Raw genomic sequence first — 142,728 nt, 5'->3', positions numbered from 1 at the left:
GCTTCAACACAGCCCTTGCCCCTCCCCCCAGGTCTCTTTCAGTCTCCCTAGTTCTAGTCTTGCTTCCTGACATTTACCCTTCATCCCATAGATGACAGGTGTCAGATGCTAAAGTTTGTCATGGTTCCCTAAATTCCAAGTTCAAGGCCTTTCCTTCTGTGGCCCCTTGGACATCTCTACTCCCCACCCCTGGGCTTCACCTTCCTACATACCCCCCACCTGGCACTTAACTGGGACAGCCTCTGGTCTACAGCCCCCCTCCCCTCTCTCTTCTCTCTCCTTTTCTGTTTGTACTTCCAATTCAGGAAGCCTCCCAAATACCATTCCCTCTGAGATTCCCAGCCCAGGCTGTCTGTGCCCACCCAACTCCCTCATGTATAAGGTCCCACCCCCACCTCCCAAGTGCACCCCAGCTCGACTCATCCTGCTCTGGGCCAGAGCCTGAGCTTCCTGAGAACCCTCTGGTTCCTTCCTCTCCATCTGTTCCTGGCAGGGGACCCAGAGCAGAGAGGCAGGCAGGGGCTGCTGGGGCAAGGGAGGCAGGGTGGAGCCCCCCACCCCTGCAAGCCCCATGGGAGCTCCACAGGTGGTGAGCAGCTTTGAGTAAGCTAAAGAAGTTGAGAAGGCAGGTGGGGAGCCTTGCTGGCAGCCCACGATGGGTTCCTAGACTGCCATCCCTCCTTCCCCTCCACACTTCCTCTTCCAACACCCAAGCAGGGTGGAGGAAGAGAGATTTCCAGAGCATGGAATATGGCTGAAGGGAGCCCTGGTGACTGGCACAGGGGACACAGATTATGGAGGTGGTAAGAATGAATCTAGAGAGCGGAAGTGTAGACAGGAAAGGGAGGGAGAGGAGGGAGTGGTCCCAACTCTGCCACCTTCTGCTTGGTGACTTTGGGCAAGCCCCTCACCCCTTCCGGATCCTGGCTCATCTGTAAGGGGGAGACTGCATCCCACGGTGGTGAGGATCCCATGTAAAGCAAAAAGCGTCCATCAGTCCATTCATTTCAGCTGCATACCTTCCCTGGCAGATGTCATGCTGGGCTCCTTTATTCCAGATGTAAGGGCACCTCAAACCCCACCCAGAAAGATGGAGCTGGGAGGCTGAAGCTAGTTCCACAAATCCTTAGCCTGAAGCTCCATGTGTGGAAGCTCCATGGAGAAGGATCTAAGGTCCCCTTCCTAACACTGTACACCTGGACTGTGCTATCTATGGGACAGTTTTCTCCAGGAAGGGGACAATAAGCATGGAAAGTGATGGGACAGAGACAGAAAAGTTCCGCCCTTTGCACCTTCCCTAGAAGTCTTCCTTGGGAAAATGACTCCCAGAGCTGGCTGCCTGGCCCGAAGGATGGGCTTACACGGAGGTCACAGACTGTGTTGGTAGCGACTGGTGTGTCCTGGCCATGGGAGGACATGCTAGCAAAGACAGGCTGGGGAAGGTCACAGCTGGTCCCTTCTCCCTCCCTGCCAGGTGCACTGTGGCCAGCTGAGTGACAGTGAGGAGTGGAGCCTTCAGGCCGTGGAGAAGCATGTGAGTGGGGTAGGACCACGGTAACACAGGGCCTGGGGAAGGCCTTTAGTAGAGCTGGTGGGAAGAGGACCTGGCCAGAGAGCTGGGCAGACCTGGCTTCTGGTTCCAGCGCTACCACCTTGAAGCTTTGGGACCTCGAGCAAGCCATGCAGCCTCTGTGAGCCTCAGTTTCACAGCTGAAGATGGGGATAATGATAGCATTGACTTAACCTAGCGACGAGTCCAGTACCTTGTGCATAACTCAGGCTCTTTTCTGCCTAAGATTTCGGGCATCTGTGGTCTTAATCAGGATGGCGTTAGACAGAAAAATCTGACCCTTTTGGAAGCCTCTGTGAGCAAGGGGTGGAGACAACTATACTTGGCCATGGATGGAAGGAGGCTCTAAGGGCAGTGGGAACTCTCAGGAGGGGGAGGGGCCAACGGCTTGAACTGTTTGGGACCAGAACAGCAGTGGACAATGGGCACTGTGGGGCCCACAGGAGGAGCTGCTTGAGCAAAGGGGAGAAGTCGGGTAGTGGCACCAGCAGCAAGGTGGGGTAAGGGTGTGCTTACTGCTCTGCCTGTCCCAGACTCTGGTGGCCCTGCGGAGGGTGCAGGCTCTGCAGCAGTGCAGGCCTGAAGCTGTCCACAACACCTCAGTGGATGTCTCTGAAGATCAAAAGGATGAGAAGGGGTACACCGACCATGACCGAAAGATCCTGCAACTGTGTGGTGAGGACCAAACTTGGACAGGTCTATAGGACCAACAGGGTTGATCCTAGAGGGGCCAGGGCCGGGGCTAGATCTGTGGAGAAGGAAGGGCCTGAGAGGTGTGTGTAGCAGAAGGCAGAACCCAGATAGCATTGGAAAGAATGTGGGTCTTCTGGGTGGTCAGGTGGGGCCTGAGGAGAGGCAGGGGTGGAGCATGGAAGCAGTGCCCAGGCAAGGCAGAGCCCTCTCTGATTTGAGCCCTGTCCTTGCAGGGGAACTCTATGACCTGGATGCCACTTCCCTGCAGCTCAAAGTCCTTCAATATGTGAGTCCCTGAGCATCTTCTCCTCCACCCCATCTCTCTCCAAAGACCAGCAGACCCTTGGGCCTCTCATCTCAATTCCCATGGGGACATCCCATCCTCTCTACTCTCCCCAAAGCCTGACCCCCCCTCCCAGGCTAGAGGGTGACCCAGCCCCACACTCAGCCCAGCTCTCTCTGCCCCCTTGCAGCTGCAGCAGGAGACACAGGCATCTCACTGCTGCCTCCTGCTTGTGTCAGAGGACAATCTGCAGCTTTCCTGCAAGGTGAGGGCCCAGGTCCACTGTGATGGGGCAGGGTGACCCGTGTCTGGCTTTCCTTCCATTAATCTGTCTCCATTACTGGGTTCCACAGGTCATTGGAGATAAAGTGCTGGGAGAAGAGATCAGCTTTCCTGTGAGTTCCACCTCTGTCCTCTGCACTGGAGTCCCAGCAGGACTGGGGCCCGCTAGAATCTCTTGGCGGGACTAGTCCAGATCTTGAGGTCTATTTAGAAGTATTACAAAGGAGCATTGTATCTCATGCTCAGGCTCCAGTAGGAGCAATCTCTTAAAGACTAGAGGAAGCCTTATGTGGGATCAGCTCCCTCCTGATGGAGTATTTCTAGACATGAGTCTATTAGAATCTCTTGAGATCAGTGAGATTCTTTGGAGTCTGCTTATCACTCCCTAGTTAGGGAGAACCATCAAGTCCACTATTGGCTACCCCAGTCCTCCCTACACCCCCATCTTCTGCTCCTCAGCATCAGCTCCATCCATTCTTTGAACTGCTCAAAGAGTGTGTGGGAACTTCCAGACTTGGAAGAGAAAGATGAGTTGAGATCTCTGACACAGGGACATCTGGGTCAACTGGGTCTCTCTTCACTCTCTAGCTGACCATGGGACGCCTGGGCCAGGTGGTAGAAGACAAGAAGTGTATCCAGTTGAAGGACCTGACCTCTGTAAGCCATGGCCATGCTGAGCCAGGGGAGAGGGAGGGGGAGACCCCTTGCTCAGGCCCCAGGGTCTTGGGAATGGGATAGCCTAGGAATGGGAGGACAAGACCAAGAGACTTTGTGGCATCCCATCCTCATGCCATAGCAGGTTGCAGAGTGTGGTGGAGAGTGGGGAGAGGAGGCCCACTGCCCCTCCTCCCCTGCCCTGGCTCACTACCCCTTGAATCTCTGCAGGATGATGTGCAGCAGCTACAAAACATGTTGGGCTGTGAGCTGCAGGCTATGCTATGTGTCCCTGTCATCAGCCGGGCCACTGACCAGGTGGTGGCTCTGGCTTGCGCCTTCAACAAGCTTGGAGGACACTTGTGAGTTTGGGGTTGGGAGGTGTCCATAAGGAGTTGGAGCTGAGAGGCAGGGCAGGGTAACAATGTGAGAAGGGACTAGGCAGGGGTGCTACCCCAGCAGTGATGGGCCTCAGTTTGCTAATGCAAGATTGCTGACTCTCCATCATCTGTTTGTTTTTGTTTGTGGTTTTTTTTTTTTTGTTTTTTTTGTTTTTTGTTTTTGTTTTTTTGCCATTGCCTCTCTGTGAGACCGCAGGGGTGGGTGGGGGCATCCTAGAAGAGCAGGAGGGCAGCCGGCTCTGGTCTTGGCAAGTCTCTAGTCTGAGGGAGGAGACTAGCCCTGGTCTGAGTGACTCCAATCAGAGAAGGGAGATTTGGCTTTGGTTTCGAGAGGCAATAGCTCTCCTGGTGTGGTGGCATAGCAGTAGCCCCAGCTTCTAGGGAGTCTGAAGTGGAGGGGGGGGTCACTTGAGCCTAGCAGTTCCAGGACAGCCTGGGCAACATGTTTATAATCCTGCCTCAAACAAACAAAAAGAAAGCAGCAATCTAAGGAGGAACCCACATTTTGGACTGAGGACAAGTAGACATTACCCTTGAGAGAGCATTCAGCCTGAAGGGGGAGGCAGGGAGTGTGGGTGTCCTCAGCCTGAAAAAGAGTTCCCTGAGCTGGTAGATATGGGCTTCCAGGCAGCACGGAGGGAAGGAGAAAAGGGCTGAGAAGCCTGTCTTCCTCCCCTCTCGGGCGAACCACCCCTCCCTCCAGGTTCACGGACCAGGATGAACATGTGATCCAACACTGCTTCCACTACACAGGCACGGTGCTCACCAGCACCTTGGCCTTCCAGAAGGAGCAGAAGCTCAGGTGTGAGTGTCAGGTGAGTGCCTGCCTGCCTGAAGGCTGTCCTGCCTGCCTGGGGTTTTTCCTGGGGACCAGCTCCAGCCCCAGAAGGCTGTCCACTAGGGCGTTGCATGTCTGTGTTATCTGGGCTAATGGCAGCATTGCCCTGGTGCATCTAGGTAACCTAGTGACCTGGAAGTCTGTTCAAGAGGAGGGCAGGAGTTCCCTAGGCTCTAGGCATTGTCTGGGATTGCCCTCTAGTGTCTAGCATTGGCACTACCGCCACATCTGGGCAGCAAGAGGCAAAGGTGGTGAGGCCCGGGAGCTTCCAGCTCATCTTCTCTGGGCTATCCCTCTATTCCTTCATTTAGTACCCAAAGGTTTTCATTAGACATGTCAGTTTCCAGTCTATTCCGGGAGCCCTGGGGAAGGAATGAGAACATCCCCGGGGCCATTGGCAGCAGGGGGTTGGTTAGGGTGAGCTCTGACCCAACACTTTATGATCTTCTCTTCCTCCTTCCCAGGCTCTTCTCCAAGTGGCAAAAAACCTTTTCACTCACCTGGGTGAGTGACTGTCTTCCACACAGGCTGTTTGGGGAGGGGACATGGAGGGCTTGCCTGGCACTTCTCAGGTCTCATGGAACTTCTTACCCCTCCTCTAGATGACGTCTCTGTTCTGCTACAGGAGATCATCACCGAGGCCAGAAACCTCAGCAATGCAGAGATGTGAGCAGACGTGGGATGGGGGAGGGAGACTGAGGCCTCATTCCTCACCATCTCTGCCCCCTCCCTTTCTTCTTGTCCGGCATTTCCTTCTGACTGGGTCCTTATTTCAGCCGGGATAGCGCTAGCTTAGCATGCCATAGGTTTCAGTGTCACATAGTAGGAACTAAAAACAATACAATACAAAACAAATAAAAAACAAATGGAATGCTTGGAAATGGCCAGCTCTGAGGAGAGTATCTCAGGTCAGGACACTCCTCCAGGGCCTCAGAAATCGCTACCCTAGTCATGCATGGTTGGAGGGGCATCAGGACCCGACGGACCAACCACTTTCTCTCCACAGCTGCTCGGTGTTCCTGCTGGATCAGAACGAGCTGGTGGCCAAGGTGTTCGATGGCGGTGTGGTGGACGATGAGGTGAGGAAGTCTGGAAGGTGTCCAGGAGTACGCAAGGGCCCTGGGGAACAAGCCACATATGAAGGTTGTCTTCTGCTTTCTACTCTATCCCTGTCTGGGCAGAGCTATGAGATCCGCATCCCGGCGGACCAGGGCATCGCGGGCCACGTGGCGACCACGGGCCAGATCCTGAACATCCCAGACGCATACGCCCATCCGCTTTTCTATCGCGGCGTAGACGACAGCACTGGCTTCCGCACGCGCAACATCCTCTGCTTCCCTATCAAAAACGAGAACCAGGGTGAGAACTCCGGGCTGCCAGGGGTGGGGCCTGGAGGGGCTGGGCGGGGCCGGGGCGGGGCGTAGTGGAACCCGGCTTAGTTTCTTCTGCTCGGCTAGGGTCCGGGAGTTGAGGCGATTGGGATTGCCTGGGCTTGAACCACTACTTTCAGAAGAGTTAGGGAAAGGCAGGTCTCACTGGACCCCTTCACCAGCTATTCCTATCTTTCCTCTCTTCCCAGAGGTCATCGGTGTGGCTGAACTAGTGAACAAGATCAATGGGCCATGGTTCAGCAAGTTCGATGAGGACCTGGCCACAGCCTTCTCCATCTACTGCGGCATCAGCATCGCCCACGTAAGGGAGCGCGACCGGGGCGGGGAGAGTGCTTTTCTACTCCCCACGTCGGTTCTCTTTGCTCTGGTCTGTCCATCCATGCGTAGGGCTCAGGTCCCAGTGAGTGGGGTGATGTACAGACTGCAGTACATGCTGGCTGCCTCTGCTGGTTCAGCATGAAAGCTGGGGATACTATTTCCGGTCTACTCTGCTTCTGAGGATCATGAAAAAGAAAAACATGAGACAAATAAACAGACAAAAACCCCCTAGTTCTACTAGGCTGGTGGTGGTATGGGCCTGTAATCTCAGAACTTGAGGGAGTGGCAGGAGGATCAGGAGTTCAAAATCTTGGCTACACAGCAAGTTGGAGGCTAGCCTGAGCTACATGAGACACTGTCTCAACAAACAAAAAACCCCAATACACACATACAAAACCTTATTGCTAAGATGCCACCCCTCCTCCGGCAACTCCAACCCAGTCTACTAATCAGTGTCTTTTTGGCAAATGTTGGGCCTTTCTATCCAGGCTCTTAGCAGCTCTAGCCTGAAAATCCAGCCCAGGTTCCCAAGTCAGTTCCCCCTTCCGATCTCCTCCATGGGCTCCATGGCTCCATCACTGAAGTCTGGGTCAGTCTTCATGCACTGCAGACACATGCATGAAGTGCCTCAGATGTTAAGAAAATGGAGAAGGCCAGTGAGAGAACTGAGTGGGGGTAGAACCTGAAGACTGGGCTGTTGCTAATGGTTTACGCCGGGCCTCCAATGGGACAGGAAGGAGAACTTCGGCACTCGGACCCCTTCGTGCCGGTTCTGGGCATTCGGAGGGTGTCGCAGCCTCCAACTCCAGCCCCATCTTTCTCACTTTCTCCCCTCAGTCTCTCCTGTACAAGAAGGTGAACGAGGCTCAGTACCGCAGCCACCTGGCCAATGAGATGATGATGTACCATATGAAGGTGAGGCTTGCTCGGAACTCCTGTACTTCTTAGGGTCTTGGGGACACCTGCTCCACACTTCTTCCCTGACTCCCAGAATCCTCTGCAGCCCAGGTCCAGGCTGAGCTTTCCTATTGCTGGCTCTTGGGAATGTGACAATAGACCCCCATCAGTACCCGGCCTCCTGCTCTGCCTAGGGACCATCTCCCCCTTCTCACACCCCTCTCTCCCGAGCCTTTTTCTCAGTCCAGCCCCAGTCTGGAAGCAACCAGCAGGCTTTCGCCCAGGGGATAATTTGGTTCAGACAGCTACCCTCATCCCATGTCCAGAGACTATGCCTCATTTGGGGAAGCCCCGAAGGCTGAAACCTTGTTTGGGGTCTTTCTCCTACCACTCTCTGGCTGCCATGGTCATGCATCCCTGTGTGATCCTAATTGCTGATACTGCAATCCCATTCCCAGGCCCTGCTTCAAAAGAGCTTCCTCAAGCCTTAGCTTAGAGTATATGACAATTACTGTTCGTTGGGACATTTCCTCTCACCTGTCCCAGTACCTTGGGAATAGATACAGGAGGGATAGAAATTACACATTTGAAAGCTTTCCCCAAGAGACAAACTACTGGACTTAGTGGCTGTGAAAGCACAGGTTGGGGTATCACAAACGGGGGCACCTGCTGTCTTTGCCTTTGGCTGTCATGGATGTGGTCATCTGTGCATAGGCAGGGGACACAGGCATGTGGGCTGCAGTGCTGTGGCGATCTGTCCAGTGACAATATGAAGAGTTGGGATCCAAGTTGATGAATGCTGGACAACGGATCCCCCATCTGCATGGGAATCTGATGGGAAGGACACTGGAGAGGGAAGAGGCCGTCTGCTAACGCCTGGCTTGTCCGCTCTAGGTCTCTGATGATGAGTACACTAAGCTTCTCCATGATGGGATCCAACCTGTGGCTGCCATCGACTCCAACTTTGCCAACTTCACCTACACTCCTCGCTCTCTGCCTGAGGACGACACTTCTATGGTGAGCAGGCCCTTCTCAGGGTGAGAAGGGTGGAGTGTGGGAAGTGTAGATGTCAGCTAGATGTGTGTAAGAACTTCCGGGTGAGGCAGAAGCACCAAGGAGGGCTATGGAGGCTCCTTTAGAGACAGGCTGGGCATGCCGCTTGCCGTCATGGGCCATGGGCTACTTAGGGAACAGCAGTGGGCTGGATGGTGGTTCAAAGCTACCCTAAGTGTGTGGCCGTGAGGCTTGAAATCCTGTCTCTGTTCTTCTAAGACTGCATGTGGGCTTGTTTCCAAAAAGTCTTAGCTCTCAAAACCCTCAAATTTCGGATAATTCACAGCTTGACGCATGCCTGTTCATCTGTTTAATTGTCCTTTAGTTTAGGTTCAGAGTTTTTTGTTTGTTTGTTTGTTTTGAGACAGGGTTTCTCTGTGTAGATTTGGTGTCTGTCCTAGATCTTGCTCTGTAGACCAGGCTGGCCTCGAACTCACAGAGATCCGCCTGGCTCTGCCTCCTGAGTGCTGGGATTAAAAGCATACACCACCACCGCCCAGCGAGTTTCAAGACTAATTTTTTTAGTGTGAGGATTCAAGAGAGGTAGAGACAGAAGCCACATCTTGATAGTGACTGTCCCTCTGACACCCCCTCTCGTTGCTTTACAGGCCATCCTGAGCATGCTGCAAGACATGAACTTCATCAATAACTACAAAATTGACTGCCCAACTCTGGCCCGGTGTGTGCCCCAGCACTGCCCTTGCAGCAGAGCCTCAGTTTCCATCTCCAGTTGTTCCCATCTCATGTCCATTGCCCCCAGCATTCTTGGGAGGGGTCTTTCTAAAGATGCCTGGGGGAGGACTGGATTTGTGGGAGCAGGGAGGGATCTGTGAAGGAGGAGCCATTCTCAGACACCGGGTCATGAATAAAGAAAGACAAGAAAATGTAACGGGCAGAGTCTGGAGGGCTTCCCGGAGGAGGCGAGGCTGAGGGCCCTCTGCTGTCTCGGCTCCCCTAGGTTCTGCTTGATGGTGAAGAAAGGCTACCGGGATCCACCCTACCACAACTGGATGCACGCCTTTTCTGTCTCTCACTTTTGCTATCTGCTCTATAAGAACCTGGAGCTTTCCAGCTACCTCGAGTAAGTGGCTGTCCTTTCCACAGGCCCCAGGTGTGTGCCAGGTCCTTTCTGGCCACTCGTTCTGTCTTCTCTGCTCAGGGGGGAATGCCAGACAGCCCCCACCTTCCACAAGGGGGCTGCTCAGTCACAGAGAATGATGGGCCTGATTCCCCCAAGGCTGCCGCACTCCCGAAGGAGAGCTGCTTTCCAGAACCTCCTGACCGCTGGGTGGTCCCTGGGCATCTCATCCAGCTGTCTCTTCTCTGAGGCACCCAGGGAGGAAGCTCTGGGTGACATTTCTCTTTACTACCTCCCACCTAGGGACATCGAGATCTTTGCCTTGTTTATTTCCTGCATGTGTCACGACCTGGACCACAGAGGCACAAACAACTCCTTCCAGGTGGCTTCGGTGAGAACCTGCTCTCCTCACAATGGGGGCCCTCTGCCTTGCCCTTCTCAGCCGGAGGAGCGGAGGAGCGATGGCCCGCAGCTGGGATGGAGGCGGGAGCAATAACCCCAGTGGGGGAGGTGCCCACTCTGACCCAGATGGGAGGGATAACCAGAGCTTTTCTGGACTTTTCCAGAAATCTGTGCTGGCTGCGCTCTACAGCTCGGAGGGCTCTGTCATGGAGGTAAATTGCCATCCTGCCCAGCCCCTGTCCTGAACCCCCAAAGGCCAGCGGCTTTCAAGTTAGACAGTTCTCAAGCCATGCTCTCCAGCTAGGCTGCAGGAGTTGTGCCTCATGGACCTCATTTTCCTGAAACGAGCACAGGTGGGGGTGTGACTCGGGCCACTGTGTCAGCCTGAGCCAGGCTTGGGAAACCAGCGGGAACAGAGCAACCCCGCCCCTCAAACCTGCCCGTCCCTTCAGGCCTGGGTCAGCTCTAATCCCTCAGTTTAGAGTCCCCAGGGCTGGTCTGCTCTCCAGTGGCCTCTTGGGTCAGGAACAGGATCCCAGACATCTGAACTGCCCTTGTGCAGGTCTTGATTCAGGGTGGGAACCACATTTCCAAGGTCACCTTGCCCCAGGCTGTTTCCTGTTGCATCCCCTCCAGAGGCTGCCCCTATTTGCACCCATAGAGATCTACGGCCTGCTCACTGTCTCCCAGGAGGCCCTGCGGCAACCCTGGTTCTGCCCTCTGTCCCCTGGGATGAGCCTGCTCCTCCTCCGAATGACAGCCCTTCACTATCAGGAGACGGGGCCTTGCCCTCTCTCCCTCACTGCCTTCCCTTGTCGGCAAACAAATATTTTCTGCATGAATTAGTGTCCAGGACATCAGGGGATCATTTCAGAATTTTCTTCCAGCCTTTGAGGCCCCCTGAGCATACCTTATCAGGCCCCTTCATGTGACAGCTGAGGACTCTGCCTCAGGAAGCTGGCCAGGGACTTGCCTGGGGCCACAGAGGGTTCTAATAGAGTACTCACAAAGGGAATGTGGATCCTAACTCTCCTTTCTGCCTGCTCTGCTGAGCTTGGGGTCCTGTCCCTGCTGGGCTTTCCTGCCTCTCTGGGAGCCTCTGGTCATGGGGACACTTTGATCCAGTGGGATCCGTCTCTCCTCTCCCCACAGAGGCATCATTTTGCTCAGGCCATTGCCATCCTCAACACCCACGGCTGCAACATCTTTGACCACTTCTCCCGGAAGGTGATGGGGCTGTGTGGGGGTCTGTGTGGTGGGAGCTGGGGACTGGCTAGACAAAGGAGCAGATCTGCCTTGGAGTGGAAGGGATGTGTGCAGCAGGGACCATGATGCCCTTCCCTGACCCTCTCCAGGACTATCAGCGCATGCTGGACCTGATGAGGGACATCATCTTGGCCACAGACCTGGCACACCACCTCCGCATCTTCAAGGACCTGCAGAAGATGGCTGAAGGTGCCACACCTCGCTGTTGGGGAGGGATGGGTGGTTTAGCATGGAGATCTGCTCACCTGAACATCTGCCGTGGTTCCGTCCTGCCCTTAGCCCATTCCTGGTTATGGTGTCCCTCCAGGCAGACCCAATGCTGGCCTCCCAGCTTCCATTAGGTGTACTTTGCTCCCCGTGGGACACTCCAGATCCACTTCGGGACAGGCTGTGGGGCCCTTGTTCTCGGAAGGGACAGGAGCGTGGACCCTTTGCCCTGACTCCATTGTCCCTCAACAGTGGGTTATGACCGAACCAACAAACAGCACCACAGGCTTCTTCTCTGCCTCCTCATGACTTCCTGTGACCTCTCTGACCAGACAAAGGGCTGGAAGACCACTAGAAAGATTGCGGTAAGAATGGGCCCTCCCACCTGAGGAAACACAAGCTATGTCCTCTGCCCAGCCCCGTGTCCCCCTACAGCATCCTGAACACCTTTCTGTGCTGAATTCTGCCTGGTTGTATTTTGGGGATTCATAAATCCAGACCACCTCAGGACCACAGATGAAGTGACTCCGAGATGGGCTCTGGCTTACCCATGGTCACACAATAAATTAGTGGCCAGTGTGAAGTGGGCAGAATCCAGGCTCTGTAGTGTACCATCTACTGTGAAGCTAGTGAGGGTAGGCCCTGGGTGGGACTGAGACACTAGGCCTCAGTTTGCCACCCTGGGAATGGGCTTAGGTGGACAGATCCCCCTTGCAGGAGATGATAAGAGTATTGCCTTCCAGGAGCTGATCTACAAAGAGTTCTTCTCCCAGGGAGACTTGGTATGTGTCAGGTGACCTCAGGATGCCCATGGTGGTGGTGTGCGGGGTGGGTGAGGTGTTCCTGGCACGAGGCTGGGAGGGTTTGGGTTAGCTGGCCCCACCTGGTACCTGATGGAGGAGCAGGAGGGCCAGACCTGATGATCTGGTACCTGCAGGAGAAGGCCATGGGCAACAGACCGATGGAAATGATGGACCGGGAGAAGGCCTACATCCCTGAGCTGCAGATCAGCTTCATGGAGCACATCGCCATGCCCATCTACAAGTGAGCTTGCGGGCACAGCTGGGACAGGTGTAGAGAGGGCAGGGCAGTGTATCCACCTCAGTGCTAGCAAGAGACCCTGCCACTTCCCCCTCAGACCCCATGGTCTTCATGCCGTCCCAATCCCCAGGCTTCACAGCCTTAATGGAAATGCTCTCTGTGGTGTGGTCCTCAACTTTCTTGCTGTCTGCTCTGTTTTCTGACCTCTAACCCCACCCCCTGCACCCCCAGGCTGTTACAAGACCTGTTCCCCAAGGCAGCAGAGCTGTACGAACGTGTGGCCTCCAACCGTGAGCACTGGACCAAGGTGTCCCACAAGTTCACCATCCGAGGCCTCCCGAGTAACAACTCGCTGGATTTCCTGGACGAGGAATATGAGGTGCCCGATTTGGATGGCCCTCGGGCTCCTGTCAACGGCTGCTGCAGCCTTGAGGCTGAGTGATCCCCTCTGGGGACCCTCCCTGCCCAGCCCTCTTTCCACAGCTCTCTGTCAGTCTGTCTGATGCATTGGGAACCAGAGCCATGGGTCCTGGGTTCTAGGCCAGGATGTCCCCTGTGACCCGGCACATACTACCCTTCCTGGGCCGGGCCTCAGCTTTCTCATCTGTAGAAGGGAAGCAAGATCCCTAGTCTCACACAGACTTGGCCATTTGTTCTTCAAGAGCTCAGTGGTGACCAGTGGCAGGGGGTTCCATTCTGCACCTCTGACCATACCGTGCCCAGTCCTGCCCAAGCTGCTCCATCCCTGAGCACTGCCACGGTCTCTTCTGTTACCCTGTTATAGCGCTACTAGGTCAATAGCCTTGTTTTCCTGGAGGAATCCCCGTTCCCTGGGCACTCCAAGATCCTCACGGAAGAGACTGCTGAGTGAGCAGAGGGTATACAACAGTCACCAGCTAGAAATAGCCATAGGATGAGGTGTCCTGAGGACACTCCTGTGCTTCTGGTAGGATTGGGACCCTTGGAGGAAGCTGACAGCCGGGTAATCGGGAAGAAAGTGCTCCGGCAGAAAGGACAGAAATGATGGACAGGGAGGATCCTCAAGCTGGGAGACAGCCCCTTATGCGCCCTTCAGGTGGTGTGGCCCCAAGCAAGTTCCTTTCCCTAGCTGGGCAAGACAGGATCCTTAGACAGCCTAGTCTCTGTTTAGATCAAAGTCCCCACAGTTCTGTGGAGTCCGCGAGCGGCTGTGGCATGCTCTGCCACCCCAAGGCACAGAGAGCCTCACCTTTCTTTTCCTCTGAGTGTATCTCCTTGGCCTGAGCCCCTCTCATTCCTGCCGTGAGGGAGGGGCCTGGCCTCACCCCGCAGGGCTTCTCTCCTCTTTAAGGCCATATCCACATGTGCCCCAGGGGCTCAGGAGACTCCCCCTCGGGCTGGGCCTCTTGGGTGAGTGGCCACTGGCTTCTCTTGTGTTTTGTTCCGTGTGTACTGTGGGTGGGGGAGGGGCCACCTGCCTTACCTACTCTGAGTTGCCTTTAGAGAGATGCGTTTTTCTAGGACTCTGTGCACCTGTTGTATGTGGTCCCGTGGGCTGAGTGCTTTGTACACGAGAATAAATCTATTTCTTTCTACCAACCCTCCCGCAGGAGGCTGTCTGTGGACTCTGTCTGTCCAGCAGGTGGAGGAGGAAGAGCTGGCAGAGGCCAGCACCCTAGAAACTCTGGCTACTGAAACCTCTACCCCTCGTTCCTAATTGTTCTTCTGGGGCACAACTGTTCTGGGGCCAGGATGTGTCATAGACCCGTTGAGATAATTCCTGGGCCAGATATGAGGGCTAGGGGTGGTTGGCACACCGGGGGCTCAGCTATGAAACGGCGAGGGAGTGCATCAGTCGGTAGATTGTGGACTGGAGAGGAAGACCTCAGAGTCAGAGGCAACCAGGGAAGCTACTTGGAGGAGGTGACCTGTGGCTCCTTCTACACCTCTGCGTGCTGGCCTGCCCTGGTCATAAGGCCCAAATAGCCAGTGCCCGGACCTCAGAGCCTCTCTCTACCTGCAGGATTGTCCGGGGAACCATCAGCCCCACATCCCAGTTTCTCCTAGTTTTGTGGAGGGGTCTCTCTGAGTGTGAGTCTCCATGCGGGATTTGACCCTGGTTTGTGCACGTGGCATTTGTCCCTGCTCGTGCAGCTGTACTGGCATTTGCTGCTGCACAAACAGCGGTGAACTCTGTGCTGGGAACTGTGAGGTGGCTCCTCTCCTCAATTTGCCTACTCCCTCCCATTCACCTCTCTGCTCACCACATCCTGACCAATCAACGATGATCTGTGAGGAGTCTGGACATTATTCTCCTTTCGTAAGGGTGGATGGGCCTGGAGGAGACCCATAGGGCATCCTGTGACCACAGCGATGTCCTGGGATGCCAGCCTCACCTTTGGGAACACAGAACCCATCTGCTGCCTCTGCTCACAGCCTGCGGGTTTGGAATTAGCTGTCTAGACTGAGTGGTCTCAGGATGTCCAAGTGCCTGGCCTCCAGATGTAGATTTCTTGCGACCTCTGCCCAGTCCTGTTTTGAGCTCCCCTAGGCTCTCTCTTCTCAGAGCCATGGGCTTCTAGGCTAGGCTGGAGGTCAGTGCCTGGCCCAAGATTGGAAGGAGATGGCTGGCTTATGGTGCCGGGCTGACACTAAGGTTGGTGCAGGTACATGCAACTGTTCTGCACACGACCCTAGGTGCTGAACACGCACCAGCACCCCTCCGTAAGCCTTTGGACAAAGGGGAAAAAAACCTGAGTGCAAACCCAAGGGGCTTTGCTGCTCCCCTCCACCTGCATCTGGTGTCCGTTCCCAGCCTCTGCCTCCCTGCAGGCCCAGGCTATGATAGCCTTCCTCACCATCAGATTAGGTGACTAACATGCAAATCATTTTCTGTGCATGCAGAACTCTGTGCTGGGGGCCATGCTAGCCTGCTCTTTGTTTATGGCCCCAAGGGTCTCACATTTAGGTGAAGGAGACCAATCCATCTCAGTCCCAAGTGCCTGGGTACTAGGCCCTGGTGTGCCAGCTGGGAGCCCAAGCTTGAGAACCACAGCTAAGCTGAAGGATGAATAGGTGCTGTTTTCCTGCAGGTAGAAGGGGAAAGCCCTGTGGTTGAAGAAACTGTCCCTGTGAAGGCACAGATGAAGGGCAGGTGACTTGTGGAGGAGTACAGAGACAAGAGGGATAAGGCTAACCCAGGAAGGGCCCAGATGCCAAGCGGTGGTGCTTGCCTCTCTGGGTGAAGCATGGCCCTTGCTGAATGAGGAGTGGATCTGAGAGATGCTGATGTCGCAGGACTTGGTGAACAGGGGACTGTGGTTGCAGAGAGAGGAAAGTGTACTGGGAGCCGGGGTCCCTGTGTCCCACGATAGTGTAGACGTCTGCTCATCCCCACCGTACCCCTAGTGTGACAGGAGGAGCTCAGGCATGACTGAACTTTCTGGCAGGGTGGTCAGGGCAGCTCCCTGGGGATGTCAGGGATGAAGACCAGGGTCAGGGACAAGGTTGGGTGGGGTAAGGGCCATCTGCATAGAGCCTGCAGACAGCCCTCATAAAGCCACAGGACACACAGCCAGCCCCGTCGGGCGCGTGTAACGATCCTGCCCTCAATGGTCCCAGTTGGCATTTTATTTGAACATCACAAGTTTCTGGGGCATGGGTGCCACTGCCCATTATGTAGCTGAGCGGTCCGAGGTCTGGAGAGATACTTTGCCAAGGCTAGGCTGTGAGGCAGCCCAGCATGTCTGGCTCCTCCTCTCCAAGGCCTCTTCTATAGGAGAGAAGGCTATCCTGGAGGACAGGAGCTCCACCTGCAGTCCAGGCAGTCTGGGCAGTACTGCCATGGGGCATATGGGTGACCAGCAAGTGGGCTGGGCCCCAAAGAAGGAGCTGGGATAGGAGGAGTGTGTGCACATGCATCCTGTGTTTACAACAGTGGTTCTCAACCTTCCTAATGCTGCGACCCCTTTTATACAGTTCCTCGTGTTGCGGTGACCCCCAACCTTAAAATCATTTTCTTTGCTACTTTATAACTGTAATTTTGCTACTGTTATGAATCGTAATGTAAATACCTGCATTTTTCAATAGTCTCAGGCGACCCCTGCGAAAGGTTGTTTTGACCCCCTCCGAGGGGGTCACGACCCACAGGTTGAGAACTGCCCGTTTACAGGGTTGCAGGGGTAAGGTGGCATGTAGTGCTGCTATGGCCACCAGGTGGCACTCCCACGGCAGCCCTCTTCCCCAGAGGCCAGGGACTGGTGTGTCCCTGCAGGTGTGTTCCAGGGTTAATGTCTCTCCTGTTCACCTATATAAGCCCCTCTCACACTCAGTCACACCATAGCATTCCCACAGCAACACACACACACACACACACACAGCCTCATCGGTCCATTTTATTTTACACGCTCATCACCACACGCAGGCCCTACACAGCCGGCACTCTAAACACAGCAGCCCCTAAGGCTGTTTTGTTGTCTGAACAAGACGGAGGTCCATGAGCTCTGCCTGAGTGCTATGCCATATCCCTGGGGGGAGGGGTCTGCCTGCTGAGGGGTCTCTCTCTGGGGCCCTTGAGGAGGGCAGGACAAGCTTCGTGGTCAGGTGTGGGGAGAGCTGATACCCCTCCCCCACCCCCACCCCCTACGTCTGAACCGGTGGCAAGAGAGCACTGGAGTCATCAGGAGAGAGCAGCATGCCCTCCCCCATGCTTCTGAGGTGGGATAGGCAGGGAAGCCTGGGCTCAAGGGGAGGGCTTGTGGTTAGGTGGGAGGACAGGCAGATAGGGGAGGGGGCTGCAGACAGGCTGGAAGGGCAGGCTGGGAGGTGGCGAGTTGGGGGGGGGGCTTGTTCAAAGCCTCGGCCCCTCATTCCTGCCGACTGTCTCAGCACTGGGTCTCTTTAAGAAGGGGACTGGGGAGAGAGTGGGGCCCTGGATGGCTGAACTAAGGACGGTTGGAGGTGATCAGACAGGGTGAAGGTAACTGAGAGAGGGTGAGAAGAGGCTGTTTTACAGCCATGTTGCAATGTCCTGGTGTGTGTGTGTGTGTGTGTGTGTGTGTGTGTGTGTGTGTGTGTGTGTGTGTGTTAGATCCAGGGATGTGAAGATGTGAGAGGAACTGGGTCCCCAGGGAGATAAGGGCAGCCATTGTCCCAGAGGCCAGGCTCTGGGCAGCAAGTGGGGAACAGAGTTAGGAAGATGGGGAGGCAGCATGGGTGTGGGGCAGATGAGGGGATATTAATGGGAGGCCCCGCCTGACAGAAGTTCACACCTGTGGGTTCCCTCCTGAAGCACAAAGCCAAGAGCTGTCACCACACAGAGGCACCTGGGCTCCCTGTCTTCACAAGCCGTCCAGAGCTGTCTCTCCTCTCCGGGCAGGACAGGCGTTGGACTCCTCACTGGTGATAGTTCTCTTGTCCAGCATCAGAGAGGAGGAGCCTTGCTGGAGTATCAGGATGGGAGGGAGCTGGGAGGGAGGCTGTCCCACGTCACATGGGGGGCTGCGTGTGAGTGAAACCTCAGTACACACAGCACAGCCGGGTTGTTCTGGTGGGAGGGACACACCAGGATGAGTCCCTGTAGAAAGCAGAGGGCATCATCGTGATTGGAGGTTGGTGGGTCAGGTGTGACACCTGACGGAGGGATGGCTTCCTGCCAACATGGCTGCCCTTCTCAATCCGCAAGTCATTTATGAAGAGGCTATAGAAACAAGTAGGAAGCGTGGGATCGGAGGAGCAGAGGACAGTAACCCGGGGTGCACTGGGCAGGAGGAGAGAACGAAGTGAAAAGTCAGGTTGGAGGAAAGCACTCACAGCCTCCAGGCTGCCTTGCACAATCACTGCCTGCCCTGACAGCTGCGCACATCTGGGGAGAGGCCTCCTCATGGGGCTGCTGCTCAGAGGGCTCCAGTCAGGAACCACAGCATCCTTCTGCGGCTGTGGGGTGCTGGGAGCTCACCTCCACCATTTGTTTAAAGCCAAGACCCCAGCACACACAGGGCCTGTCTGTAAGCTCATCTCCTGGGGCTCTCCACCCCCCCAGGGTTGTCCCCAAGGCAACTGGCTCATAGGTCAAAAGAATACACTGGTTGGTTAGAAGAAAGATAAAAAACCAGACAGCACAAAGCAGTCTGAGGCAGGCTTGCTGGAACAGATGGGTCCCGCTCTAAAATAAATGCCTTGAATTTACTTAAGGAGATATGGGAGGATAATAGCAGCACGAAGTTAGAGCAAGAAATCTTTATAAAAGAACCAAGTAGAAGTATCAGGCATGAAGGAAAAATGGCTGGAGTAGAGAAGGCTGGAGTGGTAAGTGCTGGCCATGGTGGCTGCTGCTGGAGGAGAGCTGAGAAATTTGACATCGGCTAGACCAGCTCTTGACAAAGGCAGTGTGGGAAAGGAGCCAGGAGCTAGTGTGGCAGTGAATGTAAGAGCTGTCGGAAAAGATGGAGGTTCCCGCATCCAGATAACAAGTTCAGACGAGGGGAGAGGAAATATCTGCAGAAAGTCGGTGGTGGAGCCAGGATTTGTGACTCATGCCTGAAATCCCAGAACTTGGGCCCAGGCAGGAGGATTGTGAGTTCAAGGCAAACCTAGGATGCAAAATAAGTTCCAGGCCAATTGGGATGGCATAGCGAGAGGGTGTCTAAAAAAATATGGAATAAAAAAGAGTTGATGCCAATGTACTTTATTAAACAAAACAGAAGACATAAGATTAAAGGAGTCAGAGTATATCCATCAGGGGAGATGAACGGGGAAACTGAACAGCCAGATACATTAGTTCAGGAACTTAGGATCACCAATACAAAGAAATTCCAGAAGCAAGACTGAAGCAGGTTATCAGAATTCTCAACATCATCATTCACTGCTGGTTAAAATGCAAAATGGCACAGGCAAAAAGCCGCAGCACACATCTTTAATACTCACTAGGGAACACAGCATCTTCCTGCACACACAGGATATTTGAGAAAGAGACCGTCTAGGGAACCACACAGAGGCCTACAAATGATCCACAAGCTACAATGTTGCTGACCACAAAATCATAAATGTAAACATTAATAGGTATTGATAATAAAAAAGAATACATTTCTGTAGATTTGGGAGCTAAATGTCATGTTATTCAGTTTCTTGTCAGTTCAAAAAGTATAAAGAATCTTACCTTTTTATTTTTTATACTACAAGGTACTTAGAATTAGATTGTAAAAACCTTTCACCATATTGTAAAATGGCCAAAGCAGTACACAGTGAAATTTACATCTTTAAGGTTATTTATTAAGAAAGAAAATAATTCAAAAAATGGGGTGAAATAAGTCATTTACCTCCAGAGGACCCCAAAGAAGGGAAATACTGGGCAGAAAACACCAACAGTGACAGAGAAGATTGTCAAAGTCACCAGCTTGGCTCTTGGAAAAGATTAGAAAGACTGATCTCTGGTAAGAACGATTATTCAAAAGAAGGGGACTGGAGAGATGGCTCACTAGTCCCAGAGGACCCAAGTTTGGTCTCAGTATCCGTGCCCTGGCTCATAACTCAAGTTGCAGCTCCAGTTCCAGGGACATATGACGTCCTCTTCTGGCCTCTGCTGGTACTGCACGCATGTGGTACACAGACACATGCAGGCAAAATATCCATACATATAAAATAAAAAAGATTAAATCTTAGAAGATGAAAATATGTGAAGTAGAGGACAAACCAAGAAAATATTATAGATGCCAAAGATTAAAAATCACAATAAAAGATGGTAATAAACAATAATAATTTTAGAACCTGGATGAGAGAAACTCTTGGTATATTTTTGATTTCATGATGGTACCATTTGTTTATTGTTGGCCTTATTTCCCAGAGGACTGAAATATTATTCAGAAAGTTTGCTCTTATGTCAATATATTGAGCTATTTTCCTTCTAAGTATTTCATGGTTTTTTTGTTTTATTTTGTTGTTGTTTGTTTCTTTTTGGGGGGAGGGGAAGGGCTGCGCTATATATCCCTGGCTAGCCTCAGTATACCATGTAGACCAGGCTGGCTTTAAAGTCAAGAGAGCTGCTTGCCTCTTCCTCATGAAAGCTGGGACTAGAGATGTGTGCTGTCACATAGCTTCATGTTTCCAGTTGAGTTCTTTGGTCCATTTGGCACTGGCTTCTAAGCAAGGTGAGCGATGGGGACCTAGCCATGTTTATTGGTTTGCATGTGTTGAACTATCCATTCCCTTATAGAATAAAGACACCTTGAATGTGGTTTTAAAACAAAACCTAGATGGGGGAAAATTCATTTCTAGAAGAATATAAAACTCACAGAACATACAGTTCAAATTGATAAATATGTATTAAAGGGATGAAATTATAATTTGTGATGCCCTCTCAAGAAATCCTCTGAGGGAGGGGTTCATGGGACTCCACCTCTCCACGAGGAGCTTTTGGCAATTGAGGGTTGCCAGGGGAGGGGGGGGTCATTTTCTTAGTGCTGTGGCCATTAGTAGGATGAACATGCTCTGGTAAATAGCCTCCTGCACATGCTGATGCATATAACTCTAATTAAACTCATGAGTCTCTTTCTGTGTTTCTGTCTGTCTGTCTGTCTGTCTGTCTCTCCCTCACATACACACATACACAGAGAGAGAGAGTGTGTGTGAAATTAGGAAGAGGACTGTCTGGAAGGATGGAGGAGTCGGCAGGAGTGGGAGGGGGAGGAGAAGGCTGAATATGACCACAACACATTGTACGTTGTGAAATTGGCAAAAAGCAACAACAACAAAAACACTCCTACCCAGTTAGCCTTATAGATGTTTAAAAGAAGGATTTAGTTTCTAGTTCATAAAAACCATTCCCCCAAAAAGGTACAGGAAACTGGCCTGGCTTTTGATTTCCAAGTGAGATCATCCTAACTCAAGAGATGACAACAGATATAAAACAGAATGAAAAACAGAGTATGAACAGTGTCACCTCAGTGCTGCCTATGAACTGGCAAACTTCTATGGAAAATGGAATATTTTAAAGTGCACCATAATCAGAGGGAAACATTTTCCCTAAGGGATGAAAGGATGTTTTTCACCCCAGAAAACCCAGAAAATGTAATTCCCCATATCAATAGGACTTATTGAGAAAACTCATGATTACTTCAGTGGGTACAGAAAAAAGTGCTTGATATAGAGGATGCCTATTTGTGATTGAAATGACTTCAACGAAGTGGGACTAGATTGGAAATTGACTTGGAAAAGATAATATCTCAAAATCTTCAGCAAACATTTGAGTCATTTTCTGAGCCGGTGCAGTCTCGTTATGAGCAGCACCAGAGGAAGCAAGCCAGGGAGCAGTATCCCTCCACGGCTTCTGCTTCCAGCTCCTGTCTTGAGTGCCTGCCTCCGCTCCTCTCTTAGTTCCTTTTCTGTTGCTGTGCTAAGAGACCATGGTCAAGGCAGCTTAGAGAAGAAAGTGTTTAATGGAGGCTTACAGTTTCAGAGAATGAGTCCATGACCATCGTGGCAGGGAGCGCGGGAGCAGGCATGGGGCTAGAACACTATCTGAGAGCTTACATCTGGTCCATAAGTGGGGGAGAGAGAGAGAGAGAGAGAGGAGAGAGAGAGAGAGAGGAGAGAGAGAGAGAGAGAGAGAGAGAGAACTAACTGGCAATGCTGTGGAATTCTGAAACCCCAAAGTCCATCCTCAGTCACACACCTCCTCCAACAAGGGCACAACTCCTAATTCTCCCCAAACAGTCCCCCCAACCAGTAGCTCAGCATTCAAACATCTGAGCCTGTGGGGGCCATTTCCACCCAAGCCACAGTTTCTCGGGATAATGGACTGTGACCCATAAGCCAAATAAACCCGTTCTTCCTCCAGGTTGATTTTGGTCATGGTGTTTTAATCACATAATAGAAATGCAAAGTAGAGCAATCCGCAATACTGTTTAACCCGGAAAGCCTGGTCAATGCTATAACCAAAGGAAAGGATATAAGACGGGTACACCTGGAGCATGGGGCAAACGTCCTCTTCACAGATAACATTATTACTTAACTCAAAAGCGAGCAGGTCAATAGAGGAGTCTTAGAACTGAAAGAGTTCATCAGTGTTTCTGGAAATGCAAACACTGATAACACCTCCACAGCAACATTAGTGTGAGAGCCCAGCCTGGTGGTACACACTTATAATCTCAGCACTTAGGAAACTGAGGCAGGAGGATCATGAGTTCAAAGCCAACCTGGACAGCATAGTAAGATCCAATTCAAAGTGTTTCTCTCTCTCTCTCTCTCTCTCTCTCTCCTCTCTCTCCTCTCTCTCTCTCTCTCTCCTCTCCCTACACACACACACACACACACACACACACACACACACACACACACCACCTGGAGATACTAAGGAAGAAGCCTGGGATGGATATATGTCTGGGTTGAAGATGAAGCTCAGCCATAGAGTACTTGTCTATCATGCACGAGGACCTGGGTTTTATGCCTTGCACTATAAAAAGAAATAGTCAATATGGCTAGCAGGGTCCTAGGCCCCTAGAGGGGAAGCTGCTGCTGGTGTTTTGCTAGATGGGCATGATGTGCCCATCAAATTGCCTCCTAGATGACTGTGTTTATGCCCCTAGACGAGTGCTGCTCTCAGCTTCGGTCAACAAAACTTGGTTTAGCAGTGGGCAGCCGTAACTGCAGGCGCTCATAACTGGCGAGAGCAATGAGAATAAATGATGGCTGAATGCTCAGCAGTAAGTGGGACATCTACATCATCTCTGACGCTCAAGGAACATCACAGGAGTGGGGAGCAGACAGTGTATTCGAGCCAGAGGAAGGGAGGGAACAGCGGGGAAGGCTGACTCCTGGCATGACATGTCCATTGCACGCTTGAATTTGTAGCAGCTGTTTTTACCTGTACGAGATTTCCACAAGATTGAACTAACATTCTGTCACAGAGGCAGGAGCTCTCAAAGCCCTACCCCCGCCCTGAGGATTTAGAAGTTCCTGGGTGGCTGGACGAGGGAGAGGCATTTCCAGATGGGGCAGCCACTGTTAAGGTGCCCATGCACCTGTCAGCAGAGCCTCTTCACGCCCCTCTGTGAAATCTTGATGAAACTCACTGGTCACTTTAAAAAAAAAAAAAAAGGAAGTAGAAAGTTGGTACTAGCTGGGAAGAGAAAGAGCCAGCCAGAGTGGGGGGGGGGGGGCAAGAGAGAGCAATGGGTGGTGAATATGACTGATGTACATCACATACATGTATAAAAATGTCACAATGTAATCCATTATGTATGATTAGTGTATATTCATAAAATGATGAAAAATAAAAAAGCAACGTCCATAAACATAAAAATAAACTTTAAAGGTTAAAATAAAGAGGGATATGATTGTAAGTGGTATCGATGCAAGAAAAACCACTGGGCCAATAGAATAGAAATAGGGGGCTTAGAGGACAGCATCTGGCAATTAGAAACTCCACAATTCTACCCACCAGAATTGGAGCCAACATCTAGAGGAAAGTATGATTGTTGGGGAAACTCACTTGTGATACAGAGAAGGAGAACACTGGATCCCAACAGGAGGGTGCTGACTGAGTAAGACTGACTGTGAAAGATGAAATTCAATGTAACAGGAGGCGGGTAGCCAGGCTTGGTGGTGCGTGTCTGTAATCCCAGCACCCGGGAAAAGGAAGCAGGAAGATTAGACATTCAGGGCCAACCTTGGCTATATAGTGAGCTCCTGTCTAGCCTGGAGTGTGTGAAAAGGAGCAAAATAAAAATAAACAGAAGAAAATTTGGAATAGTTTTGTGTGCGTGGAGGACAAGTCATAAGCAAAAGCATTGGCAAATTCAATTACACGGGAACTGTGGATTTCTGGTTGGTGACATGTATCCCAGACGAAGTTAATAGAGAGCTGATGGAATGGGAGACATTATTTGCAATGTGTAAGACTGACAAGATGCTAATATCTGAGATACACAAGAAATTTTTGCAAGAAAACAGCAACCTCGATAGAAAAAAAATAAGAAGCAGAAATCACCAGAACAAGATATTTATGGAAAAAGTAACTCAAAGTATTTGGAAAATCTGCTCAAGCTCCTTGGTTACCAGAGAAACGGAAAGGGCAGAAACAAGCCATTTTGTACCTGGTAGACTGGCAGAAACCAGACAGCCAGATGATGATGTCACCTGCAGGTGGGAAGTGGGAGGGTGGAACTTCAAAACCGTCCACAGGAGTGTGGGCTGATGTTTTCTAGACACCACCCTGGCAGCTGTTTTTTAAGATGGGGCACATGTGTGTGCATGTCCCGTGACCTTCGGGGCCACTTCTGGGGGTGTATATAATCCTGAGCTGTTGGAACAAGGATGTCGGTGTTGACTGAGTGTGTAGTGCTCTGATGGGAAGGCAGGTGTACAGTCATCATTGAACGCTGTTTGGCTGGTAAGGATAGCATATAGATGTACACACAGCACCATGAATCCTAAAAACATACGTGAGTTGAAAAAGAGAGAGAGATTAAGATCTATCACATGGATCAATTTACATAAATTTGAACGCAAGCACTCACATTTGAAGAATTCACCTCATAATAATTCTTATGAACAAAAAGCTAGACATTAGGCCCATGATTGCTCTTGAAGGAGGGAGGAAAATGGTAAGGAAGAATGTGGATAAAACAAATGCCTAAAATAAGAGCAGGCTTTGGGAGTGACAAAACAGCTGGCCAGGTAAAGACACTGGCTGCCAAGGCTTGGGACCTGAGTTTGGTTCCCAGGTCCCACTGGGTGGAAGCAGAGAACCGACTTTGAAAGCTGTCCTCTGCCTTCCATCCGTGTGGTGCAGCACATGCAAGCCTCCTCCCCAAATAAATCAATGAATGTTTAAAAAAGAAAAGACCAGGGCTTTTTGACGATCAGTGATGTGTTGATGTTGTGAACTGAGGCATGTGATTAGCTCCATTGTCTGCACCTGAGGTCCAAAGGATCAAAAAATAGGGACCTACCCAGTCAGCCCTCCCTGAGCCCCTTAATTGCTCTTGTCTGAGGACTGAGCTGTTTCGGAGAGCAAGAGTCCCTGATTCCTGGCCTGCAGAGAGCCTCTATACATGCTTACCACATGAGGGAAGGAAGTGCATGGGTAGGCAGATGAATAACACTTGAAGGAGCAATCAGCAAAACTATTGCAGTAGTAAGTTCATGGGTGAATGAATCAGTGGGCCACTGAATGAATGAGCACCAGAATGACTGAGTGAATGAATAAAGAGGTTAATGAGTGGATGGCTTGGGTGAGTCCACATGAATGAATAGATGAATAAATTTGTGGATAGTGAAATGGGAGAGGTTGGCCCACTTGTCTAGTCCTTAGAGAGCAATCACCTGACAGACAGGCTCAGTTGAAATGGTTGCGCGTCTGCTCCATGCTCTAAAGAGCCCCGAGGATGCTTGCTTGGTCCCTTGTGAGAAGCTGACAAGGACAGAACTCTACGGGAGAAATTAGTCTGTCTTGAAGAAGCTTGGACAGAAACTCCAAGGCAGGTTTGCAGAAAGAATAATACAGCATCCCAACCCTGCTGATTGATCTCTAGCCCAGATGGTTAGGGGTACCCTGGTCCTGTTGGGTAGAGGTCCACATTCTCCCAAGCTCAACATGAAGAATGTCCACCCCTGGGAATACTGACTGCCTAGGGTCCCTGCAGCAGTCCCTCATCCCTGCACAAGGGTCAGATAGAAATGCAGGACCTTGAGGGAGAAGGATCCCATATAAATAGTTCCTGAGAGGTCCACTTGCCTGAAAGTCTTAGGTTCAGCTCAAGTTCTGGTGTTGTTTGAGTTACTGGGATTGGAATCTGGGCTAGGAAGGGAAAGAGTGGGCAGGGGAGAGGCAGGGTGAGTTTCTAGTGTGAGTGCTCCAAGGCCTCCTGAGCCATCTTCCAGGACTCCTACAGCCTCCATAGACACCATCAAAAGTGTTTGGAGCCAGGGTCATAGCGGAAGACTCAGATTTGGGGTAGGAAGGAGGGAGGGGCCCTCACTGAGCAACCTGCATCTAAAGCTACACTGAGCACTTTCCTGCATTTGTCTCATTTATTATCAACAATTCCCTTATACGGGTGAGGAAGCAGATGTGCAGGTTGGTCATGTGACTACCTAGGGCCTCCCCATCAGGGACTGATGGGGTCTGGATTCTCACTCCAAAGCTGTGCCCAGATCCCACCAGGTAACAGGTAGAGAGAGCACTCTCAGGCTGGGAGGACATGTTGATGGAGAGGTCCCTGTGATGGCTGCAGCCAGGTGGTGACAGGAAGAAGACAGAGCTCTAAAGCCTTGCTCTGCTCTTCTTGACAATGAGTGTAGGGAAAAGTGCTCTCTTTAGTGGGAGGCTTTCCAAAGGATGTCCCTTTTGTCACAAGGGAAATGGAAGGCCTATTAGCTGAGGCAGCAGGAACCTTCCTCGGAATACCCACAGGGTCAGATGAGGAAACTGAGGCCCAGAAAGGGGCAGGACTTTGAAGTGCAAACAAGGATCCAAAGGCAGAGTAGGTGGTGGCCCATGATTCTCCTTCCTGTTCCAGAGATGCCAGGCTTTGTCTCCCTTTTTGGGGAGCAGGGAGTGTTGAGACAGGCTTTCTCTGTGTAGCTCCTGGCTATCCTGGAACTCACTCTGTAGACCAGACCAGACTAGCCTCGAACTCAGAGATCCTCCTATCTCTGTCTCCCAAGTGCCGGGACTAAAGATGTCCGCAGCTGCCGTCGCCACCACCTGGCCAGGCTTTGTCTCCTAAGTTGTCAATCTCAGGCCCCAACTTGGGGTTTCAAGATTGAAATGACATTTTCCAAACTGCCCTGTATCTTGGGTTTTCTATGTGACCTAGGTTTTCTCAAGAAGGTGCCCTTATTGATATCACGGGCACCAAGGGCTGAAGTGGGTAGATAGAATCATCGAGAATGCAGCTATGATGAAATCGGAGCACACTCATGGAGGAGTTTCTAGTATCTGGCACCTCCCATAGGTGTCGTTACAAGTGACAGAATGGTGATGTTACTTCCACTAGAGTTCCAGAGGTGAGGTGGGGCATTTTGTCTGGCATGCTGTTCCTGGCCCTGCTGCATTTGGGTGTGCAGAAGCACTGAGCCTGCTTCCCTCCTGCTTCATCTTGTATGGTGTGCACAGCTAAAAGTGCTGGCTGATGCTGTTCCCTGGAAGCATGGATCCCATTGGCTGTAACCAACTGTTCCTCCCATCCAATCTGAGCTGCTTGAGGGGGAGACTAAGATTGTTTCTTTCTTCATCCTTATCGCCCACACAGAACATCAGACAGCATGCACTCAGCAAAGAAGTCACTGAATGTTGAAATGAAACATAGTCACTATTATTAAAAATCCAATCTGAGCGATTGTATCTCCTGAGGAAGCAGGGCTGGCCCCACATATCTTTGGGAATATCTTGGTGGCGATCGTGGCCCTGTAAGAGTGACTTTATTCAGCACAAGATAATAGTCTGCTCGGCAAACTTGTGTCTGCATGATGAACAGTCAGCTGCCCCGCAGAAGAAATCATGTTCATGGTAGAATCAGGCCTGCGTGACCAAAACAAACTAGCGTCAATCAAAACAAACTAGCTTCCAGGACAGTACAGGCTCCAGGGTACCAAATAATTTTTACCAAAAGTAGGGCATATGACGATATGACGTGAGATAGGAAGCTAACCAGATTAAGATTATATTGCCATCAAATCTATTTGAAAATATCACCAATGGAAACTCCCCCCCCCCCCCCCGAACAAGAACTGCCCCTAAGCACCCATTTTCATCTATTCAGGTGACCTGTGATATTTTGTCTCCCCCTGACTTCTACTAGTTCCAGAGAAAACAGACGCCCAGGCTGGCAAGATGGCTAAGTGGTTAAAGGTGCCTGCTGCCAAGCCTGATGATTTGAGTTTGATCCCCAGAACCCACACCATGGAAAGAGACTACTGACTCCTTTAAGCTGACCTCTGACCTCTGCATGCGTGCTATAGCACATTCACCCTCCCCCCACCCCCACCCCCACCCCCGCTAAATAAATAAATGTAGAACAAACCAGGCCCCTGGCTTAGTGTCCTTTCTTATCCTTTCCAGAGTTTCCCACGACGCTCTTTTAAGTTGCTAGACACGTTTCCCATGGGTCCTTCTGGTGTCTGGGAAGCTCTTGAGCAGGATGCTGTGCTGGCTCCAGCATCTGGCTGACCTGGTTCAGATCCTGGCTCTGCCATTTCCTTGCTCAGTTTGTGTCTTGATTTCCTCCTTTATAAAGGGGGGGGGTGTAATAATAATCATCTGGGGGGCTGGGGCATGGCTCCATTGGAAAAGTGTTTGCTTTGTAAGCAAAGGACATGAGTTTGATTCCCTTAACGGCTGTGGTGGTGCATGCTTTTAATCCTAACCAGTGGGGAAGTGGAGACAGGTGGATTCCCAGAGCTCCCTGGCTGCCGAGCTGACCTAGGATAATCAAATCTCTCTCTCTCTCTCTCTCTCTCTCTCTCTCTCTCTCTCTCTCTCTCTCTCTCTCTCTCTCCTCCCTCCAATAGAAAGTGGATGGTGCCTGAGGAACAACACCCAAGGTTGTCTTCTGATCTCCATATACATGCTCACATATGTGCATGCACACATACACACACACACACACACACACACACACACACGTGTGAAACTGCACACACATGCCCATATACACACAAAAGGGAATAATCCTATGCAGGCTAGTGTTGATTAGCTGAGAAGAGGCACTAGATGCTTCCTGTCACAGCTGCTGCTGCTGGAGGCTGGAGGAAGCAAGGGAAGGTCCTCCTTTAGAGCCTCCAGGGAGAGCAGGACGCCCCTCACGTGACTTTAGCCTTTGATCTCCAGCTGATTCCATAAACTTCTGTTGCCTGGAGCCAGTCTGTGATGCTTGGCTCAGAGGCCCTAGGGAACTAATCCAGTGGATGAGGCTAGTGAGAAAAGAGGTTTCGGGGTACAGCTGGACCACAGGGAGGAGGAGAGATGGTTGAGGACCATCATTTGCAGCTGTGGGGTGTTGTGGGGCTGGAGTTTCGAAGAGGGATCCTCTGGATTAGGTTGGCCTGTGGGCATGCCTGTGAGGGGTTTTCTTAATTGGGTTAACTGAGAAGACCAACCCTGAATGTGGGTGGTACCATTTCATGGACTGGGTCCTGGACCAAATGAAAAGTTGAGAGCGAGCTGAGAACTGGCATGCATGCATGAATCCATTGCTCTCCTGCTCTTGATGATAGAAGCAACATGACCAGCGGGCTTCAAGTTCTGGCTGCCTCATCTTCCTCACAGTGTTGGACTATAGCCTAGAATCAGGAGCCAATGAAACCCTTCCTTCCTTAGGATGCTCTTCTTGTCAGGGTATCTTGTCTTAGGAACAGGCAGCAAACCGAGGCACTGCTTCTGAGGGCCTGCTCCTTTTTGAGACATTCTTTTTATGAGACATTCTGAAAATGTCTGTGCTGGCTAGTTTTATGTCAACTTGACATAATAGAGTCACTGGAGAGGAGGGGATCTCAAATGCTTCCACAAGACTGGGTTGTAGGCAAGCCTGTCGGGCATTTTATTAATTAGTGATTGACAGGGGAGGGCCCAGCCCATTGTGTGTGGTGCCATCCCTGGGCTGGTGGTCCTGTGTTCTATAAGAATGTAGGCTGAGCAAGCTATGAGGAGTAAGCCAGTAAGCAGCACCCCTCCATGGCTTCTGCATCAGCACCTGCCTCCAGGTTCCTGCTCTGTTTGAGTTCCTGTCCTGACCTCCTTTGATGATGGACAGTGATGTGGAAGTGTAAGTCAAATAAACCCTCCCCAAGTGGCTTTTGGTCATGGTGTTTCATCACAGCAATAGTCACCCTAACTAGGACACAATCTTTGTGGTGGTTCATTTACTTATGGAGCACTAACTCATGTTACTATCCTTGGTAATGTTAGTCCTGTGATTTCCAATGTGACCGAAATCTGAGCAGAATTCCAAGCCAGAAGGGATGAAATCAAGCAGTATATGAAATTTTCAAATATAAGCACAGATGGAATGGAGGATTATTAAATAGCTTAGCTACCTGTGCACCAACAAAAAAAATTAAGTAAATATAAGAAGACTCGAAGTGTCTGCCTGGTTGACTATGAGCAGAAATTGTCACTAATGTCCAATGTCCTTCAAACATTTTCACAGGCGCTCATTTTGCTGACTGTGAAGATGGCCATGGTGCTGGGCCTAAGTCTGGGGTTCTAGAGTCACACGATGGGGTTGGGGATACTGGTGAACTGTTGTGACCGCAGATGAGGGTCATGGACCATGGAGTGGAGTGGTGGCAGCTACTTTGAGGAAATCAGGATTCTAGATGTTAAAGAAAGCAAACGTGGCCATGCTTTTAACATCAGTTACTCATACATGTTCTGCCTATCAAAGATGACCCCATGGATGCTCTGAAAGTGTGTATGTGTGAGTCTGCATGAGTGTGGTTATAAAAGTGTGGGGGTGAGGGTGCACACACATAAGTGGGAGTCATGTGATGTGTTAAGGTGAGTCTGAGTGTGTGTGACACTGTGTGAGAGTTGAATGTGTGTGAGGATGTGAGAGTGTTCATGTTCCTGTGTGGGAGACTAAGTATGTGGCTGTGAGTGTGAGAACGGGCATGTTCAAGTCTATGTGTGAATATGTGGATGTGAGAATCCAAGTATGAACAGTTGACTAAGTCAGCAAGAGTGTGGAGACATGTGAATGACTGTGTAACCAATGGGTGTACACGAGTGTGAGAATATGAGTTTTTGTTACTGTGTTGGCATCAGTATGCATGGGTGTGAGACTGAGTGTGAGCATGAGTGTGCATGAATATGAGAGTGTACTATGGATGAGTGTGTGATTGTGTACAAACTGTGTAAGCATGTGTTTGACTGTGACATGAATGTGTGTATTTAAAAGCATGCACAAGTTTGTGAGTGTGTATACTATTAGTGCTTGGGAGTGTATGTTAGTTTTTGTGTGAGTTACATTCATATGTGAGCATGTGTGTAAATATGAGTGTGAGAGTTGCATTAGCATATGTATTAGTGCTTTATATACTTGGAAATATGTGAGTGTTATGAGTGTGCACATAATTGTGAGTGTTAGTGCATATGTATGAGTATATGACTGATTGTGACTGTGTGTGCACATGTAAGAATATTTGTAAATGTGCCTATGTGACTGTGTGACTGTGTATGACTGTGTGGCAGATAAAGTATGAGAGTGTTTATGTGTGACTCTGTGTGTGGAAATGTGTCTGTGAGTGTGTCAGTGTGAGCATGACAGTATGTGATTGTGTGCCTGTGTGTGTGATTTTGTGTGTGTCTGTGACCTGTGTTTGTGTGGGGTATGTAACTGTGATAGTGTGGTGTAAGTGTGGGTGAGCATGAGTGTGGACACACTGAGTGTGTGTGAGTGTGCATGAGAATGTATGAGTGCATATAAGACCGTGTTTGTGTCTGCCTTTGTATGTGAATAAATATGTCTGTGTAAGCATATATGTGTGTTTATGTGAGTATGTGGCTGTGCATCTCTGTGTGTGTACAAATATGAATTTTTGAGTAAGTGCATGAGTGTAAGAGTAAGTGTGAATAAGCACATGTGATTGTGTGAGTATGTGGAAATGTGTGATATGGTGTGTTTGAGTGTATGCGAGCATGTCAGTGTGAGTGCGATGCTGTGTGAGTGTCTGTGTTTGAATGTATGTGAACGCATGTAAGCATGTGAGTGTGAGTGTATGAGAGTGTGTATGTGAATGAGTGTGTATGAGTACGTGTGAATGTGAGTGTGTATGTAAAAGGGGCATCACACTGTCAGACCTTGATTGAGACCTGGCTCTGCTTCCTAGCTGCTTGGCCTTGCATACCTCACTTAACCTCTCATGTCCCGGGAGCAGCTGTAAAATGGAGCTTGCGTTTCTGTTCCTGGGACACTGTATCATGTGTGACAGAACACATGTAATGCCTTTAAATGCACAAGTGCTTTCAGAGCAGAGCTTTGAACAATGTAAGTGTTTAATAAAAAGAGACTATTATTGGTTCTCTGTGTAAAGCATGTCATAAGTCATTTTGTCTAATCTTTACAGCAACAGCATGCGAGAACAATTATATCTCATTTAATAATCATAACACAATTATAATGATACCCCATAACAATCACTTATGTTGCTTGCATACGCAAGAGTTTCCTCCCTTCCGTGCATCATAAGAAAGCCCTTGTTGTTTGATTGCTCACAGTTCCGTACTCAGGAACGCTAACCTCCTCTCCAGCCTCTTGGGTGCAAATCCTGGTTAGTCTGACCTAGTCATGGTAATGCCACTCCCATGGGCCATTCTTCCCACTCACCACTGTGCCCAGGTTTGCCCAGGAAAGCCCTGGTTCTAGCAGTAGTCCAGTTGCCTCCTCAGAACCCTTTGTCCCTGGGCAAATGGGGATGGACGGTAGAATGCTGTGGTCAGAGAGCCTCTGTGGGGAAGACTGCTTCAGAGGGCGTGAGGGCAACACAGAAGGAAGCTTTGCCACACTCCAGGGCAGTGGGGAAGGGAGACGGGGCTGCAGGGGGGGCACTCTGCTTGGGACAGCAGTGGCTGCGGGCTGAGGCGCACAGGACCTGGCACAGAGCAGGCATTCTCCCCAGGGTCCAGGAAGCAGGCTTACCTAACGAGTGGCCTGCACCATAGGGACCAGGTTGGATGTGGGAAGCAGAGTGGTCAAAGATGGTAAGGAAATTACTCAGTAAGGCCTGTGCTGCCTAACCTCTGTGATGGTTAAGGTTAATGTCAACTTGATAGACTCTAGAATCACTTGGCAAATGGCCCTCCAGGCATGGAGGTGGGGATTACATAATTATGTTAATTGAAGTGGGAAGACATGTCCACCGTGGGTGGCATCGTTCCCTAGGAATAGTGGTGCCATCCCTGGTCGGGTGGACTTGGGGGTTAGAGGAAGGACAGCTGAAGAGGAGCCAGGAAGTGAGCCAGTGAGGAGTGGATGGTGGGGGAACAGTGTTTCTCTGTAGTTTCTGCTTCAAGCTCCTGCCTTGAGTGCCTGCTCTGGCTTCCCTTGATGATGGACTGTAATCTGTAAGCCAAATAAACCCTTTCCTCCCAAAGCTGCTTCTTGTCAGGGCAACAGAAAGCAAACGAGAACACTCCCAAATCCTGCTCTTCTATATTCCTCTCCTTTATTTTCAGCCTGCATGCCAAATGCGGCTTTGCTTCATGACAGCCATGCCCCAAATAGTAGCTTAAAGTCGAAACCACTTATTTAGTTCACATTTAGGTTGGCAATTTGGGCTCAGAAATTAATGTCATTCTTGAAGACATGAAAGACACAGGGTGGTAGTCCCCATTCCACCCACACGTCATTCTCCTGTATTCGTGCCCACAAATGTCCTTTAGGACATGTTAGCTTAAGTAGCTCTTACCTGGACGAAGTGTCTCTATTGACTACATCAGCCCTGTTTCTCCCATTTGCCTTCAGCTCTGTCAACATGTCCTTCCAGTTCCTGTACTGAGGAGAACAGTAAGGTGTCCACCTGTAGATGGGAAGAATAGTCACACTCATTGCCTGTTGTGTGTCCCAAGGCCATGGAATCCTCTGTCACCCACTAGGATGTAGCCAGCCAGTACCTTGGTGGCTTTGATTTTTCTGTGGAAGAGCACTCTGTCCACCACAGTGACATCATGCCATTTGGGAAAGAGAAATACATTGTCGTTGTGAATTTCCTAATAAAACAGTTTGTGGGAGAAGATAGGTGGGAAGCCCCACAGAGTCAGGAGATTTCTGTCTAGAACGTTTTGGGGAGTCTGGGTCTAGGACTCACTGTGATATCCCTTTTGAGGTACAAGTTATTGTGCCTTATTGTTAAGAGAGACACACATGTCAGGTGGGTTGTTTGGATTTCAGAGGCAACGTAAGCCACACTGAGAAGACTATCCAAATACTAGTATGAAGTGGTCAGGAGCCTAATAACTTTAAGTAGGGGAAGAGAGGGTCCTGCATCAGGACCAGGTTGCAGGGTAAACAGCTCTGCCCAGTGCTTCAGTGTTGGAGGTATCCATGGAGATAGGGACACTGGGTAGAGTCTTGGAAAAGCCCTGACAGGGTTTTTCACACGGCACACATCTCTAGCTAAGCCTTGCCTTCTACATCCAAGAACTATGAATTCAAAAAGAGTTCTGCCAGGTGTGGTAGCCCATACATCTAATTCCAGCACTCAGGAGGCAGAAGCAGGCAGATGTTCTGTGAGTTCCAGGCCAGCCCGGTCTATAAAGTGAGTTCCAGCCCAGCCAAGGGCTGCATCATGAGACCCTGTCTCAAAATTAAGAACAACAACAAACCGCCAGGACCAAAGCAGCTGCTGACAGCCGCTGAACTGTCACAGAGACTGACTGTGGGGCAGACATCGAGTAATTACGAAATTGCGGTTGTCTCTCATGAGCGGGATATTACTAAAGCTGTCAAGTCGTGATGAGGTCCTGAGTGTACAGTAGCGACCCGTCACATGATGGAAATGGCACATCTAGGACAGAGCATAAATGAGCCACACAGCAGGGGGCGCAAGCCCTCCCCTGCAGCCCACACAGATCCCTGGGGGTCGCAACCCCTCCCCCGCAGCCCACACAGACCCCTGGGGTGCCCTCGAACCACAGGATAGAGGAAGAGAACATTAGGCCTGATGCTCATATGCAGGCGCACCTGTTGGTTGATGGGAGAGGAAAATAGACCACGGTTCCATTGTAGCCCCAGGCAAGATGGGAGGGAGATTCTCTGAGGAGCAAACAGCCGGAAGTGTGGTTGTGAACCTTTCTCTAATGCACTAATCTATGATGAATGTCACCTGGAAAGGACAGAGAAGGTAAGAGCCTGAGGAGTCACGGTGCTACCCTGCCCTGGAGGGTTTAAAGAATGCTGTCTCCATAATTTTGAATATAGAGGATCAGCAACCAGAAAATTGAAGGAGAGGTAGATCCTCTCACTGCCATGTACATCAACCCATTTGTGGAAGTTAGTGTTGCTTCATGCTCCTACAACTCAGGCTCCGATGGATGGAGAAGTCCCGGTCCCCAGGAAGAGAGAGCTCCTCCATAAAGTGACACAGGAAGGCTCCACCCACCTGAGGAAGAGTTGCTTCTTACACGCTTTTGGGTAGTGGTTCAGGGGCAGGATGGACTGGTTTTCCTGGTAGGGTATAAACAGAAGGAGGAGGTAGCCAAGGCTGGGGCAGAGTGGGAAGGTAGGCAGCTCAGAGGGTCGTTTAGCATTCACCTCTGCAACAGCTTGAAGGGGCTGCTGAGGTCTGGGAAGGACGAAGCAGCGGGACATGCAGATCCTCCAGGAGTAAAGAACAAGCAGCTGGATGGGCTGAGCTGCTGCCTGGGAGTAAAGGAAATTCAAGGTGGGCAGTGGCTTAGGGGAGTAATGGGTACTGATGAGAAAAATGAAAATTCAAATTTCATCAAGATTGGTTCTGGCTGGGGATGTAGTTTAGGGGCAGAGCAGCCAGCCTGGAGTATTCAAGGCCCTGGGTTCCATCCAAGTGGAGTGATGGGGAAATAAAAAAGGAGAGGACAGGAGAGGGGAGGGGAGAGAGGGGGAAGAGGGGAGGGGAGAGGAGGAGAGAGGAGAGAAGAGAGGAGAAGGGAGGGGAGAGAGGAGAGGGAAGGGAGAAAGGAGAGGAGAGAGGAGAGGGAAGGGAGAAAGGAGAGGGGAGAGGAGAGGGGAGGGGAGAAAGGAGAGGGGAAAGAAGAGGAGGGGAGGGGAAGAGAGAGGTGGGGGAGTGAAGAAGAGGGAAGAGGAATAGAAGAGAGAGACATCAGGCCCACTCTTGACCTCCCATGGTTGGACTTAACCTGTCACAGTGAGACTGTGAGGGAAATGCAAGCTCACACACTGCTGAAGGGAGGGGGAAAGGCATGGTCCCCACAGGAGGGGAACAAGGCAAGAGCTAGCAAAATTACACATTTACCCATTTCTAGGAATCCATCCCCAAAGTACACTGCCAAAAACCTGAATTGACATTGGCACAAAGCTGTCTGCTGCCAGCCTTGCTTGTGCTCACAAAAGACCCAGAGGAGTGTCCCGGAGAGAACGGCACTTCTTTGCCGAAACCCTGGGGAAGGGGTTGGAGTCTGGACAAAACGCGGGGTGATTAATTTGTTTCTCACTAATGTGTGCTGAGTGCCTGCGATGTGCCTAGTGGTTTCCACGTGCCAGTCCACTTAAACTGTTCAATTTGTAGCAGCAGTCTTTACACAGAAGTTCTTAGAATTTATCAAGAAAACATAACCAAAAATGGTGAAAACTCTTTGTGTAAGATGTTTACCGAAATACTCCTTTTTGGAATTAGAAAAATACATTTTATGAAAATCATGCAGGCACATGGTAACTCCACCCCCAACACACACACACACACACACACACACACACACACACACACACACCCCCCCCAACTACACCCCCCCCCCCCCCCCCCCCCCCCCGCACACACAAGCAAAACTATTGCCTACGTTGGTACCAATCACAGAAGTACATGTAATGAGTAATGCTACCCACAATCCTCCGTTCTGCACCTCCCTGCCCCCAGTCTAGTCTCCAAGGGCAACCAAGTCCTTTGAACAATTCCAGTTTTATATCTTCAAGGGGTTTCATCTACATCTTTAAATAATGTGTTTGTGTGACTCTGGCTTGATCGAGTTTAGATATTATGGATTGGCTTCCAGCTACAAGTTAGACCAGGACCTCTTTAAAAGTAAAAATGACTTTTTATTTCTCTCTGGAGACCCCAGACCTGGCCTTGGGAATGCTCAGTGAATATTTGTTAAATAAAGTGATAACCTGAGGGATTGTGGGAGGGGAGGGCATTGGAAGCACAGAGGAAGGTGGGGCATAAGGGCAGAGCCCCCTTCTTCCTGACCAGACCTGGATTTTATTCAGGGTGGCTGTGTCCCCAGGCTCCCATACCCACTTGCAGCAAATAGAAACCCAGTGCCCAGGTCCTAGCCGGGGAGATGTGAATAAATGTATAAAACTCCAAGGAAAGGTTTTCAGAGGAAACCCAAGGCAGGACGCGTGTCCATCTCTGCCTCCCTCCTTACTGGAACAAGGATACAGGTTTCGGGAGGTTTGGCAACCGTTTTGCCCTCACATTCTGAAGACAGAAGAAGAAAATGACAGAGGCAGCTGAATTTCTGAAGACGTTATTCCATTCCACAGAGCCCTGGACTGCAGGTCTATATATTATGCAATCAGGGGCTAATAGCGCCTTTGTTTGAAAGCGTATAAACAGGCTTTCTCTTGGTTGCTACAGCTTATCTTCCTCACTGAGGGAGATGGAAAAGGATGACCCGAGCTGGATGGTCATGGTTGGTACAAGGGGTACATTCCATTATTCTCTCTAGTTTTTTTTACTTCTAAAATTTTGCACAACAGAAAGATTAAAAAGAGGTTGCACGATACCATTCTATTTTTGTATATTTTAAAAATTTTCTGCCATAAGAGGTTTAAAAGAACCATGAAAGCAAACAATGCATCTAAATCATCCTCGCAATATGAAGTCCAGAAAGGATCTTTGCAAGGCACATTGGTGGGACTTAACCAAGGTGTTGCGGCACGTGATAGACTTTGAAATATTATTGGAGCTGGACAGATGGCTCAGCAGTTAGAGTACTTGCTATTCTTGCAGATGCCCTGGGCTGGGCCCTAGCAACCAAGTGATGTCTGATAACATCCTACCTCCATTTCCAGGGAATCTGATGCCCTCTGACAACCTCTTCTGACCTCTGAGGGTACCCGGCATGCCCATGGCAGACATACAGACCTGAGGACAAAACACTCACAAAATAAAAAACCCCAATAAATCTAAAAATTGATGATGATGATGTGTGTGTGTGTGTGTGTGTGTGTGTGTGTGTGTGTGTGTGTGTGTGTATGCATGCATGCCACAGCTCAAATGTGGAGGTTAGAGGACAATTTGGTCCAGTAGATTTTATCCTTCCTTCTTTATGCGGGTTCCAGTGTTAGAACTAACCAACTCCCCAACTTTTCTCAGGCAGTGTAATCCTGTTCACCATGTAACCTTGGCTGGCCCTGAACTCGTTTGTAAACCTGACTGACTTCTAACCCAAAGAGATGTGCCTGCCAAGTTCTGGGATTAAAGGGATGTGCCACCACACTGGCTTTTTAATTATTAAAAATTCAGCAAATTAGGTTGTTCCTCACACTCTGTTTTACACTGGTGGTGACATCTAAATCCACACCTCAGTTTGGGGGAAAGGTACGAGGGCTTGTAACTTTTCTCTTTTTAGCCAGGAGAGATTATTAACACAGTTTCTTCCACTACATACCAAGTGAAGTAAAACTGGTTTTTTTTGGTTGGATTTCTTATTTAAAACAAGATCATTTTAGCTCAGTTAAGTTAATAAACTAGTTGGAAGCGAAAAGCAGAGGTTATGATCTCCTGCTGAATCCATATACAAGCCAAGCGAAGCTGCCAGAATCAGTCTTCTTGCGTGGGCCCCGTCTTGGATGCCTCCTCACATCTGTGAGTCTAGCTGTCACACAGGCCATTACCACAGCAAACAGAGCGGCACAGGCAGAACCCACAGCGCGGCTCCTCCCCTGAGCGGCTTCCCTCCTTCCACCCAGTGTCTCTGATGCCTCAGTGGAGAATGCCTATGGAGGTCCACGGGTCCTCAGGGGGAGCCCAAGCCCTAGATGTGGGAGGAGTTAACGTTCCTAGCCGTATCATCATGGGAGCAAGGGAGCCAACAGCTCACCTCTCCCACCCCATGGATGAACAATTCTACACTCTGTACTATGGGATTAAACCAAATCAGAAGTCCCGCCTTGAGCTGGCTTCCCTTCTTCTGGGTCCGACAACTCACCAGTGACCACTCCTCTCAAATCTACTTGGGACATCTTGGGTTTTTATCACGAAAAGTCTCACCTCTTAGAAAACCTCCCAGTGTCCTACAACTAGGGACAGCTGGTCAGCGTGAGCGTTCCTCATTCCTGCACCCTGACATCGTCTACTAAGTAAATCTTCGTGGTGGTGACTTCTTGACTCAGGCTGTGTTCAAGGGAACCCAGGCAATGAATGACAAGCAGTCCGTTTGAGTCATCACGGAGTGCCCGCCTCTTTCTGAAATATTTCTAACATTCGGTACAACCCCCACACGGGCGCTTCCCAGAGCAGTTGACCAAGACCATCTACACAGCCCCGGCGGTGAAGAGCTTGGTGCTGTTTTCTGTCACCGATGTCTGAGGCTTGGCTAGCTGCTCCTGGGTGAGCCCAGAGCTCAGCAGTGGCGTCTTCGCTGTGAGGCCACCAGTCATCAGCAGGTTGAATGAACTTTGTGTTTCTGTCCTCTGGAATGACTGCAAACTAATTTCAGATAATGTTATCTGATTAGACGTTGGAGTGTGTGTGTGTGTGTGTGTGTGTGTGTGTGTGTGTGTGTGTGTGTGTGTGTGTGTTTTCCAATTAAGGCCCAGCTAAATCAATTTCCCTCAGAGGCCCCAAGAAGCAAACTATGGACTCATGTTTTTCACTAGAAACAAGAGACTCACGCCCTCTAGAGGATAAATATGTATATGACAGTTGGAGGAAGCTTGTGACTCACCCCTTTATTGAATATATGCAAGAATTTTTTTCTTTCCTTTTCTAGGGAAAAATGCTACTGCTTAAATTTTATATCGATCAATATTACAATAATTCGTTTTGCTTAGCTGAGAAATCCCATCCTATATAAAAGCCCACTGGGTTTGAATGGACCTGAACCGAAGGACTTGGAAGTACAGAGAATCCAAGGCGATTCTAGAACGCCAATAGGTATTTGAGCTTGTTTCTGGAGGACTGGTCCGGAGAGGCCATAGGTGGGGAGGAATGTATTTGATATCAAAGATAGCTTGTAATTAATTAGGCCTCCTCTGTAGGCTTGTAGGCTGCTGTGACTCCTGGCCTCTATGGATTTCCCACTTAGAGTGGTTCCAAGAGACCAGTAAGAGCTCAGTAAATTGAAGATAAAGGGACTTCATGTCTCCCTGGGGCAGGGTGAGGGTGTTGGTAAAGTGGTGGGGGCAGGAGAGCCTTCGGAAGGAAGCTGTACCTCTGATCCTTAAAGCGTGAAAACGCTCCAGGCTGAGGGAACAATAAAAGAAAATCACATAGCAAAACGCCACATTTACAAAGAAACGTGAGCTGCAAATTGTACTCTGTAATTTATGTTAATACATTTTAAAAGATTAAAGAAATTAGTCTTCAAAAGGATGAATCTTTTAACAGTTTTCTATTTAGAAAAAAAAAAAAACCAGCTTGCACGTGAAAACGGAGAAGCTGCTCTGCTGAGTTAAAAACCTTTGAGTAAAAGGTAAATTTCACATCTTTATAAGAACAAAATAAAATATTATGTGTGTAAATAATCTTGAAAAACAAACTGCTATTAATAGTAATTTAAGCACTGTTCTTTCAAATCTAAGCCCTTTCTTAATGCTTTTGGATAGAAAAAGAAAAATTATCTTTGGTTGAATAGCTTCAAGGTCCCAGCCTGGTTATAAAACAAATATGCAGATCATCCCTAATAATATGTAAATATAGTCAGGTCAAAAATCGGTAGTACAGAAATATTGAGAAACCTTTCAGTACAAAGACTTCTAATCAAGGATTAAAAAATTCTGGTATAGTCAGGCATGGTGGTGCACACTTTTAATCCCAGAATTCCAATAGCAGAAGTAGGCAAATCTCCGTAAGTGCCAGCCTGGTCTACATATCAAGTTCCAGGTTAGGCGAGCCTGGTCTACACATCAAGTTCCAGCCTGGTCTACATAACGACCCCCTGTCTCAAAAATAAAACAAAGTAGGTAACGTGCTTGCTTTGGAGAGAATGCTTTTGGCATGAGTGTGAGGACCCAAGTCCATGTAAAACTAGACACAAAACAGGAGTCTAGTCCCAGCACTCACTTATGGAGATGGGAGGTAGAGGCAAGAGGATCCCCAGAAGCTCAAAGGCCAACTAGGCAGACACGCATAGCAGGGACCAACAAGAGACTGTTTCAAAGAAGGTAAGAAATAGGTGATGACTGACACATTACGTTGCCCTTTGACCGCCACATGAGTGCTATGGTACCCATGCACGAATGTACACACACGCGCGCACACACACACACACACACACACACACACACACACACACATTCTATTACAGTTGTCCCTCAGTATCCAAGGTTCTAGGATTCACCTTGGACATAGGAATCCAAAGATGCTTAAGTCCATTCTATAAATTGAATAGTATTTGCATATAACCACTGTGTACTTTACTCATCTCTAGACTATTTACAACGACTCATACACTGTAAATGCTATAGAAATCATCATTAGCCTGTATTGGTTAGGGAATAATAACAATAATAACAGCAACAACAAAATCAAATTCTGTACATGCCTACTGGAAACACATTTTTCCCCCTGGGTATTTTGTGTGTGTGTGTGGGGGGAGGGTCTGGATATTTTCAATCTGCTATTATGCTTGGATCCACAGATCTGGAAGCCACAGTTATGGAGGGCCAGCTCTACTCTTTAAAATAAATGTAAAGAAGCCCTAGAGCCGTGCTGTCAAGTGGACTGTGTGCAGCCTCAGCCAGATGCTTCCTCCAAGTCTGTGGATTATAGGACTTCCTTTTGCTGCCCAGGCACATGACATCTGACCCCGTCCATAAATTATTGAATGTGTAGAGATTCTGCAGTCTTCAATTTGAATTCTGTTGGGAATCCCAAAGGTGTCTCATTTCCTCTCTGGAGTTCCTGTTTTACATTATCGGGACCCTGTTTTAAGTATCTGGAGAATCTATAGGTAAATGACATTGTCCACATAGCACCGATGTTATTCTTCAACTTATTAGTTTCCTGACCCCAAGAATACGTTCCTCTCCCTTTGTCTTGGTAACCCACCTCCCTCGCAAGCCCTGGGAAGCAAGGTTCTTCTGCATGAAGTTTTAGATCCTGCTTGAAAGATGTCCGCACTCTGAAAGGCTTTGTTAAATATGCGCTGCGCCCCCTGGTGGCTATAAGTGCTCACCGCAGACTGGAAATGCTAAGCGCTGGCTCCATTGCCCTACACCCCAGGGGAGCAAGTCCCTAAGCCCCTAGGCATCGCCAGGTGCTTGACTCTCTGGATTCAAAAGAACATTTTCTAACCCATACGCAAAAAGACTCCGTGAATGGAAACTGTGCCACCTTCTCCCAAACACACACACTTCAGCCAGTCTATTCTTCAAAAGCTTTCACTTCATTTTTTTTCTAAAGCAAAACCGGTATCAATTCAGTTGTTTTAATTCTAACGGAGAAAGGTTGACTTCTGCTGAGTGGTCATCTGGTATTTTAATTATATAAGCTTTCCCTATGGTACAGGGCAAGGACTTTCGCCACCCTGTTCGTGGTGTGGGCTTTTTATTACCGTGGGTTCAGCAACTCTAACTCCACCCTTGGGCGCTACTGTCCTTTGGATGTTGGTTTTGTTTGACCAAGAACCTTAGCAGAATTCTAGCTTTGTGGGTACCCCAAAATGCTCATATTGAGGAGGAAGAGCGCGTTTCAAGTATGAATATGTATCTCCTGCAATCCATCCCAGTTGAGAGATATTTTAAACTCGTGTAGCAGAAGCCCTCACAGCGAGAGTGGGCTGCGTGGAGCAAATCCACTTCAAAATCAGCTGCTGGTTTAGATTTGCTCTGTTTTGAAGCTTGAGGAAGAGAAGGAAAAGAAAAATAATAAAAAGTCATCAAATCTTGCCCAAGCATGCCCTTTATCAGATGGAGTTCTGCTTAATTGTCTCCTGGTCCCCTGGGTGTTTCCCAACAATGCACTTTCATCATTTGGGATTTAGCTGGTAGAGCTCTCAAAGCAACAGACATGAAGTGGGAAAAAATTAAAAACAACAAAGAAATTAAATGCTAGTGCATGTGCATTTAGTAGCCTTCATTAAAGCAAAAGCTTTGATGAAAATGCACCACGAATTTTAGTTAAAAGATGACTATGGGTCTTCCTCCCACACAGTAGAAACAAAAATGTAAATGTGGTATTTTAGTTCCTGAAGGATGTTGAGTTTAAAATTTTAATGTTTGAAAAAGCCAAATGAAGTGAAATATCCGAATTCCCTGGTTATTTTTTATTTCTTGTACTGACATTCAAGAGACTGTGAATGCAACTAGCTGAATTATTCTGAGGAATCAATATTTTATAAACTGGCTCTTTCATGTTGTTCAGTACTATATATCTGTAGCATTCCACCTGCAGTAGATAGTTTTGTCACTGTATTTCTTTCAGATTCTCCTATTATCATAGCTGCATGCACGATGCCCCAGGATCAGTCCCCAGTACTACAGGGGAAAAACCCCCTCATAATCAAAATGATTGATTTAATAGTTTTTTTCTAAAATTTCTAAAATCTCATAAATGATGAGACTTTAAGACAATAAGCTATTTATTCCTAATTACTTGGAGACTTTTAAAGAAATAAAAATCAAAAGAAAAGTAAGTACATAAAAACTACACAATCTCCAGGCATGGTGGTTTGTGCCTTTAATCCCAACACTGGGGAGGCAGAGGTAAGCCCATCTCTGTGAGGCTAGCCTGGTCTACATAGTGAGTTCCAGGCTAGTCAAGCTACATAGCAAGACTCAGTCTCAAAAAAGAAAAAGAAAAAAAGAAAAGAAAAGAAAAGAAAAAAGCCAGAAACAAACTAACAAAACAAACAAACCCCCTACATAATCCCAGACAGGTTTCTGACCCACGTATTGAATTTTCTTTGTATAACACTTTTGGTCTTTGAAACTTTCAAATTAAAAGGCCAAAACTAAGCCGAATGTCATAAACTCTTTTTGTAACATGCTTGAGAATATCCATTAAAATTTTATTTGTTTATTTATTTATTTATTTGTTTATTTATTTATTTATTTATTTATTTATGGTTTTTCGAGACAAGGTTTCTCTGTGTCTCTTTGCGTCTTTCCTGGAACTCACTCTGTAACCCAGGCTGGCCTCGAACTCACAGAGATCCGCCTGCCTCTGCCTCCCGAGTGCTGGGATTAAAGGCGTGCGCCACCACCGCCCGGCCATCCATTAAAATTTTAAAACTAGCCGTTGTCATTTGATCGTATTTGTAGTATCACATGGGAGTGTGTATACAGCCTGAGACGTGTGTGTAGGTAATTTATGAGGAAAACGACTCTAAGCAACAGGATGAGATCAGGAGGGTAGAACAAGGGACAGCAGTGCGTCCTCGTGTGGACGCTGCCGGGGCCAAAGCTGTGGCCTTCCCAAATGACGTAAGACCTGGCTTCCTGGGGAGCCCAAGCTGTGACATGCTTTAACCTTTTGACTTCTGTCCTCCATTGTTTAAGAGTTGTCCTGGGAATCCTCTCACATTTCAGGGTCACAGATATGAATGCAAGGTGACTTTTCCCAGGTATCCTGGGCCTCTGTGAGAGAGAGAGAAAGTGAGCCTAGTCGCTTTGATTAAGTCATGATAGTAGAGCTCTCATGGATGGGAGTATGTACAAAGGAACTCTGGAGAACTCACTTGTCCCCTTCGCTGTATGAGGACACAGCAGAATGATGTCTATGGGCCAGCAAAGACGCCCTCATCAGAGACCAAACCAGTGGTACATTGTTACTGGACTTTTCAGCCCTCAGAACTGAGAAATTTGTGTTGTTTCTTTTTGTTTGTTTGTTTACTTTTTGAGATAAGGTTTCTCTGTGTAGCTCTGGAGCCTGTCCTGGAACTTGCTTGGTAGACCAGGCTGACTTAGAACTCACAGAGATCCACCTGCCTCTATCTCCCGAGTGCTGGGATTAAAAGCGTTCAACACCACTCACTGCCCAGCTATTTCTTTTCATTTTTTTTCAAAGATTTATTTATTATGTATACAGTGCTCTATCTGCATGTACACCTGCAGACCAGAAGAGGGCACCAGGTCCCATTACAGGTGGTTGTGAGCCACCATGTGGTTGCTGGGAATTGAACTCAGGACCTTTGGAAGAACAAGCAGTGCTCTTAACCGCTGAGCCATCCCTCCAGCCCGTTTCTTTTCATTTTTTAACAGTTCTCCTTCTCTCTCTCTCCTGGGGTGGTGGTGGTGGTGTGTGTGCATGCCGGGGGTCAGCTATGGACCCTGCTCTGCAGGGTCAGTCAACCTTGGTTTTTGAAACAGAGTCTCCGTGGCCTAGGGCTCTCTGATAAAGCTCAGCTGGCCGGCAGCAAACCCCAGGGATGTCCTGTCTCCATGTCCTCAGCACTGGGATTTTAAGGCTGTGCCATCATCTCTGGCTTTCCCCCCTCCCTTTTGGATTTATTTATTTTACTTGTATAGTGTTTGCCTGTGTGTGTTTTGTGCACTACGTGTGTGCCGGGTACCTGCAGTGGTCAGAAGAGGGAATCTGCTTCCCTGGAACTGGATTTATGGGTGGTTGTGAGCCACCATGGTGGTACTGGGAACCTGACACAGGTCCTCGGCAAGAACAAGTGCTCTTTACTGCTGAGCCACCTCTCCAGCCCCATCCCTGGCTTTTTAATGCTCAAACCCAGGCCCTTGTGTTTGTGTGGCAAGTGTTTGATGGAGCTGTGTTCCCATGCCCAATTCTTATTTATAATCCTCCCAGGTCAATGCACCTGCTTATGGTAATTTAAAGAAACTAAGAAACCCATGAAGGGTTACAATTTCTCATTATACTTGTGTTACCTTCTTCCATAGCTACCATAAAATCCTAGTACTCTGATTAATTACTGAGTAAGCTGTAGCCATTTACTGGTCTCACATACTTCAACACCATTGATAATCAACCAGCGTTCTTTAGTATCTCTTTCATATGTTCTCCGACTTCAAGAGTAGGCCCTGCACTTAGAACCTTCAGAGGCAGGCCAGACTTTCCCCCTAAAGCCATCTTTTAGTGCTCCCAAAATAATTAATTGGCAGCATCAAGATACCTGTGTGGTGACTTGAACGAGCAATGTCTCCCACAGGCGTGTGAATTAGAACACAGAGTCCCCAGTTTGCAGGGTTGTTTGGGGAAGTTATGGAACTTTTTAGGGCATGCAAGTTTGCTGGAGGAAGTACGTCACTGGGGGTGGACTTCAAGAGTTGACAGCCAGCCCCACTTTTAGTTTGCTCTCTCAGCTTCTTAAATGCAGTTGAAATGTGATCTCTCAGCTTCCCACTCTGGCCACCTCTGGGCATGCCTTCCCTCCCTTTATGGACTTTACCCTCTGGAACTGGAAGCCGAAAATAAACTTTCTCCCTTCTGGTACTTTATGGTATTTTATCACAACAGAAAAATAAATAATCCACCCTGTATATATAAACCCCAGTTCTGCTCCCATAGAAACAAAAGATTTTCAGGGGAGTTTAACATGTGTGAAGTGTGCTGGAGTTATCAGAAATTAACAATACTGTAATATATATATATATATATATGTATATATATATATATACATATACACAACATATATATTCTAAGGCTATGATGTGGGAAAAAACAAACAAGATGAGGAGAAATACCCAAACCTCCCCCTAGCCCAGAAGAATAATTTTGCACACATTATTTTCATTGCTTTTGTCAAGGGAAGTGTTGGCTGCCCAAACACATTTTAATATGCAGATGCACAGTTGAAGCTTGTACAGTGTAAGTGTTGATGCACTGTCTGCTGGCAGAGTTCAAAAAAGTTTTCTGAAGATTTATTTTTAAGCTCAGATCACCCTTATCTATTATTAGTTGTCTTTGTGACTCTCATCATGTAGAATCAGAGGCGGTAGTGCAACTTCACAATGGAATTCTAAAAAATGATGAACCCCTTAGGGTTTGCCTGGAAACTAGACTGGGGTGGCCAGCTGGCCATCCATAGCTCTTGTGAATGGTATATACTGAAAAACAAAGACCAGGACTCTTCCCACATGATCAGTCTCAGAACAATGTTATTATGGCTTGGATATAAAATGTTCCCATAGGCTCATGTGTTTGAACTCTGGGGGTGCTTTTGGGGGAGAGAGGGGACATGGAATCTTTAGGAGTGGAGCCTGGTTGGAGGAAATTGGTTACCGAAGTGTCAGGCCTTGCAGTGTACAGTTCAACCCTTGTTCCTGTCCACTCTCTACTTCTGGATCCGCTCACACAAAAGCAAGCAGTCTCATATTTCCTCTGACATGGACACAGCCACTCCCTCCTCTGTGCCTCTGCTGCCATGAAGCATTGCACTCCAGTGTGAGCCAGAATAAGTCTTGCTTCTCTTAAGTTGCTTATCAGATGGTTGGTCACAAGAAACTAATATAGAAAAATGTGGGTATGCTGTAATTAAACCTGAGGCTTACAGGTCTTAGGAACTGATTTGAGGGAGGGATGTGGAAGAATTGGAGATGCAGATTAAAGAGTCACTGGCATGGTGTAAGCAAAGCTTTATGAGCAATTCTGGTGAGTGTGTGGAAGACCAGAGTGCGGAAAGAAAGGCTGCAACTATGACTGATCTCTCAGGATTTCAGAGGGAACAAGGACTCTGTTGGGACTTAGACTAGAGACTATTCATATTATAGTCTGGCAAAGAATCTGACTGCATTCTGTTTGTCCCCTAAAGAATTCTGAGGATGTATTCAAGACTAATGGACTAAGTCATTTGCTGGTTGGAATTTGCAGAACAGTATGATGCTGTGGAATGTCGTTCTGTGTATGCTGTGAATGTGTGTTGCTCTGACTGGTTGATAAATAAAATGCTGATTGGCCAGTAGCCAGGCAGGAAATATAGGCAGGATAAGCAGATAAGGAGACTTCTGAGAAGAGGAAGACTGAGTCAGGAGTCACCAGCCAGACACAGAGGAAGCAAGATGACAAGGCAGAACTGAGAAAAGGTACCAAGCTACGTAGCTAAACATAGATAAGAATTATGGGTTAATTTAAATGTAAGAGCTAGTCAATAATAAGCCTGAGCTAATGGCCATACAGTCTGTAATTAATATAAGCCTCTGGCCATACAGTCTGTAATTAATATAAGCCTCTGTGTGTTTATTTGGGTTTGAGCAGCTGTGGACCAGGCAGGACACAGGAAAACTTGCAACTACAATGTGACACCAAGGCTGTGACATGGTTACTGATAATTGTACTTAGTTAGATTTACAGTGATAGAGAGCATAAGGTATGAAAATGTACATTTGGGCCAAGAAACTAGTCTTGATGAGTTTAAAGGTGCTACCTATGTAGTGCAGACAAAGCATCTGTAATTATTAAAGAGATTAGCACCATCAAAGTGAAACCACAGAATTTGCACTGGGCCAGTAAGAAAAGCAGCTGGAAGGTATGACTGGATCTGCTGAGAGATGCAGGGTGTAGCACTGAAAGCTCATTTGAAAAACTTTCACTTGAAAAGGAAGTGATGGGAGAAAGAGATTCTCCACTGCATCTTCTGAGCAGAACCACCTAGGGACGTATTTTTTTCCAGGTTCAGCTTCAAAGACACTGAGACCACTGATGCTGTGTTCCAAAGGATCCAGGCTACCTCTTGATCTGGTGCCAGAAATGGATTTATTATGGGAACTGGCTCCAGCCTACTCTCTGTAAGCTAAAGACCCAGGTGTACTGGTGGCAAATTTAGTCTTAATCTGTCTATTGTTGTCTTAGTTACCTTTTTACTGCTGTGATGAGACGCTATGACAAAGACAACTTATAGAAGAAACAGTTTATTAGGGCTTACAGTTCAGAGGGTTAGCACATGACAGTTTTGGTGGGGAGCACAGCAGCAGACATGCAGGCATGGAGGCACTGGAACAGTAGCTGAGAGGTCACATCTTAAGACAAGAACTGTGAGGCGTGTGTGCACACACATGTGCACACACGCACACACACACACACACACACACACACACACACACACACACACACACACAAAGTAGCAAGGGGACTGAGAATAGCATGGGCTTTTGAAACCTCAAAGCTCACCTGCAGTGACTCACTTCCTCCAACAAGGCCACACCTCCTAATCCTTCCCAAACAGTTCTACCAATTGTGGACTAAGTACTCAAACATATGAGCCTATGGCAGCCATTCTCATTCAAACTACCACGGTTGGCTACATGGTGCTAGATCTGAAGACATGCAAAATGCAAGAGTTATGGGGTCATGAAGGCTTACACTAAGGTTCCAGAAAGCTGCAGAGATCAAGAAATGTATAGACATGTTAGAGTGCCTGCATGAAGCTCCTGGTTGGTCGTGTATGAAGCCGTGAAGGTAAAGCCTAAGTTGCAGTAGAGCTCCTAGGATACTAGAGATGGCCAAAACATGGGATACTGCTGAGAAAAGCCACAGATACTAATTGGAGCCAGTCCAAGAGAGAGGCCACATGTGCCATAGGCTTTGGGGCTGGAGGGTTGGGTCTCCCTGAGCCTGTTGGAGTAGAGATGATGCCATCACAAGCTCTGGGTGCTAGAATGGCACAATAAAGTCTTCTAAAGGGAGAACGTTAAATAAACCATTATGTTGGAATAGAGATTTTTTACTTAAACAGGACACAGTAACACCATAAAAGGAAATGTGGCTGATTTTCTGTTCTGTCTGGCTGCAGCCACCAGGTGAGCCAAGACACATGCACACAAAATCATCCAGGAGCTGTGGAAGTAGTCGATGTGATATTACTTTCTTATGAGGGTCTTCTGCTGGCAGTAATACCAGTTCTCTGGGCTGTGCAGGATTTCCCACATCACCCAGTGGGATAACATGTGCAGGCTGAAATACAAGGCCAAGCAGGAGACTTGTCTGCCCTGGTGGGCCCAAACATACAGTTCCTAAGTATGTAACTATGGTAAGCCTGTTCATCATGAAACAGCTGATGTGTATGATGTCTTCAGTCTGTTACTGAGGAGAGGGCTGGGCACCGCTAGGGGCCTTTGAGAGCCCAGAATTCTTACAGGGTTGGAGAGTCCACATATAAATTCTTTGAGGTTCTCGTCACTGATTCATTCCATAAAGCTACCACTGGAGCTTGTGATGCCATCAATCACTTGCCACATTGTTTTCTGAGACAGAGTCTACGCTGAACCTGCAGTTCACCTATTTGACAACACTAGCAAGCATCAGGGCTTCTCCTCTTTCTGCTGGCTCAGTTCTGGGATTATAGTCACAAGCTGCCATGGCTGACTTTTTACACAGATGCTGGGAATCCAAATGCAGGTCCTCACACTTGTGTGGCAAGCACATTGCCACCTGAACCATCCCCCAGTGCCTACATATTTTTATCAAAGTAAGTTTTCTTTCCTAAATGAGAGTATAAGATAGTCTATAAGGTACATTGTACACATCCCTAATAAGAAAGGAGTAAGATATAAACATATGTCCAATAAGCTCAAAGGAATTCTTACTATAGTAGGTCACAGGGAAGCTGAGATGCATGTTGATCATAAACATGGTTCATAACTTGGAATTTGAGATTTTCTTAGAGAAAGGGGTATTGTTCTTTGTAAGCAGTTTGGTCAGTCGTGTGGAACTTCTTGACTCTTAGCCAACATGAGACTTAAGCCAGACCCAAAGGAGGCTCTTTTCCTGTGTCCCCTCTCCTTCAGCTCGCCTGTCATTTTAGCCTACTTCAGTAGAACTTGCCTGATGAGGTTATTATGAAAAAAATTGCTTGTGGGTGTATGTGTGTGGGTACATGCACTGTGGCTAGTGTGTAGAGGTCAGAGGGCAAACTGCAGGAGACGACTCTCTCCCTCTGCCATACGGGTCCTTCAGATCTAACTCAGGTTATCAGAGGGTGGCAGATGCCCCACCTGCTGAGCTATCTGGATGGCCCTACCTTAGAATTAGATCTGTAAATGTGTAAGGTGCTCGTCAGTCAGTGCCTGATATGCAGTAAGTACCCAGTTCACTTTACTGTTCATGTTTGCTATAGTTTGAGTGTGAAAGTCTCCCCCTCCCTGACAGGATCATGTGTTTGAACACCTGGTCCCCAGCTGGCAGCACTGTTTGGGGAGGATATAGGGGACTTTGGGAGCATGGGGTGTAGATGGCCTACCAAGCGTTATAGCTTGGCTTTGCTTCAAGCTGAAGCTCCTTGGTCCCAGTCTGTGCCCTGGATGAAATGCTTGCTCCAGGTATCGACTGCCACAGGCTGAGCCCACTTGAAGGAATTTTTGTTTTGTTTTGTTTTGTTTTCAGACAGGGTCCCTTTGTGTAGCCCTGGCTGTCCTGGATATCTCTATGTAGACCAGGGTGGTCTTGAACTCAGAGATCCGTCTGCCTCAGCCTCCTGAGGCACCACTAGGCCTGGCTCTTGATGGATTCAGTGCCCTGAACTGTGAGCCGAAGTGAGTCCTCCTTCCCTTAACTTGCTCCTGTTGACTGTTTGATCACGGCAATGAGAAAACTAATTAATACAACATTTTTATAATCACACAGTTCTCTTTATCTTTGATTTTTTATTTGGTCTTAAATATTTCTCAAATCATTGGGTTTGGTATAAATTTCCTCTCTTTTTCCATCCTTTCAGGAACCTTGGAGGTGTTTTTTGAAGTTGGAGATAGCTGGGCAGCTTGCTTTGAACTGTGCACAAAGATGATAATATCACATCTGAGCAGTAAGACCCAGTGATCCAGTCACAGCTCCGAGCATTCCCTTATCCTGCCTTGGTAATTGTGGGAGGATGTTCTGTGTTCGTGCCCAGCATCCTGCATCCAGGGATGACTATGAGCAGAGCCCCGGGGTGGTCTTTAGGCATGGAGACCAAATAAGCTTCCCCCCCTCCTCTGTTGCTAAATAGTCTCCTGAATTTTAGTAATAATTTTTCACATTTAAGCCTTTAATTTCTTTGGGATAACTCTTACGTACAGTGTCTTGAAAAACAAAGAGATTCCAAATTTAGTTTTGAGATCAAATTGGCTTTTTAGTAGCCACTCCGAAGTCAGGCACCATCTCATCCCACACAACAGAACGAGTGTTCTATCTACTGAGACTAGGGAGTTGGATTCAGAGGCTAGAAAGAGCCAGAGCGTGGTTCCAAATGATGGTTTCCAGTGAATTTTATTTAGCAGGTACATGTGGGGATCTGAGAGCCAATTGTTCTCACTCCATTTATTGACTCTGCTTTTCCACCATGAGTTTCGAGGGCCACCCCTGCCATAACACTTCCTGTCTGCCTGCACAGTTTATTTTCTCGACCATATCCCCAATGTTTTTGTTTTGTTTTGTTTTGTTACATCCCTACCACAGTTTGCACTCCCTACTCTGCTCCTAGCTCCCCACCCCTTCCTCCACTCCTCCTTCTCCCTTTCTCTTTAGAACAGGGTAGGCCTCCCATGGATATCAACTAGCCATGGTATATCAAGTTGCAGTAAGACTCTGTACCTCCCCTTGTGTTAAGGCTGGACCAGGCAACCCCGTAGGAGGAAAGGGACCCAAAAGCAGGCAACAGAGTCAGAGACAGCCCCTGCTCCCACTGTTAAGAGTTCAACAAGAAGACCAAGCTACACAACTGTAACGTACATGCAGAGGGCCTAGGCCAGTCCCATGCTGGCCCCCTGGTTGGTCGTTCAGTCTCTGTGAGCTCCTATGAGCCCAGATTATTTGATTCTTCAAGTTTTCTTCTGGTGTCCTTGACCCCTCTGCCCACCCCTGGCTCCTCCACTCCTTCCTCCCACTCTTCTGCAGGATTCCCCAAGCTCCACCTAGTGTTTGGCTGTGAGTCTGCATCTGTTTCCAGCAGTTGCTGGATGAAGCCTCTCTGATGACAATTGGACTAGGCACTAGAGTATAGCGGAATATCATTAGGAATCATTTCATTGACGTTTTTTGCCAATTGTGTTTGGTTCTATCCTAGACCTCTGGGTCATTCTCCCTCTGGGTCCAGGCCCTCCAGGCCTTGTCAGGTGTGAGCTCCCTTTCAGGGCATAGTTCTCAATCTGGACCAGTCATTGGTCGACCACTCTAACAATATCTTTTCCTTCCTTCCTTCCTTCCTTCCTTCCTTCCTTCCTTCCTTCCTTCCTTCCCTCCCTCTCCCTCTCTCTTCCTTCCTTCCTTCCTTCCTTCCTTCCCTCCCTCTCCCTCTCTTCCTTCCTTCCTTCCTTCCTTCCTTCCTTCCTTTCTTCCTTCCTTCCTTCCTTCCTCCCTTCCTTCCTTCCTTCCTTCTTCCTTTCTTTCTTTCTTTCGTTCTTTCTTTCTTTCTTTCTTTCTTTCTTTCTTTCTTTCTTTCTTTCTTTCTTTCTTTCCTTGAGACAGGTCTCACTATGTATCTTTGGCTGACCTCAAACTCACATCATTCACCTGCCTAGGTCTCCTGAGTGCTGTAAATAAAGTTGTGCACCACCACAAATAGCTCTCTAGCGATAATTTTGTTTGCTTTTGCACCAGTTAAATATTTGTTGTTCCTTACAGGCAGGCAAAGACACGATTGTCTTCAGGCAGGGAGGATGAAGAGGAGGAGTAAGGGAAGCTTTATACACAAGGGCTAAACTCACTCAGGGTGAGTACAGGACACAGACATCCTGATCAATATATGCCGCAAAATGGGCCCATCTAGGTTGCTGAGATGGCTCAGCAATGCTTGATGTGTGAAACTGACGACCTGAGTTTGATCCCTGGACCCTGTATAAGGTGGAAGGCAAAAGTCGATGCCACCGAGTTGCCCTCTGACCCCTAAACACATTTCAAGGCATGAATTCACACACACACACACCCCAGGCAATATAGTAATAATAACGTTTTAAAAATTAATGTGCTTATCCATGTCCTCAGAAATGATCAGAGTTATTGAAATAGACTGACAGATCTCAGTAGCTGGCTGTATTTCTGATGGGGTAGAGGAGGGAGTGGACTTTATCTAGGTCAGCTCTTACATTTATGGTCCATTCAATTTGTCCTACAGGATTATCTGTGAGAAATGTACAATATAAAGTTTCTCAGCTGTGGACATGTGAGCAACAGACCTCATGCCTTAGGAGAGATTCTCAAAGAAATAATACAGCCTATAGAAATACCAAGTCACAGAAATTGCCGGGCGGTGGTGGCGCACGCCTTTAATCCCAGCACTCGGGAGGCAGAGCCAGGCGGATCTCTGTGAGTTCGAGGCCAGCCTGGTCTCCAAAACGAGTTCCAGAAAAGGCGCAAAGCTACACAGAGAAACCCTGTCTCGAAAAACCAAAAAAAAAAAAAAAAAAAAAAAAAAGAAATACCAAGTCACAGAAATCAAGGTGTGGTTATAAATGGTTTATTTTGCTAGATTATAACATTAATCACATATTGCATAATTTAAAACTGATACAGCTGACCATGCAGAAAAACATTGCTTTTTGATCATAGCAAAGTGTCAAGGGGTAGTAAATTTGAAATCAGAGCATATAATTCCAACCACAGAACCAGCAGGTTCCTTGGGTGTCTATGGAAGTCATGAACACTAAAGTAGATCTCCCCCAAAATGATTGCACCCTTCATTCTACCACAGACCTTAGAGAACCACCAAGTTCTTGCCCCTGGGCCTCCCTTCAACACTCAGACCCATGAACTGCAGGCAGGAGAGGGCTACAGCTCAGCAAGAGGAAACAGCAGCTGGACCAGGAGACCAGGGAGCACCACAAGCAGCAGGGTTGCTGTAGATGGGAGGAGAAAGGAAGGTTTCATGTGGGAAATCTCAAGACAGGGATAGCTCCCCTAAACATTCAGTACTTTGCACCCAGCTCAAAACCCAAGAGAGTAGGCTCTAGGGGGCCAGCATGCCTGGCTAGACTCTTCTGGCTTCCTCAGGATTCCTAAAGTACTCAAGTACCAGGAGGTGAGCAAACTGATGGATCCCCACCACTTCCAGGGTCCTGTGCTCTAAGATACTGACTGGGTTAAAAGCCTTTCCTATCCAGAGTCTTCCTGACCTTCTAGGGAGCCCGACAGGCTTTTCCTTCTTTGCCCAGAAGGAGGTTTCTGGGTCTGAACCTTCTGAAAGTCCATTGTTGCATCAATGTGTAGTCCTTCTATGCCAGCTGGTGTGGACTAGAACCTACCTGTGGTTCTCAGCCTGCCTGGACATCAACCATTTGGCCCAAATGGGCAGCATCTTTCTGGCTGGACTGTGGACCTTGGGAGGGGTCATGCTTTCCTTGGGCTTGATATAAATTCAAATTCCTCTATGCAAATGCATGAAGCCCCTATGATAACTTCTATGGTTCCACTTCCTTCTCCAAAGACTTCCCATGTTTCCAGAAACCCTAGAGTGTCAGAGCTGATTAGATCTAAGATCGCTCTGTACTCAGTAGTCTAACTGTAGCTCATTTCAGGTTCTCCCTGGCCTCTCACTCAAACTTAGCTTCCTAGGACAACATTTAGTGGAGCCTGGATGTAAGTAAGTAATCCAGACACTGTGTAAATCCTGAGTGGTGGGCATAGGAGACAAAGTCTCTAGACTGTAAGCAAATGATTTTCCTGTGAATGTTGAGATCCAAACCAGCAGGAGTTTGGGTCAGATGATTTACATGTGTACATAGTTCCTCATATTTAAAAATGAAAGGTATTTGTAGATTGATATCTACATGCCAATCATATGTCTTGAATGCCTCTCTCTTAATTCTCAAAGCAATGCTACTAGAATATTTGTCATTTGGGTCTTTATCATTCAAATGAGGAAACAGGGGCACAGACATTTGATAACTTGCCAAGATTCACAGAGCTAGTGATGTTTGAACCAGATTACCGTTGAGGATGACCAGAAAACATGGTACAGTAATTTTCTCTGGAAGTATTAAGGAAGGATTTCTACGATAAGTGATTACTTGAACTATGCCTTAGAAAGTAATTACTAAACTAAAATTGACGGTGTCTTTGCTTGCATAGAATGACAAATGTGGTCAAGGGATGAAGAGAGAACCCAGGCCACAAGGAATGATGGATATACAGCCATAGAGACCCCCAAACACGGGGAAGCTTTGGTTTGAAAGGATGAATAAATACCTGCTGATGGCACTTCTCACTCCTCACAGGGCTGGACCTGGTAATAGCATTTTCCTGAAGTCCCTCACTGTGTTCAACCATTCCTGATACACCGTCAATGAGGTATGTGCCCCCTGGCTTTACCAATGCTATCCCTCATCATTCTGGGCACTCTCCCCACATACATGGTCTACCAGGTGTCTTCTGATAGGGAGCCCCCCTCTTCCATTTCATGATGTCCCCCACAAGCTCCACCTCTAACACAGACCCAGACTCACCTGAGCTGCTGAAATGACTGTTGTTGGCAGAACCGCTATAGTAGCAATTGAAGTTGCTCTTCTTTATTTGGAGGGAGTGCAGAGAAATATTGTCATACCCCTTTCCACTTGCTGTTTTGGTGACATTGTGATATACTTCATAGGCTGGAATTAACACCTCCTCTTGTTTAGGGTAGTAGGAAAATTCACTTATGTCAGCCCCCAAGCAGGTTCTGATGGTAAACAGTGTCCCACTAGCACCACCAAAGCTGTAAAGAGCTACTCTTTCTTCCAAAGATGAGGAAGCGAACTGCCCAAACCGCACAGAGCCCTCCCCACTGTAATGAAACTTGTTCTTGGTTCCTCGATAAACTGAGTGACAAGTCTGGTTACTCAGAAGCTGAAGAGCTCTTGTTAAGTAGTAGTGGAAGGCCTTGTAATGGAAGTTACCGGGATTTTTCTTGAATTCTCTAACAGCTCTGTTAAAACCTTCATGGATGTTCCCGGTGTAGGCCACTAAAGCTGTTCCATGGGAATCTTGGAAACCTTCGGGAGTGCTCGTTGTATTTTTTATCTCCTTCCATCGTTGCTCTGCCTTTTCCCACTCAAGTTTTAAATCCCCATTCATGTTGAAGTCTTCTTGTAACAGCTGGGGTGCTTTTCTCTCCATGTCTTCGACACAGCCCTCATACTGATCATCAAATGCATTGGGAGCCATGTCCAGGTTGAAAGACTCATTCTGGCCTGTCACCTAAAAGAGAGAAGTAGGTTCTTTGTTACTCAATAAATTTGCTAAGTTATCAGCATGTGCTGGGTGCTGTCTGGAGCCATCTCTGACAGCATGAGATGTCACATACTCCAAGCTCACACATGGCACATACATAGCCGCAATCTCATTATGTTATAAGCGGTGCAGAAAGGCAAGGCTGATTTCTGATGTTTAGTATTTACAGATTCTACAGTTTTTTCTTCTAATGATTAGCTAGTAAACAAAATAACAGGCCTCATCATGACATTTTCATACACGTATATCACTGTATGTTGCTCATATTCATCCCCATACAACCTTATCCTTACTGATAGCACCTTTTCAAGATTTGTGCTGTCTGCCACACTCTAACTGCATACTGAACCCTGGGAACTGTAATATCACCAAGATGTGGGCAGGAGAAAGCAAGGTCAACAAGATGTGGGTTGAGAATATTACCTGCTGGCTTAATAACCAAATCAGGAGGAACATGTGAACTTTTGATGTCATCTTCAAGTTCAAAAACAGCTACAAGGAAATATAAGACAATGAAAGAGGGGTACTCACAGTATTATAACAGTCTGTTGATGGATCTGTTCTACCTCAATGACTGAATCTCTATTTTACATCTGCAGGTCCAGGCTCCTTCCTGCTCACACCGCTCCCAGGATGGCTTATCAGGACACTGTTAACAGCTCTGTTTGGGTCCCTTTAAAGAAGTGAGGTAACTGACATCCTCTCTCCCCAATAAGGACCTACAATCAATCAATCCTGGTAACACACAGAGCTATGTATCATGTATGTTGCCAAGAGAATCAGGTCATATTTTAGCAGATGTGTCTTAGGCCTTGATGTTTTACTTGCACAGATACTTAACTTTTTCTCCATATTTGATTAGCATGTGACTTACATTTACCTCTGAATGTCTTTTAATGCTGTCGGTATTCACTGTGTTCTATGATTTAAATACGGTTGTACTTCAAAGGTCTCCAGTGTGGCCATATGAAGATAGTGAAACCTTTACGAGGTGAGGTCTCCTGGGAAGTGACCAGGTCCTGGAGGACATCACCATCAGAAGAGATCATTTCAGCCCTTGAGATTCTACACAGTTCCTGCAAGAGCCAGTCTGGCCCCAGAACCTCTCTGGCTTCCTCTCTTGCCAAGTATTCCCTTCTGCACATGGCAATGGCTTCCCTGACATTGTGATAGAGAATATTGTGATTCAGCCAGGAAAATCCTAACCAGCCAGCGCTTTCATGATATTTAGACTTTCCAGCTGTCAGACTGTGAACTAAGCACCTTCATTTTATAAACTTTCCAGCATCAAGCATTTTGTGATAGTAATAAACACAAACTGAGGAGAAAGCTCAGTGAGTAAAGGACTTGCCTTGCAAACAAAGACCTGAGTTTGATCCCAAGAACCCATGGAAAAGCAGGTGTGATGACATGCACTTGTATTCAGCACCAGGAGGTGGACAGAGATGGGTCTCTGAGATCCCCAAGACTCACTGGACAGCCAGACCAGTCTGCTTGGTGTGTTCCCCAGGCCTGTGAGAGACACTACCATTACAAAAATGGTGGACAGTGCCTGAGGAATGACACCAGACATTGTCCTCTGACTTCCACATGCATGTGCCCACCCATGAGCATGTACCCATACATGTGCATGTGCCCACACAAGTAAATATGCCCAAACATGTGCATGTACTCACACACAAAAAAAAGGAGAAAAGAAAAATAAAAAGGAAAGAAGTATACACTGAATAGCAAGTCAAGGAATGAGAAGGAAGGTCACCCCGTTGGTGTGGACTCATCCATTCATTCCTGCCTATGGCTTTTAGAAAATCATGAAAACTCTCCCCCACACTTATCTAAGCTGTTGTGTTACTGTCCACAGAATTTTGACTTATTCTGGCCAGATAATCCTCTCCCCACACCTTGAGAATGGCAGAATGGAGCTGCATGCTGTGACTGACTAGTTGCCCTTGGGAAGGCTGGGACTCCCAACTCCTCCACAGCTTGGCTTCTCCTGCCCTGAGCTTTTAGGGGACACTGTAGAAACAATAGACCTAGGAGTTCAGAACTGCAGTGAAGGTTTCCACCTTCTGTACATCCTCAACTTTCAAAAATTATCAATTATTATAAAATAACTATAGTCAGCTACATAAGATAGCCTCCCTAAATTCTTAAAGTCCTGCTAGACAACCAGTTATTGAAGCACACACCTATAATCCTAGCCCTTGGGAGATGGGCGCAGGGGCATCGGGGCCCAGGCCAGTTTAGGATGGACTCTGAAGTCACAAAAAAGGTAAAATTAAGCTCTGCCCAGAAATAGAAACATAGGTGATTTCCTTTCGCCTTGAGTACACCCTGGAGCCACTTAGGATTTGGTTAGTTATTCAAAATGGTTCCTGCAGTTTGGTTGTATCAGGAGTTCTCTGGAAACTTGTCACCAACAGAGACTTCTGGACTCCAGCTCAAACTCATGCACTTAGTATTTCTAATGAGCTACTTTGTTAATTTTGACATAATTTGCATTTTTAAAAAAGCTTTCCTTTTCTTCTTTTTAGTAACGTGTATGCATGCATGTCCTGGAGTTTGTCGGTCTGTGCACACGCGTGCAGATGCTTGCACTCTGAGGTCAGAGGTGTCAGACCCTGTGGAGCTGGAGTTACAGGAACCTGTGAGCTGTCTGGCATGGGTGATGGGACTGAGCTCTGATCCTACAGCAAGAGGAAGTATGTGCTCTAACCACTGAGCCATTTCTCCAGCTCACAATTTTCTTATGGGGGAAGTACTATTTAGCATAAGATTCCAATTAATCGGTGCTGAGGACTGAACCCAGAATATTGTTCATACCAGGCCAACACCTTTCACTGAGCTACACCCAGCTGGACAGTGAAGCCTCTTTACACAACGCACATCTCCACATTCTAGCTCTTTCTCCAGCCTCAGTTAGAACCACCCCCTTTCTTGTCTTAAAACTTAGGCTTCAAAGCTCTGTTCTGAAGTCAGGAAGTCTGACAAATTCCAGATGGAGGTGCCAGGAGAAAGCAATCCTGTAGGGTTGGTGGGTCAGCAGAAGGACTTTCTCATTCAGGAAGCATGGCTTAGCCAGCCTGGAGTAAACTTCCAAATCTCTCCTCCCCTCCCTAGTTCCTCATGTGGTTGATCCAGATGTTTGCCTTTCACCGGACTGGTGTCTACTTCCCTGTGGGACAGCTAAGAACAGCCTAGCTGTGCCTTATTGGCACCGATGCCCTTCACAACCCACATAGACTGAAGATATGCAATTTGAGTCTCTTCAGCCCCGATATGAACTTCTGGAACTTGTGCCTGCCAATTAAAATTTCCCCCCAAAGTCAATGTAGCTAACACCTTGAACTTCAATAAAAACTTTCATCTCTCTCTCTTTTCCTTCGTCCCTACCCCTTCTTTCCTCACTCCTCCCACTCTCCTTCCATCCTGCTCTTTATCTGCATTCAAACTCTATGATCCTAAATTAAAGAAAAGAATAGCCTATGTTTCCAACATGCAGGAGACCTGGGGCGGTTTTTACAGTAAAAACACATCTTTTAAAACTTTTAAAATAAAAATGGATAAGTAAAGCAAAGAAGAGGATAGAAGCTAATGTTTGCATGGAGCTGGGAGGAAAATGGGATTAATTAAGCATATCCCTGTTCTGTCCTGAAAACCCAGGAAGTACATGAAGGTAAAAGTCTATATACATAAGAGAATATGTACACAGATGCCAGTTGCTTCCTACAGGACTTGGGAAGTAAATTGTTTGGTCCTGCATTATATTTTTAAGTCTCTAGAAATATTATAGCCTCATGTCTGTCCTTCATTTATTTATATCTGCCTCCATCACCCTACATGGGCTATTTCTTGCCCAGAACTGACCTTCTGGCTTTGACCCTGAGTCATAGACACCCCTGCACACATGGCTACACTCACTGCAACCCTGAGATTGTTCTCAGAGTCCTCTCAACTTTAGAGGCCTTCCCCTTCAGAGGACAGAGTTCAGAGTTGTCAGGTACCTGAGCAGGTCTTTGGTGGCTGGGTCTCTGGCCTCTTCTAAAAGCAAGTGTTGCAGAAGGCAGTGCTGTGGCCTTTTATCCTGTGGACAATACACTTTCAGTTTCAGATTAGATTTGAAAGGAAGCCAGCGAGTTTATGAGCTACTTAAGTTAGGTATGTTGTACTTTGATAGTATACTGTAGTGGGTACCTGTTCCACCTACGACCTTGAAGTACCAGCCCCTAAGGTGTGGCCTTGGGGCTAGCTTAAGCTGAGGGGCACGTATGTTTGGTCCTTTCTCTTCACTGTGGGCTTGGATGGTGTGGATTGACTCAGGCGGCAGGAGCAGTGTGAGGCAGGACATCAGCCTTCCAGGGCCTATCCTGTTCAGTGAGTTGTTCTCCCCAGTATAATTTCTAAGTAAATAGTTCCTTTATCAGGATCTGTGGATTACCTGCTATACTATACCATTTCTATTCTCTATCGTTTTTAATTTTTTGTTTTGTATTTGTTTTTGAGACAAGGTTCCATTAGCCCGGATTGGCCTCTCCTGGCTGTGTAGATGAGGGTGACATGAACTCATGATTCTCTTTCCACAAAACTAGATTTATTTGTACAAAAATAGAACCCAGGACCTGGTGCGGCTCGGCAATCACTCTACCAACCAAACTGCATCCCCATCCTGTGTCTTTTCCTTTGTCTGTACCAAAATGAGCCAGGACCTTTCTATTGTTCTCCACAGGACTGATTGGTGTGTGTGTGTGTGTGTGTGTGTGTGTGTGTGTGTGTGTGTGTGTGTGTATGTGTGTGTGTGTTATGTGTGTGTGTGTGAGAGAGAGACAAACAGACAGACGGGGGGGCGGCTAGATACTGGAGAAAGTAGAAGTTGGTTGACCTTTGCCCTACACACCAATTTTACAAATTACATGAAAGACTGTTGTGGTGGCTCACATCTTTAATCCCAGAGTTTGGAAGCCCGAGACAGAGGGATCTGTGTGAATTTGAGACCAGGTAGGTCTACATAGTGAGACCCCTGAAACCAAACAAAACTACCAGCAAATCACCCGAGCGCTAAAGAGGAATCAGGAAAAGGTGAAGAGAGGTGACCCAGTTTTTTTTTAATTGATTCTTTGGGAATTTCACCTTGTGGACCCTAATCTCATGTATTTCCCAGAATCTCCACAACCACCCCTTACTCTTGTAGTGTTCCTCCAAAAGGAAACTAAAAAAGAAATAATAAAAATAAGATAAAGATTAAAAAATACTGAAAAAAGTAATTAAATAAATAAAATAGTAAAAAATTAAAATATACAGATAAGAATATCAATTTTAATTAAAAAAGAAATTAACCAACAGAAAAAAAGCAAATAAGACAAAGTAAAACAAAAACAAAAATTAAACAAACAAACAAAAACCCAAAACTAAACACTGCCCTCTGTCTTTGCCTCTCCATGGTCTCTTCATTCATCTCACTGGCATTGGGAGCTGCTGTATATCATGCAATATACTCTTTTGACCAAAAAGCTTTCCCTTGGCCTCCAGCACACCAACACTGGATCCCCACACAAACTGCCCACACACTGTTGCCCCTGGTCTTGTAGACCATGTGGCCATGGCTCTGCAGCCCCAGTCCATTCTCACACTCCAGCAGGTCATAGATGGGGTCAGTGTTGGAGTGTGGGAGCTCCAAGGCCTGCATCTGTATCTGGTTGGCTGCAGACTGGTCAGTCCGGGCTGCTGGGACCTCTCCCCTCCAGTGAGGAGTGCGACCAGCTCTCCCACATGCTATAGAGGAGTAGGGCCATCTTTCCGAAGTATTGAGAGCCAGCTCTCCTATTAGGGGCAGAGCCATCTTCCCCATGCCAGGGTCATCCAGGTCTGTTATCCCAAGACCAGCAAGATGGAGTCAGCTCTCCCCTGGCCAGTGAGAAGAGGGGCCAGCAGAGCAAGACCCTTGTGCTAAACTCCTGGTTGAACACATGGTTCACTTGGGCCCCTATGATAACACAAGTGACAGACATCAACACAGACCCCATCTGAGGCAGGACCATGGACCCAGACATGGCCATCAGTAGTATCTTGGGCTTGGATGTCACCATGGTCCCAAGTGGCAGCATAGGCCTCTCAGTTTGACATGGGCCCAGCAGCATCAGAGTTGTCAGATGCCAACATGATCCCAGGTGGTGGTAGAGACTCCAAGCTGTGTGGCAGACCCTGATTACAATAGGAACCACAGATCTCAACACAGATTCCAGCTGAAGTAGGGCCATGGACCAAGACTTGGCCACTGACCACAGCTCAGGCAGGACATCATCATGGCCCTGGATGGTATTACAGCAACACCCTCACCCCTCCATCTCCATGGTCCCCATGGTGGATCTACGTCAGGTATCTGCCCAGACCCTAGGCATCTGCACTGCCTTCAGTAGTAACCTGAGCCATGGACACTGACAGTGACCCTGGCTATAGTGGGCCATGGACCCACACATGGTCCTCAGCAGCAGCCCCGGCCCAGTGTCTTCATGTCCATGAATTCAGCTCAGGCCACTCAGGTGGGCATGGCCCTGGCAGGTGCATGTCCCTTACACCCTAACATGGTCAATAACAATGGGAAGCCAGGCATCCTTGTAACCTTTGGTGGAAATGGGATCCATGGACATCAACATAGACCCTGGTTGCAGTAAGACCACAAACCAAGACATGGTCCCCAGCAGCTTCTTAGACCCAGATGTCACCATGGCCCTGGTTGACTGTATAGGCCTGTCAAGTTGGCTCCCATCAGCTGCAAGGTGGCCCTTGGAAAACAACATGACCACAGGCAGGGACCCAGACCTCGAGCATCTGAACAGCCTTCAGTGATATCAGGAACCATGTATTCTATTTACCTTCCCAGAGCCCTGAGGTCTCTATGTACAACGAAGATTCCAATCTATCTCTAAAACTTTTACTATTAACTATCAATGATTTTATTCATATGGTCTACAGCCAGTGGGGAGTGGTGTAATGCCTAAAGAACCTCCATTTTATATTAGGCATCCATCTTGGTACCTAATAACAATTTGACTCTGACTCCAGGCCCTGGAAGATAACTCCCCAGTAACAGCAACTGAGTTACACCTACCCAGAAATCCACAGCTATGACCATCTCCTTCAATATGATACGACTAGCTGCCTTTTTGGCTTCTGTAACCCGCTTATGTAGACATTCAAGGACTATTCTTAGGTCCCCTTGACTACCTAATCTTGACAGAGCAAAACAGCTCTTGGTTTGCTTGTGCAGATACTCAAGGTCTTCTTGTGGTTTTCACATATAAAGAACCTTCCCTCATCCCCACCCCTCTTGGCTCAACAGTCTCTGGTTTTGCTCAGAGACTGTTGTCCTGCTAGTAGCTACAATACATTTAGCTGATTATAATTATAATCTGAATTGAGTCTATGGTCTTTTCCCAGGGGTCCCTTACTCCATAACATGGGGAGTAAGGGAAGCATTATACACTGAGGCTAAACCACCCATGATGAGTACAGGACACAGACTTCCTGATCCATATATATGCCTCAAAATGGGCCTGTCTGGGTTGCTGAAATGGTTTATCAGTTAAAATGCTAGATGTGCAAAACTGACAACCTGAGTTTGATCCCTAGAACCTACAAAAAGGTGGAAGGCAAGAGCTGATGTCACAGAGTTGCCTTCTGACCCCTAAACACATTTCAAAGTATAAAAAAAAAACACACACACACACAAACACACACACACAAACACACACACACACACACACACACACACACACACACACACACACACACACACACCAGGCAATACAGTAATAATAAAGTCTTAAAAATAATGTACTTATCCATGTCCTCAGAGATGATCAGAGTTATTGAAAGAGGCTGACAGATCTCAGTAGCTGGCTGTATTTCTGATGGGGTAGAGTAGGGAGTGGACTTTATCTAAGTCAATCCTTACATTTATGGCCCACTCAATTTGTAATGCAGGAGTATCTGTGAGAAATGTACAACATGAAGTTTCTCAGCTATGGACATGTGAGCATCAGACCTCATGCCTTAGGAGAGTTTCTCAAAGGAATAATTCTCAAAGGAATAGAAATATATAGTCACAGAAATCAACGTGTGGAAATAAATGATTTATTTTGCTAGATTATAACATTAATTACATATTGCATAGTTTAAAACTATTACAGCTGGTCATGCAGACAAACACCGCTTTTTGATCATAGCAAAGTGTCAAAGGGTACTAAATTTGAAGTCAGAGCATAAAATTTTACCCATAGACCCAGCAGGTCCCTGTAACACAAATTGCTAAATGGTCTTATTAATCAAATCCCAGAGCCAGATATTGGGGTAAAATCTGAAAGATCATAGAGGCAGAACAGCCAGCCACTAGTTTTACCCCAACAAAATCCAATGCAAGTAAATAGTTAGTCATTACAATCAAACTTTTATTCATATTATATATGTTTTCAAGGTAAAACAGAAACATATTTTAGATAGGTCATCTTCAAACACTTCAGGGATCTATAATATATGGTATTTAAGATGTTTTAATAACATAGATTTTTTTTCTTTTTTTGTGCTATGAGACATGTCTGCTGCTGGCAGCACCAATCTACTTCAGAGAAGATGATGGATATTGAAGAAACTCCATATGGAGTTTACTTTCTTTGTGGCAAAAGTTAGCCATTGGGCAAGAAATGCCCTGGCATTGACTGCTGACAGTATGCTGTCCAAAATGGACAAGCAGGACACAAAAGAAAGGACTGCCAAACCTTGCCAAGACAAGTTAGGAAGAGGCTTCAGAAAATCCTGCTTCACAGATGAGTCTGTCAGATATACTAGGCCTGTAGGCCGAAGATGGATGCCCCAACATTGCAGAGAAATCTTGGGTGACTGTCAGGGCAGCCAGCTGTTTCTGTCATTTCTCACATTTTTTGGAAGTCGCTTGTTTGCACTTCCTGTTTACTCAGTTAATATTATTTCCTTCTCAGGTCTCTGAGGGAGTTGAAGATTAGATAGTTATAGTTACAGTTTTCCTTGTTAAGAAATTCAGAAGAGAAACTCACTAAAGAGGTGTAAAGTGTATAAGTTTGAAAGACATCAAAAGATAGTTTCCAGTTGGTAATGCAAATTAGGGTAGAAGGTGAATTAGATATAATCCTTTGGACTTACAAAGATATGATAGATAATGGAGTATTTTCTCTGAATTTGACAAATGCAAATGGACTAGACATTGTTGATGTATTTATTGCCTGTATATATAGTATATAGATATTGTACTTTCTGTATATAATTTTTTTACATTAGTTATAAACTTTTTTTTAATTTTAGACAAAAAAAGGGGCAATGTGGTGATATTTTATTTGTGCTCTAACAAATAAAGCTTGCCTGAAAATCAGATGGAGGAGCTAGCCACTAGTCAACCATAAAGGTCTTGAGGTCTGTACAGACATACAGGAAGTGATAGAGCTGGGTGGAGAGAAGTGATAAGGCAGGGTGGGGAGAGGAGCACACTCTGTTTTGGCAAAGGATTTCATAGGGGTAAGAACTAGTGGCTGCTGCTCTGCCTCTCTGATCTTTCAGCTTTCAACTCAATATCTGGCTCTGGGTTTTTTATTAATAAGACCGTTTAGCAATTCGAGTTACAGGTCCCTTGGGTGTTTATGGAAGTCATGAATGCTAAAGCAGATCTCCCAAAATGATCGCACCCCTCATTCTACCACAGACCTTAGAGAACCACCAAGTTCGTGCCCCTGGGCCGACCTTCAACACTCAGACCCATGAACTGCAGGCAGGAGAGGGCTACAGCTCAGCAAGAGGAAACAGCAGCTGGACCAGGAGACCAGGGAGCACCACAAGCAGCAGGGTTGCTGTACATGGGAGGAGAAAGGAAGGTTTCATGTGGGAAATCTCAAGACAGGGATAGCTCCCCTAAACATTCAGAACTTTGCACCCAGCTCAAAACCCAAGAGAGTAGGCTCTAGGGGGCCAGCATGCCTGGCTAGACTCTTCTGGCTTCCTCAGGATTCCTAAAGTACTCAAGTACCAGGATGTGAGCAAACTGATGGATCCCCACCACTTCCAGGGTCCTGTGCTCTAAGATACTGACTGGGGATAAAAGCCTTTCCTATCCAGAGTCTTCCTGACCTTCTAGGGAGCCCGACAGGCTTTTCCTTCTTTGCCCAGAAGGAGGTTTCTGGGTCTGAACCTTCTGAAAGTCCATTGTTGCAGCAATGTGTATTCCTTCTATGCCAGCTGGTGTGGACTAGAACCTACCTGTGGTTCTCAGCCTGCTTGGGCATTAACCATTTGGCCCAAATGGGTAGCATCTTTCTGGCTGGACTGTTAACCTTGGGAGGGGTCATGCTTTCCTTGGGCTTGATATAAATTCAAATTCCTCTATGCAAATGCATGAAGCCCCTATGATAACTTCTATGGTTCCACTTCCTTCTCCAAAGACTTCCCATGTTTCCAGAAACCCTAGAGTGTCAGAGCTGATTAGATCTAAGATTGCTCTGTACTCAGTAGTCTAACTGTATCTCATTTCAGGTTCTCCCTGGCCTCTCACTCAAACTTAGCTTCCTAGGACAACATTTAGTGGAGCCTGGATGTAAGTAAGTAATCCAGACACTGTGTAAATCCTGAGTGGTGGGCATAGGAGACAAAGTCTCTAGACTGTAAGCAAATGATTTTCCTGTGAATGTGGAGACCCAGTATGAGTTTGGGTCAGATGATTTACATGTGTACATAGTTCCTCATATTTAAAAATGAAAGGCATTTGTGGGTTGATATCCACATGCCAATCATATGTCTTGAATGCCTCTCTCTTAATTCTCAAAGCAATACTACTAGAATATTTGTTATATGGGTCTTTATTGTTCAACTGGGGAAACTGAGGCATGTATATCTGATAACTTGCCAAGAGTCACAGAGCGATGTTTGAACCAGATTACCATGGAGTCTGACACAAAACCTATGACAGAGAACATGGTACAGTAATTTTCTCTGGAAGTATTAAGGAAAGATTGCTGTGATAAATGATACTTGAACTATAACTTAAAAGGTAATTACCAAACTAAAATTGATGGAGTCTTTGCTTGAACAGAATGAGACATATGGTGAAAGAATGAAGAGAGCACTCTGGTCACATAGAATGATGGGTATACCGCCATAGAGATCCCCAACATGGGCCAGCATTGGTTTGAAGGGATAAATACCTGCTGATGGCACTTGTCACTCCTCACAGGGCTGGACCTGGTAGTAGCATTTTCCTGAAGTCCCTCACTGTGTTCAACCATTTCTGATACACCTGCACTGAGGTATGTGCCCCCTGGCTTTACCAAAGCTACCCTTCATCCTTCTAGGCACCCTCACCATGTGCATGGTCTACCAGGTGTCTTCTGGTAGGGAGCACCCCCTAATGTATTTCATGATGTCCCCACCAGCTCCACCTCTAACACAGACCCAGACTCACCTGAGCTGCTGAAATGGCTCTTGTCGGTAGAACCGCTATAGAAGCAATTGAAGTTGCTTTCCTTTCTTTCAGGGGAGTGCAGAAAAATTTTGTCATACCCCTTTCCACTTGCTGTTTTGGTAACTTTGGGAAATACTTCATAGCCTGGAATTAATACCTCCTTTTGTTCAGGTTTGTAGGAAAATTCTTTTATATTAACCCCCAAGCAGGTTCTGATGATAAACAGTGTCCCACTCTCACCACCAAAGCCTTCAAGAGCTACTCTCTCTTCCAAAGATGAGGAAGCGAACTGCCCAAACCGCACAGAGCCCTTCCCACTGTAATGAAACTTGTTACTGGTGCCTCGGTAAACATCGTAGCATTTGGTACTCAGAAGCTGAAGGGCTCTTGTTAAGTAGTAATGGAAGGCCTTGTAATGGAAGTTACCAGGATTTTCTTTGAATGTTCTAACTGCTCTGTTAAAATCTATGTAAATTTTCCCAGTGTAGGCCACTAAAGCCGTTCCGTGGAAGTCATGGAAACCTTTGGGAGTGCTCATTGCATTTTTTATCTCCTTCCATCGTTTCTCTGCCATTTCCCACTCAAGTTTTAATTTCTTATTCATGTTGAAGTCTTCTTGTAACAGCTGGGGTGCTTTTCTCTCCATGTCTTCAACACAGCCCTCATACTGATCATCAAATGCATTGGGAGCCATGTCCAGGTTGGGAGGCTCAGTCAGGCCTGTCACCTGAAAGAGAGAAGTAGATTCTTTGTTACTAGATAAGTTTGCTAAGTTATTAGCATGTGCTGGGTGCCGACAGCATGAGATGCTGCATGCGACATCCTCACACATGACACACATGCATGGACACAATCTCATTATGTTATGAGGGGTGTTGAAAGGCAAAGTTGATTTCTGATGGTTTGGTGTTTATGAATACTACAGATTTTCTTCTAATGTTTAGTCAATATACAATATAACAGGCCTCATCATGACATTTTCATACATGTATATCATTGTATGTTGCTCATAATCACCCGCACATAACCTTCCCCTTACTGATGTTAACTTTTCAAGATTTGTGCTCTCTACCATCCTCTAACTGCATACTTAACCTTGGGATCAGAAATACCGCAAATATGTGGGCAGCAGAAAGCAAGGTCAACAGAGTGTGGGTTAAGAATATTACCTGATGGGTGAAAAACCAAGTCAGGAGGAACATGTGAACTTTTGAGTCTAAAAGAGATGTCATCTTCAACTTCAAGAGCATCTGCAAGCAAATATTAGACAATGAAAGTGGGATCCTACTCAGTTCCTGCAAGAGCCAGTCTGGCCCCAGAACCTCTCTGGCTTCCTCTCTTGCCATGTGTTCCCTTCTGCACATGGCAATGGCTTCCCTGATATTGTGATAGAGAATATTGTGATTCAGCCAGGAAAACCCTAACCAGCCAGCACTTTCATGATATTTAGACTTTCCAGTTGTCAGACTGTGAACTGAGTAAGCGCCTTTACTTTATAAACTTTCCAGCATCAAGCATTTTGTGATAGTAATAAACACAAACTGAGGAGAAAGCTCAGTGGGTAAAGGACTTGCCTTGCAAACAAAGACCTGAGTTTGATCCCAAGAACCCATGGGAAAAGAGCAGGTTTGATGACATGCGCTTGTATTTCAGCACCAGGAGATGGATAGAGATGGGTCCATGATATCCCCAAGACTCGCTGTACAGCCAGACCAGTCTCCTTGGTGTGTCCCAGGCCTGTGAGAGACCCTGTCTTTACAAAAATGGTGGACAGTGCCTGAGGAATGACACCACAGATTGTCCTCTGACTTCCACATGCATGTCCCCACACACAAGTATGTGCCACACCAGTACATATGCCCAAACATGTGCATGTACTCACACACACACAAAAAAGTGAAAAGAAAAACAAAAAGGAAGGAAGCAGACTAACACAATCAGCCTTATTAATTCTTGTATCTTCTGAGAATGTATTGTTTTCACTATTCTTTGAGGGGTGGAAATTTTAACAGCAAGTCAGGAATAAGAAGGAAGGTCACCCCCATTGGTGTGGGCCACACAGCAAGAATGCATCTTTTAAAACTCTTAAATTAAAACCTCATCCAACTACTGAGGGATCTGGATGCAGAGATCCATGACTAGGCCCTGGGTGAATCTCTAGGAGTCCAATCAACGAGAATGAGGAGGGTTTATATGAGCGAGAATTGTTGAGACCAAGGTTGGATAAAGCACAGGGACAAATAGCCAAATGAATGGAAACACATGAACTATGAACCAATGGCTGAGGGGTCCACACTGGATCAGGCCCTCCGAATGGGTGAGACAGTTGATTGGCTTGATCTGTTTGGGAGGCATCCAGGCAGTGGGACCAGATCTTGTGCTCATTGCATGAGTTGGCTGTTTGAAACCTGGGGCCTATGCAGGATTGTTTGGCTTGGCCTGGGAGGAGGGGACTAGACCTACCTGGACTGAGTCTACCAGGTTGACCTCAGTCTGTGGGGAAGGCTTTGCCCTGGAGGAGATGGGAATGGGGGGGGGCGTTGGGGGGAAGGTGAGGGGGACGGGAGGGGGGGAGAACAAGGGAATCTGTGACCAATATGTAGAACTGAATTGTATTGCAAAATAAATTAAAATAAATTAAAAAAAATGGATAAATAAAGCAAAGAAGAGGATAGAAGCTAATGTTTGCATGGAGCTGGGAGGAAAATGGGATTAATTAAGCATATCTCTGTTCTGTCCTGAAAACTCGGGAAGTACACGAAGGTAAAAGTCTATACACATAAGAGACTATGTACACAGATGCCAGTTGCTTTCTACAGGACTTGGGGGGTAAATTGTGTGGTCCTGCATTATATTTTTTAAGTCTCTAGAAATATTGATAGCCTCATGTCTGTCCTTTCTTTATCTATATCTGACCCCATCTCCCTACAGGGGCTATTTCTTCCCCAGTACTGACTGACGTTCTGGCTTTAACCCTTGAGTCATAGACCACCACCACCCCACCTCACCCTGCGACACCCACTGCAACCCTGAGATTGTTCTCAGGGTCCCCTCAACGTTAGAGGCCTTCCCCTTCAGAGGACAGAGTTCAGAGTTGTCAGGTACCTGAGCAGGTCTTTGGTGGCTGGGTCTCTGGCCTCTTCTAAAAGCAAGTGTTGCAGAAGACAGTGCTGTGGCCTTTTATCCTGTGGACAATACACTTTCAGTTTCAGATTAGATTTGAAAGGAAGCCAGAGAGTTTATGAACTACTTAAGTTAGGTATGTTGTACTTTGTTAGTATACTGTAGTGGGTACCTGTTCCACCTACGACCTTGAAGTACCAGCCCCTACGGTGTGGTCTTAGGGGCTAGCTTAAGCTGAGGGGCATGTATGCCTGGCACCTTCTCTCCATTGTGAGTTTGGATGGTGTGGATTCCTTCAGTCAGCAGGAGCAGTGTGGAGCAGGACATCAGCCTTCCAGGACTCTGTGATGAGGATTCGCCTATTCTGTTTAGTGAGTTGTTCTCTCCAATATAATTTCTAAATAAATAGTTCCTTTATTAGGATCTGTGGATTACCTGCTATACTATACCATTTCTATTCTCCATCTTTTAGTTTTTTGTTTTGGTTTTGGTTTTTGAGACAAGGTCCCATTTTCCCAGATTGGCTTCTTCCTGGCTATGTAGCTGAGGATAATCTGAACTCCTGATTCTCTTTCCAAAAAACTAGATTTATATGTGCAAAAAGAAAGCACAGGACCTGGTGCTGCTTGGCAATCACTCTACCAACCAAACTGCATCCCCATCCTGCATCTTTTCCTTTGTCTGTACCAAAATGAGTCAGGACCTTTCTGTTGTTCCCCACAGGACTGATGTGTGTGTGTGTGTGTGTGTGTGTGTGTGTGTGTGTGTGTGTGTGTGTGTGTTTGAGAAAGACAGACAGACAAAGAGACGGGGGGGGGGCTAGATACTGGAGAAAGTAGAAGTTGGTTGACCTTTGCCCTACACACCAATTTTACAAATTACATGAAAGACTGTTGTGGTGGCTCACATCTTTAATCCCAGAGTTTGGAAGCCTGAGACAGAGGGATCTGTGTGAATTTGAGACCAGGTAGGTCTACATAGTGAGACCCCTGAAACCAAACAAAAATACCAGCAAATCACCTGAATGCTAAAGGGGAATCAGGAAAAGGTGAAGAGAGGTGACCAAGTTTTTTTTTTTAATTGATTCTTTGGGAATTTCACCTTGTGGACCCCAATCTCACGAATTTCCCAGAACCTCCACAACCACCCCTTACTCTTGTAGTGTTTCCCCAAAGGGAAACTAAAAAAAATAATAAAATCAGATACAGATTAAAAAATACTGAAAAAGTAATTAAATAAATAAAATAGCAAAAATTAAAATATACAGATAAGAATATCAATTTCAATTAAAAAACATATTAACCAACAGAAAAAAACAAGCAAACAAGAAAAAGTAAAACAAAAACAAAAATTAAACAAACAAACAAAAACCCAAAACTAAACACTGCCCTCTGTCTTTGCCTCTCCATGGTCTCTTCATTCATCTCACTGGCATTGGGAGCTGCTGTATATCATGCAATATACTCTTTTGACCAAAAAGCTTTCCCTTGGCCTCCAGCACACCAACACTGGATCCCCACACAAACTGCCCACACACTGTTGCCCCTGGTCTTGTAGACCATGTGGCCATGGCTCTGCAGCCCCAGTCCATTCTCACACTCCAGCAGGTCATAGATGGGGTCAGTGTTGGAGTATGGGAGCTCCAAGCCCTGCATGTGTATCTGGTTGGCTGCAGACTGGTCAGTCCGGGCTGCTGGGACCTCTCCCCTCCAGTGAGGAGTGTGACAATCTCTCCCACATGCTATAGAGGAGTAGGGCCATCTTTCCGAAGTATTGAGAGCCAGCTTTCCTATTAGGGGCAGAGCCATCTTCCCCATGCCAGGGTCATCCAGGTCTGTTATCCCAAGACCAGCTAAGGATGGAGTCAGCTCTCCCCTGGCCAATGAGAAGAGGGGCCAGTACAGTAAGACCCTTGTGCTAAACTCCTGGTTGAACACATGGTTCACTTGGGCCCCTATGATAACACAAGTGACAGACATCAACACAGACCCCATCTGTGGCAGGACCATGGACCCAGACATGGCCATTAGTAGTACCTTGGGCTTGGATGTCACCATGGCCCCAAGTGGCAGCTAAGGCCTCTCAGTTTGATATGGGTCCAGCAGCATCAGAGTTGCCAGATGTCAACATGATCCCAGGTGGTGGTAGAGACTCCGAGCAGTCTCTCAGTCCCCGATGACAATAGGAACCACAGATCTCAACACAGATCCCGCTGAAGTAGGGCCATGGACCCAGACATGGCCTCTGGCCACAGCTCAGGCAGGACATCATCATAGCCCTGGATGGCATTGCAGAAACACCCTCACCCCTCCATCTCCATGGTCCCCTTGGTGGATCTAGGTCTCAGGTATTTGCCCAGACCCCAGGCATCTGCACTGCCTTCAGTAGTAACCTGAGCCATGGACACTGACAGTGACCCTGGCTATAGTGGGCCATGGACCCACACATGGCCCTCAGCAGCAGCCCCGGCCCAGTGTCTTCATGTCCATGAGTTCAGCTCAGGCCACTCAGGTGGGCATGGCCCTGGCAGCTGCATGTCCCTTACACCCTAACATGGTCAAAAACAATGGGAAGCCAGGCATCCTTGTTACCTTTGGTGGAAATGGGATCCATGGACATCAATATAGACCCTGGTTGCATTAGGACCACAAACCAAGACATGGTCCCCAGCAGACTCTTAGAGCCAGATGTCACCATGGCCCTGGGTAACTGTATAAGCCTGTCAGTTTGACTCCCATCAGCTTCAAGGTGGCCCTTGGAAAACAACGTGACCCCAGGCAGGGGCCCAGACCTCAAGCATCTGCATGGCCTTCAATGATCAGGAACCATGTATTCTATTTACCTGCCCAGAACTCTGAGGTCTCTATGTACAATGAAGATTCCAATCTATCTCTACAATTTTTACTATTAATTATCAATGATTTGATTCATATGGTCTACAGCTAGTGGGGAGTGGTGTACTGGCTAAAGAACCTCCATTTTATATTAGGCATCCATCTTGGTACCTAATAACAATTTGACTCTGACTCCAGGCCCTGGAAGATAACTCCCCAGTAACAGCAACTGAGTTACACCTACCCAGAAATCCACAGCTATGACCATCTCCTTCAATATGATACGACTAGCTGCCTTTTTGGCTTCTGTAACCCGTTTATGTAGACATTCAAGGACTATTCTTAGGTCCCCTTGACTACCTAATCTTGACAGAGCAAAACAGCTTTCGGTTTGCTTGTGCAGATAGATACTCAAGGTCTTCTTGTGGTTTTCACATATAAAGAACCTTCCCTCATCCCCACCCCTCTTGGCTCAACAGTCTCTGGTTTTGCTCAGAGACTGTTGTCCTGCTAGTAGCTACAATACATTTAGCTGATTATAATTATAATCTGAATTGAGTCTATGGTCTTTTTCCAGGGGTCTCTTACTCCAGAACATGGAGAGTAAGGGAAGCTTTATACACTTGGGCTATACCCACTAAGGGTGAGTGCAGGACACAGACTTCCTGATCCATATATGGCTCAAAATGGGCCTGTCTGGGTTGCTGAGATGGTTTAGCAGTTAAAATGCTTGATGTGCAAAACTGACAACCTAAGTTTGATCCCTGGAACCTACATAAAGTTGGAAGGCAAGAGCTCATGCCACAGAGTTGCCCTCTGACCCTAAACACATTTCAAGTCATGAACACACACATCAGGCAGTATAGTGATAATAAAATTTTAAAATTTAATATGCTTATTCATGTTTTCAGAGATGATCAGAGTTATTGAAATAGGCTGATAGATCTCAGTAGCTGGCTGTATTTCTGATGGGGTAGAGTAGAGAGTAGACTTTATCTAGGTCAGCCCTTACATTTATGGCCCACTCAATTTGTGGTGCTGGAGCATTTGTGAGAAATGTACAACATGAACTTTCTCAGATGTGTATGTGTGAGCATCAGACTTCATGCCTTACAAACAATAATACATCCTACAGAAATACCTAGAAATCAAGGTGTGGTTATGAATGATTTATTTCCTAGATTGTAACATTCATCACATATTTCGTACTTTAAGTGGGAATGGGGGGTGGGCTGGGGGAAAGGTTGGGGGGCCATGGGGGGAGAACAAGGGAATCCATGGCTGATATGTAGAACTGAATTGTATTGCAAAATAAAAATACAAATAAAAAAAATGTCCACCAAAAAAAAAAAAACTGTTATTGCTGACCATGCAGACAAACACTGCTTTTTAATCATAGCAAAGTGTCAAAGGGTAGTAAGTTTGAAGTCAGAGCATAAAATTTACCCATAGACCCAGTAGGTCCTTGGCTGTCTATGGAAGTCATGAATGCTAAAGTAGATATACCCCAAAATGATCGCACCCTTCATTCTACACAGACCTTAGAGAACCACCAAGTTCGTGCCCCTGGGCCGACCTTCAACACTCAGACCCATGAACTGCAGGCAGGAGAGGGCTACAGCTCAGCAAGAGGAAGCAGCTGGACCAGGAGACCAGGTAGCACCACAAGCAGCAGGGTTGCTGTAGATGGGAGGAGAAAGGAAGGTTTCATGTGGGAAATCTCAAGACAGGGATAGCTCCCCTAAACATTCAGTACTTTGCACCCAGCTCAAAACCCAAGAGAGTAGGCTCTAGGGGGCCAGCATGCCTGGCTAGACTCTTTTGGCTTCCTCAGGATTCCTAAAGTACTCAAGTACCAGGAAGTGAGCAAACTGATGGATCCCCACCACTTCCAGGGTCCTGTGCTCTAAGGCACTGACTGGGAATAAAAACCTTTCTATCCAGAGTCTTCCTGACCTTCTTAGAGAGCCCGACAGGCTTCTCCTTCTACACCTAAGAAGAGGTTTCTGGGTCTGAACCTTCTGAAAGTCCATTGTTGCAGCAATTTGTATTTTTTGTGTGCAAATTGTTTTGAACTAGAACCTACCTGAGGTTCTCAGCGTGCCAGGACTGGACATCAACCATTTGGCCCAGAAGGGCAGCATCTTTCTGACCGTAATGTGGACCTGAGTAGGGGTCATGCTTTCCTTGGGCTTGATAAAAATTCAAAATCTCTCTGTGCAAATGCATGATGTCCCTGTGATCACTTCTATGGTTCCACTTCCTGCTCCAAAGACTTCCCATGTTTCCAGACACCCTAAAGTGTCAGGACTAATTAGATCTAAGATTGCTCTGTACTCAGTAGTCTAACTGTAGCTCATTTCAGGTTCTCCCTGGCCTCTCACTCAAACTTAGCTTCCTAAGACAACATTTAGTGGAGCCTGGATATAAGTAAGTAATCCAGACACTGTGTAAATCCTGAGTGGTGGGCATAGGAGACAAGGTCTCTAGACTGTAAACAAGTGATTTTCTTGTGAATGTTGAGACCCACACCTGTATGAGTTTGGATCAGATTACTGAGATTTGTACATGGTTTTTCAAATTTAAAAATAAAGGCATTTGTGGATTGATATCTACATGCCAAATAATACATCTTGAATGACTCTCTTCTAATTTCAAAACAATACTACTAGAATATTTGTCATTTGGGTCTTTATGGTTCAAATTGGGAAACTGATGCACAGATATCTGGCAAGATGCCAAGAATTACAGAGCTAGTGATGTTTGAACCAGATTACTATGGAGTCTGACTCCAGAACTATGACAGAGAGTATGATACAGTAATTTTCTCTAGAAGTATTAAGGATGGATTTCTACGATAAGTGATACTTGAACTATGCCTTGAAAGGTAATTATCAAACTAAAATTGACGGTGTCTTTGCTTGCATAGAATGAGATATGTGGTCAAGGGATGAAGAGAGAACTCAGGCCACACATAATGATGGATATACAGCCATAAAGATCCCCAACATGGGCCAGCATTGGTTTGAAATTATGAATAAATACCCACTGATAGCACTCCTCACTCCTCACAGGGCTGGACCTGGTAATAGCATTTTCCTGAAGTTCCTCACTGTGTTCAACCATTTCTGATATACCTTCACTGAAGTATGTACTCCTTGGCTTTACCAAAGCTACCCTTCATCCTTCTAGGCACCCTCACCATGTGCATGGTCTACCACCAGGTGTCTTCTGGTAGGGAGCACCTCCTCTTCCATTTCATGATGTTCCCACAAGCTCCACCTCTAACACAGAACCATACTCACCTGAGCTGCTGAAATGACTGTTGTCAGTAGAACCACAATAGAAGCAATTGAAGTTGCTCTTCTCTCTTTCAGGGGAGTGCAGAGAAGTTTTGTTATACCCTTTTCCACTTGCTGTTACGGTGTAATTGTGATATCCTTCCTATCCTGAAATTAACATCTCATCTCATTCAGGTTTGTGAAAAAAATGCTTTTATATAAACCCCCAAGCAGGTTTTGATGATAAACAATGTCCCACTAGCATGACCAAAACCATAAAGAGCTACTCTCTCTACCAAAGATGAGGAAGCGAACTGCCCATATCGTACAGAGCCCTCCTCACCGTAATTTCTTATTGATGCCATGGTAAACATTGTAACACTTATTGTTACTCAGAAGTTGAAGAACTCTTGTTAAGTAGTAATGGAAGGTCTTTTATAAGGATTTTTCTTGAATTCTGTAACAGCTCTGTTAAAATCTTCATAAATTTCCCCAGTGTAGGCCACTAAAGCCGTTCCGTGGAAGTCATGGAAACCTTCGGGAGTGCTCATTGTCTTTTTTATCTCCTTCCATCGTTTCTCTGCCATTTCCCACTCAAGTTTTAATTTCTTATTCATGTTGAAGTCTTCTTGTAACAGCTGGGGTGCTTTTCTCTCCATGTCTTCAACACAGCCCTCATACTGATCATCAAATGCATTGGGAGCCATGTCCAGGTTGGGAGGCTCAGTCAGGTCTGTCACCTGAAAGAGAGAAGTAGGTTCTTTGTTACTAGATAAGTTTGCTAAGTTATCAGCATGTGCTGGGTGCTGTCTGGAGCCGACAGCATGAGATGCTGCCTACACCATCCTCACACGAGGCACATACATGAACACAGTCTCATTATGGACATTATAAGGAATGCAGAAAGGTAAGACTGAGATCTCTGATTTTTTTGTATTTACAGATACATTTTTTTCCTTCTTTATTCATTCAAATGTTTAGTCAGCATACAAAAAAAACAGGGCTCATCATGACATTTTCGTACATGTGTATCATTGTGTTTTGTTCACATTGAGCCACACAAAACCTTCCCCTTACTGATATTATTTTTACATTACTTCTTCAAGATTTGTGCTGTCTACCATCCTCTAACTTCATACTCAACCCTGGGAACAGTAATATCACAAAGACATGGTCAGGGGAAAGCAAGGTCAACAGGATGTGGGTTGAGAATATTACCTGCTGGGTGAAAAATCAAGTCAGGAGGAACGTGTGAACTTTTGAGTCTAGAAGAGAAGTCATCTTCAACTTCAAGAACATCTGCAAGCAAATATTAGACAATGAAAGTGGGATCCTACTCAGTTCCTGTAAGAGCCAGTCTGGTCCAAGAACCTCTCTGGCTTCCTCTCTTGCCATGTATTCCCTTCTGCACATGGCAATGGCTTCCCTGACACTGTGATAGAGAATATTGTGATTCAGCCAGGAAAACCCTAACCAGCCAGCACTTTCATATTAAGACTTTCCAGCTGTCAGACTATGAACTGAGTAAGTGCCTTTACTTTATAAACTTTCCAGCATCAAGCATTTTGTAATAGTAATAAACACAAACGGAGGAGAAAGATCCGTGGGTAAAAGACTTGCCTTGCAAACAAAGACCTGAGTTTGATCCCAAGAACCCATGGGGGAAAAAGTAGGTGTGATGACACGCACTTGTATTCCAGCACCATGAGGTGGATAGAGATTGGTCCCTGAGATCCCCAAGACTCACTGGACAGCCAGACCAGTCTCCTTGGTGTGTCCCAGGCCTGTGAGAGACACTGCCATTACAAAAATGGTGGACAGTGCCTGAGGAATGACACCACAGATTGTCCTCTGACTTCCACATGCATGTCCCCACACACAAGTATGTGCCACACCAGGACATATGCCCAAACATGTGCATGTACTCACACACACAAAAAAAAAGTGAAAGGAAAAACAAAAAGGAAGGAAGCAGACTAACACAATCAGTCTTATTAATTTTTGTATCTTCTGAGAATGTATTGTTTTCACTACTCTTTGAGGAGTGGATACACTAAATATACGCTGAACAACAAGTCAACGAACAAGAAGGGAGGTCACCCTCGTTGGTGTGGACCTCCCACTTCATTTTTGCCTAGGACTTTTGGAAAATCATGAAAACTCTCCCCCACACTTACCTAAGCTGTTGTGTTACTGTCCACAGAATTTTGACTTATTCTGGCCAGATAATCCTCTCCCCACACCTTGAGAATGGCAGAATGGAGCTGCATGCTGTGGCTGCCTAGTTGCTCTTGGGAAGGCTGGGACTCCCAGCTCCTCCACAGCTTGGCTTCTCCTGCCCTGAGCCTTTAAGGGACACTGTAGAAACAACAGACCTAGGAGTTCGGCACTGCAGTGAAGGTTTCCACCTTCTGTACATCCTCAACTTTCAAAAATTATCAATTATTCTAAAATAACTATATTCTGCTATGTAAGATATCCTTCCATACAATCTTAAAGTCCTCCTAGACAGTCAGTTGTGGCAGCACACACCTCTAATCCCAGCCCTTGGAGGGGGAGGCAGGGGCATCCTGAGTCCCAAGCAAGTTTAAGATGGAATGGGACTGAAAACACAAACAATGGGAAAATTAAGCTGTTTGGACAGCATATAAACACAAACAATCCTTCAGCTTGTGTACAGCCTGAGCCATTTAGCATCCTGCTGATTACCCAAAAAGGCAATTATAGTTTGGTTGTATAAGTGGCTTTCTGGAAACTTGTTACCAATAGAGATTTCTGGACCTCAGTATCAACGTCATGAGTTTAGCATTTCTAATGAGCTTCTTTGTTAATTTTGACACAATTTGCTTAAAAGAAAAGAATTATTTTTCTTGTTTTTTCTAGTGTGTATGCATACATGCCCTGGGGTTGGAGGTTATTTGCACCTGAGTGTAGATGTCCTCTGAGGCCAGAGTATCAGATCCTCTGGAACTGGAGTTCAGGCACTTGTGAGCTGCCTGACATGGGTGATGGAACTGAATCCACTGCAAGAGCATGTATGTGCGCTAACCAATGAGCCATCTCTCCAGCCCACAGTTTGATTTTGAGGAAGTTCAGCATAGATTCCAATTGTTCAGTGCTGAGGATTGAACCCAGGCCATTGTGTATGCCAGGCAAGCACCTTTCCACTGAGCTATAGTCAGCTGGACAATGAAACCTCCTTACACAACGCACATCTCCACATTCTAGCTCTTTCCCTGGCCTCAGATAGAACCACCCCTTTTCTTGTCTTAAAACTAAAGCTTCAAAGCTCTGTTTTGAAGGCGGAAAGCTTTACAAATCCCAGATGGAGATGCCAGCAGAAAGCGGTCCTGTCGGGTTGGTGGGTCAGAAGAGGGACTTTCTCATTCAGGAGGCATGACTCAGCCAGCCTGGAGTAAACTTCCAATTCTCTCCTCCCCTCCCTAGTTCCTCATGTGGTTGATCCAGATGTTTGCCTTTCACAGGACTGGTGTCTACTTCCCTGTGGGACAGCTAAGGACAGCCTAGCTGTGCCTTATTGGCACTGATGCTCCTCACAACACACACACACACACACACACACACACACACACACACACACACACACACACACAGAAGATACGCAATTTGAGTCCCTTCAGCCCCGGTATGAACTCCTGGAATTTGTGCCTGCCTATTAAAATTCTCTCTGGGAATCTGTGTAACTATTTGGATGTCAATAAAAACATCCATCTCTCTCTCTTTTCCTTCATCCCCATCCCCTCTTTTCTTCCTCCTTCCCACTTTCTATCCCTCCTGCTTTATATCTGCACTCAATCTCCAAGATCCTAAATTGAAACAAAAATTCCCAATATGCAGGAGACCTGGTGCAGGAGGATCTTGAGATCTGAGTTAGACTGGACCACACATCAAGAATGCATATTTTATAACTCTTAAATTAAAAATGTGTAAATAAAGCAAAGAAGAGGATAGAAGCTAGTATTTGCATGGAGCTAGGAGAAAAATGTGATTAATTAAGTATATGGTGTAGCTGGAAGTTTCTCTGCATAAGTCTCTCCCATCTGTAGTTCAGCAGCTGCTTATAAAATAATCACTCAGAGGCTTAATATTAATTGCAAACTGTATGGCCTATGTCCAGGCTCATTATAAACTAGTTCTTATAACTAAACTCAACCTATTTCTAGTCTTCTATGTTTTGCCATGTCACTTCATGGCATTACCTGTTCTCTCAAATCTTGCTTCTCCTGGTAGTGGCTCAAAGCTTCTGCCTGACTCCACCCTTCTTCATCTCCCTCTTCAGTTTGGATGTACTGCCTAATCTTATTCTGCCTCGCTATTGGCCAAGCAGCTTTATTTATCAAACAATGAGAACAACATATATTCACAGTGTACAGAAAGACATCCTTCGTGTATTGCTGTTCTGACCTGAAAAATCAAGGAAGTATAGGAAGGAAAAAGTTACATACATAAGAGGCCATATACATGGATGCTGGTTGTTCCCTGCAGGGCCTGGGAGGTAAATTGTGTGTTCCTGCATTATATTTTTAAGTCTCTAGAATGATTGATAGCCTCTAGAAAGATTGATAGCCTCATGTCTGCCCTTCCTTTATCTAGATCTGACCCCTACATGGGCTATTTCTTCCCCAGAACTGACCTTCTGGCTTTAGTCCTTGAGTCACAGACACCTCTCCCTCAACACACACACACACACACACACACACACACACACACACACACACACACACACACGCACGCACACTGCTACACCCACTGCAGCCCTCAGATTTTTCTCAGGGTCTCTTCAACTTTAGAGGCCTTCCCCTTCAGAGGACAGAGTTTGGAGTTGTCAGGTACCTGAGCAGGTCTTTGGTGGCTGGGTCTCACTCTGGCCTCTTCTAAAAGCAAGTGTTGCAGAAGGCAGTGTTGTGGCCTTTTATCCTGTGGACAATACATTTTCAGTTTCAGATTAGATTTGAAAGGGAAGCCAGAGAGTTTATGAACTTCTTAAATTTGATAAATTGCATTTGTTACTATGCCTTTTCCATTTGTATCTTTTTTGTTTTGAGTGTTTGCTTATTTTACTTTTGTTTGATACAAGGTCCCCTTAGCCCAGATTGGCCTCTTCATGGCTATGTAGCTGAGGATAATCTGAACTCCTGATTCTCTTTCCTCAAAACCAGATTTATTTGTGCAAAAATAGAACCCAGGACCTGGTGCTGCTCGACAATCACTCTACCAACCAAACTGCATCCCCATCCTGCATCTTTTCCTTTGTCTGTAGTAAAATGAGTCAGGACCTTTCTGTTGTTCCCCACAGGACTGATTGGTGTGTGTGTGTGTGTGTGTGTGTGTGTGTGTGTGTGTGTGTGTGTGTGTGACACACAGAGAGAGACAGAAACAGAGACAGAGACACACACACAAAAGAGAGAGAGAGAGAGAGAGAGAGAGAGAGAGAGAGAGAGAGAGAGAGAGAAGTGGGAGATGATACTGCAGAAAGCAGGGGAGGTTGAACTTTGCACAGCACACTACTTTCACAAATTACCTAAAATCCTGTTGTGGTGGCTCACATATTTAATCCCAGCATTTGGGAGGCTGAGGCAGAAGGATCTCTAAACTTGAGACCATCCAGGTCAACCTAGTGAGACTCTGTCAACAAAACAAAATCACCACCAAATTCCCTGAGCTCTTTAGGGGAATGAGGTAAAGGTGAAGACAGGTGACTAAGTTTTTTTTTTCTTAATTGATTCTTAGGGAATTTCACCTTGTGAACCCTGATCTCACATATTTCCCAGTCCCTCCACATGCAACCCTTACTCTTGTAGTATCTCCCCCGAAAGTAAGACTAAAAAATAAATATGATAAAGATAAAAGAAAAATTCAATATAAAAATTTAAAAATGAAAATATACAAATAAAAATATCAATTTCAATTAAAAACAAACTAACCAACAAAAAACCCACAAACAAGACAAAACAAAAATTAAATAAAAAACCCAAAACTAAACACTGCTCCTCTGTCTTCACCTCTCTATCAAATCTTAGATCATCTTACTGGCATTGGAGCTGCTGTGTGTCAGGAAGGATACTCTTTTGTCCAAACACCTTTCCTTGCAAATGTTCATTTGTAGTGTGTTGTTGGTCAGGTTCAAGGCCTCTGGCCTCCAGCACGACAATGCTAGATCCCCACAGAAACACCCCACACATCCCACTGTTGCCCCGAGTCATGTAGACCAGGTAGCCATGGCCCTGCAGGACCAGTCCCTGCCCATATTCCAGCAGGTCATAGATGGAGTAGATAGATGTTGGGTTGTGACAACTCAAAGCCCTGCATGTGTATCTGATTGACTGCAGAGTTGGTCAGTCTGGTCTGCTGGGACATCTCCCCTCAGGTGAGGGGTGGAACCAGCTCTCCCTCCCCTGTGGTGAGGGGTAGGGCCGTCTTTCCCAAGTGTGGGGAGCCAACTCTCCTATCGGGACAGAGCCATCTTCCCCATGCCAGGGTCATCCAGGTCTGTTATCCCAAGACCAGCTAAGATGGAGTCAGCTCTCCCGTGGCCAGTGAGGAGAGGGGCCAGCACAGCAAGACCCTTGTATTAAACTCATGGTTCAACACATGGTTCACTCAGGCTCCTATGGTAACAAAGGTGACAGACATCAATAAAGACCCCATCTGTGGCAGGACCATGGACCCAGACATGGCCATCAGTAGTAACTTGGGCTTGGATGTCACCACGGCCCCAGTTGGCAGCAAAGGCCTCTCAGATTGGCATGGGCCCAGCAGTAGCAAGATTCCTGGACTCCAATATGATACCAGGTGGTAGTAGAGACCCTGAGCAGTCTCACAGACCCCTGATGGCAATAGGAGCCACAGATCTCAACACAGATCCTGGCTGAAGTAGAGCCACAGACCCAGACATGGCTCCAGACTACAACTCAGGCTGGATGTTGACATAGCCTGCATGACAGTACAGCAACCCCCCAACCTCCATTTTCCTGGTCCCCACGGCAGATTGAGGTCTCAGGTGTTGGCCCAGACCCCGTGTATCTGCGCTGTCATTGGTAGTAACCTGAGTCATGGACATTGACACTGACCTTGGCTGAGGTGGGTCACAGGCTGAGACATGGTCCTCAGCTGCAGCCATGACCCAGATGACTCTATGGCCATGGGTGTCAGCACAGGCCACTCAGGTGGGCATGGTTCTTGCAGCTGCACATCCCTCAGACCCTAACATGGTCACAGAAAACCTGGAAGCCGTGTATCTTTGTGGCCTTTGGTGGGAATGATGTTCATGGATATCAAGTAGACCCTGGTGCATAGGACCATGAACCCAGACAGGATTCCCAGCAGCCTGTTGGGTCCAGATGTCACCATGGCCCCAGGTGACTGCATAGGACTGTCAGATTGGCTCCCACCAGCTGCACAGTGGCCCTTGGAAGACAACATGGCCCCAGGCGAGGGCCCAGACCTCATGCATCTGAATGGCCATCAGTGGTATCAGGAACCATGGATTCTATTTACCTTCCCAGAACTCTGAGGTCACTATGTACAATGAAGATTCCAATCTATCACTAATTGTTAAACTGTTAATTATCAATGATTTGATTCATATGATCTACAGCCAGTAGGGAATGGTGTAATGACAAAAGAAATGCCATTTAGTGGTAAGCATCTACCTTTCTACCTAATAGCAATTTTAATCTGACTCCAGTCCCTGTAAAATAACAACCCAGTAACCTCAAATCAGTGAGTACCCCACTAACCCAGAAATCCACAGCTATGACCATCTCCTTCAATAAGATATAACTAGCTGCCATTTTGGCTTCTGTAACCTGCTTATACAGACACTCAAGGGCTATTCTTAGGTCCCCTTGACAACCTAATCTTGACAGATCAAAACAGCTCTTGGTTGCTTGTGTAGATACTCAAGTCTTCTTGTAGTTTTCACATTTAAAAATCCTTCCCTCATCCCCACTCCTCTTGGCTCAACAGTCTTGGTTTTGCTCATAGACTGTTGTTTTGCTAGCAGCTAAAACACATTTAGCTGATTATAATTATAAACTGAATTGAGTCTATGGTCTTTTCCCATGAGTCTCTTACTCCATAACATGGGGAGTTAGGGAAGCTTTATACACTTGGGCTAAACCCACTCAGGGTAAGTACAGGATATAGACTTCCTGACCCATTATGCCTCAAAATGGGCCTGTCTCATTTGCTGAGATGGCTCAGCAATTCTTGATGAGTGAAACTGACAACCTGAGTTTGATCCCTGGAACCTGCATAAGGTGGAAGGCAAGAGCCTATGCCACAGAGTTGCCCTCTGACCCCTGAACACATTTCAAGGCATGAACACACACACACACACACACACACACACACACACACACACACACATCAGGCAATATAGTTATATGAAGTTTTAAAAATTCATGTGCTTATCCATGTCCTGAAAAATTATCAGAGTTATTGAAATAGGCTGACAGAGCTCAGTAGCTGGCTATATTTCTGATGGGAAGTAGAGTAGGGAGTGGACTTTATCTAGGTCAGCCCTTGCATTTATGGCCCACTCAATTTGTCCTGCAGGAGCATCTGAGAGAAATATACAACATGAACTTTCTCAATTGTACCAATGTGAGCATCAGACCTCATGCCTGCTGTGGGATGTTCTGTATGCTGTGAATGTGTTGCTCTGATTGGTTGATAAATAAAAAGCTGATTGACCACTAGTCAGGGTATAGGTGGGGTAAACAAACAAGGAAAATTCTAGGAACAGGAAGTTTGAGTCAGGAGATGCCAGCCTACTGTCCATATAGCAACATGTATTGGCACACAGGTAGAGCCACAGAAAATGTGGCAATATATAAATTAACAGGAATGGGCTGAGTTTAAATGTAAGAGCTAGTCAGTGGTAGACCTGAGCTAATGGCCAAGCAGTTTTAATTAATATAAGCTTCTGAGTGATTATTTTATAAGTGGCTGTGGGGTCTGTGGGGCTGGGCTGGACAAGAGAAAACTTCAGCTACAAATGGTGCCCAACGACTCGAGTTTCCACCTGAAAACTGAGAATATTTAATAAGCAATTCTAAACAGAGCCAAAACCAGGTTCCTGCTTCATGTCTCATGCAGGTGGCAAGACACTACAACATGCAGGCTTGAGGTAATCCATGGCGGGTTCGTGGTATGTGGGCTTGACCTGCAGCATGGCACATTCCCATTGAGTTACACAGAGGTTTCTGCAAATCACACATTAACTGCGTAGTAGATTTAGTTTTTGCTAATATAAACCAAAAGAAAGAAAGAGAGAAAGAGAGAGAGAGAGAGAGAGAGAGAGAGAGAGAGAGAGAGAGAGAGAGAAAGAAAGAAATAAAAGAAGGAAGGAAGGAAGGAAGGAAGGAAGGAAGAAAGAAAGAAAGAAAGAAAGAAAGAAAGAAAGAAAGAAAGAAAGAAAGAAAGAAAGAAAGAAAGAAAAAAAAAAATGGTTTTTGGGCTACGCACTGCTGGATGGAAGCATAGACCCACTGCCCCCCAGAGTCAGTGGACAGCCTGGTTCCCAGAGCTGGAGGTAAATGTAGTTCCACCACGTTGGGAAGCTGAGATGGGCAGAGCTAGCAGCCAAAACTGACATTTCAGAACTAGTAATGCTGCAGTTTAAAGCAATAGATTCACAGGAAGACAGATTCAGATGGAACAAAACTTCAAATGGTTTACAGTGTGTGTAAAAATGTACATCAGCTTGGAAGAGAGAAGAAAATGAATATAGAATATATAGTTATATAAAGAAATAGTTTTAAAAAATAAAGTCTTTAAGAAACAGTAAAAGTAGTATAAAAAATAAGTCACATAAAGGTGGATATTACATAGAGAATCTGGATTGTATTGTCTTTGATATTTTTAACTGCAGAAAGACATTTGACTGTAAAGGCTGCTCAGTTAAACCAATATGTATATTTTAGAGGTATTTTGACTTCAAAATTTGGATCTAAGGATATGTTCCTTTGGAAAGGAGGCTCTGCTTTTGTTTCCACAGGAACCAAGGGACTATGAATTTGTTCCAGGTTAAGATGGAACGGATTTGATCAAGCCAGACCTCCTGAACCTTAACAGATAATACCTATTAACAAAGGTTACAGTTGGTCTTCCCAGAATTTGACCATTATCTCAAATTTTCTCAGGATCCCTGTAGATGTAACCATCTGTCTTATTAAATAAGAAACAGAGCCAATACAGAGATGAAAGCCAAGAGGTCAAACAATAGCTAAGAGCTAAAAACCTTACCCTTCACTGTTGCTGTACCTCTCTGAAAGAGACCTACTTCCTGTGTCTGTCTTTTTTTATAGTTTCTGTTCTGCCTTCTCATTGGTTGTAAACCCAACCACATGACCTCCTAGTCACTGCCTGTCTGTACAGACCTCCACGTCTTCTATGGTTGGTATTGAGATTGAAGGCATGTGTCTCCAATGCTGGCTGTATCCTTGAACACACAGAGATCTACCTAGCTCTGCCTACCAAGTGCTGGGATTAAAGGTGTGCACCACCATTGCCCAGCTTTCGCTATGTCTTGCTAATACCTCTGACCCCCGGGCAACTTTATTTATTAACATACAAATAAAATCACATTTCAGTACAATTAAAATATCACCATATTTCCCCTTTTCTATTTTAATAAAAAGAAAAAGGAAAAGGTTATGACTAACATAAGAAAAACTATATACAAAAGTACAATAACTATATACAATATATACAAGTAATAAATACCTAAACAATGTCTAGTCCTGCTGGTAACGGTGTTTGATTGCAGAAGGAACAAGTAGGACATTTCTTTACTATTTCTTTGGCTTGTTGCCAGGTTATGGAAAAATCCTTTTTTAAACCTTTACTATTGACATGATGTTTTTTATGAAATTTGAGGCCTCCAGCACATTTCCTATCAATAATTTATCAATCTCATCATTGCCTTGTGCTAGAGGGCCTGGCAGACTAGTATGGGATTGAATGTGAGTTGTATATAAAGGATGACTCCTTTTCCTGATTGTACCTTGTAATTGAATAAATAGTGAAGTTAATTCTGAAGCATCAGGGATAAATTCTGCAGTCTCAATATGTAATACCACTCTTTCAGCATACTGAGAGTCAGTTACTATGTTGAGAGGTTCTAAAAAATCCATTAATACCAACAGAATAGCATACAATTCTGATTTTTGAACTGAATTATAAGGACTTTGAACCACTTTACTTAAATTTTCTGATTTGTAACCTGCCTTTCCTTGTTTGTTGGCATCTGTATAAAATGTATGAACTCCAGATATGGGTTTTTCCCGTACAATTCAAGGCAAGATCCAATCAGCTCTCTTTATAAGAGCAATTCTATCACTTTTGGGATATTTGCTGTTAATTTCTCCCAAAAAATTACTGCAAGCTCTTTGCCAAGGTTCACTTTCTGTCCATAGTCAAAGATATGACAATTTCTGCTGGGTCTATTCCTGCTAATTGATCAAGTCTCAATTTTCCTTTCCAAATCAAGTCAGAGATTTTTTCCACATAAGTTTTTAATTTTTTAATTGGTTTATTTGGTAAAAATATCTAATCCAATATAATATCTTCCCTCTGCATTAATATTCTTGTAGGAGAATGCCTAGAAGGTAAAATAACCAAAATGCAATCCAGCGTTGGATCAATACGATCCACGTGTCCTTCATGTACTTTCTTTTCTACCAAGGCCAATTCTTTCTCAGCTTCAGGTGATAATTCCCTTGGACTATTTAAGTCCTTGTCACCTTCTAAGGTTTTGAACAAATTATTCAGTTCATCATTTTTTACCCCAACAATAGTTCTTAGATGAGAAATGTCTCCAAATAATCTTTGAAAGTCATTAAGAGTCTGTAGTCAATCTCTCCTAATTTGCACCTTTTGGGGTCTAATTTTTTTGTAGCTCTACTTTATATCCTAAATAATTAATAGAATCTCCTCTTTGTATCTATTCAGGAGCAATTTGTTATCCCCAGCAAGGCAAAATTTTCTTTGCTTCTTCAAACATTCTTTCTAAAGTATCTGCATTTGAGTCAGCTAATAAAATATCATCCATATAATGATAAATTATAGATTTAGGAAATTTTTTACATACCACTTCCAATGTCTGTTGTACAAAATATTGGCACAGAGTTGGGCTATTCAACATTCCCTGTGGGAGGACCTTCCATTGAAATCTTTTAACCGGTTGAGAATTATTATAAGTAGGCACCGTGAAAGCAAATCTTTCTCTGTCTTTTTCTTGCAAGGGTATTGAAAAGAAACAGTCTTTTAAATCAGTAACTATGAAAGGCCATCCTTTTGGTAACAGAGTAGGCAAAGGAATTACAGATTGTAGAGAGCCCATTGGCTGAATTACTTTGTTAATTGCTCTAAGGTCTGTTACTATTCTCCATTTACCAGATTTCTTTTTAATAAAAAATACAGGAGAATTCCAAGGGCTGATTGATTCTTCAATATGCTGAGCATTTAACTGTTCTTCTACCAGCTCTTCTAAAGCCTGGAGTTTCTCTGTTGTTAAAGGCCATTGCTGAACCCATACAGGCTTGTCTGTTGACCATTTTAAAGGTAGAGCTGTTGGTGTCTTTGGAAGATCATCAGTTGTTGTGCCCTGTTCTTGTATAATATGGATGGCTGGTGACCACTCATTAGAATAATATCTTCTAATATTTCTCTCAGAAACACGTGCTAGTTTATGATTTGTTTCTGAGATTGGAGGGATGTTAATCTGGGTATTCCATTGTTGCAACAGGTCTCGACCCCACAGGTTCATAGCTATGTTAGTCACATATGGTTTTAATTTTCCTCTCTGTCCCTCTGGACCTATACATTTGAGTCATCTTGCACTCTGTTTCACTTGAGATAATGTCCCAATTCCTAACAGTTGAACGTTTACCTCCTGAAGAGGCCAAGTTGGATGCCAAAATTCTGGTGCACTTATGGTAACGTTTGCACTTGTATCTACCAGACCAGACAACAAAACACCATTTATTTTTATTGTTAATTTTGGTCTCTGTTCATTAATAGAAGTTTGCCAAAAAATTTTCTTTATGTTTTTTCCTGAATTTTCTATTCTCTCTGTTTCATCATCCCAAGCAACATGATTTATTCCAATAGGCATTTGGTTTTTTAATTGCTCTAAGTAGGGGTTTCCTCTATGATTGCAGGAAAGGTTTGAACTGGGTTTCCTATGGGGGCCTGCCTGAGGCCCATCTGGGAGTTTCCCAAAGACTGAGGCAAAGGATTACCTTGCCTGTTCCTTGTTGATCTACATTTGTTGGTCCAGTGTTTTCCCTTACCACACCTTCTGCATACTCCAGAAGGAAGGGGCATTCTGTTGCCATTGTTCCTTGAAGAAACATTGTTTCTAGGAATGACCTGTTTATAGTCCCTTTTCAAATGTCCTTGCTTTCCACATCCAAAACATCTGACATTTCTCAAACCTTTTGAAATTGCTTCTCCTACCCACATATCATCATAGTCATGAGCCTCAACATTAACCGTGTCTCTAATTCAATCTTCCATGGGTGCAGATCTTGCCTTTAATGGCCTGATTATTCTTTTCCATGCTGCATTCGCATTCTCGAAGGCCAAAGATTCAATTATTATCTGACTAGCTTATGAATCCGGGACCATTCTCTTTACTGCTGAAGCCAGTCTTTGTAAAAAATCTGTGAAAGATTCTTTTGGGCCCTGTAAAACCTTTGTAAATGACTCAGTTTTCTTTCCTGGTTCCTTAACTCTGTCCCATGCATTCAAGGCTGCTGTTTGACATAGAATTAGGGTTTGGACATCATATAAACATTGTGTCTGTACTGAAGCATATTGGCCTTCTCCAATAAGTTGATCCTGGAAGACTTGTATTCCTTTATCCCTCCATTGTTTTTCTATGTTTTAGCCTCCTCTTTGAACCACATTTGCCACTGGAGCCTCTGTCTGTGTTCCAGAACAGTATGTGCCAACTCCTGCCAATCCTGTGGTATAATCCTATTATAAGTTGACCAGGTGTTTAACATTTGCTTTACATATGGGGGATGCATGCCATAAGAAACTATTGCCTCCTTAAACCTCTTAAATCTAACATTTCAATTGGAGCCCAAATATTTTGTGTATTCACTTGATCAGGTAACTGCTGTACGGTTACCAGATAAATTAAGGGTGACTGTGTGAAAACAGGCTTTCTTTCTGTAACCTTATGATCCAATCTCAAAACAACTTCACTATTAACTTCTGTCTGAATCTGAATTTCTCTATAATTCATTTTAACAGGTTTTTCTAAAACTTTTATCCTGGCACTTAAATTGACTATCTTTTTAAATAGTAAAATGAGGATAAGAAAAGTAATCAAGTGCATAATTCAATCAACATTAATCTTCTCATATAGTAGTTCCATTGTCAGACTGCCTAAAATTTCAAACAAAGCCCAATTTTCTTCCAATGTACACATAAAGCCCATTTTTTTTAAATGTGGAAAAAAATTCTCTTTTAAATAGTTTCCTTTAAATTATCTGATATCTTAATTGACTTACCAAGTCTGCGTAGAACAGTAGAAATCCAAGAGAATTTCAAAACAGCCACCTAGTGTCCAAGGTGTGAATTCAGAGAGAGAGAAAGAGAGAGAGAGAGAGAGAGAGAGAGAGAGAGAGAGAGAGAGAGAGAGAGAGAGAAAGCACAAAAAAGCATAGCCACAAATTCTGGTTAAAAGCTTAAATCCAGCCACATGTTCCCACTTGAGCCGAGTCAAGCCTGGGCTCTGGCTTCCTTAAGCTCCGACAACGTGCGTTGGCTTTACAGGCTGGGGCCCTGTTCGGCAGGGCAGGCCTGAGTCGTTTGTAGCACCGGCTTTAAGCTAGTAGCTCCAGCTGCAGCTAACCGCTTGCGGCTACGGTCAGTCTGGCCTGAGGCCAAGCCGACCTGGGCCCAAGCTAGGGAGCTGGACCACCCAGCCGGGAAACCAGATAAGCCAAGCCAAGCGGTTTTTAATGGATTCTTGTCACGTTGGGTGCCATATGTAGATATAACCAACCATCTTATTAAATAAGAAACACAGAGCCAATACAGAGATGAAAGCCAAGAGATCGGAACAATAGCTAAGAGCTAAAAACCTTACCCTTCATTGTTGCTGTACCTCTCCAAAAGAGACCTACTTCCTGTGTCTGTTTTTTTTTTTACAGAGTTTCTGTTCTGACTTCTCATTGGTTGTAAACCCAACCACATGACCTCCTAGTCACTGCCTGTCTGTACAGACCTCCACGTCTTCTATGGTTGGTATTGAGATTAAAGGCGTATGTCTCCAATGCTGGCTGTATCCTTCAACACACAGAGATCTACCTAGTTCTGCCTACCAAGTGCTGGGGTGAAAGGCATGCACCACCATTGCCTAGGTTTCGCTATGGCTTGCTGATAGCTCTGACCCCCGGGCAACTTTATTTATTAATATACAAATAAAATCACATTTCAGTACCAATAAAATATCACCATAGATCCCCATAAGACTACAGCACCCCCTATCAGCAGGAAGTAGCCTAGAAAACTACACCCACATTCCCCAAAAAATGGATTATGGATATTTGTCTTTGTTTAACTTGTTGGTTACAAATTGTTGTTGGTCATAGTCAATCTCTTTCTAAAAGAAGAAAGGAGGATATGGTATAGAAATGTAGAATGTAGATATGATAGGATAAAAGGGTAGATTAGTGAACCTACTTTTAAAGAGCAACAACTTCTTTAAAAATGTTTTACATTGCTATGGATTTTAGTTTATTGATACAAACTTAAAGTTAATTTTGTTACACTGTATGTGTATTTCTACTCTCATTTGAGGTATTATGTTTATGTAACTCATTTAAATTGTAATGGATAATTAAGAAATACAGATTAATAATTAGTCTCCTATGATAGTCAAACTTATAGTCATGTTAAGTTTTCTTGATATACATAGATGTATTTCAATTAAGTAGGTACTCTTCAAACACTTCAAAGACCTATATAATATGGCATTTAAAATGTTTTAAAACCGTCGACTTTCTGGACAGTGAGACATGTCTGCTCCTGGCAGCACCAATTTACTTCAAAATAAAGATGGGTGTCAAAGACACTCTATATGGAGTTTATCTTCTTCTTGGCAAAAATAGCCATTTGAGCAAGAAACTGTTCTTGCCTGGACTGCTTGATGACACCCTGTATCGACTGGACATGCAGGAACCAAGGAAGATGACCACTGAACTTTGCAAGGCAAAATGGTCCTTCAGGTTCCTGCTTCACAGAAGAAAGAGTCAGACATTCCACAGGACACAGAGAGAAGTGACTGAGAGACTCTAGGCCTGTGGGCTGAAAATGGATGCCCCAAAATTGCAGAAGAACTTTGGGTGACTGTCTAGGCAGCCAGCGGTCTCTGTCACTCTAGATTTTTAGAAGTTGCTTACAATACACTTCTTGTTACTCAGGTAATATCATATCCTTCTGAGGTCTTTGATGTAGTTGAAGACTAGATAATTATAGTTATGGTTTTCCTTGGTTATGATAAGAGATAAGTTAGATATAAAATTTTGACTCACAAACATAGGGTAAACAAAAATATTTTTTTAATTTTAAAAAATACAAATAGACTAGATATTGTATCTGTAATTCTTGCTTGATAACTGTTTATTGTATGTAATTTTACTATGTTAAAGTTAAGCCCTTCCTTTTTGATTAGACAGAAAAGGGAGGTGCTGTGAGATGTTCTGCATGCTGCGAATATGTTGCTCTGATTGATTGATAAATAAAAAGTTGATTGGCCACTAGCCAGGCAGGAAGTATAGGTGGGATAAACAGACAAGGAGACTTCTGGGAACAGGAAGGCTGAGTCAAGAGACACCAGCCAACCGGTAGAACCGCTATAGAAGCAATTGAAGTTGCTCTTCTTTCTTTGGGGGGAGTTCAGAAAAATTATGTCATTCCCTTTTCCACTTGCTGTTTTGGTGACTTTGGGAAATACTTCATAGCCTGGAATTAACACCTCCTCTTCGTGGGGGTAGTAGGAAAATGCTTTTATATAAACCCCCAAGCAGGTTTTGATGATAAACAGTGTCCCACTAGCACCACCAAAGTCATCAAGAGCTACTGTTTTGTCGAAAGATGAGGAAGTGAACTGCCCAAACCGCACAGAGCCCTCCCCACTGTAATGAAACTTGTTCCAGGTGTCTCTGTAAACTGAGTGACAACTCTGGTTACTCAGAAGCTGAAGGGCTCTTGTTAAGTCGTAATGGAAGGCCGTGTAATGGAAGTTACCGGGGTTTTTCTTGAACTCTCTAACAGCTCATTGTATTTTTTATCTCCTTCCATCTTTTCTCTGCCTTTTCCCCACTCAAGTTTTAAATCCCCATGCACGTTGACGTCTTCTTGTAACAACTGGGGTGCTCTTCTCTCCATGTCTTCGACACAGCCCTCATACTGATCATCAAATACATTGGGAGCCATGTCCAGGTTGGGAGGCTCAGTCAAGCCTGTCACCTGAAAGAGAGAAGTAGGTTCTTTGTTACTCGCTAAGTGTACTAAGTTATCAGCATGTGCTGAGTGCTGTCTGGAGCCGACAGCATGAGATGTTGCATGCGGCATCCTCACACATGGCACATGCATGGACACATTCTCATTATGGACATTTAAGGAATGCAGAAAGGTAAGACTGAGATCTCTGATTCTTTTGTGTTTGTGGATACTACAATTTTCCTCTCTTATTCAATCAAATTTTTGTTCAGTATATAAAATAACAAACTTCATTATGACATTTTCATACATGTATAGGATTATATATTGCTCATATTCACACCTCATATATCCCCTTGCCATATTGCTATTATCTGTACATTACTTCTTCAAGATTCATGTTTCTTCCTAGATTGCACTTTCTCCCCTGGGCTCCATATTAGGGCCCGTTGCCCTGACAGCCTTATGGGAGGACAGATTGGTCCTAGTAACCCCAGGTAAGACATTGCCCATCACCCAATAAACCCCTTTAAGCCTGTCCAACAACTCCAGATTGCACCCCCACTCTAGTACTCCATATCCCAGCCCACTACTTTGGAAGAAGTCTTCAGCCTTTCCAGAGGCCAGACAGGTTCTAGGAACCCCATGTAAGATAGGGCCTACCACCAGCTAACACTATTTAAAACCTCCAAAAACCCAGACTGCCCCCCCAGACTCCACATTAGGGCCCACAGCCCCAGCAGCCTTAGGAGGCCAGGCTTGTTGTAGAAAACCACAAAACCCCTTTAAGCCTGCCCAACAACCCAGACTGCAACACACATACCCAAGGCTACAACTTTGTAATAAGGATTTGGCTTTACCAGAGGCCAGACCATATCTAGAGAACCATAGCTCCCAAAACCCCAGAAGGAACACCCTACTGGACCTGAAAACATGCTAATCACAAGAACCCTGGCCATTTAGGCCAGAAGATTAGAGAGGAAAGAAAAACCAAGGAAAAAAACACCCATTTAACAAAGACAAACACAGGAATCAACACCTAGACCTATAATCATCCTAAATCCAGATGCCTAAATGCCAAAGTAAGAACACAATAGTGGAAAAGGCAATATGTCACCACCAGAGCCCAGCTATCCTACAACAGCAAGACGTGAACATTCCAATGCAGCTGAAGCACAAGAAAATGACCTTAAAATGACTTTATGAAGATGAATAGGTCCTTAAAGAGGATATAAAGAAATCCCTTAAAGAAACTGAGGCAAAGACAAACAAAAAAATTGGAAGAAATTAATAAATACCTAAAAGAAAACCAAGGGAAAAAAACCCAAACAGATGAAGGAAACTGTTCTAGACCTAAAAATGGAAATAGAAGCAATAAAGAAAACACAAACCAAGGAAATTCTGGAAATGGAAAATCTGAGTAAGTGAACAGGAACTACAGAAGCAAGCATCATCAACAGAATACAAGAGATAGAAGAAGGAATCTCAGATATTGAAGACACCATAGAAGAAATAGGTTCATCAGTCAAATATATATTAAATCTAAAAAATTCCTATTATAAAACATCCAGGAAATATGGGACACTATGAAAAGACCAAACCTAAGAATAATAGGGATAGAAGAATCCCAGCTCAAAAACCCAGAAAATATATTTAACAAAATCATAGAAGAAAAATTCCACAACCTAAATAAGGACAAGCCCACAAAGGTACAAGAAGCTTACAGAACAGCAAATGGTTTGGATTAGAAAAGAAAAGAAAATACCCTTGCTACATAATAATCAAAACACTAAACATACAGAACAAAGAAAGAATATTAAAAGCGGCAAGGGAAAATATGGTGCTATGTTGTGTACCCTGATAAACTTGCCTGATGATCAGAGGACAGAGCCAGCCACTAGATTAGACATAGAGGCCAGGTAGTGGTGGCACACACTCTTATTCCTAGCATTTGAGATCTCATGCCTTTGCTTGGGAAGCACACATGCTTTTAATGCCAGGAAGTAATATGGCAGGGCAGAGAAAGGTATATAAAGCATGAGGAAACAGGAACTCACTCTTGAGGCTGAGGATTTCATAGAGGTAAGAGCTAGTGGCTGGCTATTCTGCTTCTCTGATCTTTCAGCTTTTACCAAAGTATCTGGCTCCAGGCTTTTTATTATAAAACCTTTTAAGATTCGTGTTACAGGAAAAAGGCCAAGTGATTTATAAAGGCAGACCTATTAGAATCACACCCAACTTCTCAACAGAGACCCTAAAATCCAGAAGGACTGGAACTGATGTCTTGCAGACTCTAAAATACCACAGATGTCAGCCCAGACTACTATTCCCAGTAAAACTGTCAATCACCATATATTTAGAAAACAAGATATTTCATGACAAAGAAAATTTAAACAATATCTATCCACAAAACCTACAGAAGGTACTAGAAGGAGAACTCCAACCACAGAAGTTAATACACTCACAAAAACACAGGCAATGGATAATCTCACACCACCAAAAAGCAAACACACATACAGACAGACAAATATACACACACCACCATGACCACCAACACCACCAAAATAACAGGAATTGACAATCATTGGTCATTAATATCCCTCGATATTGATGGACTCAATTCACCATCAGAAGACACAGGCTAACAGAAAGGATACAAAAACAGGATCCAACATTCTGCTGCATACAAGAAACACACCTCAACATCAAAGATAGTCATTACCTCAGAATATAGGGTTAGAAAAAGATTTTCCAATCAAAAGGACCTAAGAAGCAAGCTGGTGTAGCTATCCTAGTATCTAAGAAAATAGACTTCCAACCAAAATTAATCAAGAGAGAAAGAGAAGGGCATTTCATTCATCAAAAGAAAAATACACCAAGATGATGTCTCAGTTTTGAACATCTATTCCCCAAATGGAAAGGCATCCATATTTGTAAAACAAACATTGCTAAAGCTTAAATCACATGTAGAACCCACACACAATAATAATGGGAGACTTTGACACCCCATTCTCACCAACGGACATGTCATCCTGACAGAAACTAAACAGAGAAATAATGGAACTAACAGATGTTATGACTCAAATGGATTTAACAGGTATCTATAGAACATTTCACCCAAACACAAAAGAATGTATCTTCTTCTCAGCACTGCATGGAACCTTCTCCAAAACTGACCATATACACGACCACAAAGCAAGTCTCAACAGACACAAAAAAATTGAAGTAAACTCCTGCATCTTATCAGACCGCCATGGATTAAAGCTGGATTTCAACAACAACAGAAACAACAGAAGGCTTACAAACTCATGGAAGCTGAACAACTCTACTGAGTTACCACTGGTCAAGGAAGAAATGAAGAAAGAAGTTAAAGACTTCCTAGAATTCAGTGAAAATGAATGCACAACTTCCCAAAACTTATGGGATACAATGAAAGTGGTGCTAAGAAGAAAGTTCATAGCACTAAGTGCCTTCATGAGAAATTTGGAGAGATCTCATACTAGCGACTTAACAGCACACCTGAAAGCTCTAGAATAAAAATAAAGAGACACACCTAAGAGGAGTAGACATCAGGAAATAATCAAACTGAGGGCTGAAATCAATAGAATAGAAACAAAGAGAACAATAAAAGAATCAATGAAACAAAGAGTTGGTTCTTCAAGAAAATCAACAAAATAAGTAAGCCCTTCTCCAATCTAATTAAAAAGCATACAGAGAATATCCAAACCAATAAAATATGAAATGAAAAGGGGGACATAACAACAGTCTCTGAGGAAATCCAGAGAATCATTAGGTCATACTTCAAAAGCCTGTACTCCACAAAATTGAAAAATCTAAAAGAAATGGATACATTTCTTGATAGATAGCACTTACCAAAGCTAAATTGAGATCAGATAAATAATTCAAATAGACCTATAACCCCTAAGGAAATAGAAGCCATCATTAAAGTCTCCCAACCAAAAAAAGTCCAGGGCCAGATAGTTTTAACATAGAATTCTACCAGACTTTAAAAAAAAAGAGCTAAAATCAAAACTCTTCAAATTATTTCACAAAATAGAAACAGAAGGAACATTGCCAAATTTTTTCTGTGAGGCCACAGCCACCTTGATACCTAAACCACACCAAGACCCAACAAAGAAAGAGAATTACAGACCAATTTCACTCATGAACATTGATGTAAAAATACACTCAATAAAATACTGGAAAACCAAATCCAATAACACATCAAAAACATCATCCACCATGACCAAGTAGACTTCATCCCAAAGATGCAGGGATGGTTCAACATATGAAAATCTATCAATGTAATATACCTTATAAACAAACTGAAAGAAAAGAAGACACATAATCATTTCATTAGATGCTGAAAAAGCCTTTGACAAAATCCAACACCCCTTCATGATAAAAGTCTGGGAGAGATCAAGGATACAAGGGACATACCTAAACATAATAAAAGCAAAATACAGCAAGTCAATTGCCAACATCAAATTAAATGGAGAGAAACTCAAAGCAATTACACTAAAATCAGAAACGAGAGCAGGTTGTTCACTATCTCCATAACTATTCAATATAGTACTTGAAGTTCTAGCTAGAGCAATAAGACAACTAAAGAAAATCAAAGGGATACAAACTGGAAAGGAAGAAGTCAAAGTATCATTATTCTCAGATGATATATGATAGTATACATAAGTGACCAAAAACAAAATAAAAAAAACTCTACAAGGGGACTTCTACAGCTGATAAGACCTCTAGTCAAATGGCTGAATACAAGGTTAACTCAAATCAGTACCCCTCCTATATACAAATAATAAACAGGCTGAGAAAGAAATCAGAGAACCAACACCTTTTACACTAGTCTAAAATAATATAAAGTATCTTGGTGTAACTCTAACGAAGCAAGTGAAAGACTTGTATGACAAGAACTTCAAGTCTTTGAAGAAAGAAATTGAAGAAGATATCAGAAGATGGAAAGATCTCCAATGCTCATGGATTGGTATGATTAGCATAGAAAAAAATGGTGATCTTACCCAAAGCAATCTACAGATTCAATGCAATCCCCACTAAAATCCCAACACAATTCTTTACAGACCTCAAAAGAACAATACTCAACTTCATATGGAAAAACAAAAAATCCAGGATAGCTAAAAAAAATCCTGTACAATAAAATAATTTCCGGAGGTATCACCACCCCTGATTTCAGGCTCTGCTACAGAGCTATCGTAATAAACACCTCATGGTATTGGCATAAAAACAGACAGGTGTATCAATGGAATTGAGCCAAAGACCCAGATGTAAACCCACACACCTGGTTTTTAATAAAGAAGCCAAAGTTATACAACGGGAAAAAGAAAGCATCTTCAACAAATGGTGCTAGTCTAACTGGATGTCAGCATGTAGAAGAATGCAAACAGAGCCATGTATTGTAGCTAGAGTTTTCCTGCCTGGCCCACAGTCAGGACAAATCTTTGTCACCCGCCAGTCCCACAGCTGCTCAGACCCAACCAAGTAAACACAGAGAATTATATTGCTTACAAACTGTATGGCTGTGGCAGGCTTCTTGCTAACTGTTCTTATGTCTTAAATTAATCCATTTCTATAAATCTATAGCTTGCCACGTGGCTTGTGGCTTACCGGCGTCTTCACATGCTGCTTGTCATGGCGGTGGCTGGCAGTGTCTCCTCCCACCTTCCTGTTCTATCAATTCTCCTCTCTGTTAGTACTGCCTATACTTCCTGCTTGGCCACTGGCCAATCAATGTTTTATTTATTGACCAATCAGAGCATTTGACATACAGACCATCCCACAGCATTTCTCCTTTTCTTTTTTTTTTTTAAAGGAAGATTTTAACTTTTACACATCTCCAAAGCCAGCTTGGTATATTTGGGAATTTGGGCATAGCTTCTCTTACTACTTCCTGCTGGAGGGGGGCGCTGTATCTTATGGGGACACAAAGAAAATTTTAGGATTATAGAGTAGTCCATGAGGGTGTATCGTCTGAGCCAGTTGCCTTGAATCTGATCTGGATGTTGGATTATCTGGGCCATGGTGTCATCGGAGACCTTTCAGGGGGTCTTGGCTGGTCAAACCTGATGTATCTTAATCTGGAACAAATCCATAGTCTCTGGCTTTCTGTGGAAACAAAAGCAGAGCCTCCTTTCCAAAGCAACATATCCTTACATCCAAATTTTGAAGTCAAGGTACCTTTAAAATATACATTTTGGCATAACTCAACAGCTTTTGCAATCAAATGTTTTTCTTCAGTTACGAATATCAAAGAGAACATAATCCAGATTCTCTGTGTGGTAGCCATCTTTATGTGGCTTATTTTTTATATTACCTTGAGCCTATTGCTTTAAACTGCACCATTCTAAGACTGAAACAGTGCTGTGGCTGCTGGCTCTGCCCACTTCAGCTTTCCAACATGGCAGTGGTACGTTTACTGCCAGCTCTGGGAGCCATCAACTCTCAGAAATCGTGGGTCTATGCTTTTATCAAAGCAGCGTGTAGCCTAGAAACCTCTTTTTGTTTTGTACTAACAAGGGCTAAATCCACCATGCAGCTTAATGTGCCACTTGCAGAGGCCTCATTCCTGCCATACTGCAGGTTGAGCGTGCACGCCAGGAACCCGCCATAGTAGATAGTAGCTCAAACACGCAGGCTGCTGCTAACTAAGAGACAACTAGGAACTGTTTTTAGCTTCATTTTAGAATCTTTTTACTCAGGTTTTAGGTGGAAACTCTTGCCAACATGTTGGGCACCATTTGTAGACGTAACCAACCGTCTTATTAAATAAGAAACACAGAACCAATGCAAAGACAAGAGATCAGAGCTAAGAGCCTTTCCCGTCTGCTGCAGCTAGCCTCTTCAGCCAAGAGAGACCTATTTCCTGAGTGTTTGTCTTTATATAGACTTTCTGTTCTACCTTCTCATTGGTTGTACCAACCACATGACTGCCTCAACACTGCCTGTTTGTACAGACCTCCAGATCTTCTATGGTTAGTATTGAAATTAAAGGCATGTGTCTCCAATGCTGACTGTATCCTTGACCACACAGAGATCTACCTAGTTCTGCCTACCAAGTTCTGGGATTAAAGGCGTGCGCCACAAACGCCCCGCTCTGCTATGGCTTGCTAATAGCTCTGACCCCCAGGCAACTTTACTTATTAACATAAAATTAAAATCACATTTCAGTACAAATAAAATATCACCATAATGTATATCACCTTGCACAAAACCTAAGTCTAAATGGATCAAAGACCTCAACATAAATCCAGATACACTGAACATGATAGAAGAGAAAGTGGGAAATAATCTCAAATGCATTGGCACAGGAAACAACTTCCTGAACAGAACACCAATCACACAGGAACTAAGATTGACAGTTAATGAATGAGATGTCATGAAATTGAAAAGTTTCAGTAAATTAAAGGACACTGTCAATAGGGACAAAATGGAAGCCTACAGAATGGGAAAAGATCTTCACCAAACCCACATCCAACAGAGGGATGGCTGATTTCCAAAATATACAAAGAACTCAAGAAACTAGATATCAACAAACCAAATAATTCAGTTAAAAAATAAGGTACAGATCTAAGCAGAGAATTCTCAACAGAAGAATCTCAAATGGCTGAGAAACACTTAAGGAGATATTCAACATCCTTAGCCATCAGGGAAATGCAAATCAAAATGACTCTGAGATTCCATCTTATACCAGTCAGAATGGCTAAGATCAAAAACACAAGTGACAGCTCATGCTGGAGAGGATGTAGAGCAAGGGGAACACTCCTCCATTGCTGGTAGGAGTGCAAATTTGTACAGTCACTTTGGAAATCAGTGTGGTGGTTTCTCAGAAAACTGGAAATCAATCTACCACAAGATCCAGCTACACAACTCTTGGGCATATACCCAAAGGATGCTCAATCATCCCACAAGGACACTTGCTCAACTATGTTCATAGCAGCTTATTTGTAATATCCAGAACCTGGAAACAATCTAGATGTTCCTCAACCAAGGAATGGATAAAGAAAATGTTGTACATTTACACAATGAAGAATTACTCAGCTGTTAAAAATAAAGACACCAGGAAATTTGAAGGCAAATGGGTGGAACTAGAAAAAAAATCATCCTCAGTGAAGTAACCTAAACCGAAAAAGAAACACTCACTCATGAGTGGATATTAGCTGTAAAATAAGGATAACTATGATACAATCTACAGATCCAGAGAGACTAGGTAACAAGGAAGGTTCATGGGGGGGGGATGCCAGGATCTCCCTGGGGAAGGGAAATAGAAGAGATTTTGTGAGTGGACTGAGGGCAGGTGGGGATGGGAACATGAGCAAGAGGTTGTGGAGGCATAAGGGAAGAGTACTGAAAGAGACTACTAGAAAGGGGAGGCATTTCAGGGTCAGGTAAAAATCTGGTGCAAGGGAATCTCCCAGTAATCTACAACCCCAGCTAAGACTCCAAGCAATAGCAGATACATAGCCTGAACTGGCCATCACCTGTGATGAGATTGGTGCCTAGCCCAACTGTCATCAGAGTAGAGCCATCCAGAAACTGATGGAAACAGATGCAGAGACCCACAGCCAAACATTAGGCAGAGTTTGGGGAATCCTGCAGAAGAAGAGGAGAAAGGAGTGTAGGAGCCAGAGAGGTCAAGGACACCACAAGAAAACCCACAGAATCAACTAGCCTGGGCTCATAGGGGCTCACAGAGACTGAACTGACAACCAGGGAGCCAGCATGGGACTGACCTAGACACTCTGCATATATGCTAAGTTGTGTAGCTTAGTCCTCTTGTGGAACTCCTAAGAGTGGGAACAGGGTCGGTCTCCAACTTTTTTTTACTGGCTTTTGGGACCCTACTCCTCATGCTGGGTTGCCTTGCCTAGTTTAATACATGGGGAGGTCCTTAATCTTACTGCAACTTGCTATGCCATGTTTTGTTGATACTCATGAGAGACCTTCCCTTTCCTAAACAGAAACAGAGGAGGACTGGATTGGGGGTAGGAACAGAAGGGAGTTGTGGCGGGGAGAAATCAGGAGGAGAGGAAGGAGGGAGAAAAACTACAGATGGAATGTAAAATAAATAATAAATTTATTTATTTAAAAAATTCATGCTTTCTAACATCTTCCAACTACATAAGGAACCCTGGGAACTGTAATACCACAAAGACATGGGTAGGGGAAAGCAGGGCCAGCAGACCATGGGTTGAGAACCTGCTGGGTTAACAACCAAGTCAGGAGGAACATGTGAACTTTTGATGTCATCTTCATGTTCAAACACAGCTGCAAGGAAATACAAGACAATGAAAGAGGGGTACACATAGTATTGTAACAGTCTGTTGATCATCTCTGGGTTAACAACTGAACCTTTATTTCACATCTGGAAGTCCAGGCTCCTGCTCACACTGCTCCCACAATGGCTTACCAACACTCTGAGAACAGCTCTGCTTGGATGCTTACCAGAGATGAGGCGACTGACATCCTGTCTTCCTAGTAAGGAGGGATGATGGATCAATCCGGGTAACACACAGAGCTATATAGTGTGTAGGTTGCCAGCAAGAAACAGGTCATATTTTAGCAGAAGTGTCAAGGCTCTGATGTTTTGCTTTGCACAGATGCTTATATTCTTCTCCATATTTGATTAGCTTGTGGCACACACTCAGCTAAATACTTCCTCTCTCTCTCTCTCTCTCTCTCTCTCTCTCTCTCTCTCTCTCTCTCTCTCTCTCTCTCTGTTTTTGTTTATTAATACAGGGTTTCTCTGTGTGGCCTTGCTGTCTGGAACTCGCTCTGTAGACCAGGCTGGCCTTGAACTCAGAAATCCACCTGCCTCTGCCTCCTGAGTGCTGCGCCACTATGCCCAGCCTGAATGTCTCTTAATGGTGTCAGTTTTCTATGTTCTATGATTTGGACATGGTTGTCCTCCAATGGACCCCAGTGTGGCCATATGGAGGTAGGGAAACCTTTAAGTATGAGGTCTAGGGGGCTGGAGAGATGGCTCAGAGGTTAAGAGTACTGACTGATCTTCCAGAGGTCCTGAGTTCAATTCCCAGCCACCACATGGTGGCTCACAACCATCTATAATGAGAGCTGGTGCCCTCTTCTGGCCGGCAGGCATATATGCAGGCAGAACACTATACATAATAAATAAATAAAATCTTTAAAAAAAAACAAAAGAGAGATGAGGTCTACTCTGAAATAGTCAACTAGGTCCTGGAGGGCATCACAATCAGAAGAGACCAATTCAGTCCTGTGGGATCCTATTCAGTTCTTGCAAGGGCAAGTCTGGCCCCAGAATCACTTTGGATTCCTCTCTTGTCATGTATTCCCTTCAGTACATGGCAGTGGCTTCTCTGACATTGTGATAGAGAAGATTGTCATTCTGCCCACATGTGTCCATGTACCCACACACAAAAAAAAAGGAAGAAAAGAAAAGAAAGCCAAAAAGGAAGGAAGCAGACTAACACAACCAGCCTTATTAATAGTTGCATCTTTGGAGAATGTGTTGTCTCTCCTTTCCTCACTCACTCCCACTCTCCATCCCTCCTGCTTTATATCTACATTCAATCTCCAAGATCCTACATTAAAATAAAAAAAAATAAGCCTATGACCCCAACACAAAGGCGATCTGGTGTAGGAGGACCTTTAGGTCTGGATTAGACTGGGCCACACAGCAAGAGCACATCTTTTAAAACTCTTTAATTAAAAATGGATTTAAAAAAAAGCAAAGAAGAGGATAGAAGCTAAATATGCATGGAGCTGGAAGGAAAATGGGATTAATTAAGCATATCCCTGTTCTGTCCTGAAAAATCAAGGAAGTACAGAAAGTAAAGAGTCTATATACATAAGAGACTATGTACATGGATGCCAGTTGCTTCCTGCAGGACCTGGGAGGTAAATTGTGTGGTCCTGCATTATATTTTTAAGTCTCTAGAAAGACTGATAGCCTCATGTCTGTCCATCCTTTATCTAGATCTGATCCCATCTCCCTACAGGGGCTATTTCTTGCCCAGAACTGACTTTCTGTCTTTAACTCTTGAATCATAGACCCACCCCCTCCTCCTCCTCCTCCTCCTCCTCCTCCTCCTCCTCTCTCTCTCTCTCTCTCTCTCTCTCTCTCTCTCTCTCTCTCTCTCTCACACACACACACACACACACACACACACACGCTTACACCCACTACAGCCATCAATTTTTTCTCAGGGTCCCCTCAACTTTAGAGGCCTTCCCCTTCAGAGGACAGAGTTCAGAGTTGTCAGGTACCTGAGCAGGTCTTTGGTGGCTGGGTCTCTGGCCTCTTCTAAATACAAGTGTTGCAGAAGACAGTGCTGTGGCCTTTTGTCCTGTGGACAATACATTTTCAGTTTCAGATTAGATATGAAAGGGAAGCCAGAGAGTTTATGAACTACTCAAATTAGATAAATTGTATTTTTTACTATACCTTTTCTGTTCTCCATCTCTTTTTTGTTTTGAGGTTTTGACTTTTGCTTTTGTACAAGACAAGGTCCCATTAGCCCAGATTGGCCTCTTCATGGCTATGTAGCTGAGGATAACCTGGACTCCTGATTCTCTTGCCACAAAACTAGATTTATTTGTGCAAAAATAGAACCCAGGACCTGGTGCTGCTCAGCAATCACTCTACCAACCAAACTGCATCCCCATCCTGCATCTTTTCCTTTGTCTGTACCAAAATGTATTGGTGAAATTATTAAGGTCACTCCACGTAGTTAAAAGGAGATTTATTTAATGGCGTAACTTACAAATTAAGGGATAGGTAGGTCGCGGGGTCTGGGGAAGGTGTATCACAGTCCAGCGGTGTTCTCTGGAGCCCTGCTTGGTCCACCTCCACTATCCAGGGTCCCGGAACCGACCACGCACCCGCTGATCCAGCTCTCGGGTCCCCAGGCGCCTCCCTTGGCCCCGCCTTGTAGGCGTGACAGTTGCCGAAGTCTCAATGGGGGTTGGAACTTCCAGAACAAAGCTGGAATGGCTACCCACTACATCTCCCCCTTTTTGTCTAAATAAGAAAGTTCTAACCTAATACAAGACTATATACAAAGGAATGGTTATCAAATATTATCCAAGAATAATGAGGGATAATGACCTAGAAAAGATGGAACTACAACCAATGCAAACAATATCAAGCAAGAAACACATACTAAAATCCAGAGAAGTATAGAGCATAGGTAAATGGCATGTTACAAAGATCATTCCAAAAGGTATCCTATCCTAAAGAACCTGAATCTAATACTTAATATGTTCTATCTACTAAGTTGTAACTATAACTGCTAGTCTTCAATCCCATCAAAGACCTGAGAAGGAATATAATGGTACCTGAGAAATGGTAGATGGATGCAAGCAACTTTTGGGAATCTTGCGAGAGTAGACTGAGACAGCTGGCAGCCTGGTCAGTCACCTAATGTTTCTCAGCATTGTTGGTGCATTCAAATTGGCTACAGGCCTAAAGTATCTGATAGACCATTTTCAGAAGCAGGAATTCCGAAAGACCATCTTACCCTGTCTTGGCAGAGTACAGTGGTCGCTTTCCTTGTGTTCCGCTTGTCCAGAAAGGACAGCATTGCATTTGTACTGTCAGCCATCGAGGCAAGGGCAGTTCTTTGCCCAGTAGGCCATTTGGTGCCAAGAAGACAAACTTCCAAATGGAAATGTCTTAGAAGCCCAACATTCTCTTGGGATCAAATTGGTGCAGCCAGGAGCAATTGTGTCTCACATCAACAGAATTCTAAGTTATTTAAATGCCACATTCTCTAGGTCTATGAAGTGTTTGAAGATTACCTGTCCATCTGACCTATGTATCTGTAAATCTGGATAACCTAACTAACGTAACTATAGAGATGACAAGCATAGGTGACTATAAATCTATAAGTCTTGTCTACCGAAATAACCTAAGGACTAAGGCTTCATGTAAACAAGGTAAACAGTCTGTAAGCAAGTGTATGGTAAAGAACGATGACTTCAAAATTGTGACAATACACAAGATGTTATAACAGAGGTAGGAGTATATAGTGCGATATGCAATATGACAATAATCTTAAATATATATCAATATACCAAATATCCTAAACAGAAGTAGAACATACATAGAGTATGACAGATATAAATTTACATTTGTATCAATATACAAATATTTCAAATAAGAGTAGAAATATATGTACAGTATAACAAATATAGTTCTGTATTTGTATCAATATACAAATTATCTTAAACAGGAATATAAAAATAGTTTACATTTGTATCAACATATAAGAATCCATAACAGTGCAAATTACAGTGTAAATTATTTAAGGCTGCTATTTTACTAAATTTGTTTACTAGTATACACAATAATCTACCATAATATCTTATACCTATCCATTCCATTTCTTCTTTTCCTTTTTTTTTAGAATACTGAGTTTAATATTTCCTTCCACCCCCAACCCTATAACCATCATCCATAACCTTGAGAATTATGAAACCTAAGGGAGAAGGGGCGTCGTTTTCTTAGAATTGCTTCCTGCTGTTTAGGGGGTGATGTTATCTCTGTTGGGTACTGTGAGAAAGCTCAGATAGTTAAATCTCAGTTAGACTAACTGTAGGTTCTGCAGCAAGTCTTAGAGTAATGGGTAAGATTGTCTGAAATTCTTGTAAGGAGTGTAGTATGATGATGATTACCATGGCATCATTCTGGATTGGGTAGAGTTGTTGTTGGGGCCCCATCTTCCTTCTGGAGACTTCTGAGATTGCTATTAGAAAAATTTATTTGTTATCAAAATGGAAGATGTGGATTTAAAGAAGACATAGCATGTAAGAAAGGATTCTGAGAAATCAAGAGTAAGCATGAGCCGGGCGGTGGTGGCGCACGCCTTTAATCCCAGCACTCGGGAGGCAGAGCCAGGCGGATCTCTGTGAGTTCGAGGCCAGCCTGGGCTACCAAGTGAGTCCCAGGACAGGCGCAAAGCTACACAGAGAAACCCTGTCTCGAAAAACCAAAAAAAAAAAAAAAAAAAAAAAAAAAAGAGTAAGCATGGAAAGAATTAGAATCTAGAAGACAATGGTCCCTTTTATTGGTTTCCTTCTGTCCCACACCAGAGGGCTCTTCTGATATGGAACTGAAGAATCTCTCAAACTTTTCTTTTAGCAATGTGCTTGGGTTTAGAGAAGGAGTGAGCCAATTTCATCTCCAAAGCCAGCTTGGCTTATAATTGAATTGGAACCACAACTTTTCTAGATTGATAGAGAGATAGACGTTAGACAGTGAGATTTTACCGTGTGTAGATTGGTACCAATAGATTCTTTGTTTCTGCTGTAAACATCTGGATATCCAAGGCCTTATGATTTTTGGAAGATGGGTATTTCCATTATCCTGGAAAGAAAAAAACAGAACCCTACCCCAACCTTGATTGTTAAATTTTTCTTACAACTTGTAGAGATGTCACATTGGTGGATGATCTTTTACTTCACCTCATCAAGGGGTTTTTCCTGTTCAAATCGAATTTTTATTAATTTTGTTGGTATCCATAGCTTCTCTTCTCCTGCAGAAACAAAGGCAAAACCCCTTCCCCAACGTAGAACATATCCAGGTTTCCATTCTGAGGTCAGCACATCCTTGAAATAAACCGGTTGGTTTAGCTCAGGAGTTTTGTCTGTCGTCCAATGTCTCTCCGCAGCTGTTGTTCCTTTCTCATCAGCATTGAGAAAATTCAAGGTTAATAAAGCACTATGCAATCTATTTCTAGGAGTCATTGTTACCTGTTGCTGTTTATTTAGCATATCCTTTAAAGTTCGATTGGATCTTTCTATGACTGCTTGGCCTGTGGGATTGTGTGGTATACCTGTAACATGCTTTATATTGTAATAAGCAAAGAATTGTCTCATTTTATTGGAGACATATGCTGGGGCATTATCTGTCTTAATTTGTACAGGTATTCCCATGATGGCCATAACTTCTAATAGGTGTGTAATCACAGAATCAGCCTTTTCAGAACTCATAGGAGTTGCCCATTGAAATCCTGAATAGGTGTCAATGGTATGATGTACATACTTTAATCTTCCAAATTCTGCAAAATGAAACACATCCATCTGCCAAATTTCATTTCTTTGTATACCTTTTGGATTGCTCCCTGCAGGTAATGGAAGTTGGTTATAGATGGAACAAGTAGGACATTTTTTCGCAATATCCTTAGCCTGTTGCCAAGTGATGGAGAAATCCTTCTTCAAACCTTTGCTATTTACATGGTATTTCTTATGAAATTCTGAAGCTTCTAGCACATTACCTATTAGTAACTGATCAATCTCATCATTACCTTGTGCTAGAGGTCCTGGCAGACCTGTATGGGATCTGATATGTGTTATATATATAGGATGTTCCCTTTTTCTGATGATTTCCTGCAATTGTATGAATAATGAAGTTAATTCTGTATTATCAGGAATAAATTCAGCAGTTTCAATATGTAAAACAACTCTCTATGCATATTGAGAGTCAGTGACTACATTGAGGGGTTCTGTGAAGTCCATCAGTACTATAAGAATGGCATACAGTTCTGCCTTTTGTACAGAGCTGTATGGATTTTGTACCACTTTACTTAAGTCTCCTGATTTATATCCTGCTTTCCCTGATTTATTTGCATCAGTATAGAATGTGAGGACTCCAGAAATTGGCTTTTGTCGTACAATGTGAGGAAGGACCCATTCGGTCTTCTTTATGAATTCTATTCTCTTGCTTTTGGGATAGTGGTTGTTAATCTCTCCCAAAAAGTTACTGCAGGCTCTCTGCCAGTATTCATTATCTTTCCATAGTGATGAAATTTATTCATTAGTTAAAGGTACTACAATTTCTGCTGGGTCCATTCCTGTCAACTGGCAAAGTCTTAGTTTACCTTTTTGAATCAAATCAGAGATCTTTTCTATATAAGTCTTTAATTTCTTATTTGGTTTACGTGGTAGGAATATCCATTCCAATATAATATCTTCCCTCTGCATCAAAATACCTGTTGGGGAATGTCTGGAGGGGAATATGGCAAGAATGCGTTTAAGTTCTGGATCCACACGATCCACATGTGCTTCTCGAATTGTCTTTTCTACTAGAGCCAATTCCTTCTCAGCTTCGGCTGATAATTCTCTTGGACTATTTAATTCTTTGCCCCCTTCTATAGTATTAGCCAAATTTTGTAGTCCATCTTTGAGTATTCCCATGATACCCAGTAAGTTGGAAATGCTTCCTAATAACTTTTGAAAATCATTAAGAATCTTCAATCGATCTCTCCTTAGCTGTACCTTTTGGGGTCTAATTTTTTGTAGCTCTATCTTATATCCTAAGTAGTTAATAGAATCTCCTCTTTGTATTTTTTCAGGAGCAATTTGCAGTCCCCAGTGAGGTAAAACTTTCTTTACTTCTTCAAACATGCTTTCTAATGTATCTAACTTTGGATCAGCTAATAGGATATCATCCATATAGTGATAAATTATGGATTGTGGAAACTTTACACGAATTATCTCCAATGATTTCTGCACAAAGTATTGGCACAAAGTAGGGCTGTTTAACATTCCCTGTGGGAGGACCTTCCATTGATATCTCTTGACTGGCTGAGAATTGTTATAATTAGGTACTGTGAAGGCAAATTTTTCTCTATCATTTTCTTGTAAGGGTATGATAAAGAAACAGTCTTTTAAGTCAATAACTATTATAGGCAATTCTTTAGGCAGCAGAGAGGGCAAGGGCATTCCAGTCTGTAGGGAGCCCATTGAATGAATTACTTTATTAATAGCTCTCAGAGCTGTCAGCATTCTCCAATTACCAGACTTTTTTTTTAAATAACAAATACAGGAGAATTCCAAGGGCTGGTAGATTCTTCAATGTGTTGAGCATTTAACTGCTCTTGAACCAGCTGTTCTAAAGCTTGTAGCTTGTCTTTTGTCAAAGGCCATTGTCCAACCCAGACAGGTTTATTAGTTAGCCATTTTAAAGGTAAGGCAGTTGGTACTTCTGAGAGTTCAACAGCAGTTGTGCTCTGTTTGTGAACAGCCTGAATGGTTGGTGCCTGATTTTTATAGCATGTGATGATATTATTCCTAGAAACATGCATTTGTCTGTATTCTTTTTCTGAAAGTGTAGGAATTTTAATCTGGGTATTCCACTGTTGTAACAGATCTCGGCCCCAAAGATTTACTGCTACATTTGCTACATATGGCTTCAGCCTTCCTCTCTGTCATTCTGGCCCTATGCATTCAACCCATCTCGAACTCTGTTTTATCTGAGATAGGGTGCCAATCCCTAAAAGTTGGACATCTACCTCTTGAAGAGGCCAATTTGGATGCCATGATTTTGGTGTAATTATAGTCACATCTGCACCTGTGTCTACCAGTCCCTCCATAACCAGGCCATTAATTCGAATTCTAAGCTTTGGTCTTTGATCATTTATGGAAGTCTGCCAAAATATTTGCTTTATAGTGTTCTTTGTAAACTGTGATCCATCCATCAGAGCTGTTTTATCATCCATTGCAGTATCGGTTTTTACATTAGGCATTGGTTTATTCAGTTGTCTTGGAGAGGAATTTCTTCCACAGTGGCTGGGAATGTTCGTACTACATTTGATTTGGGGGCCTGAAAGAGGCTCCCTGAGGCGTTTCCCACCAGTAAAGGGTTACCTCGTATATCTATTTTTGATCTGCACTCACTGGTCCAATGTCGGCCTTTGCCACACCTTCTACATAATCCGGGAGGTGGTTGGGGTCTCCTGTTTAGGCTATTCCTAAAAGGAGTATTACTCCTAGGAGTACCCCACGTACAGTTTTTACTTATATGACCTGGTGTACCACATTTAAAACATTTGGTAACATGGGGCCTTCTTTCACCTCTGGGATTTGTCTCTCCTATCCAAGCCTCATTACTGTAGTTGCAAGACTCAACACCATTAGTATACTGAATCCATTCTTCCAAAGGAGCTGATCTGATCTTTAATGGTGTAAGTATTCTTCTGCATTCTGCATTAGCATTGTCGAACGCCAAGGACCCAGTTAATACTTTTCTTAATTCTTTATCTGATACAGCTCTTGTTATAGCTGTGTTCAGTCTTTGTAAAAAATCAGTGAAGGGTTCGTGCAGTCCCTGAAATATCTTTGTGTATACCTCAGTTGGTTTTCCAGGTTCTGGAATTTTTTCCCAAGCATTTAGAGCTGCTGTACGGCATAGGGATATTGTATGTTCATCATAAATGGCTTGTACATTCCTGTCAGCGAAACATCCCTCACCAAGTATTTGATCTTGGGAGATCACAAAACCTCTGAGTTTACCTTGTTGTTCTAAATTTTTTGCCTCTTCTCTCAACCAGCTTTTCCACTGTAGCTGCTGACTATATTCTAGAACAGCTGAAATTAACTGATGCCAGTCATCTGGGATGATTCTATGTGAGGTAGACCACGAATTTAACAATTGTTTTACATATGTGGAGTGTATCCCATACGTAACTACTGCTTCCTTTATATTTTTAAAGTCCCTTGTTGAAATTGGTTGTAATGTATATGTATTATATGGCTCAGGGTGTGTGTCATCCGCTGGCTTCTCATGGATGATAACAGGATAAGCCATTGTGTGAGAGCCATTTGGAGATGTTACAACCTCTATGGTCTTGCCCTTCTGCTTATTAGGTCCCTTGTCATGTTTACTGAGAGTTTCTTCTAAGGCCTGCAAACGAGCACCTAAGGTCTGTTCTATGGAGTGAACCTCCTCTCTGGCAAGGGACTCTAGATTTCTCATGGAATCATAGAAGTTTTTATGTTCCTCAGAAACACATGATTCCATGGACCTTATCTTATCAATTAATGATAATCTTTCCTCCTTATATAGTGTCTGGAGAGTTAGTGTTCTGTCCATTAAATATTCACATTTATTATCAATAAGATCAATTTTTGGTACAAGCCTGTTTTGTAAATCCTGATCAGCAGATTCCAGAGAAAGAATCTTTTTCTCTAAGGTCTCATTGCTAACCTTTAAAGCAGATTCCAGAGATAGAATCTTTTTCTGTAAGCCTTCATTGTTAGTTTTGAAAGCCTGTAAATCCTGGTTAGCAGATTCCAGAGAAAGAATCTTTTTCTGTAAGGTCTCATTGCTATCTGTTAAAGCAGATTCCAGAGATAGAATCTTTTCCTGTAAGCCCTCATTGTTAGTTTTGAAAGCCTGTAAATCCTGGTTAGCAGATTCCAGAGAAAGAATCTTTTTCTGTAAGCCTTCATTGTTAGTTTTGAAAGCCTGTAAATCCTGGTTAGCAGATTCCAGAGAAAGAATCTTTTTCTGTAAGCCTTCATTGTTAGTTTTGAAAGCCTGTAAATCCTGGTTAGCAGATTCCAGAGAGAGAATCTTTTTCTGTAAGCCTTCATTGCTCTCGCTTAAAGCCTGTATCAGTCCCAATAATGACTCATCTTTGTTCTTGTTATTAAACCAGTGTTTGAACACTGTGTGGATTATTACAATGAATGCCAAAATGGTACAGGCCAGATATGCCTTAGGAAGGTTGTATATTTCCAGGAAGATGTCATTCATCATACAGGCAAAAAGGTTTTCAAATTCTTGTGAGGTAATGTTGTCAGCCATATTACAAGAATTACTCAAAATTTGTTAGTCAATTTTAAGGTGTAAAATTATCAGGTACTTTTACTTACCTTTCGTGGTTTTGGGGGGTGTAGTAGCACTTTTCAGCCAGCAGGTGGCGTTGGTACAGCTCCAAAGCAGGGCCTGCTGGTGATCTTGGCTGACTGCAGCTCGCTGGAGTCAAGATGGCAGGAGCCGGAGCAGGCGCCGGCACTCAGGAAGCCGGGGAGTGCCTCTTTCGCTGGTCTCGGGGCTAAGCTAGGGAGCTGAGACCAGACTAGCTGCTCCCTTTTTCGGGAATGGAACCGTGTAGGTGTTCCCTGGTTATATGGAACTTTGCAGGCGGGTTTAGGTACCCGCTAGCCGGGGAGGAGGCTGAGGGTGGGAGCCACCCAGGCCTTTGGAATTTGCCCCATGTTGGGCACCAGATATGGGTGAAATTATTAAGGTCACTCCACATAGTTAAAAGGAGATTTATTTAATGGCGTAACTTACAAATTAAGGGATAGGTAGGTCGCGGGGTCTGGGGAAGGTGTATCACAGTCCAGCGGTGTTCTCTGGAGCCCTGCTTGGTCCACCTCCACTATCCAGGGTCCCGGAACCGACCGCGCACCCGCCGATCCAGCTCTCGGGTCCCCAGGTGCCTCCCTTGGGCCCGCCTTGTAGGTGTGACAGTTGCCGAAGTCTCAATGGGGGTTGGAACTTGCAGAACAAAGCTGGAATGGCTACCCACTACAAAAATGAGTCAGGACTTTTCTGTTATTCCCCACAGGACTGATTGGTGGTGGTGGTGGTGGTGGTGGTGTGTGTGTGTGTGTTTGTTTTGTAGACAATGCAGAAAGAAGTTTGTTGACATTTGCCCTTACACTACTTTTACAAATTACCAGAAAGGCTGTTGTGGTGGTTCACATCTTTAATCCCAGCACTTGGGAGGCTGAGCCAGAAAGATATCTGTGAATTTGAGACCAACTAGGTCTACAATAGTGAGACCCTGTCAACAAAACAAAACTACCACCAAATCACCTGAGCATTTCAGGGCAATTAGGTAAAGGTGAATAGAGGTGACCAATATTAAGGCTCATGTTTTTCATTCTTAATTGCTCCTGGATACAGTTTTTTCATATGCTGACTAGAGCATGTGAATAAAGGGTTGATGTTAGAGTTTCCTCTGAGAACTACCTGCTTCTTTCAATCCAAGATCTTGTAACAAATACATCAGCTTCCTGGGCCCCTAGACACAGCCACCAGGTGACATATTAGGATAAAAAAAGGCTGTAATAGACCAGGTGGACAGAAATCTATAACTTCCTGCTCCATCATGTGTAGGGAAAAGGGGGGAAAAGGCTCCACCAAAATAATACCCTGGGACCTTTTGTGCATCCAGCTTTCATAACTGAACTTTCCCAAAAATAGAACTAGGAAGAGTATATGCTTATGCTGCTGTATATTTGGAGGATCCTACAAGTAAGAAACCTACCCCCCTTCCTCCTCTTATTTCCCTTACTCATTCCTTCCTTTCTCCTCCTTCTCCTCCTCATTTTTGGAAACAGGGTCTTGCTATGTTACTCAGGCTGGCACAAAGTCTTGGTCTCAAACCTCCTCTGTGATGATATTGTGTTCCCCAAAATATTGTGCTCCCTAATAAACTTATCTGGGGTCAGAGAACAGAACAGCCACTAGATACAGAGGCCAGAAAATGGTGGCACACACACTTTTAATCCTAGCATTCCTAAGGCAGAGATCCATCCAGATCTCTGTGAGTTCAAGGCCACACTGGAAACAGCCAGGCATGGTGACTCACACCTTTAATCCCACGTAGTGAGCCATTAATCCCAGGAAGTGATGGCAGAAAGCAGAAAGGTATATAAGGCATGAAAACCAGGAACTAGCTGGTTATGCTTTTAGGCTTTGAGCACAGTTCAGTTGAGATTCATTCTGAATGAGGACTCAGAGGCTTCCAGTCTGAAGAAACAGAATCAGCTGAGGAATGGGCAAGGTGAGGTGGCTGTGGCTTGTTCTGCTTCTCTGATCTTCCAGCATTTACCCCAATACCTGTTTCCCGGTTTGATTTTCTTAATAAGACCTCGTGCTACACTCCTCAGTGACTGAAAATATAGATATCATAGCTTTGGCTCTAACTCAAGATCAAGATCTCTCACACAATCTTGGTGCAACAGGCTCCAGTGCTTTGGTTTGTTCCCACACTACTGGATAATCCCATTGTGTTATATGGACAAAACATATCATTGTCTGGTCCTGATGATTGATATTGGACTAAAGGCACAAAATCCTACTGGAAGAAAAATGCAAACCTGAAAATTGTGGAAGTGTTCCCAGGGGTGGTGACCTATGTGCTTGTAAGCCCAACATTTGGGAGATAGAGGCAGGTAGATCAGGAGTTCAAGGACAGCCTTGAGTACATAGCAAGTTTGAGACCAGCCTGGACTACCTGAGAATTTATCTCAAAAATAGAGTTTTAGAAAAGGAGGGTGGGTGGGATGTTAAGAAGGCCACTGCAGCAGGAAGATGCTCAGAGCCTAAATCAGAAATCTCTTGGAGACAGGGTACAGGGTAGACAAATCCTTTATATGCCGAGGCTGTGAGAAAGAGGAAGGTGGCTGTGAAAGAAGGGGGTGACAAAAATGCCGTGTGTTTTAACACACTGCATGAGGCACACCTTAACTGGTGGTGGGAGCCATGCTGTGGGTGATTAGGCACAGGAGTGGAGGTCAGGTGTGTGGTTTGAATGAGAATGATCCATAGAGGCTCATAGATTTGAATCTTCATCAACGGAGAGTGGAACTATTTGAAATGATTTTTAGGTGATACCTGTTTGGAGGAAAAGTGTCACCGAGAGTGGGCTCTGATCTTATAAGAAGTCCATTTACAGCAGTCACTCCTACTGCTGCCCAGGATCCAGGGGTTTACCTCTCAGTTACTTCTCCAGGACCATGTCTGTCTGCATGACACCATGCTGATAATGGACTGAATCTCTGAAACTGTAAGGAAGTCTCACTTAAATGCTTTCCTTTCTAAGAGTTGTTGTGGTCATGATTTTCTTCACAGCAGTAGAACAGTGACTTAGACAGAAGTTGGTACCAGGGAACAGGGTGATAGACCTGACCATGCTGCTTAGTGGCAGAATGTCTACATTGAGACAGTGGACTAGTTGAACAGTTTAAGAAGGGATTAATGGGCCATACAAGTAGGAGCATGGAAAACATTGGTGCCGAGGATGATCTGAACTGTGGGAACCTCAGCTCAAGAAGTTTCAGAGGAGAAGAATATTACTAAGTGGACTAGAGACCACTGTGATAGTTTGGAAAAGAATGTGGCTGCTTTCTGCCCATGTCCCAAAAAAATCTGCCTGAGGCTACATGGAAGAGTTTTGGAGTTTAATGGCATTGGCAGAGGAGATTTCAAGACAGCCTAGTATTGACAGTGTCCTGTGGTTATTAGTGGCCACTCTGATGCAGATCTATAATGAAAGGAGGCAAGCTAAGAGCAGAAAATTTCAAAATGTAGTTTGAGGAGAAAAAGAGTACCAGGAACTGTATTAGAGTTAAGTCCAATTGCTCAAGAAGATAAAAAGTTCAAAGAAAAGCCTGAGGCTTAATGGAATAAAGGGAGTGGTGACCTCAGGGCAAGATCCCACCCAGCTAATCTTCCAACTTGTGAAAAAGAATTAAGAAAAGCTTAACCAGTGAAGGCAACTATCAAAAACTGAAAAATATAAAAATGTGTTTTAATGAGGGGGCCCAGGTTCCAGCCCCATCAATGAGCAGAACTTGGCAGCTTTGGCCACTTGGTTCTGGATTTAGAGTCAAAAATACAAAAAGGGCTGTGGTGTTGTAGGGTATCCATCAGAGAAGACTGCTCAGACATGGGTTGAAGCCAATAGAAAATCTTGATGAGCTGATCAGTGACTACAGCTACACGGAGTATTAGGGAACACAGTGGAGCAGCAAGCCTTTCTCAGGGTGAGCATTTAAGCAAAAAAAAAAATTCTGGGTTGATGTACTTCAGTTAACAAGAGCAGTTAACTAAAAGCAGAATACAGAAGCCAAAATAGCAGAACTATGGACGTTGAAGTATTAAGTCTTTGTTTTCATTTTGGCAGGTGGTGCTACATGGGGCTCAGGGTGTTGAAAGCAAAGGAAAGAGGTCTATACACCCTTCACTGGACTCTAATGAGAGTTTTGTTATACTTGTTTTGGGGTTTGTTTGTTCTTTTAAATGTCCTGACTATTCTCTTTACCTGACCAGTACTCTGAGTTCTCTATGCTCAATGAATTCCAATCTATCACTAATAGTTTAACTATCAAATATCAATGATCTGATTCATATGATCTACAGCCAGTGGGGAATGGTGTACTAGCTAAAGAACCTCCATTTTATGTTAGGCATCCATCTTGGTACCTAATAGTAATTTGACTCTAACTTCAGTCAATGGACGATAACTTCTCAGTAACTTCAACTAAGTGACTCATTCACTCCAGACAAAAAAATGTACACCCGCTCTTCCTGAGACTTAGAGGCCGGCCCCCAGCTCCCATCTTGCTCCGGACGTCCCTTTTGGAACAATCAAAAGGGGAAAAAAAAAAAAATAAAGCTACTATCTCATAAAAAAAAAAAAAAAAGAGTATAGAATTCTGTAGTGGGTAGCTGTTCCAGCTTTGACCTTGAAGCACTGCCCCTAGAGTGACAGCAGGTAACTGCCTATGACCTGCCCTTGGGGCATGGCTGAGAGGGAGCCCCTTAATACTTGAGGTGCGTACCTGTTTGGCCCTTCTGGATACCTTGTGGTCCTGGAAGCTGGATGGGACACCAAGCCAGAGTTCTCCGCTGAATGGTACCTCATCTCTCCCAGATCCTGTAACCAACCCCTTTTGGCTGTAAGTTACCCCCAAAATAAATCTCTCTTGATTACCAGAAAAAAAAAAAAAATAACAGATTTTGGTGTTCATTTCAATTTTGAAGCAGAGTCTTGCTATGTAGCCAATGCTGTATGACAAATCTCATGATCCATTTGTCTCAGGCTCTTGAGTTCTGGGATAAGATTAAGTTAGAACCCTGAGGCAGAAGTATTGTGTGCTATAATGTGTTATATGACATTATAATATATATGTGGATATGAATAAATATATAAAATATATCTGTGATTGATATATTGTGCACCCCAATAAACTTATCTGGGGGTCAGAGAACAGAACAGACACTATATTAAACATAGGTTTAGGCAGTGGTAGCACACGCCTTTAATCTTAGCATTCAGGAGGCAGAGATTCACCTGGATCTCTCTGAGTTCAAAGCCACACTGGAAACAGCCAGGTATTGTGACACACACCTTTAATTCCAAGAAGTAAGGGCAGGAAGCAGAAAGGTATATAAGGCATGAGGACCAGGAACTAGAGTCTCTTTAAGCTTTTGGCTTTTAGCAGCTGTTCAGCTGAGATCCATTCGGATGAGGCCAGACAGGCTTCCAGTTTGAGAAAACAGGATCAGCTGAGGAATTGGCGAGGTGAGGTTAGCTGTGGCTTGTTCTGTTTCTCTGATCTTTCAGCATTAACCCCGAAAAAAAAAAAAAAAATGTACACCCATGACCACCTCCTTTGTTGTATAGTATCACTAGCTGTCTTTTGGGCTTCTGAAACTTGCTTATGCAAACATTCAAGGACTATTCTTAGGTCCCCTTGACTACCTAATCTTGGCAGAGCAAATGAGCTCTTCATTTGCTGGTGCAGATACTCAAGATATTCTTGTGGTTTCCACATTTAAAAATCCTTCCCTCATCCCCACCCCTCTTGGCTCAACAGTCTCTGGTTTGGCTCAGAGATTATTGTCCTGCTCCAGGCTACAATATTCAGCTGATTACAATATAAATTGAGTCTATGGTCTTTTCCCAGGGGTCTCCTACTCCATAACATGGTGAGTAAGGGAAGCTTTATACACTTGGGCTAAATCCACCCATGGTGAGTACAGGACACAGACTTCCTGATCCATATATGGCTAAAAATGGGCCTGTCTGGTTTGCTGAGATGGATTAGCAATGCTTGATGTGTCAAGCTGACAATCTGAGTTTGATCCTTGGAACCTGTATAAAGGTGGAAAGAGAGAGCTGATGCCTGGAATTGCCCTTTGGCTTCTAAACACATTTCAAGTTATGAACTTTAACACAAGAGGCAATATAATGATAATAAAATTTTAAAAATTAATATGCTTATCCATGTCCTCAGAGATGATCAGAGTTACAGAAATAGGCTGACAGGTCTCAGTAGCTGGTTGTATTTCTGATGGGGAGAAGTAGGGAGTCGACTTTATCTAGGTCAGCCCTTACATTTATGGCCCGCTCAATTTGTCCTGCAGGAGCATCTGAGAGAAATGTCAACATGAACTTTCTCAGTTGTATCAATGTGAGCCTCAGAACTCACGACTTAAGAGAGTTTCTCAAACAAATAATTCAACCTATAGAAATATCTAGTCACAGAAATCAAGGTGTGGTTATAAATGGTTTATTTTGCTAAATTGTAACATTCATCACATATTGTATACTTTAAAACTGTTACTGCTGACCATGAGACAAACACTGCTTTTTTATTATAGCAAAGTGTCAAAGGGTAGTGAATTTGAAATCAGAGCATAAAATTCCAACCACAGAACCAGCAGGTTCCTTGAGTGTCTATGGAAGTCATGAATGCTAAAGCAGATCTCCCCCAAAATGATCACACCCTTCATTCTACCTCAGACCTTAGAGAACCACCAAGTTCTTGCCCCTGGGCTGACCTTCAACACTCAGACCCATGAACTGCAGGCAGGAGAGGGCTACAGCTCAGCAAGAGGAAGCAGCAGCTGGACCAGGAGACCAGGTAGCACCACAAGCAGCAGGGTTGCTGTAGATGGGAGGAGAAAGGAAGGTTTCATGTGGGAAATCTCAAGACAAGGATAGCTCCCCTAAATATTCAGAACTTTATATCCAGGTCAAAACCCAAGAGAGTAGGTTCTAGGGGCCCAGCATACCTGACTAGACTCTTCTGGCTTCCTCGGGATTCCTAAAGTACTCAAGTACCAGGAAGTTAACAAACTGATAGATCCCAACCACTTCCAGGTTCCTGTGTGCTAAAACTGGGGATTAAAACTTTTCCTATCCAGAGTTTTCTTGGCCTTCTAGTAGCCCAACAGGCTTTTGCTTCTTCACCCAAGAAGAGGTCTCTGGATCTGAATCTTCTGAAAGTCCATTGTTGCAGCAATGTGCATTCCTTTTATGCCAGCTGGTGTGAACTAGAATCTACTTGTGGCTCTCAGCCTGCCTTGACTGGAAATCAATCATTTGACCCTGATTGGCAGCTTCTTCTTGCCAGAAAGTGGACCTGGGTAGGGGTCATGCTTTCCTTGGGCTTGATATAAATTCAGATTTTCTCTATGAAAATGCATGAAGCCCGAGAGCCTGCCAGCACCCGACTAGACTAAGAGGTGAGTCTTTATCCTCATACCCGAACACCCCAGCCCCTAGGCTTTGGGCCCAGGGGCACAACCCTGCGCCCCTACACCCCCACCCATTGCAGTTCCAGTTTCAGGCCAGTTGGTAGGCAGACCTCCTGCACACAGGACAGACCACCACCATCCCCCATCAAACCCTGTAACCCAAGCCCCACCTCCCCCAAATCCTACCCACCCTCCGAGACTGCAACTGTTCCCTGAGACAGAGCCTGCAAGCACCCAACTGGACTAAGAGGCCAGTTGGCAGACAGACATCCTGCAGACAGGTCAGACTACCACCATCTACCATACGGTAAGACTGCAGCTACTCCCTGAGACAGAGCCCACCAGTACCAGTTGGACTAAGAGCTGCTCCCTAAGACAAGAAGTTCATCAGCATCAACTAGACCAAGAGCTCCCACTGGATCAAGAGTATCACTCAGACCAAGAGAGGCTCCCTCAGACACAGACACTGCTTGCACCAAGTGGAGAAAGAGATGGGTAGACGCCAGTGCAAAAGTACAATCAATGACATAAAAACCAATATGGCTCCATCAGAACCTACATCAGCAAGACCTGAACATCCCAACACAGAAGAAACTGAAGATATCTATCAAAAAATGACTCTAAGAAGATATTAGAGATCTTAAAAGAGGAAATGAAAAATTCCCTTAAAGAAATGGAGGAAAAGTCAAACAAAAAATGGGAAGAAATCAGTAAATCTCTTGAAAGCCAAGAGAAAGCAATTAAACAAGTGAGGTAAACAGTTCAAGATTTCAAAACTGAAATGGAGTCAATAAAGAAGACAAAAACTGAGGTAATGCTGGAAGTGGAAAATCTGAGTAAATGAACAGGAACTACAGGTGCAAGTATAACCAACAGAATGCAAGAGATGGAAGAGCAGATCTCTGGCATTGAAGATACAGTAGAAGAAATAGATACATCAGTCAAAGAAAACACTAAAACCAACAAAGTCATGACCCAAAATGTCCAGGAAATTTAGGACACCATGAAAAGACCAAACCTAAGAATCATAGGGAGAGAAAGAGATTAATACCAACTCAAAGGCACAGAAAATATATTCAACAAAATCATAGAAGAAAACTTTCCCAACCTAAAAAAAGGAAATGCCTATAAAAATACAAGAAGGTTACCAAACACCAAATAGACTGGATCCAAAAAAAGTCCCCTCACCACATAATAATCAAACCACTAAACATACAGAATAAAGAAAAAATATTAAGAGCTGCAAAGGAAAAAAGGCCAAGTAACATATAAAGGCAGACCTGTAAGAATAACACCTGAATTCTCAATGGAGACTCTAAAAGCCAGAAGGTCCTGGACAGATGTTATGCAGATACTAAGAGACCATGGATGACAAGCCAGACTATTATACCCAGCAAAACTCTCAATCAACATAGATGGAGTAAACAAAATATTCCATGATAAAACCAGATTTAAACAATATCTCTCCACAAATCCACCCCTACAGAAAGCATTTGAAGGAAAAATCCAACCTAAGGAAGTTAGATACACCCATGAAAACACAGGCAATAGATAGTCCCATACCAACTAATACTAAAGAAGGGAAACAAACAACACTACCACCAAAAAATAACAGGAATTAACAATAACTGGTCATTAATATCCATCAATATCAATGGTCTCAATTCACCTATAAAAAGACACAGGCTAACGGAATGGATATGAAAACAAGATCCATCCATTTGCTGCATACAAGAAACACACCTTAACTTCAAAGACAGACACCACCTCAGAATAAAAGGCTGGGAAAAGACATTCCAATCAAATGGATTTAAGAAGCAAGCTGGTTGGCCGGGCGGTGGTGGCTCATGCCTTTAATCCCAGCACTTGGGAGGCAGAGCCAGGCGGATCCCTGTGAGTTCGAGACCAGCCTGGGCTACCAAGTGAGTTCCAGGAAAGGCGCAAAGCTACACAGAGAAACCCTGTCTTGACAAACCAAAAAAAAAAAAAAAAAAAAAAAAAAAAAAAAAAAAAAAAAAAAAAAAAAAGCAAGCTGGTATAGCTATCAAATATCTAAGAAAATAGACTTCAAACTAAAATCAATTGAAAGAGATCAGGAAGGACACTATATATTTATCACAGGGAAGATCTGACAAGATGAAGTCTCAATTCTGAATATTTATGCCCCAAATACAAGGGCACCGACATTCATAAAAGAAACATTACTAAAGCTCAAATCGCACATCAAACCCCATAGACTAGTAGTGGGAGACTTCAACACCCCACTGTCACCAATGGACAGGTCTGCCAGACAGAAACTTAACAGAGAAATAAGGGAACTAACAGACATTATGACTCAAATAGACTTAATAGATATCTACAGAATATTCCACCCTAACACAAAAGAATATACCTTCTTTTCAGCACTCCATGGAACCTTCTCCAAAATCGACCACATGCTTGGTCACAAAGCAAATCTCAACATATACAAAAAAATTGAAATAACCTCCTGGGTCTTAACAGACCACCATGACTTAAAGTTAGACTTGAACAACAACAAAAATTACAGAAAGCCTACAATCTTATGGAAACTGAATAATGCCCAATTGAATCACCAATGGGTCAAGGAAGAAATAAAAAAAGAAATTAAAGATTTCCTAGAATTCAATGAAAATGAATGTACAACATACCCAAACATATGTGACACCATGAAAGCAGTGCTAAGAGGAAAACTCATAGCTCTAAATGCCCACATAAAGAAGATGGAGAAATCTCACACTAGTGACTTAACAGCACAACTGAAAGCTCTAGAACAAGAAGCAAACTCACCCAGGAGAAACAGATGCCAGGAAATAAATTAAGAGCTGAAATCAATAAAATTGAAACAAAGAGAACAATACAAAGAATCAATGAAACAAAGAGTTGGTTCTTTGAGAAAATCAGCAAGATAGATAAGCCCTTATCCAAATTAACCAAAAAGCAGAGAGAGAGCATCCAAATTAACAAAATCAGAAATGAAAAGGGAGACATAACAATTGACAATGAGGAAATCCAGAGAATCATCAGGTCATACTTCAAAAACCTGTACTCCACAAAATTGGAAAATCTGAAAAAATGGATGATTTTCTGGATAGGTACCTATTACCTAAGTTAAATCAAGACCAGATAAACTATTTAAATAGACCAATAACCCCTAAGGAAATAGGAATGGTCATTAAAAGTCTCCCAACCAAAAAAAGCCCAGGACCAGATAGTTTCAGTGCAGAATTCTACCAGATTTTCAAAGAAGAGCTAATACCAATACTCTTTAAATTGTTCCACACCATAGAAACAGAAGGAACATTACCAAATTCATTTTATGAGCCTATAGTTACCCTGATAACCAAACCACACAAACATGCAACAAAAAAAAAAGAGAATTACAGACCAATCTCCCTCATAAACATTGATGCAAAAATACTCAATAAAATACTGGCTAACCAAATCCAGGAACACATCAAAAAAATTATTCACCATGACCAAGTAGGCTTCATCCCAGGGATGCAAGGATGGTTCAACATACGAAAAATCTGTCAATGTAATAAACCATATAAACAAACTGAAAGAAAAAAAACACATGATTATCTCATTGGATGCTGAAAAAGCCTTTGACAAAATCCAACACTCCTTCATGATAAAGATTCTAGAGAGATCAGGAATACAAGGAACATACCTAAACATAATAAAGGCAATTTACAGCAAGCCAACAGCCAACATCAAATTAAATGGAGAGAAACTCGAAGTGATTCCACTAAAATCAGGAACAAGACAAGGTTGTCCACTCTCCCCATACTTATTCAATGTAGTACTTGAAGTTCTAGCTAGAGCAATAAGACAACAAAAGGAGATCAAGGGGATACAAATTGGAAAGGAAGAAGTCAAACTTTCATTATTTGCAGACGATATAATAGTATACATAAGTGACCCCAAAAATTCTACCAGGGAACTCCTATAGCTGATAAACTCCTTCAGTAAGGTGGCAGGATACAAGATTAACTCAAAAAAATCAGTAGCCCTCCTATATACAAATGATAAAAGGGCTGTGAAAGAAATCAGAGAAACATCACCCTTTACAATAGCCACAAATAATATAAAATACCTTGGGGTAACTCTAACTAAGCAAGTGAAAGACCTGTATGATAAGAACTTTAATTTTTTTCTCTGAAGAAAGAAATTGAAGAAGATATTGGAAAATGGAAAGATCTCCCACGCTCATGGATAGGTAGAATCAACACAGTAAAAATGGCAATCTTACCAAAAGCAATATACAGATTCAATGAAATCCCCATCAAAATCCCAACACAATTCTTCACAGACTTGGAAAGAACAATACTTAACTTTATATGGAAAAACAAAAAACCTAGGATAGCTAAAAGAATCCTGTATAATAAAGCAACCTCTAGAGGCATCATGATCCCTGACCTCAAGCTCTAGTAATAAAAACAGTTTGGTACTGGCATAAAAATCAACACGTGGACCAATGGAATCGAATTGAAGACCCTGACATTAATCCACACACCTATGAACATATGATTTTCGACAAAGAACCCAAAACTGTACCATGGAAAAAAGAAAGCATCTTCAACAAATGGTGCTGGCATAACCGGATGTCAACATGCAGAAGATTGCAAATAGATCCATATCTGTCGTCATGCACAAAACTCAAGTCCAAGTGAATCAAAGACCTCAACATAAATCCAGTTACACTGAACTTGATAGAAGAGAAAGTAAGAAGCAGTCTGGAATGAATTGGCACAGGAGACCACTTCCTAAATATAACACCAGTAGCACAGTGACAATTAATAAATGGGACCTCCTGAAACTGAGAAGCTTTTGTAAAGCAAAGGACACGGCCAATAAGACCAAATGACAGCCTACAGAATGGGAAAAGATCTTCACCAACCCCACATCTGACAGAGGGCTGATCTCCAAAATATATAAAGAACTCAAAAAGCTAGACATCAAAATACTGAACAATCCAATTAAAAAATGGGCTACAGAGCTTAACAGAGAATTCTCAATAGAAGAATCTCAAATGGCTGAAAGACATTTAAGGAATTGCTCAACATCCTTAGTCATCAGGGAAATGCAAAATCAAAACAACTCTGAGATACCACCTAACACCTGTCAGAATGGCTAAGATCAAAAACACTGAAGACAGCTTATGTTGGAGAGGATGTGGAGCAAGAGGAACACTCCTCCACTGTTGGTGGCAGTGCAAACTTGTACAGCCGCTATGGAAATCAGTATGGTAGTTTCTCAGAAAATTGGGAATAAGTCTTCCTCAAGATCCAGTTATACTACTCTGGGGCATATACCCAAGGAATGCTCAATCTTACCACAAGGACACCATGCTCAACTATGTTCATATCAGCATTACTTGTAATAGCAAGAACCTGAAAACAACCTAGATGTCCCTCAAGTGAAGAATGGATAAAGAAAATATGGCACATATACACAATGGAGTACTACTCAGCAGTAAAAAACAACGATATCATGACATTTGCAGGCAAATGGATGGATCTAGATAATATCATCTTGAGTGAGGTAACCCAGACTCAGAAGGACAGACATAGTATGTACTCACTCATAAGTGGATACTAAATAGGAGGGAAGGGTTGGCCAGACTGCAACCCACAACTCCAGAGAGGCTAGCTTACAGGAAAAGACCCTAGGAGGGACACATGGATGATCCTGTGAAGGAGAAGTGGATGAGATCTACATGAGTGGACTGGGGGGGATGGCAGAGGGCAAGGAATGAGGGATGAAAACATAGGGAAATGGGAGGGTCAAGCTGGAACAGGGACAGAGTGGAAGGGCAGGGAGGAAGATACCATGATAGATGAGGACATCATAGGAATAGGAAGAGGCAGGGTGCTGGGGAGGCTCTCAGGAACTCACAAGGTTGACCCCATCTTGGGCTACTGGCAGTGGTCCAGAGGGGGCCTGGACTGGTCTACTCTGGTGACCAGCCTAGCAAATAACCTAGCTGTCATCATAGAGCCTTTGTCTGGTGACTGATGGAGGCAGATGCAGAGATCCACAGCCAGGCACCAGGCTGAGCTCCAGGAATCCAATTGATGAGAGAGAGAAGAGATACTGCAGGCAAGGGACATTGAGCTCATGATGGGAAGATGTGCAGAGATGACCGGCCACACCAGTGGAAGCCCATGAACTGTGGACTGGTGGCTGTGGAGCCCCCATGGGACTGGACTAGGCCCTCTGGATACGAAAGACGGTGATTGGCTCGAACTGTTTGGGGGGCACCCAGGCAGGAGGATCGGGATCTGTCCCTGGTCTATGGGTAGGCTTCTGGAATCCGGTGCCTGTGGTGTGACACCTTGCACAGCCTTGGTGCTGTGGGAAGGGGCTTGGACCTGCCTAGGCTCAGTGTGCTGGGCTTTGCTGACTCCCCATGGGAGACCTCAATTTGGGGGATGTGGGGTGGCTTGGGAAAGAGGGCTGGGGGTGGTAGGAGGGAGGAGGAGGGATCTGTGGATAGCATGTGGAGTGAGTAGAAAAGTTCTTAATATAGAAAAATGAAAAAAAAAGAAAATGCATGAAGCCCCTGTGATCACTTCTGTAGTTGCACTTCCTGCTCCAAAGACTTCCCATGTTTCCCGAAACCCTGGAGTGTCAGAGCTGATTATATCTAAGATTGCTCTGTACTCATTATCTAACTGTAGTTCATTTCAGGTTCTCCCTGGCCTCTCACTCAAACTTAACTTCCTAGGACAACATTTAGTGGGGTCTGGATATAAGAAATTCAGACACTGTGCAGATCCTGAGTGGTGGGCATAGGAGACAAGGTCTCTAGAGTGTAAGCAAGTGATTTTCCTGTGAATGTTGAGACCCACACCTATATGAGTTTGGATCAGATGTCTGACATGTGTACAGGGTTCTTCATATTTAAGAATAAAAGGCATTTGTGGATTGATATATACATGCCAAGTAATATGTCTTAAATACTTCTTTTTAAATAAATATTTTAATTCATAATCAATTTAATTTTACATATCAGCCATGGATTCCCCTGTCCTCCCTCCACCCACCCCCCTGCATTCTCCCCCCAATCCACCCCCCATTCCCACCTCCTCCAAGGCAAGGTCTCCCCTAGCAGTGGGACCAGGACCTGTCCTTGGTGCATGAGCTGGTTTTTTGGAACCTAGAGCCTATGCTAAGACACTTTGCTCAGCCTTTGTGCAGGAATACCTCTCTTTTAATTCTCAAAATAATATTACTACAATATTTGTCATTTGGATCTTTATGGTTCAAATAAGGAAACTGATAACTTGCCAAGAGTCAGAGAGTTAGTGATGATTGAACTAGATTGCCATGGAGTCTGACCCCAAACCTATGACAGAGAGCATGGTACAGTAATTTTCTCTGAAAGTATTAAGGAAAGATTGCTGTGATAAGTGACACTTGAACTATGCCTTGAAAAGTAATCACCAAACTAAAATTGATGATGTCTTTGCTTTCATAGATTCAGACATATGGTCAAGGGATGAAGAGAGAACCCAGGCCACAAGGAATGATGGGCATACAGCCATAGAGACCCCCAACATGGGCTGCTTTGGTTTAATGGATGGATAAATAAATATCTGCTGATGGGACTTTTCACTCCTCAAAGGGCTGGACATGGTAATAGCATTTTCCTGAAGTCCCTCACTGTGTTTAACCATTCCTGATAGACCTGCACTAAAGTATGTGCCACTTGGCTTTACCGATGCTACCCCTCATCATTCTAATCATCATGGCCATGTGCATGGTCTACCAGGTGTCTTCTGGTAGGGAGCACCACTATTCCATTTCATGATGTCCCCACCAGCTCTACCTCTAACACAGACCCAGACTCACCTGAGCTGCTGAAATGGCTCTTGTCGGTAGAACCGCTATAGAAGCAATTGAAGTTGTTTTTCCCTCTTTTGGGGGAGTGCAGAGAAATTGTGTTATACTCTTTATTGTTTTGTGGTAACTTTACTTTGTGATATACTTCATAGCCTTGAATTAACACCTCCTCTTCTTTAGGTTTATAGGAAAATTTATTTATCTTAATCCCCAAGCAGGTTTTGATGATAAACAGTGTTCCACCAACACTACCAAAGCCACCAAGAGCTGCTCTCTCTTTCAAAGATGAGGAAGTGAACTGCCCAAACCTCACAGAGTCCTCCCCACAGTAATGAAATTTGTTATCAGTGCCTCTATATACTGTGTAACAATCCTGTTTACTCAGAAGTTGAAAGCTCTTGTTAAATAGTAGTGGAAGGCCTTGTAATGGAAGTTACCGGGATTTTTCTTGAATTCTCTAACTGCTCTGTTAAAGTCTTTGTAGATTCTCCCAGTGTAAGCCACTATAGCTGTTTAATGAAAGCCATGGAAACCTTTGGGATTGCTCATTCTGTTTTTTATCTCCTTCCATTGTTTCTCTACCTTTACCCACTCAAGTTTTAATTGCTCATTCGTGTTGAAGTCTTCTTGTAACAGCTGGGGTGCTTTTCTCTCCATGTCTTCGACACAGCCCTCATACTGATTATCAAATGCATTGGGAGCCATGTCCAGGTTGGAAGGCTCAGTCAGGCCTGTCACCTGAAAGTAGAATTCTTTGTTACTAGGTAAGTTTACTAAGCTATCAGCATATACTGGATGCTGTCTGGAGCCTACAGCATGAGATGTTTCATACTCCAACCTCACACATGGCACATGCATGGACACATTCTCATTATGTTATAAGGGGTGCAGAAAGGCAAGGCTGAGATCTCTAATTCTTTTCTGTTAATGGATACTTTATTTTTCTTCTTTATTCAACAAAATATTTAGTCAAAAATAACAGGCCTATCATGATATTTTAATATACACATGTCAGTGTATATTGCTCATGTTAACTCACACACAACCTTCCCCCTTACTGATATTACCTTTTCAATACTTCTCTGGATTCATACCCTCTACCATCCTCTAACTGCATACTCCATCCTGGGAACTGTAATATCACAAAGACATGGGCAGGGGAAATCAAGGACAACAGTGCATGGATTGAGAATATTACTTGCTGAGTTAACAACCAAGTCAGAAGCAACGTGTGAACTTTTGATGTCATCTTCATGTTCAAACACAGCTGCAAGGAAATACAAGACAATGAAAGAGGGGTACACACAGTATTGTAACGGTCTGTTGATCATCTCTGGGTTAACAACTGAACCTTTATTTCACATCTGGAAGTCCAGGCTCCTGCTCATACTGCTCCCACAATGGCTTACCAACACTCTGTGTATAGCTCTGCTTGGATGCTTACCAGAGATGAGGTGACTGACATTCTGTCTTCCTAGTAAGAAGGGATGATGGATCAATCCTGGTAACACAGAGAGCTATATAGTGTGGAGGTTGCCAGGGAGAAATAGGTCATATTTTAGCAGATGTGTCTTAGGCTCTGATGTTTTACTTGCACAGATGCTTATATTCTACTCCATATTTGATTAGCTTGTGGCTCACACTCAGCTCATTATCTTTGAATGTCTTTTAATGGTGTCACTATTCACTCTGTTCTTGATTTGGATATGTTCATCCTCCAAAGGTCCCCAGTGTGGCCATATAAAGATGGGGAAACATTTAAGAGGTGAGGTCTACTGGGAAGTGACCAGATCCTGGTGGACATCACCTTTAGAAGAGATCATTCAGTCTTGTAGGATCCTACTCAGTTCCTACAAGAGCAAGTCTGGCCCCAGAACCTCTCTGGCTTCCTCTCTTGCCATGTGTTCCCTTCTGCACATGGCAATGGCTTCTCTGACATTGTGATAGAGAATATTGTGATTCAGTCAGGAAAACCCTAATCAGCCAGTGCTTTCATGATATTAAGACTTTCCAGCTATCAGACTGTGAACTGAGAAAGCTGCTGTGGGATGTTCTGTATGGCAAATGTGTTGCTCTGATTGGTTAGTAAATAAAACACTGATTGGCCAGTAGTCAGACAGGAGGAAGTATAGGCAGGACAAGGAGGAGAAGAATTCTGGGAAGTGGAAGGCTGAGTCAGAGACATTGTCAGCCGCCGCCATGACAAACAGCATGTGAAGATGCCAGTAAGCCACGAGCCACGTGGCAAGGTATAGATTTATAGAAATGGGTTAATTTAAGCTGTAAGAACAGTTAGCAAGAAGCCTGCCACGGCCATACAGTTTGTAAGCAATGTAAGTCTCTGTGTTTACTTGGTTGGGTCTGAGCGGCTGTGGGACTGGCGGGTGTCAGAGATTTGTCCTGACTGTGGGCCAGGAAGGAAAACTCTAGCTACAGAAAGCACCTTTACCTTATAAACTTTCCAACATCAAGCATTTTGTGATAGTAATAAACACAAACTGATGAGAAAGTTCAGTGGGTAAAGAACTTGCCTTGCAAACATAGACCTGAGTTTGATCCCAAGAACCCACGGGAAAAGAGCAGGTGTGATGACATGCACTTGTATTCCAGCACTGGGAGGTGGAGAGAGATTGGTCCCTGAGATCCCCAAGACTCACTGGACAGCCAGACCAGTCTCCTTGGTGTTTCTGAGGCCTTTGAGAGACCCTGTCTTTACAAAAATGGTGAACAGTGCATGAGGAATGATGCCACAGATTGTCCTCTGACTTCCACATGCATGTGCCCATGCAAATAGATATGCCCACATGTGTCCATGTGCCCATACACAAAAAAAGAAAACAAAATCAAAAAGGAAGGAAGCAGACTAACACAACCAGTCCTATTACTAGTTGTATCGTATGAGAACGTATTGTTTTCACTACTCTTTGTGGGGTGGAGATTTTAAGTATATACTGAATGGCAGGTCAAGGAATGAGAAGTAAGGTCACCCCCCATTGGTGTGGACCCATCCCTTCATTCCTGCCTATGGCTTTTGGAAAATCATGAAAACTCTTCCCCACACTTATTGAAGCCTGTTTTGTTACTGTCCACAGAACTGTGACTTAGCTGGCAAGATAATCCTCTCCCCACACCACACAAATGGCAGAAGAAAACTCCATGCTGTGGCTGACTAGTTGCTCTTTGGAAGGGTTCTCCTCCACAGCTTGGTTTTCTCTACGCTGAGTCTTTAGGGAACAATGCAGAAACAACAGACCTAGAAGTTCTGCAGTTGACTGAGGGTTTCCACCTCTGCACATCCTGAACATTTAAGAACTTATTCATTATTTATTATAAAATAACTATTGTCAGCCTTATAAAATATCCTCTCTATATTCTTTTTGTTTGTTTGTTTTTTGTTTTTTGAGACAGGGTTTCTCTGTGTAGCTTTGGAGCCTGTCCTGGAACTCACTCTGTAGCCCAGGCTGGCCTCGAACTCACAGAGATCCCCCTGCCTCTGCCTCCCAAGTGCTGGGATTAAAGGCATTCACCACCACTGTCCAGCCCTCTCTATAGTCTTAAAGTCCACCTAGACATCCAGTTATGGCAGCACACACCTATAATCCCAGCCCTTGGTAGGTGGAGGAGGGGAATCCCGAGTCCCAGGCCAGTTTAGGATGTAATGAGACTCTCAAATGAAGGTAAAATTAAGCTCTGCCCATAAATAGAAACAAAGGTGATTTCCTTTGGCCTTGAGTACATCCTGGAGCTACTTAGGATCTGGCTACTTATTCAAAATGGTTCCTAAAGTTTGGTTGTATCAGGAATTCTCTGGAAACTTGTCACCAACACTGAACCCTGATTCAAACTCATGCGTTTAGTATTTCTAATGAGCTCCTTTGTTATTCCAACACAATTTGCTTAAAAGAAAAGATTTTTTTCTTCTTTTTAGTAATGGGTATGAATGCATGTCCTGGGGTTAGGGGGGTATATGCACCTGTAATGAGGACTATTGGGGTCCATCCCTGAATAACCCTCTCTCCCAGGGTCCTGGAAAGAATCTACAACCAGCTGGGAACATAATCTTAGTAATATCAAAAGAAGCTATGTAGATACACTGTACTCTTTCAGTCCATTCACTTTACTGTTCTAAGTTAGTTCTCTCTATACAGCTTCTTTTCAGCTCTCACACTTAGCTCCTCTCTTGCCCTATTCTCTGTACCTTTTTCTGCTGTTCTATCTTAGTTCTCTCTCATGTCTTTGAAGTTTCCAGTTTTAATGCACATACAATCAGCAATTCTCTGGCCAAAGCAAGTTCATAAGGCTTGAATTCTTTCAGGGTCATAAAAACAGGTAAGAGTTTATACCAGGCAATGACTGTCAGGTTTTCTTTATGACTCAAGGGAACTGGTTAAAAATGAGAGGGAGAGAGGCCTTAAATCAGTTAGGGAAATCTAAGAGGGGAGAAAAGGGAATTTGTGTGTAATACTGCATTCCTAAGTGTGGTTAGATAATAAGCTGATTAACAAACCAAGGTGAAAGTAAAAGGAGTTAAGAATTTACTAGTGCAAGGTTAGCTTGAGGCAGCATTTTCCTATCTGCAGGGGGGTGAGCTCAGGGCACTCTTGTTCCCTATCTATCTAAAGGCTGTGAATCAACAAGTTCAGACATGTTGTAATTCTATGTCCTTGGGTGTCTGAGAATGTCTAAAATGAGATACTTTTGCCTGGATACTTAACAATGACCAAATGTCTGCCAATGAAGATAACTGCAAGAAGGCAGACCTCTAAATTTAAATTGGAGGAAGGAACCAAGACCTGGTTGTGGGAAACAGGTGTTGACTGTGTGACTGTTATCATACACAGCTGGGGGAAGTTATCCAAATACCTCAAATGTATAGAAGAAGTTGTGCCCAATAAATGATCAATCACACTGTTAGAAGATCTTGGGAAAAGTTTCAGATGGGAAAGCTACAATAGCACACAAGAAATTCACTGCAGGAAACAGACAATACATTCAAAAGCCAATATCACCAAAACTTCTTGAGTTTTGGCTTCAACCTCCACCAGAGCCCCTGGTTCTAATGGGTCAGCTTTATCAATGCCAGATGAGTTCCTACTTCATGTTTCTACAGCTCAAGCACACCTGCGTGCAGATGCCCTCTGAGGCCAGAGGTGTCAGATCCTCTGGAGCTGGAGTTGCAGGAACCTGTGACATGGGTGATGGAACTGAGCTCTGATCCCACAGCAAGAGCAAGTACATGCTCTAACCACTAGCCATTTTTCCAGCCCACAGTTTGCTTTTGGAGAAGTATTATCCAGCATGGATTCCAATTGATCAGTGCTGAGGATTGAACTCAGAATGTTGTGCATGCCAGGCAAGCACCTTTCCACTGAGCTATACCCAGCTGAACAGTGAAGTCTCATTAAATAACACACATCTACACTTTCTGGCTCTTTCTCCAGCCTCAGCTAGAACCACCACCTTTCTTGTCTTAAAACATAAGTTCCGAAGCTCTGTTTTGAAGGCAATAAGTTTATGAAATTCCAGATGGAGGTGCCAAGAGAAAGCGATCTTGTGGGGTTGGTAGGTCAGCAGAAGGACTTTCTCATTCAGGAGGCATGGCTCAGCCAGCCTGCAGGAAGCTTCCAATTCTCTCCTCCCCTCCCTAGTTCCTCATGTGGTTGATCCAGATGTTTGCCTTTCACAGGACTGGTGTCTACTTCCCTGTGGGACAGCTAAGGACAGCCTAGCTGTGCTTTATTGGCGCAGATGCCCCTCACAACCCACACATACTGAAGATATGCAATTTGAGTCTCTTCAGCTCCAGTATGAACTCCTGGAACTTGTGCCTGCCAATTAAAATTCCCCCTGGAAATATGTGTAGCTACTTGGATCTCAATAAAATATCCATCCCTCTCTCTTCTTCTTCATCCTCATCTCCTCTTTTCTCACTCCTCCCACTCTCCATCACTACTGCTTTATATATCTGCACTCAATTTCCAAGATCTTCCATTAAAATAATAAGCCTATGTTCCCAACATGCAGGAGATCTGGTGCAGGAGGACCTTGAGGTCTGAGTTAGACTGGGCCACAAAGCAGGCATCTGAAACTCTTTAAATAAAAATGGATAAATAAAGCAAAGAAGAGGATAGAAGCTAATGTTTGCATGGAGCTGGGAGGAAAATGGGATTAATTAAGCATATCCCTGTTCTGTCCTGAAAACCCAGGAAGTACATGAAGGAAAAAGTCTATACACATAAGAGTCTATGTACATGGATGCCAGTTGCTTCCTGAGGACCTGAGGGGTAAATTTATGGTCCTCATTTTATTTTTAAGTTTCTAAAAAGATTGATAGCCTCATCTGTCCTTCCTTTATCTGAACCCATCTCCCTACATGGGCTATTTCTTAGCCAGAGCTGACCTTCTGAAGCTAATCTTTGAGTCATAGACCCCCTCCCCAACACACACACACACACACACACACACACACACACACACACACACACACACACACACACACTGCTACACACACTGCAGTCCTCAGATTTTTCTCAGGGTCCCCTCAACGTTAGAGGCCTTCCCCTTCAGAGGACAGAGTTCAGAGTTGTCAGGTACCTGAGCAGGTCTTTGGTGGCTGGGTCTCTGGCCTCTTCTAAAAGCAAGTGTTGCAGAAGACAGTGCTGTGGCCTTTTATCTTGTGAACAATACACTTTCAGTTTCAGGTTAGATTTCAAAGGGCAGTCAGATGGTTTATGAGATTATGTAAGTTGTACTTTGTTACTGTTTTCCATATTTTTTGTTTTGAGTTTTTCATTTTTGCTTTTGTTCAAGACAAGGACCCCTTAGCCCAGATTGGCCTCTTCCAGGCTATGTAGGTGAGGATAACCTGAACTCCTGATTATTTTTTCACTAAACTAGATTCATTGGTGCAAAAATAGAACCCAGGACCTGGTGCTGCTTGGCAATCACTCTACCAACCAAACTGCATCCCCATCCTGCATCTTTTCCTTTGTCTGTACCAAAATGAGCCAGGACCTTTCTGTTGTTCCTCACAGGACTGGTGTGTGTGTGTGTGTGTGTGTGTGTGTGTGTGTGTGTGTGTGTGAGAGAGAGAGAGAGAGAAGAGAGAGAGAGAGAGAGAGAGAGAGAGAGAGAGAGAGAGAGAGAGGTAGATACTGCAGAAAGCAGAAGTTAGTTGTTCTTTGCCTTTTACAAATTACCTAAAAGCCTGTTGTTGTGACTCACCTCTCTCTCTCTCTCTCTCTCTCTCTCTCTCTCTCTCTCTCTCTCTCTGTCTCTCCCTGTGTGTCTCTCTGTCTCTGTCTCTGTCTCTCTCTGTCTCCGTCTTCCTCTGTGTCTCTGTCTTTCTCTGTGTCTCTGTCTCTCTCTGTCTCTGTCTCTCTGTCTCTCTGTCTCTCTCTCTCTCTCTCTCTCTCTCTCTCTCTCTCTCTCTCTCTCATGTGTGTGAATTTGAGGGTGTCAAATCCCCTGGAACTGGATTTACAGACAATTGTGAGCTGCCATGTGGGATCTGGGAATTAAACCTGAGTCCTCTGGAAGAACAGCCAGTGCTTTTAACCCCTGAGTAGGTACTCTTCAAACAATTCAAAGACCTATATAATATGGCATTTAACATGTTTTAAAACCGTCGACTTTCTGGACAGTGAGACATGTCTGCTCCTGGCAGCACCAATTTACTTCAAAATAAAGATGGGTGTCAAAGACACTCTATATGGAGTTTATCTTCTTCTTGGCAAAAATAGCCATTTGAGCAAGAAACTGTTCTTGCCTGGACTGCTTGATGACACACTGTATTGACTGGACATGCAGGATTCAAGGAAGATGACCACTGAACTTTGCAAGGCAAAATGGTCCTTCAGGTTCCTGCTTCACAGAAGAAAGAGTCAGACATTCCACAGGACACAGAGAGAAGTGACTGAGAGACTCTGGGCCTGTGGGCTGAAAATGGATGCCCCAAAATTGCAGAAGAACTTTGGGTGACTGTCTAGGCAGCCAGCGGTCTCTGTCACTCTAGATTTTTAGAAGTTGCTTACAATAACACTTCTTGTTACTCAGGTAATATCATATCCTTCTGAGGTCTTTGATGTAGTTGAAGACTAGATAATTATAGTTATGGTTTTCCTTGGTTATAATAAGAGATAAGTTAGATATAAAATTTTGACTCACAAACATAGGGTAGACAAAATATGTACTTTAATTTAAAAAAATACAAATAGACTAGATATTGTAACTGTAATTCTTGCTTGATAACTGTTTGTTATATGTAATTTTACTATGTTAAAGTTAGGCCCTTACTTTTTGATTAGAAAAGGGAGGTGCTGTGAGATGTTCTGTATGCTGTGAACGTGTTGCTCTGATTGGTTGATAAATAAAAAGTTGATTGGCCACTACCCAGGCAGGAAGTATAGGCGGGATAAACAGACAAGGAGAATTCTGGAAACAGGAAGGCTGAGTCAGGAGACGCCAGCCAACTGTCCATGGAGCAGCATGTAATGGCACAGAGGTAAACCTACAGAAAATGTGGCGACATACGGATTAACAGAAATAAGCTGAGTTTAAATGTAGAAGCTAGTCAGTGGTAGACCTGAGCTAATGGCTAAGCAGTTCTAATTAATATAAGCTTCTGAGTGATTGTTTTATAAGTGGCTGTGGGGTCTGTGGGGCTGGGCAGGACTGGAGAAAACTCCAGATACACATGCCTTAGGAGAGGTTCTCAAACAAATAATTCAACCTATAGAAATACCTAGTCACAGAAATCAAGGTGTGGTTATAAATGGTTTATTTCCTAGATTGTAACATTCATCACATAATACATGCTTTAAAACTGTTACAGCTGACCATGCAGACAAACACTGCTTTTTGACCATAGCAAAGTGTCAAAGGGTAGTAAATTTGAAATCAGAGCATAAAATTTCACCCACAGACCCAGTAGGTCCTTGGGTGTCTATGGAAGTCGTGAATGCTAAAGTAGATATACCCCAAAATGATTGCACCCCTCATTCTACCTCAGACCTTAGAGAACCACCAAGTTCTTGCCCCTGGGCTGACCTTCAACACTCAGACCCATGAACTGCAGGCAGGAGAGGGCTACAGCTCAGCAAGAGGAAGCAGCAGCTGGACCAGGAGACCAGGTAGCACCACAAGCAGCAGGGTTGCTGTACATGGGAGGAGAAAGGAAGGTTTTATGTGGGAAATCTCAAGACAGGGATAGCTCCCCTAAACATTCAGAACTTTACATCCAGGTCAAATCCCAAGAGAGTAGGTTCTAGGGGGCCAGAATGCCTAGCTAGACTCTTCTGGCTTCCTCAGGATTCCTAAAGTACTCAAGTACCAGGAGGTGAGCAAACTGATGGATCCCCACCACTTCCTGGTTCCTGTGCTCTAAGACACTGACTGGGGATAAAAGCTTTTCCTATCCAGAGTCTTCCTAGCTGTCTAGAGAGCCCAACAGGATTTTCCTTCTTCACCCAAGAAGAGGTTTCTGGGTCTGAACCTTCTGAAAGTCCATTGTTGCAGCAATGTGTATTCCTTCTATGCCAGCTGGTGTGAACTAGAACCTACCTATGGCTCTCAGCCTTCCTGCACTAGGCATCAACCATTTGGCCCAGAAGGGCAGCATCTTTCTGACTGAATTGGGGATCTGGGTAAGGGTCATGGTGTCCTTGGGCTTGATATAAATTCTAGATTTCTCTGTGCAAATGCATGAAGGCCCTGTGATCACTTCTGTAGTTCCACTTCCTACTCCAAAGACTTCTCATGTTTCCAGAAATCCTAGAGTGTTAGAGCTAAGTAGATCTAAGAATGCTCTGTACTCAGTAGTCTAACTGTAGCTCATTTCAGGTTCTCGCTGGCCTCTCAGTCAAACTGAAATTCCTAGGATAACATTTAGTGGGGCCTGGTTGTAATTAAGTAATTCAGACACTGTGCAGATCCTGAGTGGTGATAGGCATAGAAGACAAGGTCTCTAGAGTGTGAGCAAGTGATTTTCCTATGAATGTCGAGACCCACACCATTATGAGTTCAGATCAGATATAGGAGATGTGTACATGGTTACTCATATTTTAAAATAAAAAGCATTTGTGTAATGATATCTATTTTCCAAGTCATATGTCTTGAATGTCTCTCTCTTAATTCTCAAATAACACTGCTATAATATTTGTCATTTGGGTCTATATCATTCAAATGGGGAAACAGATGCATGGATATCTGATAACTTGCCAAGAGTCACAGAGCTAGTGATGTTTGAACCAGATTGCCATGTAGTCTGATTTCAAACCTATGACAGAGAGCATGATACAGTAATTTTTTCTGAAAGTATTATGGAAGGATTACTATAATAAGTGATACTTGAAACGTAACCACCTTGTCTTGAAAGGTATTCACCAAACTAAAATTGATGATGTCTTTGCTTGCATAGAAGGAGACATGTGGTGAAATGATGAAGAGAGAACCCAGGCCACAAAGAATGATGGGTATACAGCCACAGAGACCTCCAAACACATGGAAGATTTGGTTTGAAAGGATAAATACCCACTGATGGAACTTCTCACTCCTTATAGGGCTGGGCCTGGTAATAGCATTTTCCTGAAGTCCCTCACTGTGTTCAGTCATTTCTTATACACCTGCACTGAGGTGTGTGCTCCTTGCCTTTACCAAAACTACCCTTCATTATTCTAGGCATCCTCGCCATGTGCAGGTCTACTGGGTGTCTTCTGGTAGGGAGCACCTCCTCCTCCATTTCATGATGTCCCCACCAGCTCCACCTCTAACACAGACCCAGACTCACCTGAGCTGCTGAAATGACTCTTGTTGGTAGAACCGCTGTAGAAGCAATTGAAGTTGCTCTTCTTTCTTTGTGGGGAGTTCAAAAAAATTTTGTCATTCCCTTTTCCACTTGCTGTTTTGGTGACTTTGGGATATACTTCATAGCCTGGAATTAACACCTCCTCTTCGTTGGGGTAGTAGGAAAATGCTTTTATATAAACCCCCAAGCAGGTTTTGATGATAAACTGTCCCACTCTCACCACCAAAGTCATCAAGAGCTACTGTTTTGTCGAAAGATGAGGAAGTGAACTGCCCAAACCGCACAGATCCCTCCCCACTGTAATGAAACTTGTTCCTGGTGCCTCTGTAAACTGAGTAACAACTCTGGTTACTCAGAAGCTGAAGAGCTCTTGCTAAGTAGTAATGGAAGGCCTTGTAATGGAAGTTACTGGTATTTTTCTTGAATTCTCTAACTGCTCTGTTAAAATCTTTGTGGATGTTCCCAGTGTAAACCACTACAGCCGTTCCGTGGAAGTCATGGAAACCTTTGGGAGTGCTTGTTGTATTTTTTATCTCTTTCCATTGTTTCTCTGCCTTTTCCCACTCACGTTTTAAATCCCCATTCTTGTTTAAGTCTTCTTGTAACAGCTGGGGTGCTTTTCTGTCCATGACTTCGACACAGCCCTCATACTGATCATCAAATGCATTGGGAGCCATGTCCAGGTCGGAAGGCTCAGTCAGGCCTGTCACCTGAAAGAGAGAAGTGGGTTCTATTCAGTCACCAAGTTTGCTAAGTTACTAAAATACGCTGGGTGCTGTCTGGAGCCGACAGCACGAGACGTCACATATGCCATCCTCACACATGGCGCATGCATGGACACATTCTCATTGTGTTATACGGGGTGAAGAAAGGCAAGGCTGAGGTGTCTGATTCTTTTGTGTTTATGGATACTACAGTTTTCTTCTTTATTCAATCCAATTTTTAATCAGCATACAAAATAACAGGCCTATCATGAAATTTTAGTATTCATATACCAGTGTATATTGCTCATAATCACACAACCTTTGCCCCTACTGATATTATATATACACTACTTTTTCAAGATTCATGCCTCTACTATACTCAACCCTGGAAACTGTAATATCACAAAGATGTGTAAAGCTGGACCAACAGAGCATAGGTTGAGAATCTTACCTGCTGGGTTAACAACCAAGTCAGGAGGAACGTGTGAACTTTTGATGTCATCTTCATGTTCAAACACATCTGCAAGGAAATACAAGACAATGAAAGAGGGGTACTCGCAGTATTATAACAGTCTGTTGATGGATCAGCTCTGGGTCATTGACGTAATCTTTATTTCACATCTGGAAGTCCAGGCTCCTGCTCACACTGCTCCCACAAAGGTTTACCAACACTCTGTGAACAGCTCTTCTTGGATCCCTTACTAGAGACGAGGCAACTCATATCCTCTCTCCCCAGTAAGGAGCTACAATCAATCAATCCTGGTAACAC

The 142,728-nt window shown here is 44.6% G+C and overlaps 3 protein-coding genes and 3 pseudogenes across 6 annotated transcripts in view; 1 reads left to right on the top strand and 5 right to left on the bottom strand.

Annotated features, from left to right (window-relative positions):
- Pde2a (phosphodiesterase 2A) overlaps positions 1 to 13,952 on the top strand; it is a 95,881-nt gene extending 81,929 nt beyond the window's left edge. For all 4 annotated transcript variants that reach the window (XM_052714002.1, XM_052713999.1, XM_052713998.1 and 1 more), the window contains 25 exons: positions 1,475 to 1,534; positions 2,104 to 2,245; positions 2,497 to 2,549; positions 2,737 to 2,811; positions 2,900 to 2,941; positions 3,417 to 3,485; positions 3,714 to 3,844; positions 4,587 to 4,698; positions 5,186 to 5,225; positions 5,324 to 5,387; positions 5,728 to 5,800; positions 5,903 to 6,080; positions 6,301 to 6,413; positions 7,268 to 7,345; positions 8,222 to 8,344; positions 8,989 to 9,059; positions 9,339 to 9,461; positions 9,762 to 9,849; positions 10,025 to 10,072; positions 11,013 to 11,087; positions 11,216 to 11,315; positions 11,586 to 11,698; positions 12,077 to 12,115; positions 12,271 to 12,377; positions 12,606 to 13,952. In XM_052714002.1, the coding sequence (XP_052569962.1) occupies positions 1,475 to 1,534; positions 2,104 to 2,245; positions 2,497 to 2,549; positions 2,737 to 2,811; positions 2,900 to 2,941; positions 3,417 to 3,485; positions 3,714 to 3,844; positions 4,587 to 4,698; positions 5,186 to 5,225; positions 5,324 to 5,387; positions 5,728 to 5,800; positions 5,903 to 6,080; positions 6,301 to 6,413; positions 7,268 to 7,345; positions 8,222 to 8,344; positions 8,989 to 9,059; positions 9,339 to 9,461; positions 9,762 to 9,849; positions 10,025 to 10,072; positions 11,013 to 11,087; positions 11,216 to 11,315; positions 11,586 to 11,698; positions 12,077 to 12,115; positions 12,271 to 12,377; positions 12,606 to 12,816 (2,328 nt within the window). In that variant the 3' untranslated portion in view covers positions 12,817 to 13,952. The remainder of the gene's footprint in view (positions 1 to 1,474; positions 1,535 to 2,103; positions 2,246 to 2,496; positions 2,550 to 2,736; positions 2,812 to 2,899; positions 2,942 to 3,416; positions 3,486 to 3,713; positions 3,845 to 4,586; positions 4,699 to 5,185; positions 5,226 to 5,323; positions 5,388 to 5,727; positions 5,801 to 5,902; positions 6,081 to 6,300; positions 6,414 to 7,267; positions 7,346 to 8,221; positions 8,345 to 8,988; positions 9,060 to 9,338; positions 9,462 to 9,761; positions 9,850 to 10,024; positions 10,073 to 11,012; positions 11,088 to 11,215; positions 11,316 to 11,585; positions 11,699 to 12,076; positions 12,116 to 12,270; positions 12,378 to 12,605) is intronic.
- A 40,923-nt stretch (positions 13,953 to 54,875) lies between these two features.
- LOC128123919 (T-cell ecto-ADP-ribosyltransferase 2-like) lies at positions 54,876 to 63,147 on the bottom strand. The gene is made up of 3 exons (XM_052760191.1): positions 62,875 to 63,147; positions 56,465 to 57,278; positions 54,876 to 54,943 (listed from the first exon to the last, which is right to left on the bottom strand). Exons 1-3 carry the CDS (start codon positions 63,145 to 63,147, stop codon positions 54,876 to 54,878), a joined length of 1,155 nt encoding a protein of 384 aa, XP_052616151.1.
- Positions 63,148 to 67,112: 3,965 nt separating this feature from the next.
- Positions 67,113 to 73,562, bottom strand: LOC128123918 (T-cell ecto-ADP-ribosyltransferase 2-like). The gene is made up of 3 exons (XM_052760190.1): positions 73,443 to 73,562; positions 68,785 to 69,511; positions 67,113 to 67,180 (listed from the first exon to the last, which is right to left on the bottom strand). Exons 1-3 carry the CDS (start codon positions 73,560 to 73,562, stop codon positions 67,113 to 67,115), a joined length of 915 nt encoding a protein of 304 aa, XP_052616150.1.
- A 2,794-nt stretch (positions 73,563 to 76,356) lies between these two features.
- Positions 76,357 to 104,782, bottom strand: LOC128123917 (T-cell ecto-ADP-ribosyltransferase 1-like; annotated as a pseudogene).
- A 17,140-nt stretch (positions 104,783 to 121,922) lies between these two features.
- On the bottom strand, positions 121,923 to 131,700 carry LOC128123916 (T-cell ecto-ADP-ribosyltransferase 2-like; annotated as a pseudogene).
- Positions 131,701 to 139,538: 7,838 nt separating this feature from the next.
- LOC128123915 (T-cell ecto-ADP-ribosyltransferase 2-like) lies at positions 139,539 to 142,461 on the bottom strand (annotated as a pseudogene).
- Between the last annotated feature and the right edge of the window lie 267 nt (positions 142,462 to 142,728).

The sequence above is a fragment of the Peromyscus californicus genome, unplaced genomic scaffold, assembly GCF_007827085.1.
Source record: "Peromyscus californicus insignis strain IS unplaced genomic scaffold, ASM782708v3 Scaffold_4__1_contigs__length_199733344, whole genome shotgun sequence".
NCBI classification, from domain to species: Eukaryota; Metazoa; Chordata; class Mammalia; order Rodentia; family Cricetidae; genus Peromyscus; species Peromyscus californicus.
The sequence above is the reverse complement of the archived record's forward strand: the minus strand, read 5'-3'. Positions and strand labels throughout refer to the sequence as shown.

What these genes read in the sequence shown, in the direction of transcription:
- LOC128123919 (XM_052760191.1), bottom strand. Translation starts at nt 63,147, where the DNA reads ATGGCTCTGCCCCTAATAGGAGAGCTGGCTCTCAATACTTCGGAAAGA. An exon ending in ACAAGACCAGGGGCAACAGT is followed by an intron (nt 57,279 to 62,874) that starts GTGTGGGCAGTT and finishes TCTCTCTTTTAG; the next exon opens with GTGACAGGCCAGAATGAGTC. An exon ending in TCCCTATCAGAAGACACCTG is followed by an intron (nt 54,944 to 56,464) that starts GTAGACCATGTA and finishes TCCCATCTACAG; the next exon opens with CAACCCTGCTGCTTGTGGTG.
- LOC128123918 (XM_052760190.1), bottom strand. Translation starts at nt 73,562, where the DNA reads ATGCAGGGCTTGGAGCTCCCATACTCCAACACTGACCCCATCTATGAC. An exon ending in ACAAGACCAGGGGCAACAGT is followed by an intron (nt 69,512 to 73,442) that starts GTGTGGGCAGTT and finishes TCTCTCTTTCAG; the next exon opens with GTGACAGGCCTGACTGAGCC. An exon ending in GAGCCATTTCAGCAGCTCAG is followed by an intron (nt 67,181 to 68,784) that starts GTGAGTCTGGGT and finishes TCCCATGTACAG; the next exon opens with CAACCCTGCTGCTTGTGGTG.